Below are 124,274 nucleotides of genomic sequence, written 5' to 3'. Positions count from 1 at the left end.
AAGAATGGCACCTCTAAAAGGCTGAAAAACCATAGCATAGCATTCAGGGACAACCATTCCGGAAGGCACTCAGCATGCTGCCTGATGGGAGTTTTTGTCTATGTTCTCAGCCTCTCTTCCCCTATTCCCAGTTTGCATTCCGGACTCTCACAATCATGTTACGCGGCAGCTGTGTGGTGCTGTGTGGTGCACGGCTTAAACCGACTAATGAAACTGATGCATAGGCATTCCACGGGCCATTTAGAATATAAGAAACATCTCACATCCTTATTGTTTCAATCAGATTGTAAGTGGGTGGAGCCCACTTTCCCAGGCTTTGAAGAAATCCAAGATTGCTCTAGTTCCTGGGCTTTCTCCCTCTCCTGGGATGTACCAGAAACCTTGGGGTCTCGGCACACGTGGCTCTATGCAAATGAGCTAGTGTGGTTATTAGCCTCCTCCTTGTCATTATTCCATAACGTGCCTACAAAAATCTTGACAGCTTGCTAAAATGTAAATTCCACACTCACACCAGAATAGGTGAGGACCTGGGGAACGACATGTTGATAAACATTCCAGATGATTCCGAAGCTGGTGTCCATGGCCACTTGTGATTTTTGATCTTTCTGATCTAGAAGCTTGGCCAGGAAGCATTTAACTGGCTCCAAAGGCAGTGTTGGACTTGTAGATGAATGCGTTTGTGAGGCGCCTGGCTGGCTCGTTGATAAAGCATGTGACTCTGGATCTTGGGGTCATGAGCTTGAACCCCACACTGAGTGAGGAGCCTACTTCAAAAAAATAAATAAAATATTAAAAATGGATAAATAAATACATTTGAGCTTGAGATTCTAAAACTTCTTCCCATAAAATTAATGAAATTGTGCAACGCCTGGGTGGCTGTGTCTGTTAAGTGTCCGCCTTCGGCTCAGATGATGACTTTGGAGTCAGGTCATGACCTTGGAGTCAGGGGATCAGGCTCCCTGCTTGTCTCTCCCCCTACCCCATTCATGCTCATTCTCTCTCTCTTTCAAATGAATAAATAAAATCTTTTTTCAAAAAAGTACTTAAGCTGTGTAACAAATACTATTCCTGACTTTAATGGCCCTACCCTCTCGACAATGATATTCATTTCTCCATAGGCTATTTTTGGTCCAGAACTGCCAGCTCATTTCTATTCTAGACATAAAACCTAAAAAAGACCTTATAGTAAATAACCCATGGAATAGGAACACATTCACGCTCAGGTCTGAATCCCTGCTACCAGGGTTTTGACCTACTTCATTCTTTACCCTGGGTTTTTCTTCCTCGGCCATCAATATTTGCTCGTTTCTTTTAACTACCGTGTGCTCAATGAGGATGCCGTCCCTCTCCCCTCCCAGCAAACTTACTTCTTGGAGAGAGAAGAGAAACTCAGCTTCTGTGCCTGCAGCACAGGTGTAAACACAGTACGTAAACAGAGATCCAGGGTACCTGCGTCACTACATTTCATGGAGAAACGTCACTTAGGGAAGGGTGCCTCCAAAGTGTCCTTAAAAAGAAACAGGAAGGAAAGTTTGAGAAATATGGCTGCACCTGATTTCAATCTTAGTTTTTTTAGTTTTCAAAATGGACATCTTTTATGGGGGCACCTGGGTGGCTCAGCCGGTGAAGCATCTGCCTTGGGCTCAGGTTATGATCTCAGGATCCTGGGATGGAGCCCCACGTCTGTCCAGCTCCCTGCTCAGCGGGGAGTCTGCTTCCCCCTCTGCCCCTCCCCCCTGCTTGGGCGCTCTCCCTCCCTCTCTCCCTCTCTCTCTCTTTCCCTCAAACACACACATAGTTGGTACTTGGTGTTTCAGGGAGTAGTCTGAGCCATTTATACTTATTAACTCCTCTAATGTGGTCAACAATCCTTGACCATGGTAAACCCAACAATGATTTAACCGATGAGGAAGTGGAGGCCCAGAGATGTAAAATAACTTGCCAGGTACATTTATACCACATCTTCTTTGTGGAGATGCAAAGTGGGGGGCTTGGGGGTAGGAAAAGAATAAATGAAACAAGATGGGAGGGAGACAAACCATAAGAGACTCTTAATCTCATAAAACAAACTGAGGGTTGCCGGGGGAGGGAGGTAGGGAGAGGGTGGCTGGGTTATGGACATTGGGGAAGGTATGTGCTATGGTTGAGTGCTGTGAAGTGTATAAACCTGGCGATTCACAGACCTGTACCCCTGGGCCTAATAATACATTATATGTTTATTAAAAAAATAATAGTAACTTGCCAGGGTGACCTGACTCTGAATGGCAACATGAGAGTCCAAACCCAGGACACATGGCCTCAGAATCTGTCACTAGGGCCATCACCTTATCTGGCCTCTCTTTTGGTAAACAGCCTTCCTTGGTAAACAATCTTCCTAAGAATGTGTGTGCGCTTCGTAAATTAACTTGCAAAAAGTGAGATATTTTTTGTGCAATTATTGGCATCCCACATTTGCCCTTTCCTGGCACTTAGTGACTCTCTTTCCTGTTACAAGATAGCCCTCGGTATGATTTTTTTTGTGACTATCTTAACATTTCCTTGGTATCGATGACAACAGCTCTCATTTACTTAGCATTTCTCATGGCCAAGCTATCTGCCAGGTGCTTCTCACATATCGTCGGGCTCAAACTATGAGGATAGTAATTTCTCGAGATAATAAAAAAAAATTATGGCTAGAATTTACGGAGTGTTTCCTATTCACTGGGCACGTCTGAGGGGCCTCGCACGTTAGTGCTCTCTCACAGTCACCCAGTGACGCTGACACCATTGTTATCCGCGTTTGTATGGAGGAGGAGACGAAGACTTTAAGAGGCAAAATTATCTGCCCTAAATCAGCAGGTGACAAGAGGCAGAACGTAGCCAAAAACCTTCCTCTAGGTAGACTACTTGCTGCCATGGTGGTGTCTTGATTTCCAGACCTTGACTCATGTTGGCTCCCCAGACATCCCTAGACCACTGGGGCTCCCATTGGTCACCGTGAGCTTGGATTCCCTGAACTTTTTTCAAGGTCGGCTCGTCCAGCCATTGTCCCATTGCCTTCCAACATGGGTGTTATTAACTCTGACCAAATAAATGGCACAGAAGATAAGTCCATAATTCTTGGAATGTTCCCCTCCCAGAGTCGGTCGCCCTGACATTGGCCCAGAGGCAAACAGCGTCATTTGCAGCGTGATTGGTAGGTGGGCCAACAAAAAAGCTGAATTAACTAAGAGCTAGTGTCGGGTTTCCTGTGTCATTTCAGCAGGAAAAATATTAAACATATAGGAGTCAATATATTTTTCTATTTTATGTTTCAAATACTAAGAAGAAGAAAAGTTACAGAAGTCTCCATATTCACTGTGGCTATGTGATGTATCCAAGTAGAAGATGATAAGAAATGCTATTTTCCAACTGAAATCCATACTTCAATGTGTGGCTTCGAAACTGCAAAAAAAGAGAGAAATATGCAAAAACATTTCCTTAGAGAAAAAATAAACATCCCCTAAGGAAATTTATGGTGTGGCCAAGTGAGTTGTGCTCCTCAAGAGCTTTTGAACCTGATTGGAACCAAATATTGATTCTTAGTTTATAATTCTGACCCTTAGGGGACTATATACTCGGGAATTTGGCAGTAATTCAGGAAGAAACAAAGTGTGGGTAAAGGAGGAACGATCTCACAAAGAAGGAAGTGACTTAGCTGGTGCTAAGAAATATGAAAGGTTCTTGGGGTGCCTGGGTGGCTCAATGGGTTAAAGCCTCTGTCTTCGGCTCAGGTCATGATCCCGGGGTCCTGGGATCGAGCCCCGCATTGGGCTCTCTGTTTGGCAGGGAGCCTTGCTTCCCCCTCTCTCTCTGCCTGCCTCTCTGCCTACTTGTCATCTCTGTCTGTCAAATAAATAATAAAATCTTAAAAAAAAAAAAAAGAAATATGAGAGGTTCTTATACAGACATTCAGCCCACACACTCAGCAGGGGGCCAAGGGCAGGCAGACCCAAGATGGGCCACTTGGGCATGAATATCATTTTGAGTTACAATCAAAACCTAGTAGATTCAGGAAAAGCTTTTACCTCCCAGCTCAAAATAACTCAGATAGAAGACTTGCTCCAGTAAGAGAGATATCACTATTGATAACTATGTTATGATATGAACTAGGTTTGGTAATCAAGGAGGAACCTAGCAAGGGCTGTTAGATCAAAGTCCTCTATGTCACATTGTTTCTGAAGGGCCCAGTATGGCTTTGTTTACAAACATTGTCTCTTTTACCTTCCTGTGAACTGCATTCCTTCGCTTTCAAGTCCCAGACCCCTACCCGCTCACTTCTGACTCATACGTATACTTCATTTTGCCTGACTGTCTTTGGAATTTCCATGTCCGTGTGAATTCTACATACACATAAAATAAAATTTTATTATCTCTTGTTAATCTGCCTCATGTCAATGTCAATTTGATTCTTACTCCAACTAGAAGGACTTTGAATGGGAGAGAGAGGTCTTCCTCCCCAACATCAGTTAACCACCAAAGAAGTTTGAGGATCCAAGATGGAACATTCCATTCATCTTCAAATGTCTGATGTCGCTCGAAGTTTAGACCCAGTGCAGGTGGAGTGCAAAATGTTACAGCCACTCTGGAAATTTTTTTGGAACATCTACTGCAGTTCTATATGTGAGTACCTTGTGGCCAAAAATTCTACTCTTAGCATATGCTTAACCAAAATGTAAATACCAAAGACATAAAAAAATTCAAGTGGCATTATTTGCAATGGACAAAAGTTGGACTCCATGAACTGTGGAATAAATAAAATTTTATATGGGAATATAATGGAATACTAGACAGCAATACAAATGAACAGACTATTGTTACATGCAAAAATACAGATGAATCCCACAACCATAATGTTGAGCAAAGAAGCTAGACACAAAAGAGGATGTACATACAATTTCATTTTTTTTTTTAAAGATTTATTTGAGAGAGAGAGTGAGAGAGAGAGCACAAGCAGAGCAAGGGGAAGAGGGAGAAGCAGGCTCCTTGCTGAGCAGGGACTTGATCCCGGGACTCCAGGATCATGACCTGAGCCGAAGGCCGTCGCTTAACCAACTGAGCCACTCAGGCACGCCACCATTCCATTTTTATAAAGTTCAAAAGAGCAAAGTAATAAGATATTAGAATTATTAGTGACTATCTTTGAGGAAGGGAAGGAAATGGTAATTGGGAGGCACTTGAGTTTCTGGATATTGACAAAGTTCTATTTCTTAATCTGGGTTACGATTTCATGGTTATGTTCACTTTGGGATAATTAATTGAGCTTATCGTGTTTCTACATGTATGTTACTCTTAAACATAACACACACTCACACACACACACACACACACATCAAGACTTCTACAGAATGAATAGATTAAAACCTCCAACAAGTATGATTCTCTAGGACCTCTCCCCCGAGGGCTGCTTCTCCATTCCCACCAGCTCACCATCCTCTTAGCGAACGTTCCCATGTCCAGTCCTGCCTTCTCTTTGTTACCCCAGGTGGTGGCAACTGAGTCACTGCCTGTCGTTATGGTAGGCCTTGGACACCTGTAACACATGTTCCTTCTAGCCCTGAATCACCCACAGCCCGAGAAGCCATCTCATTTGAGAAATATGATAGGAACCACTGGAATCTGGCCACATCGACCTTCTTTTCCTAGAGGGATTCTGTTCTGCTCTAACAATGCACCCAACGCAATTAGGGGAAAGGAGAAGTATAATTACTGCTTAGAGCGCCATCTGGCGTATTTTTTGGTGAGTGACACAAACATCTCTGCCAGGAGCCGTGGAATTGAGTCTTTCCCTGAAGAATATTACAGACCTCTGGCTTTGCATTTAACCTTTGACAAAGTCCTAAGAATTCCTGTTATGTATCAACTTGGAAAATATAGAATAACTACTGATATAGTGGACATTTGTCTGTTTCTTTTTTTTTTTTTTTCTCCTGTCATCCTGAACAAGCTGTGTTTGGGACTATCCTACTATGGAAACTGTAGGAAAACAAATATTGGATTTCCCCAGACCCCTTATACCCCAAGCATCACATGATCTAGGCCCACCAATTAGAAGCAATCTGCAATGTGAGCTTAGAATTAGAAGTTCAGACGAGAAAAATGTGAGATGCCATGTCTCTTCATTGACTGGCTCCCATTTCTAAAGACAGCAATGGGAGGAATTCTAGCAGCAAGTGCAAAAGCTAAAGGGTATGAGAATTTGCCCTACTTTCAGGCTAATAGGTTCTTGTGGGAGCAAAGCCGATGAGCCAGATAGATACCTGAACACAGGAGAACACACTGGATCTTTATAATGGGCAGTAAGCATGTCTACGCCTTTGCTCTATAGGGAAATTTTACTTTCCAAGACTTCTGCTATGCAAGCATCTTTTTTTTTAATTTAAATTTAAATTCAATTAATTAACATGGAGTGTATTATTAGTTTCACAGGTAGAGTTTGGTGATTCATTAGTTGTCTATTACACCCAGTGCTCATTATATCCCGTTGCCAGACACGTCTCCAAACGCAAGGGAGACAAAGCAAAAATGAGCTATTGGGACTTACTGAGATAAAAATCTTTTGCACAGCAAAGGAAACAGTGGACCAAAGACAGCCTTCAGAATGGGAGAAGGTATTTGCAAATATCTTAGATTAAGGGCTAGTATCTAAAATCTGTAAAGAACTTATCAAACTCAACACCCAAAGAACAAATAATCCAGTCAAGAAATGGGCAGAAGGCAAGAATAGACATTTCTCCCAAGAGGACATGCAAATGGCTGAAAGACCCAGGCCTTTACACTTGACAGATGAGTCTGGAACACGGTAGTTGCAGTCTGAGCGCAAAAGCCCGAGAAGCCAGGAGCCCATGTCTGAGGGCAGGAGAAGCAGATGTCCCAGCTCAAATAGGAAGAGCAAATTGGCCCTTCCTCTGCCTTTTTGTCGTATTCAGGCCCTCAGTGGACGGGGTGGGGAGTGCCCCCTACCCCGGGGGGAGAATGACCTTTATCTAGTCTCCCAACGCACATGCTAATCTCTTCCAGAAACACCCTCACAGACTCCTCCAGAAATAATGTTTTACCAACTCTGCACATCCCTTAACCCAGTCAAGTTGACACATAAAATTAACCATCGCAAATGGAATCCGACATCCTAAAGCCTGGGGTAAGAGGGAAAGAATATTCGTATCATCATAGAGAGGGTTCTGGGGGAAGCAGATGTGAAGACCAGCTTTTTTAAAGCCAAATTTCATCCTAGATTTACACGGCAAAACACCCAGCAGGGGTTCGTAGTTTAAAGGAGCGTGTTGGGCATCTTATCCTCGATCTCCTCATCAGAGGAATCACTGAAGGGCCTTAGCTTTTTTTATAAAACTCAGAGCAATCAGGTCTGTCTCCTAAACAAAGGCTTTACCTTCTACCGCCTCTTCTTGGCAGCATCACAAATCTCTATCTTGGGGCGCCTCGGTGGCTCAGTGGGTTAAAACCTCTGCCTTCGGCTCAGGTCATGATCTCAGGATCCTGGGATTGAGCCCCGCATCGGGCTCTCTGCTCAGCGGGGAGCCTGCTTCCTCCTCTCTCTCTCTGCCTGCCTCTGCCTACTTGTGATCTCTGTCTGTCAAATAAATAAATAAAATCTTTTTTTAAAACAAAGAAAAAAATTACAAAGGAAGAGAGGAAACGAAAGATGACACACAAATGCATTCCACACCATCCAGGCACTTCTGGAATCGAAACCGTTCTCTAGGCACTGACATCATGCTAGGGGATGTTGTTTCCCTTGCAACAGCTTCTGTAGGCTAGGTCAATCTAGATTTTAATCAAGCTAAGTCAGAGCTTAATGAAACATCTGCTGAAAAATGCATTTTGTCTCCTGAGTCTAGCCTGCATTACAGACATCACTTTTTGGCTCTGACATCGGGACTGAAAGATGAACCAGGGCTTCTAAGAAGAGCACAGCATTTTCTAGGAAAGGCGGCTTGGGTATCTGCAGGCTAAATGGCCCATAAGTACAGAGACAGGGAGGCTGACTCTGTCTCCCCCTTCCTTCTCCTCCCTCTGCGCACATAGCTTTGTATCACCACGTGGCTAATGAACTTGCAGGAGAGCTCCAGGATGTCTCTCCAGCTGACTCTACCCATCTGTTTGACTTACTAATCAGAAATTCTCTTTTACTACTAGCCGTAATGATTTATTTATTTATTTGAGAATTTGAGAGAAAACGGAGGAAAAATCCTAAGCAGGGGGAGGGGCAGAGGGAGAGTATCTCAAGCAGACTCAGCATTCAGCTCAGAGCCTGACACGGGGCTCCATCTCCTGACCTTGAGATCATGACCTGGGCTGAAATTAAGAGTCAGATGCCCAACTGACTGAGCCACCCAGGCATCCCTGACAATCCCTGTTTTATAGAGGTTTGAGGTCCTCAAACTCAGAGGAGTTCACTTAAAGTCTCAAAGGTCACAGGGCTGCAAAGTGCTGGAACCAAGATTCAAACCAAGTCTGTCTCACTCTAAACCCATTCTCTTAACTGATCTAGTTAGCAGACCCTCTCTAGTAAGTAAACTCACATTCTACAGACATGGTTCATCTTCATGATGCTAATGGTCCAAGTACAGAGGAAAAACCTTGGACCAAGACAGTGTGAGGGGTCATCCATTCAAACCTTATCTCCCTAAATATCCTAAAATCCCATGCTGTAAGGTCAGTAACTGCTGTTTGGCTGAGTACAGATGACTGTTGAATTTTTATATTTGGGTAAGACAGCTCCTGGCTCCCGGAAGCACCTCTACCTTATGGAATATCAAATAAAAGAACTTCATTTGGGGGTAGTTACAATGTATCTTTGACTCCACACTTTTCATTCTTTCCTAATGTCTCAGATGAATGGTATGTGACAAGGATACAAGTTCATATAGGTTCTCAGGCTTCCACCATGTTCTCAGAGTTGGAGAGGTAATGGGAGGTGCTGAAAGGACCCTTGCTTGCTAAGTTAATCCTGGTTTCGTGCTCGCTTCGGCAGCACATATACAAAGTTAATCCTGGTTTCTCTTTCTTTGGAAGGAAGCTGGGTAATGTGAGAACAGATCAATAGGAAGAGTCTAGGAAGCCTTACAGATTTAAAATAAAGAGAAGGGACCTTGGAACAAAAGCCTTGGAATGACCGCCATTTATAAGACACTAAGAAAAAGAAAAAAAAATAACATTGTGAAAGCAACACTTTCAACATTTTTGTGACACACACAGAAAGGCTTTAAAATTGCCATCTAAAGTTTGGATGCTCGGGCACCTGGGTGACTCAATCAGTGAAGCCTCTGACTCTTGATTTCAGTTCAAGCCATGATCTCAGGGTCATGAGACCAAACCCTGCACTTGGCTCTGAACTCACTGTGAGCCTGCTTGAGGCTCTCTCTCTTCTCTCCCTCTGCCCCTCCCCTGCTCTGAATAAATAAATAAAATCTTTAAAATTTTTTTAAAAAAAGTTTGGATGCTGAATGGATTTTTCTTTGAATGCAAAAGCTTGCTTAGGAGGAGTTACAAAGCAGGAGAACATGACTCATTTTGGTCTTCTGCCTCCTGAAAATGAATCCTCACACCTGCATTCTTGATCTCAGCCTGTCCGGATCCCTTCAGGATCTCACTCTTTATGTCTTTCCATACTCCACAGTCTTTCATTTTCTTTTTACCACATCCTTCCTTCTGCTGTCCCACCTTGGAGGCAGAAGCTGCCAGGCTCTGAGGACCCCCGGACCCCATCAATTTCTTGCCTTCTGTTGGGATACCTGGTCCATAGTGGGCATCCCAGTCCTGCCCCAGAACTCAGCCATTCCCTGTAACCTGGCGTATGTGCTCACTCCTCTTCTGGAAACACATCCACCTTCTGCAGCCCAGGACACATGGACATTCATTGAGGCTCAATCTTTGGTGCTCAGGCCTTTCCTGTTCACTGTCCTTCAAGCTTTCATCCATCTTCTGGGTTATACTCATCGCTCCTCAGCAGAGGACCACCAGGTCTACATCTCAAGATTAATTTCATGGGATTACGAGGTCAGCATTTCCACCTGGCTCTTCACCATCTTACTCCAACCTCCATTATTGCTTGACTCAGCATCCCTTCTTGTGCTAGACACAGTGTTACATGCTTTCTAGATGTGATTTCATAAGAACTTTACTGTATTTACTAGTTAAGAAACTAGGGTTTGGGAGAAGTAATCAACTTCCCTTTGAAGTCCAATCTGTCCAACTCTAAGTACCCCCAATCTTTGTGATCAATGACTCTGCCACCCAAATAGTCCACTTCCACAAACTGACTTAGCCCATTATAATACGTAACCAATGCCCATTTGTTTCTAGGTGACATCTGAGTCCCATTTTAACCCTGACCTTTATTGTTCCCTGGTTTACAGATTTGTACTCTTCTCCCCATTCCTTTCTGTGTATCATTTCTGGAAACACAAGCCTTCATCCTTTGCCCTAACACAAGGCCTTCCTTTCACAGGATTGTGAAGAGAACCAACTGGCATAATGCTTGGGAAAGGACGTACGATCAGTAAAGGTAAAATCTAGTCACACTAGCTCATGGCGAGCTAATCAGTTTCCCAACTATAATGGAACAGCCCTGTGCAGGCACCAGTGACCTTGACCACCCAACACCACCTTCTAAGATTTCCGTTTCCTCTTCTGTGAACTAAGGAGGTTGGATCAGCTGATATCTGTGGTACCTTCTGATTCTAGAACTTGAAGCTTCTCCTTGTTCAGAATGCACTCTATCTTCCACCTCAAAGAATGATAGGTTTCTCTGATTTTAAGAAAAATCATTAAGTCAGAGAAAGGCAATATCTTGAAGCTTTTAGAATTTCCCCCTTCTGGGCACGTGCACCCAAATGTTTATAGCAGCAATGTCCACAATAGCCAAACTATGGAAAGAACCTAGATGTCCATCAACAGATGAATGGATGAAGAAGATGTGGTATATATATACAATGGAATACTATGCAGCCATCAAAAGAAATGAAATCTTGCCATTTGCAACAACGTAGATGGAACTAGAGGATATTATGCTGAGCAAAATAAGTCAATCAGAGAAAGACAATTATCATATGCCCTCCCTGATATGAGGAAGTTGAGAGGCAACGTGGGGTGTTTGGGGAGTAGGAAAGGAATAAATGAAACAAGATGGGATCGGGAGGGAGACAAACCATAAGAGACTCTTAATCTCACAAAACAAACTAAGGGTGGCTGGGGGAAGGATTAGGGAGAAGGTGGGGGGTTATGGATTTGGGGAAGGTATGTGCTATGGTGAGTGCTGTGAAGTGTGTAAACCCAGCCATTCACAGACCTATACCCCTGGGGCTAATAATACATTATATGTTAATTTAAAAAAAGTTAAAAAAAAAACTTGAAAGAATTTCCCCCTTCTCTTTCCAGAGGAAGGGGTATTTCCTTGGGTTCATCTGAGTCTCTCAAAATTAAGTCATGTGCTATGACAGAGTGACCTATGATAGCAAAGTTTTGACAATTAATCAGAGAAACTGAATAAATCATTGTGTGCCATGATATACTCATGATTATTTTGTCCCTTGGAGTACAAAGAATCCTGTAGTTTCTAAGAGACACATAGGAAACTATGAGGTTTCATTCAACTTATGTTTTAATGGCAAATAAGATCTATGGACTGAATTAATTCCCCCCAAATCTCACATGTAGATGGTTTAACCCCCAATGTGGCCATATTTAGAGCAGGATTCCAGGAGATAATCGAGTTTAAATAAGGTCATGAGGTTGGGGTCCTAATCCTACAGGGTTGGTGACCTTACAAGAAGAGAAGGAGATGGGGTTCCTGGCTGGCTTAGTCGAAGGAGCGTGTGACTCTTAATCTCAAGGTTGTGGGTTCAAGCTCCACGCTGGGTATAGAGATTACTTAAAAATAAAATCAAATCTGGGATGCTTCAGTGGTTCAATCGGTTAAGGGTTTGACTCTTGGTTTCATCTGTCTGTCATGGTCTCAGCGTTGTGAGATCGAACCCCACAGCAGGCTCTGCACTTAGCAGGGGGTCTCCTTGAGACTCTCTCTCTCTTCCCCTCTCTTCCTGTCCCTTCCCCTGCTGGCATGCGCGCGCGCTCTCTCTCTCTTTCTCTAAAATACATAAATAAATCTTTAAAAAAATGTTAAATAAAATCTTTAAAAAAAACAACAACAAGAGGAAGATAGAGATCTTCCGCCATCCCCACCCATGTGAGGACATAAGTAAGGACATAAGTAAGAAGGGGAACAACCGCAAGCCAGGAGGAGAGCTCCCTGCAGGAAAACAATCAGCCGGTCCCTTGACTGTGACTTCCAGTCTCCAGAGCAGGTAGAAAAAAATTCTGTTGCTTAAAGCCATGCAGTCTGGGTATTTGGTGGGGGCAGCCTGAGTAGGCTCAGACGTCTGTGTTAGCCACCTTATGAGCCTGAGTTTTAAGACCAGTAGCCTATGTCCCAATATATATTTACAGATCTGCTATTTTTACTAGGTGTCCTTGGAAAAGGTCATGTCTTTGTCTACAGAGCCACGAATTTAAGAACTGTATTGTATTTTATTTTTTTTAAAGATTTTATTTATTTGACAGGGAGAGACACACAGAGAGAGGGAACAGAAGCAGGGAGAGTGGGCGAGGGAGAAGCAGGCCAAAGGCAGACACTTAATGAGCCACCCAGGCACCCCAGGAATTGTATTTAAAACAGTATTATTCACTCTGGCAAAAACCTTAGTGGGCACTTTTTTTTTTCTATAATAGAAGATGACCTTCTTTCTCTGCTGACCAAAGAGATTTTTAAATTTAAAGAACCAATATCATGCCATCTTGTGTGTTTCGCACTTTCTCTTTCAAAGGGATGCCCCTTGGACCTACTGAATAGCTTTTAAATAATAGTTAAAGCCTACCATGGAAGGATTTCCATTGCGTGGGAGCAGTCCCAGGGGAGATGTGACAGTTTTAGGACATGTTTTGACGGTGAAGGTCAGATGCTATTCTATCATTACCCCCTTCCTCTCCCCGTTTCTGGACTTCCCCACAACCTGCAAAAAAAGATTTGTAGAAAAAAGTCCAGCAACACCCCAAACACTATTAATATATATATATTTTTTAAAGTAAGCTCTACACCCAACATGGGGCTCAAACTCACAACCTCTAGATCAAGAGTCACATGCTCTCCCCACTGAACCCGCCAGGTGTCCCTATTAACACTTGCCTCTCATTTACCCACATGTCATAGGCCTAAATCCAAGTCATCAAATAATACCAGCTCAAGAGAGAATTTACATCTTCATCACGTCTGCCTGGGTGTTGAAATGTTTGATAGTAGCAAGTCTTCTATCTTCCAAGCACACGCAAGTTTGCGAAATGCTTGCATATTAATTCCCTTCATGACCACCTGGAGAGCTATCCGGAACCATCATTCCTGTGTTTCCTGGGGGGGGGAACTGGGCTCAGGGAGGTGGGTGGTAGGAGAAGACACAGCTGCAGCCATTCTGAAGCCTCCCGCAGTGTACGGGCTACAGGAACACCGTGGACATCAAGTAATCCGAGCCTAGCGTAACGAACAGGAAGGGAGCACTAAAATGAATCTCGCAAATGGAAAAAGTCAAAGGTGGCTGCCGTATCTGTTTTTGGAGCACTTTTGAACGCACTTCCTGCGTTCAGTGACACAGGCTGGTTGCCATAGTTACGATGAAACTCCTCAAAGAACAGGTCATTTAGAACTTACTGGCTCCGTAATAGCATAGACTGGTGGTTTGCAAACTTTTTGGTTACGGGAGTTTTTGACACTCTTCAAATGGTCTTTAAAACTATGGAGGCTCCCAGAGAGTTTCTGTTTATGTGACTTCTAACTACCTGTTTGTACCATATTAGAAAATAAAATTTAAAAATTTTAAATACCTTACTAATTTATTAAAAAATAAGAAACTGATCACATGTGAAAAGGAATATCTCATTTTCATTACAACATAATGCTATTTTCCCAAGAAAAGCAAAAATTGGTGAGAAATTGGGCATTGTTGTATAATTTTAGAAATCTCTTTTACATCTGGCTTCAGAGATCTGGCTGCATTCTCCTGCCTGGGTCTGTGTTCCAGCTGTGGTGACATCATACCTGTAGCTCTGGAAAATTCCATGGCAAGCCCACGAGAGAAGGAGAGTGAAGAAGTCAAATGATGTATTCATGTGTTTATGAAAATCGTTTTGGGGACGCCTGGGTGGCCCAGTCAGTTGGGTGGCTGCCCTCGGCTCAGGTCATGATCCCAGCATCCTGGGATCAAGTCTCGCATCGGGTTCCTTGGTCCTCGGGGAGCCTGCTTCTCCCTCTGCCTCTGCCTGCCACTCTGTCTGCCTGTGCTCTCTCTATCTCTCTGACAAATAAATAAATAAAATCTTTAAAAAGAAAATAGTTTTGATCTTGAAATCTCTCTGAAAGGATGTGTGGGGTCACTGAGCCATAGTTGGAGAACTATTGGAATGAACAACAGCGAACCCCTAATTTTAAGAACATATGTTTTTAAGGTGCAGGTTTTTAAGCACACAGTCTCTGAGATGAATATTCCTTCCAGCAGAATCAGCTGGGTCTTAGAGCTCTTGTCTTTCCCTCGACTTTAAAGATCATCCAGAGCCAGAAATTATTGTAAACAAAGAACAAGGACTCCAGTCCATCTAGGCTCAGCAAGGATCCCGAGTGAAGGAGGTTATTACCCCAGGGACCATCATTTTATGTGCAAACACCAAACAATTACTGAAGTGTACAAATGTAATTTTGGCCTTCTGACTTATGTAAATTCAACCCTGCCCACTTAATCCTTGTACTGTGAGTGCCAGCAAATAAGATTCTCTTAGGATGTCAACAGATGTGCTGATTAGAGTCTGTTCCAAACTCTTGGGCTTTTGGGGCCCCAAAGAGAAGGGCAGACCTCCATATGGCGGCCAATCAGAGGCAAAAGGGGGCCTCCTTGTCGTGCGCACCAACACCCTGTAGTTCTTCCACTTTCTCGGATCTCTCTCTGATGTCCTGGGACAGGAAAAAGGCTGAGCACCGACTCCGTGTTACTCCTCCAATGAGAAAGACATTCAATGAGGTTTTTTTTTCCCCCTAAGATTTTATTTATTTATTTGACAGAGAGAGAGATCACAAGTAGGCAGAGAGGCAGGCAGAGAGGGAGAGAGAAGGAAGCAGGCTCCCCGCTGAGCAGAGAGCCCGACGCGGGGCTCGATCCCAGGACCCTGAGATCAAGACCTGAGCTGAAGGCAGAGGCTTAACCCACCGAGCCACTCAGGCACCCACCATTCAATGTTTTGCCACACACCACAAGTGGGAAACACTTAAATGCAGCCTGACTTAATAAAGCAATTTAGGGGGCACCTGGGTGGCTTAGTTGGTTAAGCGTCTGCCTTCGGCTCGAGTCATGATCTCAGAGTCTTGGGATCGAGCCCCATGTTGGGCTCTGTGTTCAGCAGGGAGTCTGCTTCTCCCTCTCCCTTTGCCCCCTCCCCCTGCCCATGCTCTCTCCCTCTCAAATAAATCAATAAAACCTTAAAAAAAATAAAATCAAGCAATTTAGAATGCACTGCCTTGTTTCTATACATGCCATCAACTACGTGAATGACAGAGTAATTCCAATCCCTTAATTCACCACTCTTTGTGAAACAATGTGACCCCCTTCCTTTCCTCCTTCCCTCCCTTCTTCTACCTTCGTTCTTACTTAAATATTGATTATGTACCCATTACGAACAAGGCACTGTGATAAACACAACCTCGTATTTTTCAGGCTACCAATTCTGTATATTTGTAATTGTTAAATATTCTTTTTTCCTAAGTAAGAATGCCCAGTATAAGACATTAAAATTATAGTAAATTGTAAAGAAGGCAAGTATAATTGCCAATAGCTAATTTCTAGGGGCAATTTTAATAAATTCTAGATTTTTTTCCCTGTGGTTTCACCTAGTTGAGATTATATGCGGACACCATTTTATACCCTGATTTGTTTAACATTGGCTCACATTGGATCACCGGCAGCTTCAATGTTATTTAAAACTCATCATAAACCTAACTTTAATGCCTAAAGTGGATGATCAGCATCTCAGTGGAGAAATCCTATTTCTCATTTCAGATTTCCTGAGAACCAGCTCCCTCCTGGAGGTGGAATTACTTGGGGGAAATGCTACATTTCATAGCTTCTGTTAACACACTGAGAAATTCCTTTCCTTGGCCGTGTATAAAATTATACCACCAGACGAGGGGGTCATTTCATGGCACCCTCACTGGTATTGAGAGTAATGTTTATTTACACAAGATCTTTGCTAATATGATTAGTAAGGGGGAAAAATCCTATCTTTTAAAAAAATTATACATTGGATTCATAGTAAAATAAAATCTTTAAAAGTGCTAGTAAAGGGGCACCTGAGTGGACCAGTGAATAGAGCATCTGACTTCTGCTCTGGCTGGTTGTGATCCTGATCTCGGGGCTGGGAATCTGCCAGATTTGGGGGGGGAGGTGTAGAGGGTGATCTGCTTGTCCCTCTTCCTCTGCCCCTTGCCCTGCCTGGCTCATGCTCATGTAAAATCTTTTTTTTTTTTTTTTAACGTGCAGATAAAATTATAGCACACTTAAAAATTCCAAGATAAAAGCAGAATAAAGACACTAGTACCCACTTTTCATTAATTCAATTAGTGAAAGGAAGACAGACCTGGATCGTCCCAAAAGTCACTAGCTCACAGTTTTGGTGGCAAACACTGAAAGCAATTCTGATGACTTAATCGGAGGAGAGATGTCTCGGAAGGCCAGCAGGTAGCAAACCAAAAAGACAGGAAGGCTGAAGAATCAAGTCCATCAAACAGGTAGGGTAGTTTGGAACCAGAACATGTCACATAGGCCATGTAGGACATCACTTGGTATTGCCACTGGACATGCCCAACTGTCACCTCTAGCATTGCTGCCTATGACCACAAACATCACTTCATAGATAATGACATTATTTTTAGAATGTCTCCTGTTTGTGTCACAGACCTCTGAACTGAGGTCATAGGATGATTCCGGGGATGCCAGAGGGTGGAGACAGTGAGTACTGGGACATTTTGGCTTTTATGAGAGTTTGGATTCTAGGTAGCAAAATCTTGATCAATGACCACTATAAATGTTCACATGAAATTCTTTGTTTCATAACATTTTTTTCAGGAATCTGATTGATCTTTTTAATGGCAACTGAATTTTTAGATTGTCTAGTAGGTCATGAGATTATCTAGTCTGGAACTGCACACTCTAATGTCTATCCTATATTCAAAGGTCAGTGGGGCGGGGCATATGGGAGTGGTGGGGATGGTGGAAAACTGAAGAGCATCATCCAAGCTGACTTGGCTCCAGCTGATGGTTGCTAGAACCCACCATGAACCAAACGTTGTCAGTTCTTTCAACTTTTCAGAACTCACCAAAATTCTGCGTTTTCGTGAAATTCCCTGATTTTAAAATTGGGAACTAAATTCAAAGTGAGAAAAACAATGACACCATCGCTTTTCAAAAATCAAGGCTGCAGGCCGCCTCCAAGAGTCAAACCTTTTCATTCGAAACACCAACACAGGGAGAGACCTAAGAAGGTGGGACAATGCTGAGGCCCAGCAGCTCAGCTGGGGGCAGAGCCAGGGCCGGAAGTTTGGTCTCCCCAAGAAAAGCAGGTTAGGAAAAGCCAATGTCTCACTCCCCATCTCTGCAATCACATCTCTTGGAAATTGCCTCCTCCCTAAATTCGAGAAAAGTGGAACAGTGTCTGGGATTCTTCAGCAGCAGCATTGTTTGTAAGATGTTTACAAATTCATAGAATCTGCCGGGCCCAAAGAAAGAAATACCGCGTAGTGACGTCATCTCAGAATTTAAATCTTAACTTGTACTACTTTCTAAATGGGTACCCGGGGACAAAGTACTTCTCCGGGTTGCAGTCGTGGGAACCGTGAGAGCCCTTTTCATCAGGCTGTGGAGAGGATGAACTAAGATTTCATACCGAGGGTGCCCGGCACAGCGCCAGGACCATACTGAAACACACTGCCCAGGATAATAACACGATACCCAGAAGGTGGCTGACTCTATCGCGTCACCCGAGTACGCGAGGCAGGGAGGGGGGGAAGAGGACTAACGTGTTGCGCGGTGGGGGTGAGTTATGGATGAACCTCCAGGCGGAATATCTAACACGAGGACCAGTGGGGTTTGCACCCACGCGCCAGCCTTCCTCGGACTCCAGTGCGAGTTTCAGGGCCGCGGCCAGCTGCATGGGGCGCGCGAGCACCGCGCCGTTCAGAGCCACCCTCTCGGGGCCATCGGTGAAGCTGATGGTGGAGCGCACGCCGGTCCCAGGGGCTCCGGGCTGGGGAGGGGACGCGCAGCGTTGCAGAGAAGAAAGTGGCAGCGGGCGGTTTCTCCGGCGCTCTAGGCCGCCGCGGGGACTCGCTGCCACCTGCGAGCTTTCTCTGCAGAATGCGGGAGCCCGCGCGGCGGAGGAGGGGCGGAGGCAGGGGCGGAGGCGGCTCCCGGGGGCCGGGGCCGGGGAGGCCGGGACCATCGCCGCGCCAATTTCTGTTGCGGCGGCGGCGCGGACGGCAGCAGGCTCGGGTCGGCCGGCCTGCGCGCGGGTTCTCCGGGGACCTGCTCGGCGCTGCTTCTGGGGAGCGCGGCCGCCGAGGGGCGGAGGAAGAGGAAGAGGAGAACTGGGCGCGAGCTCGGCGCGAGCGGACGGAGCAGGGACACCGCGCCGTGCGGCGGGGCAGCGTGGCAGGCACGGCCCAGGCCGGCGAGCGGGCGCTCCTGGCGCATCACCCGGCCGTAGGGCCTTCCAGCGACAGCCACCGCGGCCCGGGCTGTAGCGGCCAGACGGATGCCAAGGCCACACGGCAGGCAGGCGCGGGGACAGCCGCCGCAGCCGCCGTCCCACGCGGGCTCCGGACACCGGGGTTGCTGGTGAGTGTGAGCGCGCGCGTGAGTGTGAGCGCGCTCCGGCCCGGGCGAGGGTGCACGCCGGGGGCCGGGAGCCGCGGGCCCCCTCTCCCGCTGGCGGCGTCCGGCCGCGGGCTTCGCTCGGCGGGAGAAGAGGCGCGCTGCCGGGGCTCACTTCCTTCCTGCGGGTGCGCGGCCCCCGCCGGCCCCTAGGGGTTACTTTCACCTTGATGGGGAAGGCAGGAAGCGGCGGCTCCTAGGCGCGTGGGATTCTGATTCCCACTGGGGTGCAGCCCTGGCGAGGGTGCCGGCGTTCGGAAGGACCCCCGCTCGGCTTCTGGGGCGCGCGGGGCGGGGCAGGCGGGGCAGGCGGCGCGAGGGCCGGAGAACAGACCGTCACCCCTGCAGGACGGGGGCCGCGCCTTTCTAGGTGGTGTTGACTTTTGTGCCTTCGCTGCGCGACTCTTAAGACGCGTCCTCTCTCCTGGAGCATGGAAGCCTTTACCCAAGCCTTTTAATGAAGTCCACAAAGGAAGTGGAATGTCGCCAAGACATAATTTTCCAAAACTCTCTACAACAACCTCCCGCTGCTGATCCAAGAGCCTAAGGTGCTCTAATTACTGAAGAAAAAAACATTAAAGTTGTATAAGTAGTACATTGTTTAGGAAGCAGAACCTGATTAAGAGAATTGAAGAAAGTCTTGTGTTTGGTCGGCGTGGGGGCGGGGACGGCTTTCTGGAAATCAGTGTTTGATCTAAGTACAACAGACATCTTTCAAAGGAAGCTCCCTCGAGCGCCTTGCTTTGCAAACATCCTGCTAATCGCAGAGAATGAAAATGAAGTGCTAGGTTTTAGGGGTGTCCAAAATGATCGAGGCTATCACTAGGGTGCGGATTTGTGATCTCCTGATTCAAGGCCCTGTCAAGGTCAATATGGCAGGTGTGTTCCAGCAGTTAAATTTACACCTGGATGTTTGATTTCCTTTTCTAAGATTGGGGGTGGGGGAGGGAGAGCTGCTTCTTCTGTGGTTGTTTCACACAGAGTTGAAGCCACTGTGTTGTTTCTTTCCAGAGCTTGTTTCCGTTGGCAGTCTTGTATCTGTGGCGTGGATGCTCATTTAAACTTCACAGGTGTGCTCGGCCAGTGCATCCTAGCCTGCGTCCTGTAGCCACCCTCTAGACATCTCTGCTTCTTTCTAGTACACGTTAGTGCCTTTGAGAGAGAGTCCCCTCTTGTTTACCATTTTCTCCAACCCGTGTCTTCATCCAAAGACATGAAATGTTACTGGAGTCTTCCTAGAAAATGAAGGGCTGCTTGTTTTCTGTCCAAGCGTCTAGGTGGCACGCAGTTTGCTGCTTGGGAACCTGCTTTTGCATACGCTACAGCTGTCCTTTCTGTAGGAGCTGGTTCTTGGGAATTTGAAGAAATGGGTTGTCTTGTGCTCTTTTGTAAGGTAAGCACTATTGAAATGATCAGGCAGAGAATCCTAGCCCTTTATTCATATTGCCAGCCTCTGGGGGCCAGTTTCTTGCCTACTTTGGGGCCTTTGGGTAGGATCAGGAGGAGTGAGAGGCTTGGAGGAAGAAATGGTAGAATCACGGCCCCAGGGTATCTTCCGCAGAGAGGTTTCTTTTGGAGAGGAGAATGTCTCTGGGGTTGGGTCCTGAGAAGACTGATAAAAATAGTTAAGGAATTGTTAATAATACCTACTTCTTTTTACACATAGCACATAGGACCTAACACAGCTTGGTTCGTATTCCTCCTCTAAGGACCATTCCCAAGCCTACTTATATTTACAATCCAGAAAGTGAGAATGCCCTTTACAGGGCAGAAAAGCCTGGTACTTCTTTCTCAAAATATGAGGGGGCAGGAGGAATGTGAGAGGGGCCCAGGAATCCCAGTTGCCTACCTGGAAGGATACATTTACCAATTAGACTGCATTTTAATCCACTGAGTTTATGATTGTGTCCAAGGCGAGCATTTTTTTTTTTTTTCCTCAATGCTGTAGGGGATTTGTAAGTCACTTGGGTTGAAACTATGAGAAATGACTCATGGTCATCCATGAGAATATGTGAGTCAGCTTTTGGTCCCTTCGGCTAATGGATTGCAGCTGCCCAAGGAATATTTGTTACATGAATAGCAATTCTAAAATGTTTATCTTCCCAACTCAGCTCCTCTGTCCACCTCTTCTAGTATGAAGTATTTTTAGCCATAACTTGGTATGAATATCCAATCATTTCATCCAGTCGAAGTCCAGCGGATACATTCAACCAAGACTGATTTCCTCAACCAAAGGAATGGTAAAAGTCCCTCCAAAACAAAACAGAAACAAACAGCATTGTCTTGGTACCTGTTGACTCGCTCAGGCCAGCTATCTGAATTGTCCAGTCGGACATGTGAGTGGACAGTCAGAAACCCTGAGTTAACAGCAGAATGTTCAGCTCAGGAATGCTCTGGATGTAGCTGCCTCTGGACGTGGCTTTTGTCAGAAATGATCGGCATTTCTAAGCAAATCAGGTGAATTTCTGGCACATTCCTCTATCTCCTCATGCTAAGTGGAAGAGCCAATTAAACATTTGGCAGATTGCTAAATCTTCAGAGCACGTGTTGTTTGATTTTCTAAGTTTTAAATTAAATCCGTGTTATGTTTGTACATTAATGTGATTGCCTTACAGTTTATTAATTCAGCCTGCTGGTTACTAAGTAACTTAGATTTATTAAAATCTAGCTGCTGGATATAAATACAAATAATTCATATGTTTTGATTTGCTCTGGTTAACCTCTCAAGGTACTCTTGGAAATGGGTGCATTCGCTGATCTTGAATATTAAGTATATTCTGCCTTTTTTCTTTTTTTTTTTTTTTTTTAATACGGTGACTCTCCATTCCCAATCATTAGAAGTTTACCCTGTGGTTCATGATCCAGTTTCAGGGTGAGAGATTAGAAAGCTGTCTGAAATTTACCTAGATATTAACATGAGAGTGCACATTAATAATGCACATTTTCTCTTTGATATCCTTCCCTTTGCGTCTTTCAATCAAGCTCATTTCATTCTGAACAAAAGTCAGATGAGATCCCTCAACATTTAAAATTTTGTTTATTGGGCTATGTTAAAAATCAATGTATAAAATAAAACATTGCTTATTACTGTTTTGAAGTAACATCAACGCTGCTACTCTCTGCATAACGAAGCATGACCGTTCTTATTGGGGATTTGTTTAGTAAGTAGGCACGTGAGCCCTTGAACCTGACTTAAAGGCGTGTCCAGTCCATGTCTTACTAAGGCCTCTTGTTAAGCCAAGCTGTACAGTTTTGATTAGATGCGGTGGCCAGTTCTAGGTAGGTTCCTTGAAAGGAGTAAGTGATGAAAGTGTCCTTTTAGAAGAGTTTTTGGCACTTGGCTCTTTGGCACTTGGTTGGATTCGCAGAAGGGAATTGGGATGGAATCTAGTGTCAGATAATGATGGCCTGACCAGGGAGCATCACAGTGACACTGAATGGAGAAGGAAGAATGTCAGGCAGGCAGACCGATGTCATTATGTGGAAAAGGGTCAGTGCACCTGACCGTGACCATGACCGCTCCCTTGTTCCCCATCCAACTGATCACAGCATCCTCTCCTGCCGAGCCCCGGTGTAACCTCAGAGTCTTACACACACTGGCTAGATATTAATTAATAAATATTAGTTCTTGTGTACAGTACCAGACACTGTCCAAAACCTTAAGACGTGTTGTCTCAAGGATGATGGAGTGGTTAGAAGCATGGGCTCTTGATGCCATTGACAAGCTGTATGTCCTTGGGCAAGTCCACTGATTTCTCTGGGCCTTGGTTTCTTCATTTTTCAATTGGGATATTCATTTCTGTCTCATAAGGTTTGGAGCAGGATTAAATGGATAAAGTAGGTGTAAATGAAAAGTGTTTGGAAGTTTCTGGCACAACATTAAGGGCTGTATGTTTTGTTATTATTGCTTCATAAAACAACTTTATGCAACAGGTGTCGTTTTTGCAGAGTAAAAATTGAGTGCAAAGAGGCTCATGGTCGTAGCTGGGAGTGAAACACAGACTCTGGTACCTGTTTTCCTAACGTGGATACAGGGCTGTCTGCTATACTGTGTGCGCCGTGCTCGGAACGCTGCTTGGGGCAGGAAACATGAGCGCTGGTCCCCTGGCAAGTCAGGGAGCCAGTCATTTCCAGTGTAGAACTGGCTATCTCCAGTAGAGAATGAGTACCCAGATCGTCCTACAAAATTTTTGCCCATTTTCCTGGATGTTGTTGTCTTTTGCAAATCGCGTTTTTCATGAAGTTCTTTATTAAGAAGGGTTCCGGTTTGTGTTTTCACATGTGCTTGAGAAACACGCTGTTTTTTTGCTTCTGACCGTTGACATACGTAGTGCGTATCCATTTGGTACATCTCCTTATACTCATTGTTCTTTGCTGGAGGCAGAGAGGATATGTCTCCCTAATGAATGCATAATACTCTACTGTATCCATTATATATTATTTATGTACTGTAATACTGTGTATTTTTTAACATCGAGTATATAAAGTTTGTACAATGTACATAATATATATATTGTAAGGCATGTATTATATACATTTCTATACATTATATAATGTATATTATATCATGCATTATGTCAGGGAGATGCGGTATATGTAAGGAGTCACTGGGTATGAGGAGAGATGTCACTGATGTGTATGTGTATATTGCATTATTGGGCAGATATCAGGATTCTGGAAAACGCCATCCACCATCTGTGCCATCCACCTCTCTCTACACCCCCAGAGTCTCACATGTCTTCCATTCCTGAGCCACGGTGGACTTATGATGACATTTCATAGCCAGTGTTATTCAGGGGGCCCCTGGGGAGCTCAGTTGGTTAAGTGTCTGGCTCTCGATTTTGGCTCAGATCGTGATCTCAGGGTCCTGGGCTCGAGCCCAGCATCAGGCTCCATCTGTCCTTAGCACTGAGTCTGTTTGAGATTCTCTCTGCTCCTCTCTCTCTCTAAAATCAATCAATCAATCTTAAAAAAATAACCATTTTTATTCAGAGCATCTTCCAGAATAACGGCAAAAAATTTTAAGCTATTTCCTGACTTGTTGAAGTAATTATGCTTAATTATAAGAGGCCACGTTTTAATTATCGGTGGGAAACTGCCAGAGCAACAAAGAGGAAATAAATCCAAAATTCCGCCAGAGCTTGTTTCAGGGGGAACACGTCATCACTGACTTTATCATTTTACAATTACCTTCGTTCTCATAATTCTTTGTTCTCCTACATAGCTTCCAGAAGTCTGTAACTGGTATTGCTTTTTTCTAAGGAGGCAAAAGCTTTCCCTGGTCTTATGAAAAGTTAATGGGTGCTATTTAGTTGAGGAAAATTTTTAAATTTCGTCTTTTAAAAAAGTTGTCTGCACCCTTCGATTTAATTTTTCGTAGCAATTATACATTATTATTTAACTAAAGTTCAATGCCTTTTAAAGGAGCTGTTTTTAAATTTTGTGAGTTTAAATCTGATTTAAAGAAAATACAGATGGGATTTCCCAAAGGTCCCTAGCTGTGGCCGTGCTCAGCCTGGAAGACTTCCTACTGTGGTTTGATCCCGGGGAGCCCTGTGGGTTGGGAGGAGCTAGACAGGTGCATGCTTTGCTCCTCACTACACCTGCCCTCCTGTTTCTAGCACCTTCAGTGGGCGTGAATCGTGGACCAGGCTGGCTTCTCCGTCCCTCTTTCAGTAGCCTGGGGTTATCACCACAGCTCCTAGGATACCAAGCAAGTCAGGAGGTTGAGCAAGATGCCCTGTGGCCGTATTCCCCAGGGGAGTGTAAGGGCACCAGAGAAAAATGCTTTCTAAATTTAAAGAAAAAAATAATCCTTATTAAAAGAATTTGAGTTCCAGTGGATTTGGTGTTTTGTTTTTTAAACCTTTGCTACACCTTCGTCTCAGTGGGATCATAGTAACCGACCGAGAGGTTCAACTCAGCCTCCTACAAGAGGTATCTGTTTAGGGACACGTCAGGAATTACTCATTTCAATTGTTTGATTTGATGAATCTCTGGGTAATTTGGAAACAGGAGGCCAGTGAGGGCTCATTATTAACCCCTCCTGGCTCGGAGTGAACTTGGCCGGTTCTGTTTTCCTTGTTGGGTGCTCAGAAAGCAACTGTAGTGCGGGTCCCTTATGAGAGAGTAACATTTCAGACGCGAGTGGCTTGGGACAACAATCAGCTGTGCACCTTTTAGTAAAAGCAGCAAGAAAACTAGAACCAGTAATCACCATTATGGCTACATTTAGCTCATCCAAGGACCGTGTGCTTCTGTTCATCCTGTGGCTAGACCCAAAGCTTTTAACGCCGGAAATGTGCATTTCAACCACAAAGGAGAGATGTAGAGAGAGACATAAAGCCTGTGGGTTCGTGGTGCCGTCTTCTGATAGGTTGACTCAGGTTCTTTCTCCAGTCTTTCGTCCTTGAGAGGCTGGCCTATGAACTGTTCCCCAAGATAAGTTTACTTTATTAGAAGAAAATAGACATGTTGGGTGGAACAAAATTAGAAAAGAGAGGCCTGAAATCAGCGCTTTTTTGTAAAAATGGGTCAGAGAAATGGCTCACTGAATCAAACGAGTACAAAACAAAAAAGATGATCACTTAGAATCATGAGTGGGGGTGGAACTTTATTTTTCTGATTAATGAAAAATCCATGAGATTAAAATACAGGTTTATAGACATATAGATGGGTATCACGTTCTTATGGCATAATGGTCATTTTTCTGTTGCCATGTATAAGGTTACTGAAAAATTTAGATAATAACTGGGGGAGGCGTCTCAAACTGGTCTCCCAAAACCAATGGCCTCCAGCCCCAACTTACAATTCAGTAAATTTGGGTGGAGCCGGGGAGCCGAGCCTTCATTGTAACCACCTTTACAGAGGATTCTGATATGCAGTGGTCAGTAAACGACACTTGGAGAGAAGAGAAACCCAAAGAGCTAGATCTGATTTCATATTCAGATTTGTGTTTCTAGTTTTAAGTAGTAACAGATACAGGAAGGCCGTCTTGGAGTTTTTCTAATGGCACTATATCCTGTGTTTTGTTTTCTTACTAATTTTGGACGATGGAATCAGAAGACCACAGGATTGATGGGCGGGTCTCGAAGGAGCATCACACATCCTGAAGGGCAGGTGTTGGGATGGAGCAGAGAGGGTTTGATCAAAGAGGGAAGTAGAGGGGAAACAGACACCAGGGGGGCAGCGGAATACAAAGTCTCTTTGTGCCCAAGAAAAGGGGTCAGCACATCTCTGGCCCTGGAGGGCCTCCAAGGAAAGGTGTTTAGACGTCTCCTGGCAGGCACGAGGTTACCAGTGTGCTTTGTTGACCCGGGGGCTAACCTGATGCAGACAAGTGTGGCACGCGCCATCCCGAAACATGGCGTCCGGTCCAGAAACAGGATTAAGAGAGAGATGGGCCAAGGCAACTGGTTTGTCACCGTAAAGGCAGAAGGGAGTAAGGGGCGGGGCGGGGGGGGGGCGCTTAGGGCCTTGAACTTGGCAGAACTGACACTAAAGGGTTTATGCAGCAGGTTTCTCTGGGTTTCTGAGGTCTGTAGCCAGTTCCCTCTTCTTTCCAGCAGCTCCATGTCTAACACTGAGTTCCCCCGGCTCGGCCATCAGGCCCGACCAGCTCCTCTGGATTTAGAAGGCCCTTGAGTAACTGCTACAGTTATCCACTACCTTACAAATACTGTGCACGAAGAACACAATTAAGCTCTGTTTGGACCGGAGGAACAGATTCAGAGAGTAATTTACCCAAATTTGCGCATGTGGAACCTGGCAGGGCGAGGGTTAAAATCTGGAGCTAGCTACTCGAAATCGATAGGCATCAAGACAGTATAATTCGTCAGGTTATGAAGGGTACCTCCCAGGAAGAAACTGTACAGGAATGAATGAATGGAACGTGAAAGGCCTTCGTGATCCCATCCTCGAGGGAACAGCGGGAGAAATCCGGTGTGTGTGCTGTTCAGACTTTTTTCTTGCAAATTCCATTTCACATCAACTACATGAGTGTGAGTGTTACAAGGACGGAGTCGCGCTTTATATGCTACTGTACTGCAGCTGTCTTTTTCCCGCTTAATAATGCTAGATCTTGGACATCTTCCTGGTGTGGTGCGTGTGGATGTAAGCCCTTTCTAATGGCTTCACCAACTAGAGAGAGTCTTTATTTTAAGTAACACCCTTTTGGTGGCTATTTTTACTTCCTAAATTTTCATATTTTTAAACAATGCTGAGATGAGAGAGAGAGGGTTTTGTGTGTGTGTGTGTGTGTGTGTGTGTGTGTTATATTATTTGGCCTAAGGGGAAATCTTAGATACAGAATTGTTTGGTTAACAAGAATGCATATTATTTAAAAAATGCCAATTTTTCTTCCACTCCTCATTACCATTTAGTATGATCAATCATGTAAACTTTCTTCAATCCAATAAATGAAGATACCTTGTTCAGATTTGTGGCTTCTTAATTAATCGTGAAATGAAGCATTTTTCACATGACTCAGTCCTTTATATTCCTCTTGTGATTTGTTTATCCCATTTGCTTATTTTTCTTGAACTCCGTCTCTGTCTTATTTTTCTGCAAATGCTCCCTACGCTTTAGAAGCAATTGATGTTATAACTGTTGCAAGGGATGGAGACTCATCCTTTGGTTGTTTTTTTCCTTTCTGAGGGATTTTTAAGATACGAATTGAGCATTAAAAACAACGCTTTAAAATAATGTCAGACTTTATTTTTATCTTTTTTTACGATTTTATTTATTTGTCAGAAAGAGAGAGAGAGCACACAAAGCGGGGGAAGTGGGAGAGGGAGAAGCAAGCAGGCTTCCTGCTGAGCAGGGAGTGGGATTTGGGGCTCGATCCCAGGACCCTGGGATCATGACCTGAGCCGAAGGCAGAGGCTTAACTGACTTCACCACCCAGGCGTCCCAATAATGTCAGACTTTGAAAATAAATAAATAACGTTATGTCAGACTTCCAAGAAATTGCAAAAATAGTACATGGATTTTCTGTATATCCTTCTCCCTCTTCCCCCAGATATTCACAGCTTCCATAATCACAGTGGTTATCAAAATCAGGAAAGTAATACTGTCCCATGGCTGCTGTCTAATGCACAGCTCTTACTCACATGTCCCCCTGAGGCCTTATGGTCCAGGATCGTGCCTGGCATCTTGTGGTCTTGTCTCTGTGTTCTCTTTTAATTTGAAACCGTTCCTCAGTGTTTCTGTCTTTCATCATCTTGACACTTCCTAAGAGCAGTAGCCAGTTGTTGTTTTTTTTTCCAAAGACTTATTTATTTGACAGCGAGAGGGAACACAAGGAGAGGGAGAGAGAGAAGCAGGCTTCCTGCTGAGCAGGGAGCCGGATATGGGGCTCAATCCCAGGACCCTGGATCATGACCTGAGCTGAAGGCAGATGCTTAATGACTGAGCCATCCAGGCGCCCCGAGCAATAGCCAGTTGTTTTATGGAAACTCCCTCCCTTTGGGTGGGTCTGACGTTTCTTCATAAGTGTGCATGCCTGCGTACGCGCGTGCGTGTGTGTGTGCGTGTGTGTGTGTGTGCAGTGGCAGACTGTCTGTGGACTTCAGGGAGGCAGCAGACCCAGGGGGTCTCTTTCCAAGTCTCGCCAGGTGTTGTGCAATTGATTGGATGTCGGTGCCATTCATTGAGGTGAGGGAGAAGTTTCCTCTGTGCAAGTCAGAAGCATCCGCCATCTGCCATTCCTGTCAGTGTCAGCATGGACGGTATCTTGGCCTGCTTGTGCTCCCGTACCTCAGCGTGTTCACTTAGCTTCCAAGGTCTATGTCTTCTCCTCAGAATCTCCCTCAATAACTATTTATCCTTCTCCGATCATTTCGCTGCTCATACCAGATTTGGGGTTCCTCATCCGTGCTTGCCTCCCATCCTGTGGGGTGCCAGTTCCTCTCCTCTATGACTTTATCCGTTGCTGCTAGACTTTTGTTTCTTTCAGCTTATTGAGGTGTAACTGGCAGAGACTACTTTATTTTATTTTATTTATTTATTTATTTTTAAGATTTTATTTATTTATTTGACAGAAAGAGATCACAAGTAGGCAGAGAAGCAGGCGGGGGGCAGGAAGCAGACTCCCTGCTGAGCAGAGAGCCCAATGCAGGGCTCGATCCCAGGACCCTGAGATCATGACCTGAGCCGAAGGCAGAGGCTTAACCCACTGAGCCACCCAGGCGCCCCGAGACTACTTTAATTTAATACATAGGTACTAAGTGCCTAGTTTGGACAGATCACCTTATGGGGCAGAGTTGTGAGTTAAATAAGAAGCTACGTGTGATCGAGGAGATTCAGGGCCATTTCACCTAGTGGTAAAAGAAAACTGTAGCCTTGTCTTACTCTTTACAAAAACTAATTCCACACAGATCAAAGGTATTTATGCAGAAATATCCAACCATAAAATTACTGAAGGAAATGATTGGTGGACACATTTTTTGGAGTTTTTTGGGCATTCGTGAATTTGGTGGCTCAGTCAGTTGAGTGTCTGCCTTCAGCTCGGGTCACAATTTCAGGGTCCTAGGATCGAGTCCCTCATTAGAATCCCTGCTCAGTGGGGGAGTCCTCTTCCCCCTCTCCCTCTGCCTCCTCTCCACTGCTCATGCTCTGTCTCTGTCAAAAAAAACAAATAAAATCTTTTTTAAAAATGATGAAAAATCCAGATACAATAAAGAAGAGATGGAAATATTCAACAGGCTGAAATTTAAGCGTTTTGTACAAAAACTAAACAACGTTCAACCAAAAATGCCACCTGAACTAAGAAATGTTGAAGGGAGGATGGAAATAGAAAATTCACTATTTTCAGATGCCATAGTAATCTTTGTTCAGGTAAGAATCATCTTGGATGCTACAATTAGTGCACCAAGGTGTATTTGCAGGTTCTCTAAGTAATTCCCTACAAGATGCTTTGTAATTACAAAGGAAAAAATAGTACCTTTACAGGGAAGAAGGCAGGCAGGCATGATTCAAACAAGAGATCAAAGTTGACATCAATAATAATGGGGCAGAACACTGCCTTCCCCCTGCACTGGGGAAGACACACTGTTGTGTCTGAGGTATCTTTTGGCCAAAAAAAAAAAAAAAAAAGCACAACTGTCTCTTTTTCCTGTATTTTGTCTTTGTAGCAGTTCCCACACGTCTCTGCCTCACCCTGCCCCTAGCAGAATGTTCATGTCGTAAGATCGGATATGAGCAGTCTCTTCGGTCACCGTTGTAACTCTAACTCCTAGCACAGACTATCGGCAAATAAATAATGTTGTACAAATAAATGAAGGGCTGGATTTACTTGGGGCCAGCACTATTTGTAGGAAAGATGTGAGAAAGCACAGCTGGGTGTCCTGGCAGAAGGGGCTGGAAGACATTTGAAGACAGTGCGAACGCCCGAAGGCAGTGTCAGTTCGAGTCATGAAAAAACATGTCTCATGAGATAAAGATACGTTAACAGAAAAGACGGAAAATTAATAGTTGAGAGTAGAGTGAGGACAGGTGTGGGGAGACACCTCCACATCACAGAGGAGGCGCTCGGTCTGTAGTAGGAAATAGGCAGCTGATGAAGGCCAGGCTTTTAGGGGGGGTGTTTGTAGCCGTCTTACAGCAGTTTAATCTGATGTAGTGAACCTCAGGTTTCCTTGTGCATCTGCTGGGCTGCTTGATAAAAATAGAGAATTGTGGGGCACTCTACTCAGAAAATCTGACTCAGTGGCATCTGGAAATCTGTTTTCTTGTGACAGGCGCTCTCCTTCTCTACCAAGGAATTACGGTGCAGGTGGCCCAGGAACCACACTCAGGGGATGTCAGCGACAGGGCAGGAAACTAGGAAATGAGGGAGTGGTGAGCCCACAGGCCCAGCAGCCAGCTGGGTGCTTGCTAACCACATCGGCAGCATGAGGGGCTCCTTAAACATTTTAAAACGGACCACCAGGCATGGCTATGGAAGGACACAGCCAATTTTGCTTTGGTCCACTGCACCAAAGAGATTGTCTAGAACAAAACCGAAAATGTGATTGCTGCTATCCACACTTAAAATTCCTGTGGTCAGGGAACGTCGGAGAAAGGCTTGTCAAGAAGTATTTGAGGACAGCTTTTGCTTTTGAGTAGAAGTGTTGGGCTCGATTCATCTTGGTCACGGACTGTCCTTAGGACACTTAGGAAAATTAAATAAAATGGATTCGTAATGCCCAAGGACTGACCTTGTAGCTCTGAGCTTCAGGCAACTGGCAGGCAAGAAAATGAGGTTATTTTAAAAATAAATTCTGACTCATTGTGCTTCATCGAATTAGATAACTCCTGGATAGTATTTTGTTGCAGGCTTATTGCAGAAAAAAAAAAAAAAAAAAAGGAAGTGTTTTAAAGGATTCATTAAAGCTTAGTGATGGCTTATTTTTATTTTTTTATTTATTTATTTATTTATTTATTTATTTTTGGAGGGCTTATTTTTAGAAGGGATAATTTCCAGGGAATGTTAGTACCTCAACCGTGGAATAACAAAATTAACATGCTCATATGGATTTAAGATGACAAAATAATTGTGTACAAATGTGGATTTCTCCCCAACACCCCAGATTCATTTTCTATGTGTTTTATGATGCATATTAATTGGATCATCTCATTAAGAGAAAAAAAAACAGAATGTGAAATTAGCACATTTATGAGCACGTGAAATGCCTTTTGAATACCACAATTTAGAACTTACATTAAAAACCAGCACATATTCTGAATTGAACTGTGTCTTGGTAGAATGATTATGTGTCTGAATGTCTCAACTCCATATTCCAGGTGGTCAGTCCACAGACTAAAAAATAAGTGAAGGGAATGAATGCCCTTTTCTTTCTTTGGCAGAGAGAAGATTATGAATCAGATATTTGTAATGCCGAAGTAAAATTTCATATCTCTCTTTTCTCTGCTTAAATATGCTTGCAGAAAAATCATAAACAGTAGAAAACAAGAAACAATCCTCAGGAAGCTAGAAATGAAGTGGTATCTTAATTCTAAAGATGGTGAAAGTAGTGAAATAATAAACATAAGAACAGAAATTAATCAAATGAGGTTGCAAAGATAAACCAACCCAGAAGCTGATTCTTTGGAAATCATCGATGAAGTAGTGAAATTTCTGACAATGTTAACCCAGAAACAAAGAGGGAAAACTCACAAATAATTTATATTAGGAAAGAAAAAAATTTATATTAGGAAATAAAAGGGAGCTATAAGTACCAACCAATTAATTAAGTAATTAATTGTTTTGAGACGGTTTTATTTATTTACTTATTTGAGAAAGCAGGGAGGAGGGCGAGGGGCAGAGTGGGGAGGGGCAGAGAGTGGGGAAGGGCAAAGGGAGAGGGAAAGAATCTAAAACAGACTCCGAGCTGAGCATGGAGCACAACATGGGGTTCGAACTCACAACCCTGAGATCAGGACCTGAGCTGAAACCAGAAGTCCGACACCTAACCGACTGAGACACCCAGGCACCCCAGGACCCATAAATAATTTAAAACACCCGAAGAGAACACTATCTGCATTTGACAAACAGATAAAACGGGGGAAAAAAATAGAAAACTTGAGCTACTAAAACGGACTCCAGGAGAAAGCAGAAAACCTGAATATTCCAGGAACCATTAAAACAATCCAGTCAGTCGTTAGACGTTTCTCCCCAGTTCCCCCAACTCTCCATACCACCAGCCATCTCCATCTATACGCGTGGCTGAGATGATTTCAAAGGCACGAGTTTTCATTTCTGCAGTAAATCCTACCACCCTTAGCCAAGCCCCAAGGATTTGACCTTGCCCTGATTTTCACCATTGACCATCGCACGCTGCTTGACCTTGAACTCGGGGATCTGTGCACCTAGTCCTTAGTCCCTGCCCCACCACGTGCTCAGTTGCTTACCTATTCTGGGCTCTTGTTGCCCCATCTGAAATATGTAGGTAACAGTGTGGCCATTCGTCAGCACCAAGAATCGTGCTGTTTGATGGTCATCGAGAGCTTTTTCCTTTCTTACTGTTCTCAACCCCACTTTGCAGCTGCAGAAGCTGCTATCCTACATTTAGTGGTTGGAGTCAGAATATGAACCCAGGTGGTCTGACCCTGGAGTTTGCATGTCTGATCCCTAGGCTCAAATACCCTCTATCTCTTTAGGCTTTGGTGAGGGTTAGTGCTTTCTTCCAGTTACCCAGGGAAGGAAAGCTTCCTGTTCATAGTCCTCATTATGATAATGATAGCTTTTTTGCTGTATTAAAGGTGATGTATAGTGCGACATTAATCCCTCACCTGCCCAGAACTTACCTTACTCTTATATAGAAGACATTGGAAGGGAGAAAAAAAAAAGATCCGTGTCCTTGAGACCCATGTCCAGTCTCCACTTTAATTTTACAAATAAGCGTAAATTATTCCATCAGTGATCTAAAACTAAAGGGACAGAAAGACTGAAGTCAGACAGAAGTTTGGTAAAGCAGTTCTTTTTTAGATGATTTTCTAGATAAGAGCAAATGAGAAACGGAGGAAAGCATTGCTATGGGCAGGTACATTGAAATAAGGTTGACTCATCAAGAAAGAGTGAAGCAGTAATTATATTTTAATCAAAGAAGACTGCAGTATCTTGGATATTCGAAAGTGGTTAAATCTTACAAAATTGTGTAATTATTATTTTAGTGATGCGGAATCACTACTTTTGCCATTGGAATTACAAAGCAGAAGAGTTCATTATGTTGCCAGCGAAACCCCTTATCACTTAGGCAATAGCTTACAGAATCCTGGGAGTGTCCCAAACAATGGCACTTACATCCTCCGAGGTGACAGTTCAGAGGAGGATAGTTGTAGGGTAAAACTCAGCAGCTCAACAGCTGACATTCTGTAATAGAACTTCCGTTTATTACGTTATGTTTTACCTTAACGTATGTATTTCTCATATATTTAAGCTCAGCTGAGTTCTTCTAGAAGGGTGTTCTTTTCCCGCATTTAATAGAGGAAGATAAAGTACACAGAAAAGGTTATGTAAGATGTCATAGGAGCTCCTGGTGGCTCAGTCAGTTAAGCGGCTTCCTTTGGTTCAGGTCATGAGCCAAGAGTCCTGGAATCGAGTCTCGTTTCGGGCTTCCTGCTTAGCGGGGAGTCTGCTTCTCCCTCTCCCTCTGCCTCTCCCCACCTGCTTGTGCTGTCCCTTGAATAAATACAATCTTAAAAAAAAAAAAAAGATGTCATAGCTATCCCAACTCATAAATGGTGGAAACTGGGTTCTCCTACTGGTGTATATGGCCCCCAAAGGTCCCCGCCCCTTCCCTCTGGTGTCAGGATCAAAATCCTATTATGCTATGAGAAATACTTTATGACCAAAGTGAGACTTGATAGCTTTCAATGTAGCCTAGACTTATCTTGAAGTAATGTAAAACATGCATTGGAGCCGTAATTTATTTAATCACTTTTCCTGTAGCAACTGCATTCTTGCTGATTGATCTAATCTAAACCACACTGTTGTGGTGTGTTTAATCTGCACTATCCCTCTAGGGGTAAGAGAGGAGCACCCGACATCTGGTAGGTACTCCCATAGGGAACTTAACAAAAATAGGGGGGAAATGCAATAAAGCTATTTCTAATATTCTTATCAGATTTCGTATTTATCTTCTCCATGTTTTAAAACAAGTAAGGTGTCGTCTTATTTGTAAAGACATGTACCAGCCTTTTGTAAAGGCAATGTATCAGCGTATCTCTGATTTGCAGATATTTACCAATGAGGATAAGAGAAAGTAATCTTTGGTTTTAGTGCCTGAATTTTTAAATCTTTTAGCACGTGTGGATCTAGGTCATTTCCTTTCTAAAGCAGGTCCCAACCTACAGGAGAGTGACTTGGGAGACTCCTCTCTCTCTGCCTTTGTCCTTTGAGGCGTGAGAATGACCCTGTACCCCCTTTTATCGAAATCAGATGCTGACGCGGCAGCTCACAGCCTCGCTTAGGAGCACTTCCTTTATTTCTCTCCTCCACAGTAAATTGCACCGTGTCATTCCTGAAAACCATGAACTCTAACCCGGCGGGACCAGAAAGGCTGCTGGTTGGCCAATTAGAAGTGAGAGCCTGGGAGGCTGCGGGAGGTGCTCCCAGCCTCTCTCCTCCGGCCAGCAGGGCGCTCCTGCTTTTCCGGTTCGCAGCGGCATTCTGGTCCGAGGGAGCGCCCTAGCAAAGGGCACGCCTGGGAGCTCCCCTCGCTGCCTCTTCCGCGGTGTGGCTCCCGGAGGAGGCTGCTCACTGTCCGGCAGACACCCCTGTATCCGGGAAAATATGGTTGTGTGCATGGAAGTGGATCAGACTTCTGAGCTTAGCCACCAAAAAAAAGTATACAAAAAAAAGGAAAGAAAGAAGGAAAAGGAAAGTTAAAGGCATTCAAGTAAAAGGTCATGAGATACACACTGTGCTAGGCAAGATATTTTCTCCTTCATTCTTGGCGTTATCTGCGGCTGGTTTTTATTTTCAGTTAGTTATTTATTTATTTATTTATTTATTTGAGAGAGCGAAAGAGCATAAGTTGGGTAAAGAGCAGAGAGGGAAGCCGGCTCTCCACGGAGCAGGGAGCCCGATGTGGGACTTGATCCTGGGACCCTGAGATCACGTCCGGAGCCAAAGAGAGATGCTTCACCGGCTGAGTCCCCCAGGTGCCCCCGCAGCTGGCTTTTAATGCAAAGGCAGCATCCTAGCGCTGCTTTCACACCGCCTTGCAGGGGCGGGGGAAGGGGGAGTTGAGATTGGGAGACGTCCCATTGGGACCCCAAATTCAAAAGGAATTCTGCTACTGGGCTGTAAATCTGTGGGCACAGAGGGAGAAAAAACTCTCACAAACTCAGAGCCGTGAGGCGTCAGGTAGGAAAGGGTCCTGCCCCCTCCCAGGCCACTCCTGAGTGAGACCCCGCTTTCTGTCCTATCCGCCCTGGGCGTGGTTGGGAATTGTTCCCTTGGTTGCAGGAGGTCCCCCTTAGCTGGGCAGCAGGGACAGGAGTTGGCCTCCGCGTGTTCAGTGAATATATATGGTTTTGACTCGTTCCCCAATCCCTTGCATGCCTGGATTCACAGAAGTCAGATACTCCCCTCCACCTCTTTAAAAAGTCATGGGAAGAGGGAAATAAATGGTGTGTCTTTGAAGGCTACAGTGAGGAAAAGGGCCTGGAGGTCCAGGCAAGAAGACAGGGGGCTCTAAAACAGAAAGAACTCTCAAGGGGCCTGCTTCATGTTAAATGTATCTGTGGCCGGTGGTTCAGATTTGTGAAGTCACAGAAATGTGCCCCCGCCCCGGGGTGGAGGGAGGCTAGGGAGCACGTTGGGATTGAGGTGGGCTTTCCTGGAGAATGTTTGCAACAGGTTGTAGGCCCCTCCGAAGTGATGAGCCCAGATGTGTGTGAGGGAGGTGCGCCTGGGAGGGCCCAGGAAGGACGAGTGGCAAGAGGACGACGCAGCCAGGACGCCCAGCCAGGCCGGCCACAAAGGCTGCCTTTGCTGTGTGCGCCTGGAGCCCCACTTCCAAAGGGAACTTAGGTGTCACTGGTGCATGATGCTGAGTACTTCCCATCTGCCTTTGGCATTCTCTGCTGTTTGTTTCTGATCCTCCAAATTCCAGTGTTTATCTTATCTTTAGCACCTAAAGTCATTATTGGCCTGCTTCCCACAGTCCTTGCTGACAAGCAGGGAGCACAAGAATGTGGTGTGGCCAGCATCAGGCTGGCGGGCCACTCCAGCCAGCTACCTTGCTCTTTCTCAAGCACGTGATGCTTCTACCTCAGGGCCTTTGCACCGTCTCTCTCCTCTCCTTCATCTCCTACAAGCCCTTGCTTCATTTTTGGCTCCAGATAAGACCTACCTTGAAAATTCCATTTCATACTGTCATCTGCTGCCCAGCCTACCCCCTCCACAGTGCTCCTCGTTCCCGTTGCTCTTTTACTTTTTTCAAAAGCACGTATTACCTTCTAACATATTATACAATATATTTAAAAGGTTTATTGTTTATCTGTCTCTTGTGATGAGAATGTAAACTCCACAAGGGGCAGGAATCTTTGCCAGTTTTGTTCATGTCCCGCATGCCTGGAACAATGCCTGGTATATCCTAGATGTTCAGTTGATGTTTGTTGAATGAGTATGTGACTGAATTAACGAACAGGCCTATGTTAAGAGAATTAAATGACCTACCTATAAATTCTTGAAGGCTGGTGCATTTGGGGGACATTTTTTTTTATGAAGATTTTATTTATTTATTTGACAGAGAGAGACACAGTGAGAGAGTAAACACAAGCAGGGGGAGTCAGAGAGAGAGAAACAGGCTTCCCACTGAGCAGGGAGCCCGATGTAGGTCTCCATCCCAGGACCCCAGGATCATGACCTGAACCAAAGGCAGCCGCTGAATGATTGAGCCACCCAGGTGCTTGGGGGACACATTTTAGCACAGACTTAGGTCCAAACATTTACCAAATTTTTGTTATATGCCTGGGAATGTGATGGAGAGTATACTCTAGACTTTAAGGAAACTGCTTCCTCATTCACACAACAAATATGTACGTGTAGCAGGCACTGTTCTAAACTCAGGAGAGAAGGTAAAAACAAACGTCCCAAGTACTGAGCCCAGTGGTGCCAGATCCTCTGCTTTGTTTTGTTTTGTTTTTAAGGAGAAGCTAAAACCTGAATTTTTATATGAGATCTCCCAACTTCTAAATATTGATAACTAACTTAGAATTTTTAAGGTTTTCTGTAACAACCAAATTAAATACTTATAACAATCAAATGTTGCCTTTGGGGCTGTAGCTTAATATCTGCAGAAGTCTGAAACTTCCGGCTGGGTGTGCAGGCTCTCCCCGGCTGGGCAGGATTTGGGTGAGTTGTGAGGTCACAGGAGGGAGGAGGGGGTTTCTGCCACTGCCTGCACCCGGGGCAAAGGCGTGGAGGCAGCCGAGCTGGCTGTTGGGGATGTGATGGAGGACGTGATTCCCCTGACGGAGGAGACCTGTTTCCTTACCGGTGTCGGCCACGGTCTCCCTCGGGCTATGCTGCATCACCCTTTCTAGGTTAAACTATTGCATTTGCCGGGATGCAAGTCCAGCTGCCTAAACAAGACACAGTGTTGCACAAGACAGACGTTTGTCTCTGTCCTGGTCTGAGGATGAGCAACCTGGAGGGCTTCCTCTCTCTTCTTGCTTTGCATGCCATGGGCTCCTGTCCTCGTGCACCTGCATGGCCGTGTTCCAGTGGACAGGAAGGGCCCCAGTGGGCGGGGGAGGCCGGGTTCCTTTCTCTAGGGGCAGGATCCAGACTTGGATCACAGTACTTCCGTTCACACCCCGCTGGCAGGGCCTGGGGACACAGCCACATCTAAGCCCAAGGCAGGCTGGAAAAATGTAGGCTTTTACAGGGGTTGCTATATATCAGCTAACAATTGCATTTTTCTTTGAGCAAAAGAGTGGATATCGCAAATGCAGGCAGTGTGTGGCATTTGCTTTTCTGGGTCTCAGGGTCTGTGAGGTCAGGCACCTCCCATGGTGCCCTCAGTTTTCTTTTTCTTTTTTTAAAAGAAAGAAAGATTTATATATTTATTTTAGAGAGGAGAAGGGCCAAGGGAGAGGGGGAGAGAGTCACAAGCAGACTCAGAGCTGAGCACAGAGCCTGATTCAGGGCTCGATTCCACGACCCTGTGATCACGACCAGAACCTAAGTCAACAGTCGGACACTTAGCCGACTGAGCCTTCCAGGAGCCCCTGCCCTCAGTTTTTAAAATTATTTTAGTGGGACCCCAGGAGCACCAACGGAAGGTGACACTCAACGTGTACTTTTCCCCTTGTAGATGCTTCTGGATCACACTATTTGTGTTTAGATTGAAGTCACGTGGTGAGGTTTTGTTTTGTTTTGTTTGCGTAGTTGGTCTAGAGCAGTGTTTTTCAAAAGTCTTGGACTTGGGACCCCTTTGCACTCTTAAAAATTACAAAGGATACTCACAAGCTTTGCCTGTGTGGGCTCTATGGATTTATATTTATTGTATTCAAAACTGAAACAGACATTGACAGGGATATGCAAATAAGCATTCTGTTAGCCGTCCCCCCTCTGGACGTCTCCGCTGCAGAACTGTGACACATAGATGGTAAAGGAGCAAATAATGTCTGAGGGATATTATGAAAATAATGCTGACCTTGTACACCCCTCACTGGGGTCTCGGGGATCCTGCCGCACAGCTGGACAGCTGCTGGTCTAGAGGACATCACTGGCTATGTTGACTTGGGTAACAGATTGTGTTGGAACGAATAGAAGCTAGGACTAGAGGTTAGAAAACAAATTCAGACAAGACCACTCCCTCTGAGGAGTGCCTGGTCCAAGGAAATGAGTTGACCGACCCATCTATAAACTTCTTTCATCTTAGATTTGAGGGGAGTCGGTTTCTATCGGTGAATTACAGGTAAGTTGACGTGTGGGCATTAATAGTGATGGGTTTGCATCTATGGCAAGTTAATAAAAGCCCATGTTCAAGATATATTGAATTATGCATTTTGTCGATTCAGAAGCTCATTACAGAAAAGTTTGTTTGAGTCTTGTGCCTGCTGGTCATTGTTTTTGGGCACCCGGGCTTGGCCACCCGGAACCTTCTGTCACTGGGCCCATCCCACTGCCTCCCGTGGAAGTGTCAAGTGCTGGGCGTTTGCATTTTCCGGTGCCTGGCTGCGGGCATGTGACCTGGGCTCTGCCAGCCACACACCTCCATCCCATGCTTTGAACTAGAAACTGGTGACATCTAGCAAGACACGGCAGCTGGTGGCTGTGCTGGAAGCTGGGAGACCCCCCCCTCCCCTCACACCAGTGCTGCTGAGTGATTTGGGGGGATTACACAGCCTCCAATCCCCGTTTCCCTGGCCCTCCTGGAAATCTGGGATCTTCCCATTATCTTATGACTTCAAGAGTGGGTGCCTTCGCTTGCAGCAAGGGGCCCTGCTTGATGCATTCCCAAAGACAGCGTCTCTGCAAGTATTGTTCGGAAACCTCATGTGTCAGAGTTCCCCGGGCCGCGTCCTAACCATCAGTGCTGATTGGTGGGCTCACAACGGCTGGATTCAGAAGCCCTGTGGGTGAGTTCTAGGAATCTGCATTTTAAATAAACTCCAGGCTTGCATAACTTTTAGATACAGTAAAGTTTAAGAAGTGCTGTTGTAATGTTTTTAATTTTTTTAAATTCTCTGTGTACTGATCTGAGTAACCCCTAAAAAATAACTCCAGGCTTCTGCAAGACCCTAGTCAATGACTAACTGTTTGATTGTCCCCTTCCCTCCCTTCCCCCCACCCAGCCCCAAATTTCCCATAAGCCTTTTTATCCTGTCTCTTTAACTGTTTTAATGTCTTTCTTTCTTTTTAAAAAGATTTTATTTAGGGGCGCCTGGGTGGCTCAGTGGGTTAAAGCCTCTGCCTTCGGCTCAGGTCATGATCCCAGGGTCCTGGGATCGAGCCCCACATCGGGCTCTCTGCTCAGCAGGGAGCCTGCTTCCTCCTCTCTCTCTCTCTCTCTCTGCCTGCCTCTCTGCCTACTTGTGATCTCTGTCAAATAAATAAATAAAATCTTTAAAAAAAAAGAAACTACTAAAAAAATAAAAATAAAAATGAAGAGATTTTATTTATTTATTTGACAAAGAGAGATCACAAGTAGGCAGAGAGGCAGGCAGAGAGAGAGGGGGAAGCAGGCTCCCCTGAGCAGAGAGCCAAAAGTGGGGCTCCATCCCAGGACCCTGAGATCATGACCTGAGCCAAAGGCAGAGGCTTAACCCACTGAGCCACACAGGTGCCCCTCTTTCTCTTCCTTCCTTCCCTCCTTCCTTCCTTTCCTCTCTGTTTTCCTTCCTTCTTTTCTCTTCTCTTCTCTCTTCTCCTCTCCTCTTCTTTTCTTTCCCTGGTTTATTTCTTCTTACCAAGGACTGGTAATGCCCCCAAATAATGTTGCCTACATTCTGTGACACCAGAATACCAAAATTTATTAGGGTTTTAAGCTACACTGTGACTGTGGCTCCCCCCAGGTTGTTTCTTTCCTGGCCATTCCTGCAGGCTGCAAGCTTAAATCTTCCTGTCTAGGGTCACCTGGGTGGCTCAGTGGGTTGAGCCTCTGCTTTCGGCTCGGGTTGTGGTCTTGGGGTCCTGGAATCAAGCCCTGACTCGGGCTCTCTGCTTGGCGGGAGGCCTGCTTCCCCCTCTGCCTCTGTCTGCCTCTCAGCCTGCTTGTGGTTTCTGTCAGATAAATAAATAAAATCTTAAAAAAAAAAAAACCTCCCTGTCTACTCCAGGCATCACTAGAGAGGATGAAGGGGAAAGATTAGAACATGCCTCGTGACTTTCCGTGGAGGGTTTCTTGGGCATGGATTCAGGCCAGGAAAAAAGCCGGAAGGGTTGAATGATCTACGGGTGAGATTTCTAGAATCACAGAATGCTATGATCGGAATGAATGAACGTAGGTTAAGCGCCTCCTGTCATGAGTAAGGAACTGAAGAGAACTTGTGTCCAGCAACAGCAACACATAAATGATTTGTGGAGTAAAAAGCCAAAATAAATTTAGAAGTGGGAAGTGGTGACATGGAGCGTGAGCCCAAGTAGTGTCAGAGGGGAGAGAATGTTCGTGGAGGGACGATTTGAACCCGAGCACATTCCCGTACCTCCAAGCCTCAGTTTCTACAACTGCAAACTAAAGGCTCTTACCAAAGACTCTGGTAAGAGCGGACACTTCTGTAGTCTTGACAGTGCTAGGAACTATGCCAAGCACTTCCTCTGCTAAGTCATCTCATCCTTATCGCATCGGTATGACGTAGGTCGCATTATTTCCCCCAACAAGGCTTGTCCACAAAAGGCCATATAACATACGTAAAGTCTCAAAGCTGGCACACCTGTTTTCTTGTGCTGCTTTACAAGTCACCATAAGCGTCATGGCTTAAGACGCCATACACTTATTATTTCTGAGTTTTGTGGGTCTGGCGTCTGGGCACAGCATACCCCAGCTCCTCCGCTCAGGAGCTCACAAGGCAGCAAGGGAGGTGCTGCCCTGGCTTAGGGACTCATCTGAGGCTCTTCCAAACTGACGTGATTTCCGGCAGAATTCTTGTCCCTGCGGCTGTGGTTATTTATGGCGGCTGAGTCTTCTAGGCCTGCGGGAGACTGTCTCAGTCTTTGAAAGTTCTCGCCTGATTAGACCAGGCCCACCCAGGATTATCTTTCTTTGGATTGATTCAGTGCCCGCTGGTCAGATGTCTTAATCTATCTACAGATCTCTTCATCCTTGCTATGTGACATAATGTAAACGTGGGAGAAGTATTCCCTCACCTCTGCTATGTTCTATTGATTAGAAGTCGGTTACAGGTCTCCTCCACACTCAAAGGGAGCCTGGAGACCGAGGGGGCAGGAGTCCGAGAGCTGTCTTACAATTCGGCCCTCCACAGCTAGAAGAGCTTAGCCTAGGCCCAGACGGGCTCCACCCAGTGTAGGAGACCACCGCCCCAGCATCGAAGCTCTTCACCGCGAGACCAAAGTAAACCTACTTCACAGCCCTACGTGGAGTTCTGAGTAAGAAAACCCCCAGAAGACACACCGTGCAATAAGCCATCACGAAGTCTCATCCCACCCCCGTTTTCAAAGGTCTGCTTTCAAGGAAACCGAACCACCTGCCGTTTTGTATTTTTAGGAGGAGATTTCCAAGTCTCTCTAAAAACTCAGGTTATGTAAGTCATTCCGAAGTATTTATATTCTGAGCCAGAAATAACCCGGGGTTTGAGATTTGAGACTCGGATTTTCAATAAATAAATAAATAAATAAATAAAAAGAATAATAATAAATAATAACCATAGCTCTGCTTTTTGTCTTTGAAACAGATGAAGTGATTGAGAAGAGACAGTGAACCCCTTCATTCTGCGGACAGGACAAGATGGATCAGCCGTTTACTGTGAATTCTTTGGTAGGTAGTGCCAACCCATACCTTCCATGCGGCCCAAAAACCCGAAAAGAAGAACAGAAACATATCACATGGGAAATGAGTCACCCTCCCTTCACGAAGTTGAGCACTGTCGCTTCTTATCCATCTGTGCGGTCCCCTCCTTTGAGGAAGTGACTAATAAAGCCCTCTTCGCTAGAACTAAAAATAATTCTTTTTGTCCACAAAAGTGCGAAATTTTAATCTCTCTGGTTAGATTCCAAGAGGGCGGGGGAGGGGCACTTGAGAATCAACTTTGTAAGCAGGGACTTCAACCTCTTTGTGCCTCCGCTTCTTCAAGGAGAAGACCTGGAAGCTTCCCCAGTGTGGGAAAGACCGAGGGAGACATTCTACGTACGACAGGTCCATGTTGCTCTGGGATCCAGCACAAAGGTCCGCACGCTCGAAACTCTCATTCTCCCTTCTCTGGCCACATCTTAGGAGGGACGACAGGAGCCCTGGGATCGCAGGGACATATTGTGTGTCCCAGATCATTCTCTGGGTGAGAATGTAGGCACATTATGTAACCTCCATGGCCCCGTTTTTCTACTTTGCACATTACAACCATTGGGAACAATATTTTTAATGCTCACAGCCAATCATGGGGGCTTGATCGGGGAAGCTGTTATGATCGGTAGTCTTCTCCTGACGGCCGGCACCTGCCCGTGCAATGCTTTAGCCCCAGATCACAGAGAAATGGAGGGGGCACCCGGGTGGCTCAGTGGTTAAGCATCTGCCTTCTGCTCAGGTCATGATCCCAGGGTCCTGGGATCGAGCTCCACATCGGGCTCACTGCTCAGCGGGGAGTCTGCTTCTCTCTCTCCCACTCCCCCTGTTTGTGCTTGCTCTCTCTCTCTCTGTCAAATAAATAAATCTTAAAAAAACAAAGAAAGAAAGAAATGAAGGGCCTGGTTCTTGCTCTGAAATAGGTTATGACCCACGTCCTCTTTGCCAGGAACGTCCTTCACTAAGGTTCAGTTGCTTTGAGAGGACGAGGAGTGGAGAACTGTAGGAACTTCTTCGTTTTCCGACCCCATGCTGTCGGGGCACTGTGGGGGGATGACGGTGGCCCCCTTTCCCAGCCACAGAGGAAGGGATCATCCTTTTGGCGTGTCTTACGTGTTTTCCAGAACACCAGGTAGCCATGATCAATGTTAATAGACATGTCACTGTCAAACGAACACTAAGGCTTTTTCATTGGAGATTTTTGTATTTTGTAAGATATCACAAACCCGACTTTATAGGAGGCTCTTCCCCCATTTACTTCTGAGATCACTTTTGAATTTTGAATTTGGACCATTCAACAGAGGAAAAAAAATCTTATTTTTACTTCCAAGTAAAATCTAGTTACAATCACATTGCACCTGTTTCCTTCTCCCTCCTTTATTTGGTGCACGTATTGATTATTGTCTGTGCCGCAAGGAATATGCTACATCCTGGGGGAACATGGACACTGCACACAAATAATTATAATTCAGTGCAGACTGTGTAGTTAATAAAGAGTGGACCCATTACTTTTGCACGTGTAGGAACCTGGAAACCCTCTTTGGAAAATGTGCTAATCTCCATAGATTTTTTTTTTTTCCTGATCATTTTCTGATGCCATTGAAGCCTTTATCTGTGGTCGAATAGCAGCATTTCCCCTGAGTGCTGCCGGGAGGGACAGGCGTGCGTGGTGTGGCTGCCGTGTCCCAGGCTTCTCCCTTGGACGAGACGCCCACACTCAGTCCTGAGGCTGAGACGCCGCAAGCTTCCATTCCTGCTTCTGAGGAGGGGAAGCCTCCAGCAGCTTCTCAGAAATTAAAAAGTCTTTTCGAAAACCTTAGGAGCATGGGGCGCCTGGGTGGCTCAGTGGGTTAAAGCCTCTGCCTTCGGCTCAGGTCATAATCTCAGGGTCCTGGGATCGAGCCCCACATCGGGCTCTCTGCTCGGCAGGGAGCCTGCTTCCTCCTCTCTCTCTTCCTGCCTCTCTGACTACTTGTGATCCCTTTCTCTGTCAATTAAATTAATAAAATCTTAAAAAAAAAAAAAAAGACAGAAAACCATAGGAGCAGCCCAGCAGGGTCTGGCTAGAAGGAAGTGTGCCTTCTTGTAAGGTGAGGTCCCGGAGGCGGGGCTGGGTGTTGTGTGCAGTCACACCTCCCTGTTCTCACGATCTGGACCGAGTGAGAATTGATTGAAGACGCCGAGGTTGAAAATCCAGTGTCTGCTTTATTCTTTATCACTTGGCCCTGGAGACAGACTCCGGGAGACTTGCAAGTCTCCTTATCCCTTCCGCTCTAAATTGAACTTGCCACCTTGTCACGGGAGGGATCGCTGGAGACTTCCAGGCTAGGAAGCCCAGGCCCTGAGGACCCCAGCCTCCTGGGGGAGAAGGAAACAGGGAGGAGAACAGGTTTATGCCTCTGTGGTTGGTTGTAGATTTCACCTTTAGAAACAAGAATCAGGGCGCCTGGGTGGCTCAGTGGGTTCAGTGTCTGCCTTCAGCTCAGGTCATGATCTCAGGGTCCTTGGATGGAGCTGGTCATGATTGCAGGGTCCTGGGATCAAGCCCCGCCATTGGCTCTCTCAAATAAATAAATAAAATCTTTAAAGAAACAAACAAAGAAAAAAAAAAAACAAAAAAATAAGTCCAGGTCTCTAGGGTTGTCTGCTACAGAATTACCACCACAGTGGCCCCCTCCCCGGGTATGGAAAGAACTATACACACGGAACTCACTGTAGCCTCCTGATGGCTTGGATACATCCTTCCTGGCCAGACTAAAATCCATTCCACCTGGATTTCTTTTTTAACTTTCTGCAGACCTTTTAATCAAAGGTGCTGCCCTTGACTGACAGAGGCAGTTCCGGGAGTTAAATTTGCCCTGGGCTAATATTCCTGTTGATCAGAGGATGCTAGAGGGGTCTAAGACAGTGTTTCCCAAACAGGCAGCATGCGTCAGTGCCTCGGAGAACATAAATTCAACCCTGGGTTCTTCGAGTCGCCTCCAATCTGTAGATGCCAGGGGAGGCCTGTAGGGAATTTTTTTTTTAAACATTTTGTTAAAGGTTTTGTTTATTTACTTAGAGAGAGAGAGAGAAAGCAGGAGCAGGGGGAGGGGCAGAGGGAGAAGCAGGCTCCCCACTGAGCAGGAATCTGGACTTGGGGCTCTGTCCCAGGATCTGGGACCATGACCTGACCTAGAGGCAGATGCTTAACCCACTGTGCCACCCAGGCACCTGGGGACTCTACTTTTAAGAAACTGCCAGTTGATGCTGATATTGCTGGTGCATAGAGTGCACTTGGAGATGCAGTGGTCTAGAGCTGGGGTCAGTAGACGGTGGTCTGAGCGCCAAAGTCACGTACTTATTTTGAAAACATTTTTGAAACCAGAACCAGGATCCTTTGCTTACTTGTTGTTTGTGGCTGCTTCTCCCTCAGCAGAGCTAAGTAATTGTGGTGGGGACTCTAGGGCCTACAAAGCCCCAAATATTTGCTCTACGGCCTTTAACAGGAAAAAAAAAATGTGTTGACTTTTCGCCTTTCCAAAGCACTGACCTTTTTGTTGTATCACTGAACGATTATCCTGAATGCATACGTTCTGTGTTTTCCCAAATGTGTACAAATGCTATTTTCCTGAATAAAATACAAATGTATGCCTTAACATCGCTGACTTTTTCTTAGTAATGATTTTCGTTCTTTTCTCAGTCAGGGACTAATTAACGTGCCTGTTAACGTACTTTGTTATGTGCAGGTCCAAGAGTCTTTTTATGTTAAAAAGAAATGGGACATATCCGTGGGCTTGAAGAGGACTTACTCGTGGGGTTTCATTCACTGGGTGAAGAAGCACAGAGGTCCTAAAAGCTTCTTATTAAACAGGATATGTTCTGGAAGAGAATTGAATCAAAGAGTAACTTTGAATGCAGGCCATCTCTTGGAGACCCTTCAGAAGGGAAGGGCGTGAGCCCTACCCAGGCAAGAGTCTGCCTGTTGGCCTGCTTCACATGGGCCAGAATGGAAATAGCCATGAAGACACAAGGCTTAGTGATACTTTACCTAAAATGACCTAAAACATTTGCATTCCCAGGAACTGACACAGCATGGTACTCTGAACCCTACAGGAGATTTTGCCCCCAACACGAAGGTGTGTTTATGCTAGACATGCGTGTCTTTTTGGTGTGAAGCTCATGTGTTTCTGACCAAAGATTTCACTTTCATCATTACCACGAACTCTTACTAAACACCTGGTATCGGGGATTCAGTACAGAAAATACACCTGTCATTTCAGTCCTGTTCACTTCCTAGGTCTACTCAGAGATTCCATTTTTACTTTGCAGAAAAAGTTAGCTGCTATGCCTGACCACACGGATGTTTCCCTGAGCCCAGAAGAGCGAGTCCGAGCCCTCAGCAAGCTCGGCTGTAACATTACCATCACGGAAGACATCACTCCACGCCGTTATTTTAGATCTGGAGTGGAGATGGAAAGGATGGCGTCAGTGTATTTGGAAGAAGGAAATTTGGAAAATGCCTTCGTCCTTTATAATAAATTTATAACGTAAGTCTTTATGGGGGGAGGTCTTTGAAATGAGAAAAATGGGGGAAAATACTTATGTGGTATTTCAGCGAGATGGTTTGGACTCCAGGAACGTTTTCATATTCGGGCCAGTTTTGCAATCTCTAAAAGCATTAACTGTCCCGGGTTTTTAAGTTACCAAGTGATGGGTTCAAAGGCCTCCCCGCGGCATCACTGAGGCTCAGGCATAGAGGGACTCTCGGGGACATGGAAAAGTCTCCCAGTAGTGCAGTGTAGTGACCTGTGTGTGCCTGTTTTTGGCACTCTTCCCAAGAATATGTCGTTTTGTGCCGTCCTCCCCCCACAGAAATGTAGGCTTCGTGAGAGCAGGAGCCACATTACAGCTCTGTCCACAGCACCTGGAACAGACCAGTAAGGGTTTTTTGTTTTTTTTTTTTAAGATGTTATTTATTTATTTGACAGACAGAGATCACAAGTAGGCAGAGAAGCAGGCAGAGAGAGAGAGGGAAGTAGGCTCCCCACTGAGCAGAGAGCCCGATGCGGGGCTCGATCCCAGGACCCTGAGATCATGACCTGAGCTGAAGGCAGAGGCTTTAACCACTGAGCCATACAGGTGCCCCACCATTAAGGCTTTTAAAATTTGACTTGTTGGCTTGGGATGGGTGGAGTTATAAGAAGATCTGACTCATGGATAGAAAGCAGCAGTCAGTTTCACTTTGTAGTTCGTATTTTTCTTTAAGATTTGTTTATTTATTTGGGAGAGAGAGTGGGAGGAAGCAGAGAGAGAGGGAGAGAGAATCTCAAGCTGAGCTTGGAGCACCCCCCCTCCCGGGGCTCGATCCCAGGACCCTGAGATCATGACCTGAACCGAAATCAAGCTGTGGCCACTTAACCAACTGAGCCACCCAGACACCCCTACTTAGTATTTTTTTTTTAAAGATTTTATTTATTTGACAGATAGAGATCACAAGTAGGCAGAGAGGCAGGCAGAGAGAGAGAGGAGGAAGCAGGCTCCCTGCTGAGCAGAGAGCCCGATGTGGGGCTCAATCCCAGGACCCTGAGATCATGACCTGAACTGAAGGCAGAGGCTTAACCCACTGAGCCACTCAGGCGCCCCCTTACTTAGTATTTTTTTAAGGCAATTTATTGGGGCACCTGGGTGGCTCAGTTAGTTGAGCGTCTGCCTTTGGCTCAGGTCATGATCCCAGGGTCCCGGTATCAAGTCCTGCTTCGGGCTCCTTGCTCAGCAGGGAGCCTGCTTCTCTCTCTGCCCCTCCTCTCTGCTCATGCTCGCTCGCTCTCTCTGTCTCTCAAATAAATAAATAGAATCTATTTTTTTAAAAAAGAGGCAATTTATTTTTCTGTGCAATAGTACTATGTATAAAAGAGAGTCCAACTGTTGAAAAAATACCCTACTTTCCATCAGACACATGCTTGTTACTGACATATCCTGAAACCTGTACTCTGATTTTAATTAAAAGTCACATGATGATTGACGTCCCTCGTTCAGTCGGGGACCTAACCTGAGAACTTCTGAGAAAGCCGATGGCTGGCACCACTCAGCCTACCTGGGGAGACCACTGGTTTCTAGAGAGCTAACGATACATATGAAATTGGAAGCTGTTGGACATCCGTGATATCACACATATCCAAAAACTTTGATTTTTGAACTCTAAGTCAGCATTTGCTAAAATTTTTGTTTTCCCTTCTGCTGGTATTTTTCATCCACGTTCATGGAGGGGGGCCATCGATGGTAAGTAAATGTGGTAAAGCGAACGGCCCCTCTACTGTGTGCGTTAGCGAGTCCCCGGAATGTTGGAATTCCCTTCCGTCATTTACCACGTGACAATTTGTAATTCCCCGCCCCGTGGGCCTCAGTTCCTTGTTACAAATAGAAGATGTAAGGGCAGAAATCTCTCTTACCTCCAAATGGAGGACTTCTCTAAGCTCTCTTCAACTCCCAACATTTGTGCCTTTATCCCATTTAGAAAGAAGAGTTAGTTTAGGCAAATAACAATTTATGTAGCCTCTTTAAACTTTAAAATTTCTCATCCAAGAAATGAGTTATTTTACCATCCCCGTGTCCCTGTAGGGCAACGTGACGAGAGCATGTGTGACCTGTGAGCGAGAGGACAGCAGTAATTATAAGAAACTGCATATCAGCTGATCATAAATAACACTGATGCCCATCATGGTCTATCAAGGAAGGACTTTTTGTTTATTTAACAAATATTTACTGAGCACACATCATGAGCTGGACATTGTTCTACCAGCTAGAGAGACATCAGTAAGAAAAGAAAAAAAACACACCAACCACAAAAACCAAGAATTCCCTGCCCTTTGGAAAGCAAAATCTTCATTTTACATGGAAGTGGTGAATCTGGCTTGGTCTAAGGATTTCCCTTTACCGCTGCTGCCCCTTGTTCCTCAAAAAGGTGAGGAAAAATAATGAATTCCTAATTAACACCTCCTCAGATCCACTAGGGATTCTGACTGTCATTTCTCCCAGCTGTGAGTGTTTAGTTAAGAATTTTGGTATCAGGGCGCCTGGGTGGCTCGGTGGGTCTTCACCCACCTCTGCCTTCGGTCAGGTCGTGATCCCGGGGTCCTGGGATCGAGCCCCACGTCGTGCTCTTTGCTTCTCCACGCCGCTCTCATTCTCCCTCTTTCTCTCACACACGCATAAATAAATAAAATCTTTTAAAAAACGGTTGTTTGATACAGACACACAGACATGATGGCTCTCCTGAGTCATCAGTGGTCTTTTGAGTCTTTTTCAACCATGAGAAGGGATTATGTTGATCTTTCTAATTCTCAACATTTTTACATGATTCTCTGTGTCGCCAGCGGGGCACGCGAGAGAGCTAGGGCTCTGGCGGATCGGGCACCCAGGACCCAAGAAGGACCGAAGTGACAGGGTCTGTTAGGGAGTGTCCTGAGCCTCTTAATCTCAGCGCTGCATCCGCCAAGCTTACTACCCCGGAATGCCAAAACCATATTCTTGCCAGCCCTCAGGGGAAAGGCTGATGGAAAGAATGTAGGTTAAATAATAATGGATTAAGCACGTCCTTTTTGAAAAGGAGTTTCCTTCTCGTGTTAGAAACCGTCACTGATGGGGGTGCCTGGTTAGCTCAGTCAGTTGAGTGCCCGACTCTTGATTTCAGCTCAGGTCATGATATCAGTGTCGTGAGCCCCGCACTGGGCTCCGCACTCAGCAGAATCTACTTCTCTCCCTCTCCTTCTCCTTCTGCCCTTCCCCCGCTCATACATGCGCTCTCTCTCTCTCTCTCTCTAAAAATGAATACATAAAATTTTTAAGGAAAAAGAAACCATCGCTGAGCTTTTTCTGCCCTGTAACGCTAAGATGTACTTTCTCTTCTAGCTTGTTTGTAGAAAAGCTTCCCAGCCATCGAGATTACCAGCAGTGTGCAGTCCCAGAAAAGCAGGATATTATGAAGGTATTGTGGGGTCGATTCTCCCCCGGGGGCTCAAATGCTCCATACGTCTCCATTATCGATCTCCTCCTCCCCCTCCCTCCTTTCCTCTCATCCTCTGGAGAGTTTGAGCACAGAAAATTCATTCCATTAGCCAAGCAAGATGTTTCGATTTCTTCTTGGAACCTTTAAACATTGTTACAGAGCCAGTGTGGGATGTCTAATTGGAACTGGAAGGGGGAGAAAAGGAAAATGATCAAGAATGTGCTCAATCTCTTTGTGGTGTGAAGAGGCATTATTCCCCGTTCCTCCCAGTGATTGAAGGAAAGGCGGTCCAATTCCCTAGATTTGTATGAGAGTCATTTGGGCTGGTCTTGATTCTTCCATACAGTCCTGAACCCCAACACTGAAAATTAGTGTTGATTATTAAAGTGGCCCCAAAGCTCTAGTTCTTTTCTTATACCACCCGGAAAAGCAGGCTATTGTGAAGGTATTTTGGGGTACTAGCTTAAGGCATAATCAAGTGTTTAAGGGTAAGCGGTGGCTTGAAATAGTCTCAAGGAAAAGGAAGACGGTTGCTGAAAAGTTACGTATTCGCCGTCAACCTTGGCAACCTGATGGAGCGAACGGTATTTTTAGCTGAGAATATATATCCTTCTAAATAACATTTTTAAAATGTTTCCTGTGTATCTGTGTTAAGTAGTTTGGGTTGATCTTCCATGGAGGAAGATAAAATGGTATATACAAAGCCAATCACAGCATGAAATTTTAAGTAACTCTCCAAAGCTGCTTGACCATCTAATAGAGAAAAGGCTGTCTTACCAGTAAGTCTGGCCTGAGGCTGCCTGTGAGAACTCAGGTTTTGTCAAATGGTCATCTACATTTAAAAAAATTTTCTATACACCTTCATCTGAAGGGCCACTCACTACCATTCCTTGTGTAGCAGTTTCCACTGAATTCTCTTGTTCATTCAGATTCAGGCTGTTCTGTATGGGGCTTGAGGGGGCTCAGCTGCCAAGCTAACTCTTTTGCTCTGATTTAGTTTCATTCTTTTTTTTTTTTCTCATGGGAAACCATTCTCCAAAAGCATATACATTTTCTTTGTTTATGCTTGCTGAATAAATGGATGGATGGGAGAATGGATGGATGGATGGACGGACGGATGGATGGGAGGATGGATGGGTGGATGGATGGGTGGATGGATGGATGGGAGGATGGATGGGTGGATGGATGGATGGGAGGATGGATGGGTGGATGGATGGATGGGAGGATGGATGGGTGGATGGATGGATGGGAGGATGGATGGATGGATGGATGGATGGATGGATGGGAGGATGGATGGATGGATGGATGGATGGATGGATGGATGGATGGGAGGATGGATGGGTGGATGGATGGATGGGAGGATGGATGGATGGGTGGATGGGTGGATGGGAGGATGGATGGATGGATGGGAGGATGGATGGATGGATGGGAGGATGGATGGGAGGATGGATGGATGGGAGGATGGATGGGAGGATGGATGGGTGGGTGGGAGGATGGATGGATGGATGGATTGGAGGATGGATGGATGGATGGGTGGATGGATGGATGGATGACAGAAGATTAAAAAAATAGAAATTTCAGTGAAAGAGCCTGGCCAGAGTCAGAACATTTGGATTCTAATCATAATGGGGCCACGAGCTAGTTGTCCTTCTAATCTCTTATAGGTGTTGTTCCCTCATCTCTGAAATGGAGGGTGGTACTTCGGCTAAATCAGGTTCCCCAGATTTTCTGGCCATTAAGAAAAATCACTAAGAATTTGTTTGAGATCCAGTTCCCTAACCCCTTCTCTAAGCCTGTGGGTTCAGGGGAGCCTGAATCTGTATTTGTATGCACAGTGCCTCAGCCTCTTTTTTACAGTCAAGCCCAGCAGTCCCTACCTATCGTGTTCTCCAGTGTACCTTCCAACTATGATGCCCGTAACATTTGCCCACAGTGGAATGTGTAGTTACAAGCCCACTGCTTAAAAACGGGGGTACCTCCCTAGACAGAATGCTTATCTAACTAGTGGAGTCCATGGAGCTCTTACAAAAAGGATAATGCTTTCCCTTCCCTACTGAAAAGTTGTGTTTTGGAGCCATAATGAAGAGAAGTTTCTGTCTACCATCATCTTTGGTTACCCGTGTCTTGATTTCTAATACACATGGCAGCTGTTTTTCTTTCTCAGCTGATGATCTGAAAGACTATACTGAAAATCCCACTAATCAATGTGTATATATATATTTTTAAAAGAAACTGAAGGAGATTGCATTCCCAAGGACAGATGAATTGAAAAAGGACCTTTTAAAGAAATATAACGTAGAATACCAAGAATATTTGCAAAGCAAAGTAAGTTCCATTGGTACATTTATCTCGTGACTGTTTTGTGTGCAGATTTTTTTTTGAATTTCATGTTCATGTGAGGTTTTTGAATGTCATGTCCATTTAAATTAAAAATTAAAGACGCAGTGATGTAAAAGCAATAAAAAATTCATGTTGAGATACAGGTTAAGCACTTGCACCAAAGATGTGGTATTTTTATTTCCCTGCAACGTCTAATCATGTGATGCATTGGAAAACAAATTTCCTACCATGATTTAAAGGCAGCTTTTTGACCAACTCTTGCCACTTTAACCTTAAGACAGATGACCTCTCTTTGGTGATGAACGACCTCTCTTTGGTGATGAACAGAGTCGGTAGGAGATAGGGAGAACAGTGTATAATTTCTGATTTATCATCTTATGTACGCTTTGGAAATTTGAATTCAATTCTTCAATCTTACAGTCAATATTACATTGAGAGGAAATAATAGCTAACCATGTGAGCAAAATGTAAACGTATCACCAATGGATGGTGGCTTCTGGATCATTATTACAGAAAGAGTAGCAATGGTAATGATGTCTAAGAGATGGAATGGCATTAAAAGAAAAAAATTGATCTGTCTCTAGGACCTCAAGTTTAAAATTCTAATTCTTAGTCTTTAGCATTGTTATAAAAATTGCTTTGCCTTTCTTGTTCGATTGCGTGTTTATGTGCTTTGGAATTATCACCTGTGCTGACTCTCACTGGAGTTCAGTCTTGTGAGCTCTGAATGTGGCCCAGGGACCTCCCGGCGTCCTGTGGGCGTAGCTGGAAGTCAGCGTTGAGTGCAGCCTTTGGACCAAGGGACTGAGGGAATGTGGCAGTCTGAACGTTCCCTCAAGTGCGACTCTTGATCATTTGGATTTGACTTGAACTATGATACATGAGAATGATCTTGGACTCTCAGATAAACCAACAGCAAAGGAGAGAAAAGCCCAGGCCAGCCGTCTTCCCATCAGCAACGCGCCTGGGGTTGTCCCCTTAGGGCCTCCCAGGGAGGGACCGCCTGGTCTACCTTTGATGACACCAGTTTGGTCCCAGGTGGCAACAGTGTCCTGAAGTATAGGTCACGGAGAAATCTCTGGAGATAGAGTGGCAGCTTTCACACCTGGGAGAGCTGGGCATGCCCATCAGTGAGCCCTTGCTGTAGGCAGGACAGGCATCCTTGGGAGCTTGTTAGAAATGCAGACTCACGCCACGCCGCACTCCTGCTGGGTCGGCATCCGCACTTCTGCCCAGACTCTGGGGGATTCGTGGGCACCCCCAACGTGCTGCTGTAAGCTGTGCCCCCACCCCAACCCTACCAAAGCTACTTTTTCTCAAAACAATTTGAGGGGCTTATTAAAGATTTGTAGTCTCTAACCTAATAATGCCTAGATTTTTTTTTTAAGACTGGGAGCCTGGGAATCTTCATTTTAACAAGTTCCTGGCTCATCATGATGGAGATGATTGAGCCACATTTTGAGGACCATTTCCTGTGGTTCCCCCTTCTCCGTAAAGTTCTGACTGTCTGAGTTCTAGAGTCTAGGGCAAGAGGTTCTAGGGCAACACTGACCAACAGAACTTCCTCCCACGGTAGAAATGTTCCGTGTGGGAGCCGCTAGCCAGGTGGCTGGCAGGAAGGACTGTGGAACTCAGTGTCTAATGTCATTTCATTTAAATTAATTTAAACGTAAGTAGCCCACGGGGCTGGATGTTACCATATTGGACAGTGACGTCTAGAGCGACAGAACCATTTCTGAGATGGTCCACTCTGGTTCTTGGTCAGGCAGGCCAAGTAGCCAACCCCGACCTTGGTTTTCTGGTATTTGTTTAAAGCGCAGGGGAATGGAGGGAACTTGACTGTCGTGGCCCGCCCCTGGTAACATGAGTGGACTCAGAGCCCCTGCCTTGAGCAGACCAAGGGGCTGTGGCGCCCGTGTCCCTGTGGACACATGGGCTTGTCTGCCTCTCTCCGCCCCTGTCTAGCCAGGAAGGGTCTCATCCCAGCTGGCTGGGGTTGCCATGGAAACTAACCACCTATTCCTGGCCGCGGCCTTTTCCAGAACAAATACAAGGCGGAAATTCTGAAACAACGGGAGCATCAGAGCCTGATCGAGGCCGAGAGGAAGCGGGTGGCTCGGATGCGCCAGCAGCAGCTGGAGTCGGAGCAGTTCCTGTTTTTCGAAGACCAGCTCAAGAAGCAAGAGTTAGCGCGGGGTCAGATGCGAAGCCAGGAAAGCCGGGCGCTGTCGGAGCAGATCGACGGGAGCGCTCTGTCCTGCTTGCCGGCGCCGAGGAACAGCGCGCCGCTGAACGTGCTCGCAGACCAGCCTCCGAGGAGCGAGGCGGCCCGGGATGCCAGCCACTCTCCTCCCGTGAACAGGGCTCTGAAGCCCGCGGCCGCTCTGGGCGCCGTGCAGAGTAAGTGACCGGCTGCCTCCCTGCCAGGCCCGGCCTCGCGTCGGACCCAGCCCCCCAGCTCCGTCCCGAACCGCTGGGAGTGGCTCCTCTGCGCATCATCCGCGGTGGTAGTTCCACGGCAGGATGGGGGGTGAACTTCAGTGCCATCCGGCTCACCCTTCCTCCCCCGTAACCTTCACATTCAGGCAGCGGTGATTTGCCCCGCACAGAGCAGCAGCCTTCTCATAAACGGGGCCCTATGGGGTCATGGAGCTGAAATTTGAAAAGAGAATTCCGAGCATTTTTTTTTCATTCCTGTATTTTCACCAAAGGAACCACCTGAATCTTGAAGGGAAACACTTACACTGCAAAGGAGGTGCCGAGAAAATGGTTGGCGCAGAACTTGGCTTAAAGATTGAATGTTTCGCGTCTTGCTGCCCCAGGAGGGTCTGGCGCACAGGGGATAGCCAACCTCCAGGCAGATTCTGTGCTGCTGCTAACAGTTAGTGCAGCTTGGGGGCAGCTCTGTGACCCCCGGCAAGGGCCCAAATCCAAAGGCAGACACCGTCGGATGGCGTCTTATATCCATTTATTTTAAAGGAGTTACACTAGACAACCATTTTATAAATTACCCCATGGCGAAGCTGGCACCTTCCCCCTCGCTCATGAATCAGTTTATAGACAAAGCGGAATTTTACCTTCTTCACCTTGATGCTCACTGTTAAGACTTTTAAACATAGAACATAGAAAGTGGAGCGCCTGATAGTAATTTCGTCTTTTATGCATCGATGGCCCTGCAGTTGCTTGCCAAAAACAGTTCTGGTGGCGGGGTGTGAGATTTGTTTCTTTAGCTGGTTCTTCCTTTCCTATTTCTTAGATCTAGTGGTCGAAGGACTGCGGTGTGTAGTTTTACCAAGAGACCTTTGCCACAGATTTCTGCTGCTCGCAGAATCTAATACAGTGAGAGGAATAGAAACCTGCGGGATACTCTGTGGAAAACTGGTATGGCCTTTGTTTCATGTCTCTCTGCCCACGATACGTTCCGATGTCGTGACTTTCTTACCATAAGCAAAACAGAATAAAGGCATCCTAAGATGCCTAAGATGGCAGCCTGAGATGCCATCCTAAGGCAATCCGTAATTGCAAAAATTATGAAGATGTCTTTATCTAGATTAATGAACACAAAACTACTGTCGTTTTTAATGGAATGACCCTACTAGGAAATGGGTTGTAAAATTTTAGGGATACTATATAAGCCGGTTGTAGAGGATGAATCAAACCACATACTAAACCTTTGTTTAGAAAAATAACTGTTTGGGGCTCCCGATTGGCTCATTTGGCTAAACACCCGACTCTCGGTTTCAGCTCAGGTGATAATCTCAGGGTTGTGAGCTCGAGCCCCGAGTCCCGCTTCATGCTCTGCGTGGAGTCTGCTTGAGACTCTCTCTCTCCCTCTGTCCCTCCTCCCTGCTCTCTCTCTCTCAAATAAATAAACAAAATCTTAAAAAGAGAAAGAAAGAAAAATGATGGATTACAGGTCTCCATATTTCCAAAGCCATCTAGTTTTCTGAATCAGATTTCCATGGCAGTTGTTAGTTTCCCATATATTTATCTAATTAACTATACCCCTTCTGATCTGAGGTCAGATCAGAGGTCTGTCATCTCGCCAATCTTTTGCAGACCCGTGTGGAATAAAACTAGGATTCTCTTGTTTTCTTTGGTTTCATACAGTAGTTTCAACAAGCTCAAATCTTACGGCACAGGTCCCATTTGCTTATGGAAGAGTCTATCAGAAATATGTGATGAGGGGCGCCAGGTTGGCTCAGCGGGTTAAAGCCTCTGCCTTCGGCTCAGGTCATGATCCCAGGGTCCTGGGATCGAGCCCCGCTTCGGGCTCTCTGCTTGGCTGGGAGCCTGCTTCCTCCTCTCTCTGCCTGCCTCTCTGCCTACTTGTGATCTCTATCTGTCAAAAAAAATAAATCTTTAAAAAAAAAAGAAATATGTGATGAAAGACAGTGTCAAAATAGAAGGAGGACCAAAGAGAGGAGATGAGTTTAGTTTGCTACTTGCAAGAAGGATGAAAAATGTCTTGTGGAAAGTGCCCTTGGGTCCAGGCACATTTTCCATCTAAACATTTAGCTTGGGAACTATTGCTTAATGGCCTGTGTTCTACTCAGCTCACATTCTCCCTACCATAGTTCTGTTCTGAATATTCACATGTCCTCCAGGAGAGAGGAAGCACAGACGACCAACATAGGAGCATGACCCACCATGTTCTCTCAGTCACCTTGTTTGTCCGTCAGGGGCAATGTGTTCTGGATGCTTCCTCAAGACCATATATTGTACCTAGTTTGATTGATTAATTGATTGATTGATTCATTCATTCATTCATTCATTCATCAGACAGACGTGTGCTGAGTACCTAGATGTATTAGGCACTGCACTTGGTGTTGGCATTCTGTAACCTCCAACTACCATAGTCTTTGCCATACAGCTCTCACGTAATGCCCCTGAAGGACCAGCCAGACCATTCCTAGTGGGGCGGGAAAGCCCTGAGGCCAGAGAGAAGGCGGTGCTTGCAGAGGGCGGACCACTCCTCCCAGCACAAGCATCTCCCTGAGCGTCCCATCACCTCTTCCCAGACCCCTTCTCCAACTCTTCCCTTGACCTGAAGGGAGTATTGTGTTTTTCCTTTTTCATTTTCTAAATGCGAACCCAAAGCATCACCTTAATTATGGAAGATCTCAGTGAGTTCCCCCAATGGCAGGAGAGAAATTAGATCTGGATGTGAAATGAAGTACAATTAATAAGATAAAATACACAAGGCCATCAACCTCCACAAACCTTAGAAATGTCTTCCAGTAAATCCACAAAACCGTTTAACTGGTATCTCCCCCTCCAGATAAACCTGACGCTGTGTTGTTTGGATCTTTCCCCTGCACATGTACTATATCGAGGCATTGTTTGTTAACTGAATGATCATGGAGCAGCCTGGGAGGCGGACTCCTATTTGTGAAACATTTTCTTTATTTATTTATTTGGCAGACAGGGATCACAAGTAGGCAGAGAGGCAGGCAGAGAGAGAGGGGAAGCAGGCTCCCAGAGCCCAATGCACGGCTCCATCCCAGGACCATGGGATCATGACCTGAGCCGAAGGCAGAGGCTTTAACCCACTGAGCCACCCAGGCGTCCCTGTTAAACATTTTCTATCGTGAAAAGAGGTTTTGAGGTCTAGAGAGCTGCCTCACCTTTTTGGCAGATAACCCATTTTTATTTTTTTTTTATTTTTTTTTTTTTAAATATTTATTTGACAGAGACAGATCACAAGTAGATAGAGAGGCAGGCAGAGAGAGAGAGAGAGGGAAGCAGGCTCCCTTCTGAGCAGAGAGCCCTATGTGGGACTTGATCCCAGGACCCCGAGATCATGACCTGAGCCGAAGGCAGCGGCTTAACCCACTGAGCCACCCAGGCGCCCAGATAACCCATTTTTAAGTGCGAGGCTTTAACTTTGTGGACGCGGGTGGTGGGGCCCTCTCTAGTCTTTCTGCAAAACCCTGTGCTTCCAGCTCTGGCTGTGTTTTCTTGTCCCCCCCCCCCCCCCCACAGATGCTTGTTACTGTTTTTTGCTGATTATCTTTTAGACGCATAATGAATTTACTATCACCCATGTGATCGTGCCAAAGCAGTCAGCGGGGCCAGACTACTGTGACGTGGAGAACGTGGAGGAATTATTCGGTGTGCAGGACCAACATGGCCTCCTCACGCTGGGATGGATCCACGTACGTGTGAGCGTTGGGTTTCGGTGTATGTTCCATGGGGTGCTGCTTTCCTCCCTGAGGAAATTTAGCTTCCTTTAAATCGTTTCTTCTTCTTGATTTTTTTTCAAGTGGAATAAATGTCATCATAGTAAAGCATTCTCTCCAATGTTGGGCCATGTCTAAGTCTGTCAAGTCCGGATTTGGACACTTTTTTTCTTACCATCCAACATTAAAGGAGAGAGAAACATTTGGAAATTGGGTGACTTGCTTTGATGATTTTCTGTAGTCTACTGAAGACCTAGTCAGATTTTTAACTAATTTAACGAGACCGTTACTATTGCTCTCTTTCTCTTTGCCATGGGTCGGAAGTGGAATATTTTAAGAAAATTTCTAAAAATGTTTCTTTGAAACAAGCAGGGACCATAGATTTTTCCACGTCTCCCCAACAGGCCAAGGAGGAATTTAGCATTGCATAAACAGCCATAGTGGGGCCAAAAATACTGGGTTCCAACATCCCCCGGGCCATCACAGGAGCGAGAAAGGGCTTACTAATTAAAAGCCATGAGTTTAAATCTCAGCTCTGCTAAAAATTCCTTACAGGAATGTTGGTAAATTATGTAAGCAATCTGTGCATCAGCTTTATCATCCACAGAATAGATGTCATAAGAATTGACTTCCTGCAGTGGTTTGCGTTAAATGAGATAATGTCAGTGAATTTCATAGCACATTTTTCTAGGAACTCAGAAAATCGGCCACTGGTTTTGGCGATGACTCTCAACTTTTCCTATCCATGGTTCAATCAGTTTTTCCATTCAGTCTTATACATGTGGACCTGGGGTAGAACTAAGTCATCCCACTATCATGGGGTGATGGCCAAGATTTTCAGAGAGAATGTGGAATAATTCAAAGACCCTTGAAGAGAGATGGGTGACCATTTTTCATTTTACGTGCTTTATAGGGATGTACTGAAGAGGGGCGGGACACATGCTTAGATCCTTCTACCCTCCCCACACACAAAATCAGCAAGCACTTGGTGTTAACGTAATTTCAGAGGTAGAGGAGACCTTAGTCCCAGCTCCACCTAGGTTCTTTTTTTTTCCCCCCAAGATTTTATTTATGTATTTGAGAGAGAGAGAGAGAGAGCATGAGCAGGGAGAGGGACAGAGGGAGAGGGAGAAGCAGACTCCCCACTGAGCAGGGAGCCGGATGCAGGGCTCGATCCCAGGACCCTGAGATCATGACCTGAGCTGAAGGCAGACGCTTAACTGACTGAGCCACCCAGACACCCTTCCACCTCAGTTCCTATGTGTCCTTCGTCATCCCTTTGCTTCCGAGTGCCCCCACTGACCAGGTGGGGCTAATGAGTGCCCCCTCTCCCTCACTGGTTGTGTGTGAGCCATAAACAAGACATCTAGTATGAAAGCTCTCTGAAAAATATAAACCACCTGTCAAACACAAGAAATGATTGACGATGAAGAGTTTGCAAAACTTCCCATATGTCTGTTTTCCTTAACAGTAAGTAATGTGCCTTACTGGGTGCTTAGAAATTACTGAATTTTCAAGGTATTCTTTAGTTGAATGTGATTTTCTGTAACAGGAAGATATTTTAAAGCAAAATAAGTTGTAGCCAAAGAAATTATAACACAAACTGAGAAAGAATGATACCCCATTAAATTTTACTTACACCAAGGAGTCAGTTAGTTTATAGTTTATTTACTTCTTATAGAACGTTTTCCACATTAAAAACAGGTTTTCCCTTATGACCTATGTATGTAATACATGCAATAATGAGGTTAAGCCATTTAAATAATGAATTTGGCAAAATTTTAAAATTCCAGGATCTTGCTTTTTTGTTTCTTTCACCATTGCAAATCATTGTGGTTCGATGAAAACCCTAAATCATTGTATTTCTAAATTTTCATGGTTGTAAATGACATTTTACGATTTTTTTTTAATTGACATAATAGTAGCAAAAAATTCCAGAGCTAGCTTTTTTCAGACGTAAGCTAGTCCTCGGAAAGAAGGGCGGAATCAGAGTCTAGTAGGACTGGATTCTCATGTGGACTTCCCAGCTTAAACGGCCCCCTGCATGGCGCTTGTGCTCACCTCAGTCTTCTCATCTGTAAAGTGGGGATGGTAATAGCACTTTTCTTCTGTCGAATGAGTCAGCGCCTGAGCGAGGGGCACCTGCAGCCGTGGTCATCATCACGGTCGTGGCCACGGTCATGGTCATTTTTATTTCCCAAGAGGGAGTGGGGTCGGAGTGCCATTCTCCCACGAAGAGCTATTTGTCCAAGTAGAAGTGATGCCTCTTGCCAAAAATGAAGGGCTCGGGATGCTCGCAGGGTGCCTTCTGTCTGCAAAGAAGTGGGGCAGGCAGCGGGGATTGGTCTGTTTGACGGTCTGCTGGCTGCCTCCCCGGTGCTGGAGTCCCTCTGAGCAAATTCTTACTTTCTCGCTGAGGCATAGATGGTTCTATGTAGTAACAGAAGGTTTGCACTGAATCAGATGGACAGGCAGTCAGGCCCTCCCAGTCATGCCCTCACTAAAGGTTTGGGTTTTAGACAGTGGGATAATTTCCATTCCTCAGCTGACCTACATCTTTGTAGACCAAGACCGGGAGTTATTTTTTCTTTGCAGCATATATATCTTCTATGAATAGAGATCAACGGCTTTTCCCCTCATTTTGTTATATCTGTTAAATAAAGTGGAAATGAGCTGTGAAATCTTGCATTTCTTTTTTTTTTTTTTTTAAGATTTTATTTATTTATTTGACAGAGAGAGAGAGATCCCAAGTAGGCAGAGAGGCAGGCGGGGAGAAGGGGGAAGCAAGCTCCCCACTAAGCAGAGAGCCCGATGCAGGGCTTGATCCCAGGACCCCGAGATCATGACCTGAGCTGAAGGCAGAGAGGCTTGATCACTGAGCCACCCAGGTGCCCCCAAATCTTGCATTTCTTTAGTAGACCATAGTTAAGTGCAAAGGCATGAAGCTGCTTTTATGGGTCTGTGCCCTTTAGATAATAATGACAATATTGGGGCACCCGGAGGGACTCAGTCAGTTAAGCCTCCAACTCTTGGTTGTGGTTCAAGTCACGATCTCAGAGTCGTGAGATCGAGCCCCACATGGGCCTCTGTGCTCAGTAGGGAGTCTGCTTGAGATTCTCTCCTCCTTCTCTCCATGGCCCCCATCTCAAAAAAAAAAAAAAAAGACAGTCTTAAAATAACTATAGCAGCAGCGCCTGGGTGGCTCAGTGGGTTAAGCCTCTGCCTTTGGCTCAGGTCATGATTTCAGGGTCCTGGGATGGAGCCCCGCATCGGGCTCTCTGCTCAGCGGGGAGCCTGCTTCCCCCTCCTCTCTCTGCCTGCCTCTCTGCCTACTTGTGATCTCTGTCTGTCAAATAAATAAATAAAAATCTTTTAAAAAAAATAACAACAGCAATAATACAGGGAATGCCAAAGGGCTTGATTCCTCTCTGTGCTAGGCACTGTTGTAAGAATTTTACGTGGATTGTCTCATTAGTTTTAATGTAGCAACTCTATGAAGAAAATGATTACCATCCTTATTTTAAGGCTGATGAAGTGGCACGAGGGGGTTAAGTAATCTTCTCAGTGTCATACAGCCAGTGAGCGATGGGCCCAGGACCCAGGCGGTACACCCAAGGACCTTGATTTCACGATTAAAGTGGTCACATTCCTTTCTCAAGGATAACTGAGGTTGACTGTGAATTTTAAAATCACGCTGGGGGCATGTGTTTTTTCTTATTCGAGTATGAACTTCTGATGTGTTTCTCGTGAACACAAGCTTGTTTGTAGCCCCAAACCTGGAAGATATAGCTCTCGGTTTATAATCTCCCCTTCCTTCTCATCATAATGGGTATTTACTTGCTGTGGAGGACGAGTCCCAAGCGCCTCCGACACCCTGAAGAGTTCTGCTCTCCCATTTGTAGGCAATGACGATCCACGGGAGAACACACAGGAAAATGGGGTAAATTCATTGAAAACTTTCCTTTCGTGTCCGTGGTTTTATATAAATTATCTCTGGGCTCCCTCAGGATCCCGTGTGTGGAATTAAGATGCCAACAGGAGCCTCTCCTAGCTGCGTTGTGACACGAGTCTCTTTAATTAATTCCCAGTCCTGTCTGTCCTAATAAGCAGAAAGCTCATGGACACTTCCAGGAGCCTCTTCTCAGGCTCATGGTTATTCCCAGGGTACACGAGGGGAGGGATTATGCCAGGGACACAGTTTTTAAAATCCTGGTTTTATTAATCAGTGATGGTTAAAAAAAAGAAAAAGCTAGCTATGAGGGATTTCTAGAATGGGCTGTGGCCTCAGCGAAGACAAGTCCTCCAGTAAGACTGTCCTCTTTTCCGTTTACAGACGCATCCGACCCAAACTGCATTCTTGTCCAGTGTGGATCTCCACACGCACTGTTCCTATCAGCTCATGCTGCCGGAGGCGATCGCCATTGTTTGTTCACCAAAGCATAAAGAGTAAGTGGCCCTGGGGACCGGGTCCAAGTGAGGCGTTGTCTGGGGCTGTTGGGTTCAAGTGCGTCCACGTGGCAGGGGGTGGCACTTGGACAGGCAGGCACCCCGTGCCCTCAGGAGGGAGAGCTTGGTGCCGGCCTGCTCCCTTTTACCTTCAGCTCTGCAGTCATAGGGCTTTTAAGGTCCTTTCATAGTAGAATTACCGGTTCTCTTTACTTAGGGAGCATGATCTCCAAGTGGATAAGCTGGACGTTATTTCCGTTTGCCTTTTGAGTTCCTCATTCTCCTGTCCTGCCTCGTGTTGTACAAAAATTTCCAGCTTCCACTTAATGACCTCCAAAGCCTTTCTAGATTTGGAAGACAATGATTATGAGAGAGTGATGATGAGCAGAGGAGTCAGACACACTTAAGAGTGGAATCCTGGCTCCAGCTTCAGATGGCATGTGACTGGCAGGATTCCTGACCACTATGACCCTCAGTCTCTTTATCCTTGACACCTGCCCATCCGGACTGATGTGAAGAAGAAGCTGGATGGCAGTCTGTAGAAAGGGCTTAGCAATGGTGTCTGGCCTCACAGTTAGCACTCGATAAATATTTGCTGTTTCTTTAAGCAGTGTCTATGTTATTAGAAAAAGTAGAAATATCTGCCACCTGTCATTTCCTCCCTCGGCCCCTCCGTTTTGCATTCCGGTCTCATGGGACAAGTTCAGCTGCTCTTCCCCATTGCAGCCCAGCAGGTGCATGGAGTTGGCTTTGGCCCCTTGGGAGTTTCTCTCCTCTGGGCCACTTATTGCAAAACTGGTTTAAAAGATCACTGTGGAGGGGCGCCTGGGTGGCTCAGTCGGGTTAGCATCCAACTCTTGATTTCAGCTCAGGTCGTGACGTCAGGGTGGTGAGATTGAGCCCCGCATCGGGCTCTGCTCTGAGCGTGGCGTCTGCTTAGGATTCTCTCTCTCTCTCCCCTTCTGTCTGCCCCACCCACCCACCCCTTCCCCCCACTTGCTCTGAAAATCCAGATGATCTTTAATTTTTCCACTTTTGCTTCCACCCTGGAACAGCACCGGCATTTTCCGGCTCACCAATGCCGGCATGCTCGAGGTTTCTGCTTGTAAAAAGAAGGGCTTTCATCCACACACCAAGGAACCCAGGCTGTTCAGTGTGAGTAGACTGTGCTGGTTATTTTCTTTTTTCTTCAGATACTTATTTTCCACCTGTTCCTCCCCCTCCCCCTTTGAAGGAGAGAAACAGCAGAAGTGTAATATGGGATAAAACACTGCTTAGTTTGGGGTTTTCTTATCCTGAAAATTCAGCAAGCTTTTTAGTTACTTCTGATTTCTTTGCACGATTATTTTATTTACAAGAGATTGCCAATGTTTCTGAAACACAGTTCATTGTGCATAAAGTTGCCTTTCCATTTATGGATCTGTGGGATGCTTAAAGAAATGCAGTTTTCCTCAGACTCCAACTAAGCAGACAATGAAAGAAAATGATATTTAGTGTCTCATGAATTCTTTCCACTCAATGTGGCCAGATTAATTTTGTCATAACAGTTCACTGGAAACTGTAATTATACTTCTGGAGTAGCCACAGATAGCCCCAAAGAAACACCATTTGACTACATCTTTTCTTTCTAACTGCTTGCCTGGTGGTTCTCCAGCGGTAACATCAGAGAAACGTTGCTTTGAAGTTAGAATCTACTTAAAGCGGCAATTAACGTGGCAACCTCTGTCCATGTGTTTTTGCTAGAAATGATTCAGTCCGATTCTCTCTGTTCTGATCAGAAACATCCTCAAAATTAGGAACGTTTTTTAAGTTCGGAAGTCCGTATTCCCTTTCTGTGGAGAAACAGGTTAAACATCATGATGTTAAACCAGTTTTTTCTCACCTAGATATGCAAACATGTGTTGGTAAAAGACATAAAAATAACCACACTGGACCTGAGGTGATGTGTTCTGAAGACAAGCGCCGTCGACATGACACCCACCCGTGGATGTGTGGTAGCCGGATTTTCTTAACACGTTTCCTGAAGTGACTGATACTTTATATTTATACATTTTAGATCAGAAAGTTTGATATTTATTGTTCTTGCCCACTTTGAAGTTTTCTTTTTGGGTTGCTCTGTCTCCGGAGAGGTCACCGTTGTGTTACGTCAATAGTGTGAATCCCCCAGATACAACAACCACACAATAAATAATGCTGCAAACAACGGTATGTCTGGTGTTTGGAGAGGTCTCCGCATGCGTTTTCAAAGTTTTCGATGCTTTGCTGTATTTTCTTCCTCGTTCCTATCAAAGGCAATTCCAAACAAGAGATCCTGAGTGCTCAGGGGTCTCCCAGACGGGCCATCGGGTCCTGCCACCCTTCCTGTGGTCGAAGATGTGCAGTTTCCACATGGGAGAAGACACCTGGCTGCACACAGGAGAGCCATCTGGCGTTCAGCGTCAAGCTCAGAGCTTTGTGAGCAGCCGATACCAGGACAGTGAGCTTCTACTCAGGGAGCAGGTAGGTGCCAAAGGGCTTGGGGGAGCAGACAATTCATTAACTTGATGGACAGGACTCAGAGCAGGGATGCTTGCGGAGAGAAGAATGAAAAAAGACTCAGATAAAAGCGTGCCGCTTGTTACTGTGAAAGTTAATAGCGGTGATGGGGAGAAGAAATGAGGTATAGGAAATAACTGGTAATTCTCAGCCCAAGATAATAAATAAGAAAATCACTTGCAAAGTGCACTTGCAATGAAAAGCATCTAGCTATAAATCAAGCAACAGAGAACATGAAGAGAAATACCTTTAAGCTGAGTAAGGCGACATAAAGACAACATCACTGAGGCTTGGACTGGGGTTTGCGGCTGGTGTCTGGGTAATCCAAGCTTTTACCTGGATCAAATGCAGGGAGGAATGGGAGGTTTGTGAACTATTTTGGTTGAATTAGGAGGAAAAACATTGTGGAGACAGAATGTGACGGTATTCAGAGGTAGAACGTTTAAAGAGGTAATTAAGGTAAAATGAGGCCACTAGAGGGCCCTTATCCCATCTGACTGGGGTCCTTATGTGGAGGAGAGATGAGGAGGCCGACACAGGGAGGTCTTCTCTGTCTGGCCGTCTACAAGGAAAGAGGCTTCCCAAAAAAACCAGACCTGGCCACACCTGATCTCAGACTTCCAGGCTCCAGAACTGTGAGAAAATAAATTTCTGTCATTTAAACCACTCTACCTGTGGTATTTTATTATGGCAGTCCACCAAACTCATACAGTATTTAACATTTACTGAGGTTCTTTTCTTTTGTTCTCATGGACAGAACTGGAAACGACTTTCTCTGTTGTCCTGCAGAAATTACTGTTTTCTCCACAGACCTTGTCCGTTATCGAAGAGCAAGGTGGGTTGTGTGTGGGTTGTTCTCAGCTCCTGAAGTGGCTCCTGGATTCTTGTGAGAAGTGTTTTGTTTGCGGAACAATTGGCATATATTTGAGATGCGGTGGCGGCGAAGGCCATAACCCAGGGTTGGCTCCTTATCTCCCCCCGCTTCATCCCATGCCGCAGACACGCAGGTTGTGCCGGGAAGATTGTGGTATTCCAGTGCTTGGACTGAGACGAAGGTTTTCTTTGGGGAACCAGCCACAGTGACCCCAACACGTGGAAAGCAGATGTTTCTCGCCTGGCCCGTCTGACAGAATTATGTAGCCAGAGAGTGTTTTAGGTGACGAGGATGCTTGAGGAATGTCGTGTGTTCGGCCCCGATCAAGGAAGAGAGGAAAACGTTCAGCTCCTTGTTCTTCTTAGAATTTAGCGTGTTATTTGTCACGAAGACAACAAATATGCAAAAAACTCTCCTTTGTTTCCTCGAGAGACATGTTTCCTTTTCTAGCATCTTGGCTCTTCATGAGGTAAGAATATCTTTTCCTTGGGGACAGCCACATTAGTGGCTCTGAGAGACTCATCATACTGATGTCCAAGAAGAGTCTTTTTTTAGTTATCAAAAGACATGTCTTTGTTTATGTTGTTCTGAATAAAATGCCACAAACTGGGTGGCTTAAACAACGGACATTTATTTCTCTCAGTTCTGGAGGTCCAAAATCTGAGGGAAAGCCCACACATTTGGGCTCTGTGTGGGGACTCTCTCCAGGTTTGCGGACAGCCACCTTTTTCGGTGTCCTCAGTGGTGGACAGAGCTCATCTCCCCCGAGTCTCTTCTTATAAGGACACTGATCCCATCATCAGGGCTCCACCCTCCTGACTCAACCACCCCTACAGACCACCCCCCTCCACACACCATCACACCAGGGATTAGATTTCAACATACGGATTTTGAGGGGAGAGGTAGGAGGTACAGACATTTAGTCCATAGCAAGGCCAGTGCCAAAAAGCTAATGTTTTATCCATTTGCCATGCTTTACAGAAGCACTACTGTATATCTCCTGAACTCCCATAATTACATTAAGAAGCACCATTCATGAGCATGTGAATAGCTGTTACTCTAGTCCCTGTGATCTGGTGTTCAAATGACTTCCAGCAGATTTACAGAATTAAGAAGATAGTTTTCAGAAAGAATTGCCCGTTGATTAAGTCATACTTAATCAAGTCAGACTCGGAAGACCTGGAGATCATGACCTGAGTTGAAGGCAGAGGCTTAACCATCTGAGCCATCCAGGTGCCCCTAAAGCCAAAATTAAAAACAAAACAAAACAACAACAACAAAACCACCAACATTTAAGTAATCTCTATACCCATTGTGGGGATCAAATCCACTACCCCGAGACCAAGAACCACACACTCTGTGAGCCAGCCAGACACTCCAAAGTCCAATTCGAATAATAAAGTCCGAGCTGATGATGAAGATGCCTGAGGCTTCTAGAACTCTGTCGTCACACGCTTATTGCTGTGGGACACCTAGTCCCAGGCATTTATCGAGGTTACTAGAATATTTTTAGGGTATTTGATTTATTTATTATATTTTATTAATATTTATTACATTTAAATATAAATATGTTTATGTTTATATTATTTATTTATTAGAATATTTTTAGAACATCTTTCTAAACGAAAAAGAATTTCATTTTACCAAGGACAGTTGACTTCTTGACTGGGTAAGATTAGAAGTACAGGAGAAGGGGCTTCTGGGTGACTCAGTTTGTTGAGCGTCGGCCTTCTGTTCGGGTTATGATCCCAGGGTCCTGGGATCGAGCCGCGCATTGGGTTCCCTGTTTGGCGGGGAGTCAGCTTCTCCCTCTGCTCCTCCTCCTGCTTGTTCTCTCTCTCTTTCTCTTAAATAAGTGAATTTTTAAAATATTAGAAATATAGGAGACAGAACTGACAAGAGCCATACCGATGGCATTTAAATTCTACTTTTCTTCGTGTGAAACTCATCGGTTTATGCATTCACACGGGGGAAGGCTATCGAGGTCATCCATCTGAAATCACAAGCTTTTCATTTTTTTAAGAACAAGGGCTAGTTCTTAATTTGAGGAATGGAAATTGCCTGCTTCATATATTTTTTTGTATGGACAAGGGATGTCATTTTGTGGAGGAAGATATGGTGGATGATTTTAGGCCATTTCTTAAGGAGCTTCAGGTTGTAGCGTATGCAGAGTGACCTAAAGAGGGGAGGAAATAATGGACCCAATGATAGGACAGAGGAATGAGCTTCAAAACCAAATGTGGAGGGAGGGCGCCTGGGTGGCTCAGTGGATTAAGCCACTGCCTTCGGCTCAGGTCATGATCCCAGGGTCCTGGGATCGAGCCTCACATCAGGCTCTCTGCTCCGCAGGGAGCCTGCTTCCTCCCCTCTCTCTGCCTGCCTCTCTGCCTACTTGTGATCTCTCTCTCTGTCAAATAAATAAATAAAATCTTTAAAGAAAAAAAAATGTGGAGGGAAAGAAAGAGACATGACCTAAGAAGAATACGGAAATACCATCTTTGGGACATCTGAGCTTCAGCCTCTGAAAACCTGTCCTGAACCACACTACGTAAAAGCCTTTTGTCCTCATCAGTTTTCCTTCAAGATAGTGTATGTCACGGAAGCAACAAGGCAAACCGTAATCACTTATATTCCCTCCAGACTTCAGAGCGGGCGTGGAGTGATTACAAGAACATTCTGGGAGAGCTGTGGCCACCGGGAATAAATTAGAGAGGTGGCAGTCCCTGGATGTCCGTTTTCCCGATACATTTCTGAAGATGAGATGAGGAATTTAACCCACCAGATGAAGCGCTCACAAATGGCAAATAATTCCAATAGCAAATTTCTCACTCAAAATGGCCTTTCTGACAGAGCTGCTGTCTGGTTTCACAGAGAAAACGGTATGAACTCTGCTTTGGAAAATCACAGCCTAGTCATAGTCAAACTATGTGTCAGACTGTGTGTGGTTCCATGCTTCGGGGTTCTCTTTTCAGTTCTGCACGGGGGTGCACTGTCCCATCTCGGCCTCTGCAGGAAACCGGGGCTGCCGACATCCCACTTCCCCTTCCCCAGCCTTAACCCCCCTCCGCTCCCCCCACACTGTTCTCCCGGTTAACTCCTACTAAGTTTCTCAAAATCACTACGTCCTCAGGGGGGCCTCTCCGAGCCCCTGGCTCTAAGAGCCCATCTGCCATATTCATATTTCCGCTTTGGGGACCCTCACTGCACACCCCGGCTCCCTGTGTGATGTCCACCTTCCTCTCCAGACCCGAAGTTCCGTCTGCCAGAGCCTGTTCTCGCTGCATGACTCATACCTGTCCCGGTCCTAGCCGACAGCAGGTGCTCCTCGAGCGGCACCTGATGGAACGTGGGTCTCCCGGGAAGGAACATGACTTGTACATCCGGTTTTCATACTCTGATGTGAAACTCTAGGACTGGGTCTTTCCCTCCTCCTCCCCCTCCCCCTCCTCCCCCTCTTCCCCCTCCTCCCCCTCCTGCTCTTTCTCGTCCTCCTCCTCTTCTCCATATCTTTTCGAGTAAGCTCAGCCGCAGCAGTGGCTTCTGGTGGAACCGAGTGTGTTGGTGCAGACAACGGGCCTTCCTCTCCAGGCTGCTCCATGTTAGAAATCCTCCGGACGATATCCAGGCTGGCCTGGTTCCACAGTGATGCCAAACAGACAACAAAGACTTACTTGGTTTCCAAAAAATAAAGGAGTAACACTCACACCCATCTGTTCACAACACAGATGTGAATCAGTGTTCCTGGGAACTCGTGTCATATTTTGCGGGAGGGTAGTTTGCAGAAGCCTGTCATGGGGAAATTCACAAGTTCAAGAGTCCAGTTCCCTATCGTTAAGGGAGCAAAGGGGATTCAAGCGGCAGCCAAATTGTTTGCTGGTTTTATGTCCTCGAGATTCATATGAGACTCATCCACAAGACCCTGTCCCCTGCCCCCTGCCCAGCCTTTCAGGTCACGGGGCATCTTGTGGACTCAAGGGGAGGAGAACTGAGATGGGGCAAAGGCGCATCGGCACTGAAGCTGGGCGCTCACAAGGAAGGAGCGTTTCACCGAGGCTCCTTTAGTGAGTGGTTCTGGTTCTCCTGAGTTCTGCCTCTGGCCATGACTCTCTCAGATCCTCATACTCTTCTAAGCCCTCATTCCCTTAGTGCACGTCCCCTGGTGATAGACAGGAGGTACAGCAGGGCAGCAGACTGGCTCTGTAAACCCTGTAGCGAGGATGGGCGTGGCTGGCGGGTTTTGCCTGAATTACAAGAGCGATCTGGGTACAACGACCTGCGCTAATGCCCAAGTTTTACGACCTAGTAGGTATGGAGCGCCCTTGCCTGGGAAGCGTGAACCTGCAACTGGGAAGTTTCCCTCGGTCATAGCATGTTACAGCGGTTCTCGAATTTTGGTGTGCGAAGGCATCGCCCGAGAAATCTGATTAAAACTCAAGCTTCCGGCCTCAGCTCCAAAGATGCTAGCTCAGCAGGCTTTGGATTATGACCCAGGAATCTGCCCACTTAACATGAGCCCCCAGTGATGTTGACCTGTGTGGCCTGTGCCTTGAGGTACACTGGCCTAAGGGCTGAGGGCTGGGCTTGGAACCAAGGTCAAGTTGCCCCTCTCCTAGTGGTAGGACCACTTAGTTCTTCCATCTGTCTGTCAAAAGGCAGTAAGAATACCAACTCCGTAGGGTTGTCGTAGGATAAAACGAGGTCCTAATGTAAGAAAGAACATGCCAACTCATGTTATTTGTCGTATTACTATTATTGCTCCGGCCACAGGGCCAGAGAAGAAGAGGGAAACTTGGATTTTCTGGGCCAAGCAGGCATTAAGTCTTGGGTAAGTGTGCAGTAAGATGCTGCGGAGACAGAGACAGACAGACAAGAGATGGACAGACACCCCTCACTTCAAGGACAGCCAGTGTTACTGACCCCCACTCAGACTTTAAGGGACAAGCGGCACCCAGCTGGGGGTGCTGCAGAGGACACTGAGGAGCCCGGGCAGAAAAGCGCTTTGAGACTAAGGCCCCTATGAGTAGGGAAGGTGTTTCTGTGCCTCTTTGTACCTCCCAAGCCAAAATGGGTAAAAGGGAAGTTGACGTGGACAGCACCTCTGTATAATGCTATTCAGGGAACAAGTTCTGTTCCTTCATCTGTGAAAGGGACGTGATAATAATATTGTGCCCACCTCGTTCAGAAGAACACACGAGGGAGGAGACGTATAAAGCCCTTTGTGTGGTGGGCCTTGGAGAGTCCTGCTGACTTTCCCATCCCTTCTCGGGTGACTCTCTCTGTAGCTACGGATCAGGAGAAGGGAACCTGAAATCCAGATGCATTATGAGATTTTAGAGCAATGTTTCTTGTTCCTTTAAGAATCTGTTTCCCCTGAAAGACTTAAAGTCAGACTTTCTTTTAATACCCATACGGATGGGCACAGCTTACAATGGTTTGACTTCAGATTTTTCAATTTTATGATGGTGTGAAAGCAAAAGGCATTCAGTAGAAACTGTACTTTGAATCTGAATTTCGATCTTTCCCCCAGGCTAGCACTGTGTGGTAGATACCCTCTCCTGAGGCTGGGCGGGAGCTGCGAACACAGTCAACGACAAACACACTTCCCACTATTTCGAACCCGTCTTTCACTGCACAGTAGTTCATAGATGACACGAGATATCCAGCACTTGTCTTTTTATAAAATAGGCTTTGCGCCAGGGGGTTTTGCCCAACGGGAGGCTAGTGTCAGTGTTCGGAGCGCATCTGAGGGCAGCTGGGCTCATCTGACCATGTTCCATAGCTAGATGCATTAAAATGCATTTTGACTCGCGATATTTCCAACTCAGGCTGGGTTTGTGGGGATGTAACCCACTGAAATTCGAGGAAAATCTGTATGTTTATTGTTTCATATGTTTCATATATATTATAATCATACACCTGCATCTCTCATATCCAGAGTTACTGTTCTGTCTTCACTCATTAGGCTCCCAGTACTGAGGTTTTAAGACAGCAAAGTAATGTAATGACGGGAAAGTTGTGAGCTCAGGGTGGCTTATCCTACTGATACACTTTCATCCATGTTTCCATTTACTTCGTGTGTATTTTCAAATTGTTTCCACTGATAGCATTTGCTCCGAACTTGCCAGATTAGTGTAAGCGAGCCCGGCCTAGCTGTGTCGTGTCCCAGGATCCACCACCAGGGGGAGCCACTGGTCCACCTACGAAAACAGGTGAGCCGCAGGGGGCCCAGCAGAGGCCAAGACTGCAGGTGACCAGTAACATATTTCAGATTTATTAAAAAACACGTAGATAACAAGTCAGAGCTTTGGCTAGGAATGATTTGGAAAAGAATTGAAGGCATTACTCCACATAACATTCACAGTTGTGTGCCAGAGACAGAGAGCAAGGACGTGTTTTAGAAGCATTTGCGGTGGACGATGGAGGGCCCGGCCTCGTCGTACTCCTGTTTGCTGATCCACATCTGCTGGAAGGTAGACAGGGAGGCCAGGATAGAGCCGCCGATCCAGACAGAGTACTTGCGCTCCGGAGGGGCGATGATCTGTTGGCCGGGATGAGAAAGAGGGGGCGTTAGAGTGCTAGGACAGGGCCGGGCATTCCCCCAGGGTCCAGACTGGGTGGACCTCGCTCGAGTTCGTGGACAGTGGGGACACTCTTGGCTGTCGGATGCCTGGCCCTAACCCCACCCTGACCCTAAGCCAAGGGAGGCAACCAGTGAATTTAGACTGTGTCTCTTTCCATCTCTTTAAGTCTACTGAGATGCACTGTTTCACACTTGGGGGGCTCAGGGTCCCCTGTTGGATGACATTTCCCTGGGGTAGGTCCCAGTAAGTTGCCCTGCCTGGCTCTCCCTGCTACCCAAGCCTGACACGCAGGCCATGCTAATGTTCCTTAAATAACTGAATGGTTTAGAAGCAGAGAGAAATGACTCAGGATAGGGGCCCCTTCTACCTGCAGGAACCCCAAAACGGCTGAGCAAATTCCCAACCCCACTCCTGACTGGGATACTTGGGTACAGACAAATATGGACACTTTGGCAAAAAGACAAGGTATTTCCAAAACCACGGTGAAAAGGTCTAATTCCTATCTATTCCTCAAGCTCTGTTTGAATGTGTATTTTCCTTTTTTAAAAAAGATTCTATTTATTTATTTGACAGAGAGAGAGCAAAAGAGGGGATGCAAGCAGGGGAGAGGGAGAAGGAGAAGCAGGCTCCCCGCTGGGACCCTGGGATCATGATCTGAGCTGAAGGCAGAGGCTTACCAAAGGAGCCACCCAGGTGCCCCTGAACATGTATTTTTCATACAAGTAGCTGATATTTACTGAGCATGTACTATGTGCTTAACATGACGCTAAGTGTTTTGCACTTACTACCTCAAACCAGTTTAGAGAGTATTGAATTAGCCCCATGTTACACATGGGGAAACAGTCTGAGAGAGGTTTAAGTAACTGACATTAGGTCACACTGGTTGTGCAGCCATCGGACCCAACATTCAAACCTGGACCTCTCCCAGGTGTGGTTTCGTTTGGTTTTAGAAACAACCTTATCCTGTGGGGGTAATTCTAGATGGACAGAAATGCGGCAAAGACAGTGCAGAGTTCCTATAACCACCGCCACCCAGTATGAGTTTTCCCTGAAGCATCACCTTACGGCCCTAGATTTTTTAATGGGTTTTCTCTCCCCCCACGGGAGTCGCAAGTTCCGTATTCGTGTTATTCAAGAAGCTAGGTTTGGGGAAGCAGGAACCGGCCAGCTCTGGCCGCGTAACACATCCCCACCTGGGCAGGCTTTGTCAGTGCGTTCACTGACCAGAGCTGGTTGCATGTCTCTCCTGCCCCCCCCCCCCCGCCACCGTGGGAGTAAGAGGGGGAGACAGCCAATCAGAGGAGCATCCAAGAAACACCAACCTTGGGAAAGAGTCTCTCCTCTCACCATGCAGTCTTTCAGAGCCTGCAGCGCAGGCAAAGAACTCCGGTCTATCTCTCTCTCTCTGTCGCCTACAAACCCTTTTCAAAAAACGACAAGGGAGTGCAAGTAACAGAGAATGTGTCTGAATACTTCTCGTGCGTGTGGTCTGCACGCGAGTGTCCTCTCTTCCGCTCTCTGGGACATGGGTCAGAGAGTCCCAGCATGGCTTCTGCCTTCAGAGCGGGGAAAACAGCTTTGGAGAAGTCTCTAGGCACCTGTCAGTTTGCCTCCAAAGAACCGTCTGTTTCATCTCTGAGTTCCCACGACTGGGAGTGCACACACATAATAGAAGGGTCTTTGGTGGCTCAGGGACTGAGCTTGGCCATCCTAGAGGGATTCTGCGCTTCTGAGCACCTAGATCAAAAGGAGTGCCAGACAGAGAGCCAGAGATACGCCTCTAATTCCTGGCCACAGAGCTGCAATCAGGTTTGGCAGTGGAAAAAGAGCACATGGGATAGAATCTACAGCATTTAAACCTCTTCGGAAACAGGTCTGGCTCGTCTGATTTTTGGTAACATTCTGTGTGTCAGACGCACGATTTCTGCGATGGGGAAAATGACGCAATGTATATTTTTAAGAGGTACGATGGAAATCATCTACTGTAGGGATCGTTTCACAATACAGGCAAATATTGAATTAAGGTTGTACCCCTGAAACTAATATAATGTTCCGTGTGAGTTATAGCTTAATAGAAAAATAAAGGCATATGCCCATATGGGGAGCTCTGTTGAACTTCACTCCTGAAAGTAGCTGATGGCCAAAGATGATTATAGATGAAATTTTGTGCCAAATAATTTAGCTTCTCTGATGAACTGGACTGACTTACACCCTATCAAGGGTGGAACTTGTGGATGTGGACCCACTGCTTAGCCTTGGAAACCATGAGTACGACGTGGCCTCCGAGAGCCCATCACGTCTGGTGATGGGGTTGGCAACACAGCCAGCAGCACAGCCGTGGCCCCGACCCTGAACCGTACCTTGATCTTCATGGTGCTGGGGGCCAGCGCCGTGATCTCCTTCTGCATGCGGTCAGCAATGCCAGGGTACATGGTGGTGCCCCCTGAGAGGACGTTGTTAGCATAGAGGTCCTTCCTGATGTCAATGTCACACTTCATGATACTGTTGTAGGTGGTTTCATGGATGCCAGCGGACTCCATCCCTACAAAGGAGACACAGGTCATGATCCTTGCGGGGGTGGAGGACAAAACCCAGGACAGACCTGGAAAAGCAGCGTGAGCTGCTGGAGGGTCTTAGGCTGGACGAAGCTAGGCAGGCATCCTGGTGTGGGAACCGCCTGTCCTGGTGGTCTCCATGCTCTCCCACCTCTCATCTAGTGGGGAAGCCTTGCCACGGCGCCTCCGGTGGGGGGCAAGGGCTACAATATCACTTTGCTGGGGGGCAGAGCCTCAGGCTCCCTGCAGGAGGTCCCTACAGAGCCAGCGAGAGCAGCTGTAGCTCAGGACAACCCCAAGTATCTCATTGTCTGCTCCCTTGCCAGCTCCCCTCAAAGCTAAAGGGTGCCGAAGCCCAGGGAGGTGCTTCATCCAACGCAAGCCCGGGCTCACCCCTCCAGGAGCTCACCCTCTGTAAACAACCAGGCTAACCTTTGTCCAAGGTCAGTGCTAATGAAGGAACAAGCTCGGATTTCCTCTCCCCACTCCCGCACTCCTTCCACAGTCTCAGCATTCAGCCTGTCCTTCCCACCCATCCATGGCTCCTGTGTCCCCAGCACAGGGAGCACCTGACTTTTTTCACCATACCCTGCCACACCAAGGAGGCTTGGGCTCGACTACAGCATATACCATGTTGGCTTAGAAAGAAAACTCCTTTCCTGGCCTTCTGCTCTCCCTAGAAACCTGACACTCTCTTCCTTGCCCTGGTTTAGCAATGCACTTGGTCTTGCGGCCCCTGGCCCTCGTGCCCACATGCAGAAGGGAGCTGAGAGCCAGGAGCTGGCTGGATTGGGGGGGGGGGGGCGCTAGCGCGCTCCCCCCTGCCCAGGAAGGGGGCGCTGAAGCCTACCGATGAAGGAGGGCTGGAAGAGTGTCTCCGGGCAGCGGAAGCGCTCGTTCCCGATGGTGATCACCTGCCCATCGGGCAGCTCGTAGCTCTTCTCCAGGGAGGAGGACGACGCAGCCGTCGCCATCTCGTTCTCGAAGTCCAGAGCCACGTAGCACAGCTTCTCCTTGATGTCGCGCACGATCTCGCGCTCGGCTGGCAAAACGCAAACAGGCAGGTTTGCGACAGGCGGTAAAAATCCCCCCGCCTCCCTTCGGCGTCGCCCCCAATAGGGGTGCCTTCAAAAACGTGCGTAAATGCGACCTGCAACCCCAAATCCGTGATGGCAATTAAACTACAGGCCCACGAGGGAGCCCCTTCTGCCCCTAACAGAGGGGGAAATACTGTCTGGAAAACATGACGGAAGAGAAGGAGCTAGCTACAGGCGTCCTTCTGCATGATACGTGTGGGACTTTTTTTCAGGATTAACTATTCACTCTCTGTTACGCTTGTCTTACAATAGTTCGTTATATGGGGTTTTCAATAAGTCTCATGCTTTGAGGCCCCCACTGTTTTCAAAAAGCTCCAGAGACCCATGTTGACAAGCCCAGGTAGGTCCCAGGCCATACCACTGGCATATTCATTTCCTTCCAGAAGGAGACAGGCCCTGGCTCAGGCCCGGTCCTGGCCCAGGGGGCTCAGGGTGCACAGCGAGGGAGGGGTGGAGGCAGCAAGCACTCCGCGGATTCCTGCAGGCTGAACTTCTAACCTGTTGGTTCCGCCTAGGCCCCCCGAGCCATTTGGAGATCACCTGGGGTTCTTTGTAGGGAGCAGAAGAGGAATGTAGGAAGGAATTCAACTCCTTACCTCAGAAACTTTAACATCCACAGGGCTCAAGCTCGGGGTCTATAATAAACCTCAGGTGTGTCCAGACATGGAAATGTGTTGGACACCACCAGATCGCTGGGGGGAGGGGAGGCAGCCAGGGCCGTGGGCATCGAGGATGCGGCTGGCGGATGCAGACGGGCGGCTCGAGCTTGGAGGCCCAAGACACCTGAACAGCTTGCTACTGGGCTGGTCTTCAGACTAGCTAAGGATTGCTGGCTTACTTACAGATGCGGAATTACTCAGTGCCGGGAATTCCGCATGCTTGGTGTCATTCAATATGACAATCGTGTGAGGGGTGACCCCCCTCCCCATTCTACAGATGAGGAGACCGTGGTTTGGTGAGGTTGGGTCACCTTGCTGGTGAGGGGCAGGACTGGGCCCCAGTGTCTCCAAGAGCAACACCCTGGGCCCCTGGCAAACACTGCCCGATGCTGTCCCCTGTCTCTGCCCTCTCATTGTCCTACTTGTGAACAGAGGAGGTTAAAAAAATGTCCAAGTGATAGACCCCGCTTAGCTGTCCTAGAGGTTCTCACTGCTCTTTTCGAGGAAATCGTCTCATCACTTGGAGCGAAAAAGGGGCTGTGCTTGGCTCGGGGCATAGAAATCAGGCCTTGCCACCCGTACAGTCTCTTCCCATCGCCTCCCTGGATGGTCCCCAGGGTCCTGGATGTCACCGTGAAGAGACGTGGCCCCTTCGCCCCCCGGCCCTCACTCCTGCCCGCCTCACCGGTCGTCACGAAGGAGTAGCCGCGCTCAGTCAGGATCTTCATGAGGTAGTCGGTGAGGTCGCGGCCGGCCAGGTCCAGACGCATGATGGCATGTGGCAGGGCATAGCCCTCATAGATGGGCACGTTGTGGGTGACCCCGTCTCCGGAGTCCAGCACGATGCCTGGGGGACAAATGGGCACAAAGAAAGTCACCACGGCAACAGGTGCATGGGGGGGGGTTTCTGAGCCTCTGATTTGAAAGAGAAGAGAGAAAGCATGTAACAGCAGGGTACCAACAGGACAGGGCTGGGGGAAGATAGAGAAAGAGCAGGAAGTGAGAGAGAGAGAGAGGTCTGCTGGAAATAGAGCTCGAGGGCTTCTTTTTTAAGGTGAGAAGAAGGCCTTTCTCAGGGCCGGAATTAGCCCTGTCCGGTCTAGCTACCCACCCTGCCCCAAATCCATCCAAACGCCATGTTTACGACCGTCAAAACCTGTCATGGACCATGCACCCAATCCGGGTTCCCACCTACCAGTCGTGCGGCCAGATGCGTAGAGGGACAGTACTGCCTGGATAGCCACATACATAGCCGGGACGTTGAAAGTCTCAAACATAATCTGCAAAGCAAGCCAAAGAGCTACATTAGGGATGCGACCAGTCTCGGCAAGAATGGTCAAGAGAGCGCCCCCTGCAGGTGGGCTCGGAACGCAGCCCTGCCGCCTGGCTCAGGGCAGAGGGCCTGGCTCCGGAGTGTGCAGGGAGGGGGAGGGGCGGTGCGCACGCGGGAGGGGTGGGGGTACGCAGGGGCTGGCCCTGGCTCCCACTAGACCTTGGGGAGCAGCTGCTCCCTGCGGGCTTCCTTCCTGGTCTCTCAACTGTACACGGAGGAGTTTGGACTAGGCGAGCTCCACTGTGAGCAACCTAGGACGGACTAATGGTACTAAAGCCAAAGACAAAGAAAAGATGACTTTCAGGCTTGGACTTCTCTGTTCTACAGAAGGACACCTGGACCAGAAGCTCAGACCCGTTGGGAACGAGCCCAGTTCCGTGAATTGTCTGAGGTTCCTGTTCCGTCTGTTCTACTTTTTCACGGAGTTGCTGAGTCAATGTCAGCCCCATAATCCAAAGCCACTTTGGCTTCAACGGAAGGGACCTTGATCCTGGAAGACGAGACACGCCCCCTGGAAGCAGAGGGCCCTATATGAAGGCCAGTGCCTCAGCTCACGCAGTCTGGGGACAAGACCAGAGCTGCTGCAGGTCACTGCTGAGAAGGTGATGCACACAGAGATGCCCACGGGCCTCCCCTTCTCCACCTGCCAAACCCTGCCTGGTCTATCCACCAAAATATCTCACATCGTTTGCTAGACAGCCGTGATTCCCAACTGTTTTTCCACCCCCACACCATTCCCAGGCACAAGAACACCCGTCAGAAACGACATAGCTCACCATGTGGAGGGACTCCCAGGGGCACAGGTGTCCCCCTGCGGAGAATGACTGCCTGTGTGTTGGTGTAAACACCAAGAGCTCTTCTGAGGAAAAGGCCCTGAGTATTTACGTTTATTGATCCCAAAAGATCCCAGGTCAGTTCCAGGCTCTGCTACTTTGAGCTGTATGACCTTGCGGTAGTCACCCCTTGTACGCGATCCTCGAATTGCTCACTTATGTAATCAAATATCTCATTATATAACTACTTCTCTAACTCTTCTTTTATAGACTACAAACTTCTTCACCTTGTTCAGGTTTAAAGAGACAATGCAGGTAAAATGCTTAACCCACAGCTTCAGTACAGCAACATTAAGCTGACATCGGATGCTTCTGTTTGCTAGTTCATCCACACTGGGGGCTTGTCTGCTCGGTGGAATGGATGATCTCCTACCCTAAGGTCTCCGAGCGTCACACAAGTCACAATAATGACAATAAAAACTATTATTGTCGAACATATCTTGTACCAGGCACTGCCAGGCACATCTGACATTTTGCCTCATTATTCTTCACATCAGCACTTTGAAAAATAATAGTACTAGTCTTATTCCCGAGACTCACGGACAAGACCAGGAATCCAAGAAATTAAGGGGATTCATTAAGCTCGTGAAGCTGAGAAGCGACAGATTCCCCGCTGGATGTTAACCCACATTTTGAAAGGATTTCTCCTTCCAAGTTTGTAACTTAACATGCCCAGCCTTTTTCATTACATATTCTAATTTCCTATTACTTCTGCAGTCAAGGGGCCGTTCCTGCCCTAAGGGAGTGAGTAACATCATGATGTTTCTATCCTTGGGAATCCCCAGGTTCCTGGGAAGTTGTTGGTCTGTGAGGAGACTGCTGGGCTGGGCCCCCTCTCTGCTCTCCTGCCCCACGCCTTTCAAACAGGACTTGCCCCACCCCCCAGAGTGCTGGATCCTGGAGTGGCTCTTTACCTGGGTCATCTTCTCCCGGTTGGCCTTGGGGTTCAGGGGTGCCTCGGTGAGTAGGGTTGGATGCTCCTCAGGGGCAACACGAAGCTCATTGTAGAAGGAATGGTGCCAGATCTAGCAGGGGCCGAGGAGAAACACGATGAGGTGATGTTGTGGGGGGCTGCGGACCCCCAGAAAAGGACCAGAATGAGCTACACGAAACTAGGACCAAACCGTATGTTACGAGCATTCACCAAATGTCCATGTTTTTACTGACACAGACACTGAAGCTCAAAGACTGTGAGTAACTTACCCAAGGATTCACCTAGAGGAAGTGACTCAGCAAAAACCCAGACCCAGGTTGGGGGGGTGGGGGGCAGGACAGCGTAGTGGCTAAGGGCACAGGCCCGAGCATCAAATCCAGGTTCAAATCCCAGCTCAACCACTTCTTGGTGGTGTGAGCTAAGGGAAATTTTAACTCTTCCCAGCTCATCTCACCATCAGTAATATGAAAATAACTTGTCTGTCTTGGTGAGAACCCTAGAGTTACTATTCACTCCAGTGCCTGGCCCAGAATGAATATTATTATCACTCAACTATACCTTTGTTTAAAGTCATCTCTATGGCCAGTGTGGAGCTCAAACTCATCATCCCGACATCAGGAGTCTCACACTCTTTGGGCTGAGCCAGCGGGGCGCCAACTCTATCTTTTCCCCTATTACCACTTCAGTTAATATTCCAGGGAAAATGATTTAGTTTCGCAAGTAAATGAATGAATGAGTGAATGAGTAAATGAGCGAATGCGTGAATGGATGAATGAAACTGACCTGAAAAAGCTAGGTACCATTTTTAATACTTCTTGGGAAATTTCCCTCCATAACATATCCTAAGAAGACAGGTGTCCCTGTCTGTGTCTCCACACCCGCTGTCCCCCTCTCTGGTTTCCAGGGCTAGGAGAAGCCTGCCCTTGTGGACTCGCTCTGGACCTTCCGTTTGTGGGCAGATATCTGACCTTCAGGCGCTTTGAAAAAAAACCTTGTATCTACTGATAGCTCTTTCGTGTGAGGTACTTTGGACATGACTGTGTTTGCCCTGTGGTTGAACGTCTTCGATGCCAAGAAGAACAGACCATTGTAAAAAGGGCTGAATTAATTCTTTTTAAGGGCCGCAAAAGTCTTTGCTAGCACTGGGAATATTAGATTCATCCAGAACTGACACAAAACTAAACAAAACAGGAACTGCTTGCCAAAGTTTTTATAAATCGACGAAAGCCAGACTGACTTTAAAGAATCTTTATCTTGTCCCAGTGTCTTTGGTTCTGAAGTTGTGGTTTCTAGAAAGGAAAAAAGGCTCTTGAAAGTTGTACTCCTTTGATGGGATAAAAGCAGCAGAGTGTTCAAGAAATCCCACAAGTCATGTTAAATACTGTGGTTACGCTAAAATGTCATTGAGAAAACAACCAGCCAACCCCTCCTCTCGGCAAGCCTCTCTCCCCACCCCACTTTAAATTTCAGTTTTATAAATGATTAAATGCTTTATTCCTCCCAGTTCTCTTGATGCGTGCGTTCTGAGATGCTGCTGTCTCCATGGAGAAACAGTGTTTCCTACTGCCATTAATACCTTCTCCTCCGTGCAAACTGCAGCCCTAACCAAATCCGACATCTCAGACAAAGCAAACCTAATGAAATGCTGTTGTGGGGAAGTAGAGTCCTTGGCATTTTTACTGATAAATTCTCGCAATACTATTTTCTTTTAAACTGGTGAGACTGTGTGTGTGTGCGTGTGTGAGTTTGTGAGTGTGTGTGAGCATGCACGTGTGTGTGTAGGGAACTGACAAATAAAAGTCCAGATATAATGATTCTAATATTTTGCTACCCTAAAAAAAATCAGTGTCATTTTCTCATTAGCCTGTCTGCTTTTTCTCCATCATTTTTCTATGATGCCTAATAACAAACATTAAAATCCTAGAATTTGGGGCACTGGCCCGGGCGGCTTGGTCATTTAAGTATCTGACTCTTGATTTCAGCTCAGGTCATGATCTTAGGGTCGGGAGATGGAGCCTTGTACTGGGCTTCACAATGGTTGTGGAGCCTGCTAAAGATTCTCTCTCCTGCCCCCTCTTTCCCTCCCCACCCTCATTCACCACCCCCTCAATCTTAAAAAAAAAAATAAATAAATAAATCCTAGGATTTAACTCTTCCCACAAGCTTTTTTATATTAAATTGGGAGATTAAAGCATTGACTGAATGCAACACAGAGAGGTACTTTCTAAAATATTTAAAACTTTGTGTCCGTTGCTTGAGCCTCATTATAATGGGGAACATTCAGCCATGTACCAAATGAGTATGTCATGACTCCCGCTTCTAGAGCGAAAACTAAAACACTTCAACAGTTCGGGGTGATTGGTGAAAAGCTTTCCAGCATGGGCCAGGCAGAGCTGCAGAGCCTTCCCGCTGCCGGTGAGAGCAGGGAGGGCGGGGCTGGGGGCGGTGGCGGGGGTGGGGCGTGGGGAGGTGATTCTCCTGGCTGCCCTCCCTGGAGGGTAATCCAGTTGACTGAGCCAAAAGACTATTAATTCCTACCACTGGCAAAGGACTACTGCTCTCCTCTGCAGAACACTCTCCCTCTAATTAGTTTGTAGACCTTGTGAGGTAGGGGATTTTTTTTTTTTTTTCAAAGAAGCATTTCAAGATTTTTCTTTTTTTTCCAACCGTAGCAAAATATTTTCAACCAGGGCCATGGAAATTATGCATCCTGAAGGCTCAACCTACAGAAAAGTTCCCGGTACCTTTTCCATGTCGTCCCAGTTGGTGATGATGCCGTGCTCTATGGGGTACTTCAAGGTCAGGATTCCCCTTTTGCTCTGTGCTTCGTCGCCCACGTAGCTGTCCTTCTGTCCCATTCCCACCATCACTCCCTATAAAGATTCAACACAGCCTGAGTCAGCTCCCCCAGAACTTGCGAACTGATTCCGATCCCATCACGAAGGGTTAAATCATTGCAAGAGGAAGTTCTCTTTTAGTTCCAGCAACCTGATATTCTGTGTCTGATCGCTCTGCTCTTAAACAACATCCCTCAGTTGATTGGCAACAGACCTGATCCGTCTCCAAATAGCAGAAGGCCTTGTGGGTCAAGCAACTTAACACTATATATTTTTATCTTCTCTGTTTCTTAATGAGCTCTGTTAGGGCGGACACTGTCCTTGTCTCGTTCGCCAGTAGAACAAATTGCCCAGCAAGTACTTACTGCTCAGGAATTACTTGTGAAATGAATGCATGAAATTTTACATGTTAGTTAGAGGGCACTTTGCCTCTTGTTAACCCTTGAACCTGTACTGTTAAAGCGGTCGCCCACGGAAGAGATGGTAATATTTTCTAACCATTATAAGCAAAAGCATTATATTGACAATCAAGAGCTTGGTGCTTGATTTCTAATGGATACATCCGCACCAATCAACATTAAGATGTTTGCCTAAATTAGTCGGAAGTATTTTTTTAATCATTCAAGTGCAGCTTAAAAAAAAAGAGAGAAAGGACATTGTCATGTGGCTGTCCACGTATATGTCACCAACCCCTAAGATATGTAAAATTGCACTTGGCAGCAAAGCCTCCTTTCGTCTAATATCAAGATCTTTGAGAGGGAGTGACCTCTCCTTCCAAAGAGGGGCTATAGTTTGCATTCCTAGGTAATTCACAGTATTTCTCATGATGCTAATGATCATACTGAGACAAAAAGGAATGTGAGAAAAGGTTAACTTTATGTCTGATAGATACCCACCAGATAATCTGTCTACATGGTCTATGAAATTTGTACTTATACCTAGACCTCAATCGTCAGGTCTGTTTTTAACAAGGTTACATCATTTCTGGGGAGACCATGAGAGACAGTCTGGGGATACTCACGGACGCACAGAAATAGAGCGACCTAACCTATAGCCCCGTTTCTCTCTATTCCAATCAGAATTTGTTTTATTGAATGCATTTGATGGGCAACGTTGTGCAAGTTTAAGGTGCACACCTGTTCTCTTGATACATTTATATGTTGTAATGGGGCTGTCGGTGTAGCGATATTTATCACATTCCATAACTGTAGTACGATATTGCTTACCTGGTGTCTGGGGCGTCCCACGATGGATGGGAAAACAGCCCTGGGAGCATCGTCCCCAGCAAAGCCGGCCTTACAGAGCCCAGAGCCATTATCACACACCAGAGCGGTGCTGTCCTCCTCTTCACACATTTTGATCGAGCTGCTTCACAGGGTCCTACGGGAACAGGGATGAAGCCCGCCCAGCTGTCATCCAGTGATCGTGGCACTTAACTGACCACCCCCAGAGCACACACCACAGGCCCTTACCACAGCATTTATTTCAAAGTACTTTAATTAGACTGAACGCTTTTTATCATCCACAACTCAGAAGTCCATGTTCATACAACTGACCTCCAACACAGTGCCTGGCTTATCACGTGTGGTCAGAAGCACTTTAAAGAACAACCAAGCAGGGGGCACTTGGATGACTTAGTGGATTAAGCGCTGCCTTTGGCTCGGGTCATGATCTTTGGGTCCTGGAGTTGAACCCCACTTTAGGCTCCCTGTTCAGCGGGGTGTCTCCTTCTCCCTCTGCCCTTCCCCTTGCTTGTGCTCTCTCTCTGTCACGCTCTCTTTCTCTCTCTCTAATATGAATAAATAAAATCTTTTAAAAAACAAAATAAGAATGACCAAGCAAGTGAATGAATGAATGGGTGTAGAGCACAGACGAGAGTATCAGACTAGGAGACCAGATCTTCACTCAGATAAGTGACTTGTCATATGTTAAAGAAGTTTCTGGAATTTGCTGTCTGTACCAACCCAAACACATTTCTCTGTTAAAATATTTCATGTTAAAATATTTTCTTGAGGGCCGCCTGGGTGGCTCAGTGTGTTAAAGCCTCTGCCTTTGGCTCAGGTCATGATCCCAGGGTTGTGGGATCGAGCCCCGCATTGGGCTCTCTGCTCAGCAAGGAGCCTGCTTCCTCCTCTCTCTCTGCCTGCCTCTCTGCCTACTTGAGATCTCTGTCTGTCAAATAAATAAATAAAATATTAAAAAAATATTTTCTTGACAAGGTAGATTTTGAGGGGTGGGCAGCATGGGAAAATTTGGAAATGCTGAGAAGTTGAAATGTTAAATGTAAAGTGTTGAAAAGGGAAATCTTTTCTGGGTCCCAAGAGCTGTTGTTCTACCTTTGGAAAAACATTAGAGCCAATTGAAACTTTCAAAGAAAGTGCTTTAAATTTTAGGGGCCACAGTTATTCTCCATGAATAAAAATCACAGCTAACTTAAACATCCATGTGAGGGTGAGTCTAAGAAACTGCACATCGGTAGTAGGTTACCTTGCTGCCATTAGGAAAGATAAAGGACAGGAAAAAGTTTATTTCATGTAAGAATAATTGATTAGAGAAAATAACATCGTATGATCCTATTTAAAAAATGTATTTTTATGCATCGAAAAAAAAGATTAATTATATTTACCAAGACATTGATGGGTATTACTTTAAAAAATGATTCTTTTTAAAGATTTCATTTATTTATTTGAGAGAGAGACAGTAAGAGAGAGCACGAGAGAGGAGAAGATCAGAGGGGGAAGCAGACTCCCTGTGGAGCTGGGAGCCCGATGGCGGGACTCGATCCCGGTACTCCGGGATCATGACCCGAGCCGAAGGCAGTCACTCAACCAAATGAGCCACCCAGGCACCCCTTTGTAGGTGTTTTTAATGATCATCCCTGGGTCCTGTCATATTTTCTAAGCTGAGCATGCCGCCTTTGGTAATAAAACAATATACTTAATATCCTACTCTTATCCTTGGATCCTATCACAATATTTGAAAAGTTGAAACAAAAGTAGCAACTTTATAGATTTGGAAAATTGAAGGTTTGTTAGAGAGACCATTTTCATTCACTGCCCTCATTTCCATTAATGAGAAAATACAGAGGACCTGTTTTGCCCAAGGGCACTAGAGGCATCTCTGAATCCAAGATCAGGTCCCTTTGGCTAGCCCCTTAACTTTCAGTTTAGATGCCTTCCATTTTTCCAAGCAGACTTAGGTGGACATATCTTGTAAAGAGAGGGACTCCCACAGTTCTCTGCTCCAGTCTGAGATTTTAAGATTTCAAGCTGAGGAGGATTTTTGTAAGTTGGTGAGCTCACTACAAACCCAGAACCAGATATGAAAGGCAATTCTTTTAAGGAAATTTCTGGGGGTGTGAGAAAAGAAAAATAACAACAACAAAAAAACGTTTTGCAAACAAAAAAACAAGATAAAAAATGACAACAACAACAAAAATGCTTTGTAGTTGGAGTTCTTCTAGATCATTCCCAGGAAATCAATGCTGTATCTTTCCAGATGCGCCGTAACCCTTTGTAAAGAGTGTGTACCTCAGCGGAGGCCACGCATTTTACAATCTGGATCAAATACTGTTCTCTCCAACTGACAAACAAGGAAATCAAGACTCGAGGAATTGAAGTGACCTGTCCAAGTTCCCAACACTGGTGAAGTTAGGACCACGGAGATAACAGAGCATGACGATTATGGGCTTGGGCTCTGCAGTCAGACCACCCGGGTTTGAGTCCAGACTCCACCCCTCAGAAGCCCTGTGACTTAGTAAATTATTTAACATCTGTCAATCACAGTTTTCTTCTCTGTAAGACAGCAAGAATATCAGTCCATGCTATACAGCGTTCTTATGATGGGGGGTGAGATTTTTTTATAAAAAGCACTGAAAATAATTTGTAGTGGCATACACATTATGAGTTCTCAATAAATGTTCAAGTTATGATGATTAGTATAATTATATAATTATCCACATTATCCGGATCTCTGTATTTCTAGTCTTGGCTTGCTTTCCATACTGCCCCCAGGCATAGCTTGGAGAGCCTTGACCAGTGGAGCCCGCTTGTCGCAATGAAACAGATCAACCGCTCGCTCTTTCCATCCCAGCTATCCCTTCCCTTCCCAGACGCTGGATTCCGTTCGGCATTCACGTGATCGGGCTTCTGACCTTGCAGAGTAAGAAGCTGGAGAAGCGAGAAAGGCAGAGTTGACAAGACTGAACGGACAATAAGAGTGAGAGGCATGCGGGAGAGCCAACCAGCTCCAAGAGGCAAATTCCCCAGGGATGCGCTAAGCAGACTTTCCAAACCAAAAGACTTGAAGACGCGATGAATTATATGGCAGTGGGACACTCTGAAAATGTGACGAGAGGATGTCCTTATTAACTCTCTTCTCGGCCAGGCAGGCTTGTAGGGAGTGTTTGGATAATACTGCCGAGAATGAAAGCTGACCCCCAGCGTCGGCACGCATGCAGGAAAAAAAAAAAATCTCAAAATTCAGTAAATGTGTTTTTATTTGGAAAAAAAAAAAAAAGTCCACAAGGGATTTTCTAATCTCTCGGATGAGCACTGTCATTGGAGAAGATTTCTCTGAGTCCCGGGAAAGATGCGGGCTCAGTGATTTACAGCCCTTATCTATAACCTGAATGAGCAGCTCAGTTTAGAGCAAAGCATTTCCTAATTAGGTAAAACACACTCCAGTGTCTGCTTTTGGAACTGCCCCCTGGCCAGGGGGGTTGCTCCAACTGTTTCTCGTGCATCCTGTGCCAAAAATGAGTAGTTAATGGCGCGGCAGGGCGGGGTGGTGGGGGAGTGGAGAACACTGCAGTTCCCAGCTCATCCCTCTTGAAATGCAAACCATATTTAGTCAAGGATCACAAAATGGAAGGAAAAGCTCAGTGTGAAAACCCCAGTCCGGGCTGAAGCAGCCAACCCCTGATTTACAGCGAAGTTGAAGTTCAGCCTGGGGGAGGCAGGGCTGGCTCCGCAGTCCTGCCCGCCTCACCCAGGGAAACAGAAATGCAAAGCAGACTTCCCATAGGCTGAGACCAGAGCAGCTCTCAGCTGCACACCCTGCTCCCTCCCTCTTTACTCACAGAGAAAGATGCAGCGGGTTTCCTGCTGCACTTGGCTGCAAATGACCAATGGACCATGCGATACACATTCTGAAGCATAAATTCACAGACATTCTCAATTGACGTGGCTTTCCTACAGCAGACCCTACCAATCAGAGCCTAAGAACCCAGAAGCAAACATGCAAAGAGTCAACATCAAAGACCAGGCAAGCAGGCTCTCTGTTCGCTTCTAAAACCCACTTCCAGGCACCCTCGCCGCACACAAAAACACACAGTCCGGTGAGAAGTCCCCACTAAACCTAACCGCAAACAAATGCTGGAGTTTCCAGCGTCCAAAAATAAAGCAACGTGTGATTTACTGGAAATCGCTAGTCTGCGTCTCTGAAACACGCTGCGAGATCTGGGCTGCTGATTTAGCATGAAGACATCCTCCTGGTGACACACGGATTCTGTCCCATCTCCCTTTTGCCCTCCTCCCCCACACCCAACAGCACCTTTGCTTTATTTTTTAAGTTGAATAACCAGCGGCTAAGAGCTCCAATCATTTCTCTACTGCCGTGCTCATTCAGGAATTTCAGAGCACGCCAGCCCAGCCCGATCTCGGGCGATGACGTCTGGTCGCACTGAGTAATATCATAGCTGCCGGGATCTGGAAGTCACATCCCTGGGTCGGTGCCACTTACCCTGACAAGGCTCGGCTGGGCTCCTCTGCTCCAGATGGTGTTCGGGGAGGCTGAACGCTGAAGGGTTATATAGCCCCTTGGCCTGCTTCCCTCCCACTGGCTTCCCAAACAAGGAACAAAGACAGACTTGGGCCCAGCGTTTGGGCTAACACAACCATATAGGGACCTCAGCACAAAACTCTCTAATCTGGGTGGCCGGAGGTCTGGGTCTCTTCCACTGCATTCCAGGGCTCTGCTCAAGGAGCGGGAGGCAACTCAGCTGCCTGAGGGAGATAAACACCCCAAGCCTTCAGAGCCACTCCTGGGATGCCCAGAGACGCCGAGCTCCTTGTGCGTTGGGGCAGATGCAGGCCCAGCCGCACGTTCCTGTTCTCCGACTGGCGATCAGGGCATTTCCGAATGGCCTGAGCACGGAGAGGAGTGGCCTCGAGAAGTAGGCACTTAAAAAAAAGCTCCTCTACGAAGGTGGCCTGCAATGAAGATATTGCTTCAAATGATCATAAGTAGAGAGAAAGAGAGAGATGTGATTTGACGGCCGTCATGCTGTTTCTGAGTCGAGTCCGTGTGTGGTGTTAATGGAACTAGGAACTGAGTGCAGACAGGGTTGACGGGGCCCCTGTTTCCCAGAGGAGACTGGGACTCGGCGTGACCTTGACCACCTAGTCCTTTGGCACAAAGCAAATATCCACCAACTGGGACCGAGGGATTTGGCAGAATGATGACGGGCCACTTTTGACCAGAGTCCATGCCGTCCCTTGTCCTAGAAACCATTTGGGAGAGAAAGGGGCGTGTTCAAGGGTGGCAGGGGGATCCCTCTGACCCCCCTCTCTACCTGCTGACCCATTTGACAGGTGACAGAGAGGCAGGTGAGTATCTCAAAGACAGGCAGGCAGCAGGCATGGATCTGGCTGTAAGCTCTCATGCCCAGGGGTCAGTGGGGAGCTTCAGTGTTTGACATTGGTCTGCTCCTCTCCTCCAAGCCAGGGTCCTAACTAAATTCGTAATGGAAATCTTGTTGATGGATAGCGTGAGTTCTTCCAGCCTGCTGATATGGAAGAGCAGTCCCAGAATGAATGGCTTTATTTGACAGCTGTGAGCAGCTGTTCACTCCCGTTACTGGGTCTGGTACGTTGGATTGGTGGTACGCACGCACATACACGTGTGTTCATCTTGGAGAGGCGGCACTGTGGATTAGGAGAAAATTTCAAATGGCTTAAGACTACATCGAAAATAACAGGTTTCTCCTTGTTTTTCAGAATCTGTCAAGTGGGTCTAGTTTTTATCAACCAGGAAACACAACAGTCTGAATGCTCAAATATGAAGATTTCATAATGTAACATAAAATTCGGTCTGCAGGACTAAACCAGTGGTTTTTAACCTTGGGGGCCAGGTGAAGCAAAAATCCCTTGTTTTCCTGGTTAGAAGGCCGTTGGGCTAGAGGTCGTATTCCCGTCTCAGGGAGAGTCTGTGTCATGCCTGGTAACTTTGTAAGGTGACTCTCTAAGCACCACAGACAAGAGTTGTGGCACTCACCTTACTAATTTTTGCATTAATTTCTTCCTCGATAATGGTAGTGTATATGACAGCCCTGACCATAACCAGACTGATGTAAACAGACATACTTACAAGGAGACTCAAGATTAGTTTTTCTTAGGAGCTTTTTGCCCTTTTCCTCTTTCTCCCTCCCCTCCTATCCTCCCTTCCCTCCTTCTTTGTCTCTCTTCCTCCCCACCCCCGCTTTCTTTCTTCATCTGTGATACTAACCAGAGAGGACCTATAACTGAACGTAAATTTCTGGGCAAGTGATTAAATGGTCTCATTGTCTGGTTTGAGATTTATACTTCCGTGCCCATCCAAGTCCCTTCACTGAGAGAAAGCAGCACCCCATGCGTGTGTGCGTGCACAGAGAAATCTCCAGCCAAGTGGCCAGATACCTTCTGTATCCAAGGAGCTATGAGCCAATTAGCAAAACAGAAGTGTCTGCTGGCTCGGCTGCCATTCAGGAAAAGCATAAAATAAATTCCAAACCCTAAGCACATAGTCAAGAATCCTCTCCAGACACGCTGTTCCACAAACATCATGAATGCCGTCTTGGTAACATTACCCAGTGATGATTTATGATCAATCCCTGAAGATCTGGGACAAGTTTCATCTTCTCGGGATGGGGAGGAGCTCTGGATGGGTCCAGAGCTGAGTACACAGTGAGTGCTCAATAATTGCCTAAAAAGTTCTTGATTATTCCCTAGCACCATCTCCTTGCGGGCTTGAGTCAGACCATTGTCAATCCCGGCAAACACCCATACCTTCTGGATTCTGGTGAGATGATTCTGTGCTGCTGTTGCAAATTTGGGCTGTAGGAGTTGCTTTCTCTGACTGATCATGCTCATGGGTTATTCCGTATTGTAGTCAGCTCCTAAAAGTCATCTTACCTGAGAAGACACGGTGAAAGCCAGGTGCCTTTTCTGTCTCCCATTCTTGACATTCTCCAGGTCCCGGAAATCTCACATCCCAAGGCTGAGTGGCGCTAAGACAGCACAGGCAGACAAACGCATGAAACCCAGACTACACACGGCCCCTCTCACGTCACCTGCCCACCTTCGCCAGGCTCTGCTCTGCTCTTCCCTTGAACATCACAAGATCTTCAGGACAAGTTTAATTTGACGCCTCCCATGGAGGTGGGAGGGCTGGTATTTGGGGGTTACGCTAATGCTCTAGTAGATGGCTTTAATGTTACTAGTCTTCTCATTAACTCAAAATCTGAGGAGCCCAAGGACTCTCCCAGGAGAGAAGGCACTTGGCACACTCCATGTGAGAGGAATAGCATGCAGCCTAAGGAAGGAATGTGGTGACAATCAGCCCTCACACCTTGGCTTTGTACAAAGCAAACATTTTTGGAGGGATTTCGGTGCAGAGATCAAGTTCTGGATCTACCGTTTGCCAGCCCTGGGTCCTCTGTCTGCTTTAACTTTCTTTCTTTCTTTTCTTGTTTAAGGTTTTATTTATTTGATAGAAAGAGAATGGGCACATGAGTCCAGGAGAGAGCCAGAGGAAGTGGGAGAAGCAGGCCCCGTGGAGGTCAGTCCCAGGACTCTGAGATCATGACCTGAGCTGAAGGCAGACATTTAACTGACTGAGCCGCCCAGGTGCTCCTGCCTGAGCATTCTTATATGAAAAATTCCATTAATAATTCCATGTTATCACAAGGCAGTCTTGAGATGCAGAGAATAAAATGAATAGAGCCCTGGGAACTCCATCTTGACCTCGGATGTTCTGTAAGAGGGACCTGGATCTACAGGTGAGAAAGACACTTGCTCAGACAACAAAGGTGAAGAGGAGAACTTGACCCCAAGACCGTGACATGCTGTGTCTGTTTCCTGTTGCTGCTTTAACGAATCCCAATGAACAGACTGGCTTCAAACAACAGAATTTATTATATTCCGGTTCTTGAGGTCGGAAATCCGCACGAGGTTTCACGGGGCAAACATCAAGGCGGGGGTGAGGGAGAATCTGTTTCCTGGTCACCTGTTTTCCAGAGGTGGCCTGCGTTCCCCAGCGTGCAGCCCCTCCATCCCCGAGGTAGACAATAAACCATCTTCAAATCTCAATTTCTGACTCTACCCATCCTGCCTCCCTCTTCAAAGGGCTCTTGGGATTAACACAGGATAATCTTCCCATTTTAAGTTTAGTAAATTAATCACATCTGCAAAGTTACTTTTTTTTTTTTTTCCTGTCTCAGGTACCAAGCCCGCAGGCTTTGGGATTAGGATGGGAGCATGCTCGTGTGGCAAGCCTATCCCAGCACACACACAGATGTTTCCTATTCATGCCCAGGCCTTTGTAAAAGTTTCTCAGTTAAAAAAAAAAAAAAAATTCCATGCATGGTGTTGACATTAAGCATACTTACCAACATTTAATAGACACTTCGGAGATAGTACCCGGGTCCTGTCTCAAGAGAGGCATCTGAGTACCATAAAGCTGTCTGTCCGTGATCCCGTGAAGCCAGTAAGGAAAACAGAGGAAGCCTGTGGACTCCTGGAAGCTTTTCCCAGTGTCAAGAATACGTAATGTGTTTCAAGGTTAAGAGACTCCCTTGGAGTGCTCTGTGTTTATTTCACTGCGCTGCGTTCCTGGAAGCAGACAATGCCTGCTGGGCTTCTGAATTGCACCCGCTGGATTTTGGACACAACGACTTCAACATTCTCGTGGTCAAGATGACTCAGGAAATGAGGCTTGCCCGTGCAGAACAGAGAGCTTTACACGCTGAGTTAAATCCCAGGAGGAGAAGGACACTCTCTATTGTGTCTTTCTGAACTGCACTTAATTTCTCAAGCTTCTTCTCCCTTATCTGCCCCCCTTGCAAGCACTAGGCTCCAACACAGCCCCAGGGCTACTGAACGGTAGACTTTCCCACTAAGAGATCTGCTCGCAGCTCAGGACTTTTGGTCCCTCTTCTCTGCCTGGAGTGACCTTCGCCCATTCCACTCTCTACCTGTACCCCCTACCCCTGCTAGGCTCGAACTTCCCAGAATCCTCCTGACTGAAACCCTCCTCCCCAGAAGTCTTGGATCGCCAAGGTGACTGTCTGCCTCTAACTGAAGGGGTTCCGGGGTGCGGGACTATCAGTGCCTGAGAAAGTCCTGGGCCAACCACGACGAGTTGGTTAGTCTGATCTTCTTTAGTGGTTCAGTGTGGCCTCTCCCACGTCTTACTCTGAGGGAATCCTTCGGGACTCTTCCCCTTGGAGGGTCTGAGAGAAGATCACACGCATCCCCTTCACACCCATGCTGCAGAGCAGCACTGTCCCACAGAATTTTCCGCCGGGATCAGTGTGTGGCTACCGTACTAGACAACACATGTCCAGGAAGTGATTTTTAACCTCATGGCCTTGAACTAAAACCACCTCAGGGTTTTCAAAAACCTCAAATGCCCAGGCCACACTCCAGATCAAGTAAATCAGAGCATCTGGAGAAGGACACGGGCAATCAAAGTGCCGAAACTTCAGAAGACTCCAGGGTTCTCCAAGCATCCAAATTATGGTTGATTGGCTTGCATCCAAATCATCAAGAGAGAGTGTTAATAACGCAGGAAACTGAAACCCCTCCCACTCAAACACATCTTCTAAATCAAAATCCCTGGGGAAGATCTCAGATTGGCCTTTTAAAATAAACTTTTCACCTTAAGACGTTATTTACTTATTTTGGAGAGATAGCATGTGTAAGGGGAGGGCGATGAGAGAGGGAGAGAGAATCTCAAGCAGACTCTTGGCTGAGTGGGGACCCTGATGTGGGACTCGATCTCACGACCCTGAAATCACGACCTGAGCTGAAACCAAGAGTCAGATGCTTAACCCAACTGTGCCACCAGGCGCCTCCCCTATAAACTTTTCACTTTAGAAGCATTTAGGTTTATGGAAACGCCATGAAGACAGTACAGAGAGTTCCCATATCCCCGACACCCACTGACCCTATGAGTAACATCTTACATTAGTGTGGTAATTGGTCACAGTCAATGAACCAATAGTGACACCTTATTATTAATTACAGTCAATGCTTTATCCAGATTTCTTTAGTTTTACCTAACGTCCCCTTTCTGTGCCAGGATCCCATCCCGGACACCACATTACAATTTGTCGTCATGTCTCCTGAGGTTCTTCTTGGCTGTTTCGCCCACCCAAGTAGGCCTGACCCTGCTTAACTTCCGAGATCAGATGAGATCGGGCGTGTTCAGGGTGGTATCTCTTGGTGACTCTTGGCTGTTTCTTAGACTTTCTTTATTGTTAATGACCTTGACAGTTTTGAGGAGTACTGGTCATGTGTTTTGCAAAGCGTCCCTCAACTGGGAGTTGCCTGATTTTTTTTTGCATGGTTAGGCTGGGGTTATACGTTTTGGAGGAAGATTCCAACGTGAAATGCCATTCTCATCACTTTGTATTAAGTGTACGCCCTATCAAGAGAATTCATCACTATCAATATCAGTCCTAATTACCCCGGCGAACTTTGTCAGGTTTCTCTTCTGCAGGCACTCTCCTCCCAGACCCTTGGGTACTGAACCTTTCAGAAGGAAGTCACCAAGCACAGCCCCCTCTTAAAGAATGGGGAGTCATGCTCTGCCTCCTTGAGGGCTGAGTGCCTACACAAATCATCCAGAATGGAATTGACTTTTCATAGGATCCTCCAGGATTCGTATCCATACTGAAACTTGGAAATCGCTGAGCCAACAGGACAGAATCACGTGATGTCCTGGGGTTCCTTCCAACTTGGTAACTCTCTGATTCTGAGTGTGGTTGACATGGCGACCGGGGGGATTTGCTAGATTCCAGTGGTGACGGACTGATAGTCACTTATTTAGTCTAGAAACGAAGTTGTGGATCCTCTAGACACAAAACAGGGAATAAATATAGAATTGTTGATATTACCACCATGGCGTGTTTTGGAATTGGAACCCAGTATGTTGGAGGAGAAAAAAAGGCCACCCTGTGGAGGATACGGCAGGGTACATAAATACACGTACACATATATGCATGCTTTGGGCTGGACTCAGACACTGTTGTAGACTCAGCTAAGGGACAGAAAGTGTCGGCACCAACTAGAGACAGGGAGTTATAGACCCTGGGATATAGGAGGCCCCGTGAGGAGGGTCACGTGGCACATGAGCGGTCTGGGACACTTCAGAGCATGAGAAACAACAATAACAAAGATTTTTTTAAGCCATTAGTATGCAGCAGGCATCAATGGACTAGTAACATACCCATGCTTTAAATTACAAAGTGGAAGCTGAGTTTCCATAACTTACCCAAGGTCACACCGTTACTGAGTGACGGGTGTAGGATTCAGACCCTATGACCTTAGACCTGAGGTTAAAGCATGGATCAGGCCAGCTGCATTCTTAGAGGAACAGGGTATTCCCAAAGACACGTGGGGAAGGTAGGGCACCTCCATGTTCCCACTCGGGAAGGTGGACGAAGGAAGTAGCCTCATTCATGTCACTGATTTGAGAGAGAAACAATGTAGGAAAGGTGGGCCAAAGGTGGGACCATCAGCCAGAGCGTGGGCACGTGAACCGTTGACAGGGTTTGTGGCGGAAGACGTAATTCTGAAACTCAGTGGTCACTAAAAGAAGCTATGGCCTGGTCACAGAGCAGTCTCACTGCAGGAAAAGTGTTCAGTTATTGCTGTTTATAAGCCACAGAAAGTCTCTATAGCCTGGATCCCCATTTGGCTTTAGCAAAGCTGAGGTTAGAGATTTGACCTATCATTTCTCAAGTCATGGATCACTGAAGTGTTCCATTTTATTTTCTTTTATTTGTTATTATTTTGTTATTTTATGTTATTTTATTTTATTTTTGAAATGTTCCATTTTATTTTATTTATTTTATTATATTATTTTATTTTATGTTATTTTATTTTAGCTTGGAAGTGTTCCATTTTAATAGTGAAGGAAATGACCAGTGATGCATGAAAGGGTTGAGAGAAGCCCCGAAGCCTGGCCACACAGAAGAATGGCTGTAAGCAACAGAAGGCATAGTGGGAGTCAGGACCTCAGGGAGACTGAGGGCAGCCCAGATGACACACTATGAAGGAGGACACGTACCTTCGTGTTCCTTGTGAAGGCAGAACCGGCACCCATGGGTCACAAGGAAACGGACTTCATTTGCCGTCACGAAGAAACTGAAACGTTTCTAACAACCCAACAACACAGAGGACAAATGTCTTGGAGAGGTACAGAGTGTCTTGTCCATTGAATTAATGGATTGGAAGCAAGATGGTATCAGGGCTGTTAGAGAATGAGTTCCCGTATTACACAGAAACCTTGAAGAGACCTTTGAGTACCTTTAACTACTTGACTCTCCAATACTGTGGTATGAGTGATCCTGTACTGGATGTCTCGCTGAGTGTTACTGCCCACCTCTGTTCTGTGAAACACCAGACTGAGCACGACCTGCCATTACCAATACACAATACACAGCTCTCACAGCTCACACAGACCAGTGTGCAGTCTGGTGATTTGCACACACCAGGCAAAAACTTAGTACAGGTGAGCAGAGAACCACCACCCACAGTGTGAAACAAAGACCCCGGGAGTGGGAATTCCACAGTCCCCACTCTGCCACCAGGAAGCCACTGTGGCAAGACCTGCTCGTGTCTGGATCTCAGGAACCTGTTTCTAGAGTGAGAATTTGAGTGATCTTCCCCGTGTTCTTGCAGCCCTGACGTTCTATGCGATCTCGCCTTGTCCTTACCTCAAACAGGGTTTGCCTCATCTCAAGGACAAAGTCCCAGGCATTACCATTGGGTGGAAATCACAAAAGCCTGGAGACTAGGGTTTGTGGACGGTGCTCCAGAGAATATAATCGAAGGGGTTATTACCCTTACATTAATGAACCTTACTACTTGCACGACCCCTATAGGACGTTTCTTCCCCTCTGTCAGTCATCTATCTGGGTCTCAAAAGCCAGGGCGAGTTTTGCAAACCCGAACGCTGTGAGAGGCAAAAAATAACTGAAAATGGCCAAATGATTGACGCCTCTAATGAGCAGGGGCCCAGGAAGCCCATGAAGGCGTCGGCTACCACTCAGCTCCTATGCGCTGCTGGTGCGCTAACTCAGAGTTGACAGATTTTCCACTTTCTAAGAGAAGGCCGAAAGTGCAAGTGTAACGTGTGATTCCCTTGTTCTTCAATGCAGGCAATGTAATGAATTACATTAGATAAATCCCTTCTGCGGGCCTTCAGTTGGTAAACTGGGCTATAAATGACCCTACCGGTCCAATCCTGACAGTATTTCAACGGGTTGTTAATTCCAGAGTGAGTGGGGGGGGGGTATAGATATAAAATGCCACCAAGAATTAACTTTAAAAATGTTTTACATGAGAGGTGTTTGGGTGGCTCAGTCGGTTAAATGACCAACTCTTGGTTTCGCCTCAGGTCATGATCTCGGGGTTCTGGGATTGAGCCCCACATTGGACTCTGGGCTCAGTGGGGAGTCTGTTTGAGATTCTCGCTCCCTCTCTCCCTCTGCCTCTGCCCACACACACGCTCTCCCTCTAAAATAAATGCTTCTTTTTTTTTTTAAGATTTTATTTATTTGACAGAGAGAGAGAGAGAGATTACAAGTACGCAGAGAGGCAGACAGGGATGGGGGGAAGCAGGCTCCCCGCTGAGCAGAGAGCCCGATGTGGGGCTTGATCCCAGGACCCTAAGATCATGACCTGAGCTGAAGGCAGAGGCTTAACCCACTGAGCCACCCAGGTGCCCCTAAATAAGTGCTTTTTTAAAAAAAATGCTTTACAATGATATGCCAGAATAGGGGGGAAAGGGCATCAAATCTGGTGCGCAGCTGTCTCAGTGGAGAAGGCTTCAGATCTGCTTCTTCTAGCCTGCTCTGTCATCAGCTTTTTAGATGTGGTCCTGCAACCTTCACTCAGGAGAAGGCATAACGTAAACTCTTGGGTCCATGTCTCTGATGATAGGACCACAGATACCCTGTGGATATCCTGCGTGTCCAAACCTAAAAACATCACACACTATCTCGGTGTCTACAGTCAGCCAAAGTGACCCTCCAACTAGCAATGCTTACCATGACCGGGGAATAAATGCCATCAGGAAATCTCGGGAAATTTCCAGGATGTCAGTTCTCTGGGCAGTTTCTGAGGAGCGTGGGATTTGGAGCAAATGACTGATAATGTCATAGTGGATTCCTAGGAGAACAGAACTTCCATCGAGGGCCAAGGTATATCCCCGAGCAAGAGCACACAGATCCTGAGATGCACAAAATTTCACGCCCTTCCAAACAAAGAGGATGAGTAGCAAGTCCTAATTACGAGCAGGGCTATGATAGAGCCCGGTGATTTCCGCCCCTGTCCCAGAAGGGGCCTTGGGAAGCTCACCCACTTCATCAGTACCCACTACGTCTCAGATCTGGACCTGGGACCCAAACTAATTGCCCATTCTTCTGGGTCACCATAGTGTTGGCACATCTCTGCCCTTGGAGGGCGGATTGGTTTTTGTCGGCAACCAGGTGTCATTCCCATCGGAAGCTGGCAGAGAAGGTGAGTGGGCAAGTGTGGGCAACACATCGCTTTGGGGCAACACCGAGGTGTGTTCTGGAGTAATCAGACAGATTTCCTTGCATGGCCGATAAAGCACCAGGCAGAATACGCAATGTGAAAAGAGCCGTGCATTCCTTCAGGTTTGCCTAAAGGTTTCATCTCTGCGTGTTCATTCCTCATTTCCACACTCTAGGCTCTGATTCCAGATAGACTATAAGACTCTCGCTCTGCCACCTCGTTTCTGATTTCTGTTTTTCCTAAGAGGCCCTATCTCAGTCTAGACCGTGCCCCCAGGTATCCTGCGCACCGTCTCTGCATATTGTACTAACTGTCCCCTTTCCCTCTGCGTAGCCACAACTGTTCAATGATTCGGGGAGCAAGAACACGCAGGAGGCTCCCTCCCACTTGCTGCCCCCGGCAATCTTCCTGCCAAGCTCCGCAAGCTTCCTTCCTGTCCTAGGCTCCCCGCCCTTGCCCACGACACACAATCCAGAGTCCTGCCTCAAAGCCTTCCTGCCTCAAAGCCTTCCTGCCTTCTGCTTCCAGAGCCTGAGATGCCTTCTCACTCGTATCCTGCTAAATCCTGTTCCTGCCTTTTCTCAAAAGCCTGTTGGAACAAACCGTCTTAGACTCCTGTTTCTACATGGAGGATGCATTCCGGCGAGTCCCTCATCGCCTCTCCTTGTTGTAAGCTCTTCTGTTTTCTCAGGTGCGCCCGTGGGTCCCCGGGAGCCCTCCAGCCTTGGGAGGCAGCCAGACGGATGGTTATTCCTTCCGCCCGGAGTGGGAGCTCAGGAATGCAGTTACGTAACTTCTGCCCCCCCCCAACCTTAAAAGGGCTTCAATGACGATCCCAGACGTCGTTATTTTCAGAAAGTTTTCCTAATTTATTTTAAGAAAAGAACCAGTAAGATGCATGAGATAAGGCCATCCTCTGGCTCCAGGTTTTCTCTAGCACATTTTAGGATTATTGCAACGGACAGCTTTGCCCTCTTTTTCTGAAGCAGAGTGAGGTTGATCCCACCCCAGGAGATCAAACCCATGAGGGGTAACAGTACACATCCACTACCCAACAACGCATAGCACAGAGCCCTCGGCCAAGCAAACTGGACCAGTTCAGGAGATCAGGTCGTCAGTCAAGGCAGGTGAGGGTAGTCACCTTGCTTCTCTGTGCATTTGCACAAAGGACAATGGCTAACCAAAGGAACCTGTTACTAACGGAACAGCAGACTCCTTGGACGAGCCTCTGTTTTAGGATCGACCACGGGTTTTGGCTGACGAGCAGCTAAGTGATTGTTGATCACCATCACTGCTGGTCTACGAGGCCGAGAAGAGGAAATAGTTCCTTCAGTGTAGCTGCACGTTTTCCCCCACCCCAATCTTTAAAGGCAGGAAGTCGGAATTTCTCAATGTGTGGCCTGAACTTATGGAATCGCGCGGGCAATTTGTCAGAATGTTCATTCTTGGGGCTCTCCTGAGCCAGATCTTCTGGGACGGGGGCTCCTGAAAGGCACATCGAGATAGGAGCCATCCAGAAGCCCCTGGAATGGAGGCTAGAGGGATGATGGCATTTGAAATCTCAGACGTCTGGAAACAGCGAGGATCAGTGTGTCATTACAATCATCCTTGTCTGTCATCGGTTTTGGGTCCCAGGGATACAACATCAGAGTCGAGCAGGCAGCAGACACACAGACACGGGGAGGTAGGCTCTGGACAAGACTAGAGTCCTGTCTTCCATTTTAGTTTTGCCACTAACTGTCTGTGTGGCTTCCAACAGTTGGCTCACCCTTCCAGCCTTGGTTTTATCACCCTCAACTGTAAGTGTGTGAACCCCTATATTTTAATGACCTTTTTCCCTCGGCCCAACTCTGCATTATTAAATTCTAAAATATAAACTCTTCCAATGGCCTCTATGAGGTAACAGGCTAGAGGGGTTGATAGTTTTCACAAAAGGAAAGGCTGTCTCAGATACAGTGCATGAAATTCTGCCCCGGGAGCCAGAACTTTATCTTTAATCGGTGGGACAGGTGACGTGTGCCTCGGTTTCCCCATTTGCAAAATGACAATGACTCCTGCTCCACCACTTTGCAGCGTTCCTGAGCTTATAGTACTTACAGAAAGACAAAAACTGCTCAACTCTTTTGAAAACGAGAAAGTAGCAATCAAGGGGCACAGCACAAATTATCTGTTGTCTTGGGATTAATCCCGGTGGGTATCAGGTGTCAGGAGATGCTCACATGGTCACCATCCAGAGGGAGGCAGGCGGCACTAGGAACTTAGGGTTCCAGTAGAAGATCCCAGGGCTTGAGTGAGAAGACCCTACAAGGAGCAAAGTGGCCTCGGTAATGCTAAGGGAGGTCAGGCTGTGTACCAAGATGACCCCAGCGTGAATGCGACACTCTTTTTAGCATCAGACATACTCCAGCTCCTAGAAAAGAAAGCGAACAGGAAGGACCCTGGGAGATTTCTTTGGATGCCTCAAGAATTCCAAAGACTGCAACTTGGAATTCGAGGCATTCACTTCCTTTTCTGACAAAATTGAGACCCTATAGGGTAATTTCATGCCGAGGAGCTCCCCCTCCCCCCTTAAACGTTAGCTGGAAATCTGAGCTAGTTGGAATGGCCAAGACTCTCCTTCTCCATGGTGACTGGCATCATCAAGTAGGAGCTCTGAAACTCGGCTGGGATCAAACCCTGGTTTTCCCACTTACTGCGGGTCTCTGGGCCAATCACTGGCAGGCCAGCTCCTCAGTTTCTTCATCTGAGAAATGGGGACGATATGACATCCACTTCATTGGGTCACTGTGGGGAATGCCAGATTCTGGTGACTTTCCGTCTTCTGTCCCCCCTATCACTCCATTCCTGTGTGTATCTGCACCTCAGCCCGTGGCTTAAATCCAAATTGCTAAATGCAGTGCACGCTAGCAAACGCAAACAAAAAGGAACACAAGAGCCTTTGTGTCTTCAGCTTGCAGAGCTAGAAGAGGAACAGATGAAGTCGAACATTTTGTTTCACGATTTTCTCCCTTGAAGTCCCGTCTCGTCAAGACCCATAGAAAAAGCAGGCCGAATCTCTGCAAATTACTTTAGCCGGGGAAGCAACCACGAAGGTCCACACGCCTGCACACGTTTTAACTGTCAAGACACAGAAAGATGGTTGATGAGGTTTTCTTCTCCTTGTCCCCTGCTTTGGGAAACTCCTTGGAACAGACATACATTGGAGTTTTTTGAATGAGATATCTCAAGACTTTTTCGGAATGATCATCAGACTGCAAGTTTATATTTTGCCCAGAATTCTAACGACCGGAGTGCCCAGACAGTATCTGCTTTTTTGCTGTCACGCACACAATAATTGGGATTTTTCTGGTTGTGACCCGAAGGTGTGGCGTGATCCTGCCAAGTCATTTGTATTTAACGCATACGTTGTATGCCGAGCTTGCATGAACGTCTTTGATAAACCCTTCATTTGGATGTGTCAGATTGAGCAACTCTCATTTATCCCAAATACTGGCCTAACCACAATATCTCATTCTGTATTTGGGGCATCAGATCTGTGCATTTAATGGACTTTTTGACTTTGCTGCAAGAATGGACCATAGAGGGGATTTCTTTCAGGGAAAGAACCCACCAAGTCTACATTTGGCAGTCTTTGGTGCCCTTAGGCTTCAAAGTCATTTGAAAACATATTTGTGTCCCTGAGTCCATGACAACGAGAACTTTATCCAAAAACCTGCCATGGAGGCTGGTAACACGGGTTCTCCGTGGACCTGAAAGAATGCCGGCGAGGTCTGCATTTTGCAAACAGATCTGTCCACAGAGAGCCTTTTTGGTAGAGAGGAACAGAAAACCCTGGCTTCTTCCGACAACTGGAGGCAGGCAGCCCCTCCTCCAAGAGTAGTCGAAATACCACTCTGGAGAACCTTGACTTTATAAGGGAAGGCAGCTTCTGAGTCATGGAGAGGCTTTTCCTGCTCCATTCTCCCCGGCTGGCCTGGAATGAGCCTCTGCTAAAAATGCTTCATTTCAGGCAACTGTTGATGTAGGAATTCCTGCCCTCTATTCTAGTAACAGAATGTGTACATGGTGCAAAGTTCTGCAGGTCTCTATACTCCACTCATGCCTTTTAAAGCCTTCTTCTTGGAAAGTGGCGTAGGGAAGAAAGACTTCTCAGGCTCTGAGAAGGAAAGGCTCCGTCCACCAGAACTTTGTATGGGTTTGGAATTTGGGGTAAAGCATTACATTATTTTACTTGTTCCCGGGCTACATACAGATGGAAAATGCATCTGGGTAGAAGATCCTTCTGGATGAGGAGAAACATCCCAGTAAAATGAAGCGTTAAGTGTTTGGAAAGCTCTGCTCTGTGTTTGGTTTGGTTTGGTTTGGTTTTTGCCCCGCACTGAATAGTACTCCATCTTACTCAGTAAGTAGGATTTTGATTCTTAACCAAAACGCGTAATCCTAAGTAATAGGGATGGGGAAAATGGGAACGCAGGGTTATTTCCATAAGACTAAAATAGATTTTTCCCATGCCCCGTTGGCTTTCATTTCTCTCATCGCCCAGAAAACTCCACTGAATTTAGTGTTAATATTTTGTCTCAAAAAAAAAAAAAAAACCCAAAACCCACAAACCACAAAAACCCCAAAACTGCTATGGAAGAAATGAATTATCTCCACATTCTGGCATGTGTGGGGTATCAGCTGTGCCTAAACTCCCGTCGTCATCTAAACAGCCGCTCTGCCTCAGTGTGTCTTGGAAAGGAAGAAAACAATCAGAGGGCCCTGTTGTCTAATTGAGCAAAGGAGACTTTCAGACATTTGGGCTTCCTCCGTCAGGATCCTTCAGGGGGACGGGTCACTCCTACTCGCATTTCTCAGATCTCTGGGATGGTGGATTTCTCCAGGAAGCCTTTCCGGACCCCTGGGTCCCTTCCCAGTTACACTCTTAAGAGCATCTGACCTTCTGCGGGTGACACTTAGCAGTGTTCGTAGTAGTCCGTGTGCGCATGGTCGTTTCACTCATTGGCCCCTCTCTCACTCGGCTAAGGGCGGGGACCCCGACTGCTCACCACCTCGTCTCTGGTGGCTATCCCAATGCCCAGGAGCTCGCAGGTGCTCAGTAAATGCTTCTCACGTGGATGTTGGTAAACGACAAACTTGCCTGGGCTTTTAGGATGAATGAAGGCTCCCAATTCTTCAGAAAATACACGTGTTTTGGTAACTATGCTGATGACACACCCAATTTGTCCCTGCACGGACAACTGGAAAGAACGATGAATTTAGATGACTTTTTAGAAATAGAACATTGTCCCCAGGATTCGGGCCATCCATCAATCTCTCATGTTCAATGTTAGGATGTAAGAGATGATGCTTGAGAAAAATCTTTACTCTGACAATTTTCTTACGCCTCCTTCCCCTATGGTTCAAAACTTCAGTTGTTTGGATAGGTGGGTGTCTCGCTTCCAGATGCGTGGGGTAAGAGATGGCGTATTTGTTTTTTCTTCTTGTTCACTTGATGAAACAAGAGCAACTAAGGACAAATACAAACACGAAATGAGCAAACCTCACGTGGGATGTTTTGCAGAGAGAGTTGGTGAGACGGCGCCATATGATTTAGTTTAAATTTTGTCAATGCAGCCCATTACAATTTAAGTTAGGATCCGAGTGTTTGGGTAAACAGAATAAGCTAAGAATGAGTGGGATATGTGTTTCCTTAAGTTCCATCTGCTAAAGGTTTAGCTCCAGATCTCATTATCTGACTAACTCCTTCCTCTCCAGACCATGTGGGTTTGATGTTTTTCTGATGGGTTTGCAGAAAGCAGAAGCATCAACGGTAACCACCTAAAGAGTTGTTCGCCGTTCATTTTAATTTTATTTCTTACATTTGTAAACCAAGCCCTAGGATGCAGGTGGGACCTGCATCAGGGAGTGGCTGCAGCAATTTGTGCAATATTCTTCTTGCCCTTGCTGCATTTTGCCCTAGAAGACACTCAGGAACGGGTGTTCGGTGGGTGCCGCTCGGACCGGGAGCCGACATACAGATCTCTAGCTTTTCTAACCGTTTATTGAAGCCAGATTTCTAGTTTCCGGAGAGCTAGAAGACTGCTACCTGATGGAACCACTTAATAATTATCCATTTCTAGTGAAATGCAACAACTAACAGGAGAGGAGTGTAAATTCAGCTGCTCTTCAGGCAGCAGGAAAGTAAGAGATCGGCTACTATTATTTTTAATAGTGATCGATGTCAAAAAGGAGTTTGGGGGACAGGGCATTTAGGAAAACAATCAATCCCCATCTCTTTAGTCTACTAACCTCTAATGTCATATTTGATGTGGTTGGATTTCCACCTACTATTTTATGACTTACTTCTGTTTGTTGCCTTTGTTTGTTTCCTTTCTTCTCTCCTGCCTTCTTTTGTATTATTTGAATATTTCCTGAATGTCATTTTAATTGTTCTACTTTGTTTTACTGTATCTTCTTGCATTGTGTGTAAACAGTTGCCCCAGGGTTTAAAATATACATCCTTGCACAGTCTCTGTCCACTTAGAGTTAGTGTTGCACCACTTCACGGGAAATGTTGAAATCTACATTTACCTCCTTGTCCTGTTACAATGCACGTGACAGATGCCATTTGGTGGTGTCATTTTTGCTTTAATGTTCTCGGTGTCACTTCTGTTTTAGTATATGTGCTATCAAAGTGAGCCTCTTATTTGGATTTCGATCTGTTTCTGATCTATCTTCCCAATATCCATTTTAACTGAGAACCCTAAAGGCAACCTTGTAGCGTTTGAGGTGTTGTAGATGGCTGATACAAAGATTCTGCGTATGTGTGTGTGTGTGTGTGTGGATGGGGGGGCGAGCATTGAAAACTGCCACACGGAATACTTAAACAGATTGAACCCATATGGAGTTTGTGGTTGTTTTATTTTATTTTATTTTAAGATTTTATTTATGTATTTGACAGACAGAGATCACAAGTAGGCAGAGAGGAGGCAGAGAGACAGGGGGAAGCAGGCTCCCTGCTGAGCAGAGAGCCCGATGCGATGCGGGGCTCGATCCCAGGACCCTGGGATCCTGATATGAGCTAAAGGCAGAGGCTTAACCCACTGAGCCACCCAGTCTCCCCAGTTGTTTTATTTTAAAAGCTAAATTCGTAAGTTCTTAGTTTTTCAAAAAATAAATTTTAACTTCTAAGTTTCGTTTTCCTATTTGCATTTTGCCAGGACCTTCCCTTCCTTTCTCCCCACCACCACCCCTTTTGCCCCATGTGACCCATTGAGTAAGAAACTCCTTATGGGGATAATTTCTGGCACTGCTCTGGAGACAGAGTCCACCAAGATTGACCCTAGAGATCCCTGATTCGATCTGCTGGATCCCCACTCTCGGCGACCTCCAGGTCATTGCCATCTGAACAGGTTTAAGAGAAACAGGAAGTGGGATGTCCTCACAGGGAGTGACAAGGCAGCCCCAGAGATTGTTGGGGGAAAATTGTGACATCCTTTCACAGAGTTCACAGCAAAAAGAACACTTTCTTATTAGAAATTGTGTGTTCCTCCCCCTTTCCATTTTTGTATTTTTTTTAGAGATTTTTATGTATTTATTTGAGAGAGAGAGACAGAGATAGTGGCAGAGATAGCGAAAGAGAGCAAAAGTGAGGAGGAGAGGGAGAAAGAGACACCCCACTGAGCAGAGAGCCCATCCGGGGCTTGATATCAGGGCAGACACTTAACCAACTGAGCCACCCAGGCACTCTCCCTCTCCCCTTTTCTAAAGAGAAATAGACTGTGTCATCCCCACTCATCGATTTAGCAAGTGTTCATGCATTTTGAGGCATTTGAGGCAGTGTGGCCCCCGTGGGCTCTGTCTGGGATGCCCTGCCCTACTTACCCTCCTTTCCCTATGCCCCTCCAAACCTCTCTAACACGGGCTATTCCCTCTTACGGTACAAAGCGCATGACCCGCGTGACCGCGTGAACCTCAAATGGCCCCACATTCCAGACATTTGAATACAATCTGTATTCATTTTTACAACTGAACCAAAGTCACTGGGCAGCCTCGTTCTCGTCAGGCCAAAGGCAACCAAGTATATATGCACACGCACATAGCCACCTGTCTATTTTGCATATTTACATAAACACAGACTTTTTGAGCTATTGATTTTTTTTTTTTTAAGATTTTATTTATCTATTTGACAGACAGATCTCAAGTAGGCAGAGAGGCAGGCAGAGAGAGAGGGGAAGCAGGCTCCCAGAGCCTGATGCAGGGCTCCATCCCAGGACCCTGGGATCAGGACCTGAGCCGAAGTCGGAGGCTTTAACCCACTGAGCCACCCAGGCGCCCCTGAGCTATCGATTTTTGTTAAACTTTCAAAGTGGAACTAAACCGGGCATTGAGATGAACTGTAAATAGAGCCTGACTAAAGTCATATTTCATTTGGCTTGAATCTCTGGTAAAGAAACAGACTCTCAAGACCCCTATTTAGGAAACCCTTAGCAGAGACAAAAATGTCCTTGGCCTTCTCCCCAAAAATAGATGTCCAAGGAATTTGCACTCTGAACTTTATGCTTTATGTATTAAAAGTCAGATGAAAACTAACGACCTAACCAACTACTGTGAACATACGGAAAGAGCAATCGCCATAGAGCATACTTATTAAATTGTTGGTGGTCTTTTTCAAAATGAATTCCTCTGGTAGCTGGATGGATCAGTTAATGGTTATTAAGTAATAAAAATGTTTTCAGAAATTCCACCTGACTACTGACCTCGGCATTCATGTCTCTCTTAAGACTGGTAAAATGAAATCTGTCTCCTTCCAATTAAGAAGCATTTTTGGGAAGCTAACCAATGCTCTCATGTCGTGGGGTCAAAGAGTATGTGGAATCTTGCTCCCCACCCCTGGAAATAATATTCCCGTGATTGCCAGGAGCAGGGTAACTTTCTGGAACAGAAAGCAGAGGGTTGGAGCGCCTGGGTGGCTCAGTGGGTTAAAGCCTCTGCCTTCGGCTCAGGTCCTGATCCCAGAGTCCTGGGATCGAGCCCCCCCCCCCGCCCCCCCCCCCCCCCCCCCCCCGCATCGGGCTCTCTGCTCAGCGGGGAGCCTTCCTCTCTCTCTACCTGCCTCTCTGCCTACTTGTGAGCTCTGTCTGTCAAATGAATAAATAAAATCTTAAAAAAAAAAAAAAAGCAGAGGGTTATATGCGGTCTAGGGATCAGTCTCTGGAGTTCGCTGAGCTCATTTCGAAACCCAGATCAATGATCTGCTGGCTTTGTGCCCCTGAGCAATTTATTTCACCTCTCAAAACTGCGTCTTTAAAGTGGGGGAGAATCCTAAGGTTATTTTGCAATGAATATTTTGCAATGAAAGGAGATATAAGGCAAATTGTTTAGTGCAATGTCTAGCATGTAATTAGTGCTCAGTGCATTTAACTATTACTACAGATTACGTTAGTATCACATTAAATCACCAACTGAAATAAAAATTAAGCCGTGTTCTAAAAAAAAAAAGGCAACTATCAAGCAAGAGTGGTGCTGTCTTTACATTTTTGAAGTCTTTGAACATTTGAACACAAATCTTTTAAGGTTGGTGAAGAAGATGGCTAAATCTATAAAAAGGGAGTTTAATAAATCCGAGGCAGCAGAGGAGTCCTGTCCGGAGAAGATGAGAAAAACACCAGGTCTCTGATTTATTTATTTATTTGTTTGTTTATTTATTTATTTATTTATTTTAAGGAAACTAAAAATACTGACGGCATTTCTGGTTTGGGCTCATTACAGATGAGACAGGACAAACTTTCCTATCATCTCTGGTCTCCCGGAACTTTGGTGAGTCAAGGATCTCAGGGGATACGGCAGGGCGTATATAGGAAGGGGCACGGAGCGAGAGAGGGCAGCCTTTGGAAAACCAGCCTGCGGGCTCCAGGCTCTGGAAACTGGGGCCAGGCCTGCTTCTCCTTTGGACTGTAAGCTGCATGAGAGCAGACACTGTTTTCGGTTTTGTTCGTTACTGCATCGCCAAGGTGTAAAACAGCGCCTGGCACATGGCGGGCTCTCAATAAATATTCTAGAATAAAAACAAAGCCATAACCTGGGAGTTACTCGAATGTTAAGGTAGTGAGAGCCTTAGTGAGACTCTGGTGACTTAACAGCTTTTGAACCTTGCCGTCCTTGAATCTGTTCTCCCCTTCGATGTGGGGCGTGTGTACTGTAGTATTAGCCTGTAGTACTGACATTGTAGTACTAATACTACAGCTCCACACCATCGTGTTCTACAGGTACAACTCAGCGAGTTTCATCTAGAATCAATCTTTATATCAGAGTCCCCACCTGGCTTCTCTTCATTAGAGTCCCAAATTAATTGTGGCCAAAATCTGAAATCCCTCTCGAGCTTGGGGCCACAGCCAAATGGCTACGCCAAATAATCTTATGTCCTTTCTAGATTAAGACTCTATCACAGATTATTATTACTGTGAATTATCATAAATTAAATATAGCAATTATATAAGGTATTATAGATAATTTAACTCATATATTCATAAGTGATCTTATTACTAGGCCAGAGTAAAGATGGGGGGGCCATATTTAGTCTCAAACAAAGAGGTTGATAGGGTTGAGATCAACATGCTCGTTCATTTCGAGAAGAAATGACGAAGCTTTTCTGGGAAGAAAATTATGAACAGAATCCTTGAACATCTATGGTGAGTGCTGTGAAGTGTGTAAACCTGGTGATTCACAGACCTGTACCCCTGGGGCTAAAAATACATTATATGTTTATTAAAAAATTAAAAAATTAAAAAAAAAGAATCCTTGAACATGTTTCACGAAATAAAGCAAAATGGAGCTCTCTAGATACTAGGTAGAGTTGAGGGTTAAATATTGAAGGCTTATTTCTTTTATTAAACATTGTTAGACCCTCTTGGAAGCTTAAACCAGCATCATGCTTGTGAAAGATGTTTATATTATTCGAGATGCTTACCTCTGGTTGAAGGAATTTTGCCTACATCCCGCAGATTCCCTTGGATGAGCAGCAAAATGTATTCCCATGGACCCCAAAGGAGAAAATAGATTCCTTGCATCACGTTGGCCCCTAGTCAATTGGGACTTTTGTGGGCTGAATTATTAAAAAGCTTAAAAGAAGCCCCTACTCTCCCTTTCACATAAATAGGAGAAGTTGAAAAACATAACCCTCTTTGTATTTGTTGAACTCCGCAAATCTGCACGATCTTCTTTTCTGTGGGTTCTCGGAGAGTCTCTGTCATACCTGCTCTGACCTATCAGCCTGTCAGCAAACAGAAGGAGAGAGAAAAGATTCTGTTGTACGGGGAGCCGACCACAAAGGAAAGAAGAAATGATAGCCAGTGAGGCTCACTCTGAGAGCGTGGTCTAATCATGCTCGGTCCAGTGCACTAGAACACAAGCTCACTCTGCTTCCAGGCAACCCACAGGATGGCCCAGGATGGCCCTGGGAGCGTCAGGTGGACAACGTGAGGGTTCTCTCCCCCTAACCGGGGCTAACCTGTCCCACTTGAGAGGCAGCTTCTCCATAAAGCCTTCCGTGACACGTGAAGCTAGAAGCAGCCCTCAGGTTCTTGGGTCTCTTAGCAACTTTGGCTCGCTTGTAGTAATAATAACACGAATAGGAGCTGATACTCATCCAGAAATTCTGTGTCAGATACCGTGGGACATCCTTTCCATGGACCACCTGTCCCCTCCTAGAGGCATGTAAAGTACGTTCTGTCGTTACCACCTTTTTACAGACAGAAAGCCAAAAGCTCATAAAAAGGAAGTGACTGCTCCGTGCCCATGTCGTTACTGTGTGTGGAGCCAAAAGTCGATTCCGAGGCCACACTGTTAGTGCATAGATTTTCCTGGCCTGCCTGTGTACTTCCAGGTGATGGGATTCAGATCCCCCTTCGTCCCTGTATCCTAAATTTTGTTCTCTCTTACCACTGCAAAGACGGTGACTTGCCCGAAAGTCAATAAACATTTTTGAAATGAGAGCCCAGGAGAGAATGGGGCTTCAGGGGTGCGCCTGGACTGGGACAGACTGGCGTATCCCGGCTTCCTCGCTGAGGACTGTCACGGCAGGTGACAGTGCGAGCTAACTGGGCAGAGAATGAAAGATGAAAAGGTCGTCTCCGTAGACCTACGCCTTCAGAGTTGTTAACCAAGTGGAAAGCAAACTGCGGTTGGTTTTCAGGGTGACCTGGAGAGCTCCTCTTGGCCCTCACCTGGTTTCCTAAGCCAAATCTGTGTCTGGCCACCCAACTGTCCACACCCGGAATCCTACCCTCTTCCATAAGAGAACAGTGGGGAAAGGCTTTAACACCAGGGCGCAGGCAGGGCAGGGAAGCATGGTTCCTCCAGACAGAAATTTCAGTCCTAGGAGGTCCGGGCGCCCTGCAACTTCCGTGAACACACGCGTGCACCCAGGGGTCCCCTTGCCTGGATCTACAGCCTCACGGAGCAAGTCGTCACCCTGTCTGCTCTGTTCACTGCAGAAACAAGGAGGATGAGCAGAGGCAGGGAGAAAAAGGAAGTAAAGAACGGATGTGCACCCAACCGTGGGCATCGGGGAGAAAGGCGTGATGATCCCATGTTGTTCTGTTTCGGAACAGGGTCCTCTGTCTGCAAGGCTGACACACTGAGCCGCATTCAAACCCTAGATTCTTCAGCCCCTGGGAAGCTGGGGCTAGGGCGCCACACTGGTGTGGGGGAGGGGGACGGGCGCTGAAATAAAGGGCAGGAAAAAATGGGGTCAGTGAGTTTCCAGGCTCTGCAGCAGGGAGAGCTTTGGCAGCCCTCTGTCCTAAGGAAGCCAGGCCCTGTGATTCATCACCGACCAGATGCCTGCTGACTTCAAAGAGAGATGTTCACGGGAACATGCCAGCATTCGGAAGGGATGACAGTCTGGCTAAGTAATTGTCAGGAGCGCTTGAAATGTCGGCTACGCATCTTGGGGTGATATTAAGCTCTGGTTAGTGTAGGTAGGAGTAACCCTAATTAAAAAAAATGGGAAAGTGAACATGATGGTCTCAAGCTGAGCCTAATGTCTCACTCTCTCTGTCTCTGCCTCTGTCTTTGTCTCTCTCTCTCTCTGCCTTTCTACTGTGGATGATGACACTGTTGTTTTTCTGAACACGTTTGCCATCCCTGAGAGATGGGGAAGGACAGCATGGATGTAACTGTTTTGATTTGTTTATAAAAAATCAGGATGGGGTGGCGCCTGGGTGGCTCAGTGGTTTAAGTCTCTACCTTCGGCTCGGGTCTCACATCAGGCACCTTGCTCACCGGGAGTCTGCTTCTCCTTCTCACTCTCCCTCTGTGCTTTCCCTCTCTCTCTCTCAAATAATAATTTAAAAAATCAGGACACAATTCAAACTCCATTCAATCAGAAAAGGTGAACGAAGTTTGACCGTGTAGTGTGAGAGCTGTCTAGTTCTGACTCCACAATCCAATGCCAGGTGAGTCCATACAGAAGCAGCAAAGGCCATTTCCGGCTCTGTCTCCTTATCACACACCTCCCCATGTGTGTGCAAAGCTCCTGTGAGACTTTGGAGCAGGCCCTGGAAATACAGAATGGTGGAAGGGGCGTTCCCTGCCTTGAAGGGAATGCCAAGCTCATTATGGAGATGGACAGACACAGAAGAAGCCCGGCACAGCCGCTAAGTCTGTGGGTTCAGAAAATGGCCAGATGGGCCTAAAGACCCACTTGGACCTCTTGCCACTTGAAATTCCATTTATCTTTTATTTTATTCACTGCTTGCAATTTCCTCTCCCTTCTAATGTCGGGCGGAAAGTGAAGAGCTCAGTCTTGGACACAAAAAGAGTTTGAGGTGATAAGTAGGAAATAGGACAAAATTACAAATGGTGCCCTGTACGTGTAAACCTAAGTCTGAGGGCATGAGGTAAGCAGCGGGGCATCAGGCATAACCAGGGTGAAGACGCAGAGAAGGAGTGAACCCCAACATGAGCGTCTGGGGAACCAAAGAAGAGGAACGTTTCTCCAGGCCACAAGAGGCCTGGGTTGACTATTGAAACCACTCTACTGTGTTGTCTCACTGGCCTGTAGAGCCCAGGGACGGGGGCCATGCCGTCCTGCTCACCGCTAGTCCTAATGCCTGGTTCAGGCCACACCACGACATAGATGCCCATAAATGTTTGCTTAATTAAGGAAGATTGTTGAGATCCAGACTTAAGCTCAAAGCCTCCATTCAAAGACCGCGGAAGATAATGGCCTCTTTTCAAGCAACTCGCTTCCTGATCAGTATCTAAAGTCAAGGGCAGTTGGGGGACAACGAGGAGTAAGAGTGGAGAAGTTCAATAGTGGATTTACCTGAAGCAGAAATTTTTTTTTTAAAGATTTTATTTATGTATTTGACAGAGAGAGAGATCACAAGTAGGCAGAGAGGCAGGCAGAGAGAGAGGCAGAGAGAGAGGAGGAAGCAGGCTCCCTGCAGAGCAGAGAGCCCAATGCGGGGCTCGATCCCAGGACCCTGAGATCATGACCCGAGCCGAAGGCAGCAGCTTAATCCACTGAGCCACCCAGGTGCCCCTGAAGCAGAAATTTTTCAAGAGAGAGATACTTTTCGGAGACAACACATGAGAAACTCGGTCTCACTCTCTCCCCACGAGTGCTGAGAAAGTTCTAAGTTTAGAAAGGTTGCGATGGGCAGAAGCCAGCCAGGGAAGGCTCCGAGTTTTTAATTTTGCTTTATAGGGAAAGTGGGAGCTGGATTGTGAAAGTGGAGGAAGTAGGTCCTTCCAGAGGGGCGGTTTGGGTGATGGGGGGCGAAGGGGGGGGACAGGACTGTGAGGAAGGCAGCGCAAGCCAAGGACAAGATGATACCATCAAAGTGAGAGTGGGCTCAGCTGGCAGAGGAAGAATCAGGACCCAGATTAGATGGTTTCAGAAAGTGTCCCAGGGACACTGCTGTGTGCAGGATTCAAGGTTGTGCTTTGTAAAGCTTTCAGGCTGGCTCTCTGTTAATTTAAAAAAAAAAAAAAAGCATGAGGCCAACTGTCTCAGTCACTAAGAAGGTGGAGATACCAAGATATTGTGCAAAGAATACTGCCTTGATACACAGACAGACCTCGGTCCCTTCCTTGCCTCGGGAACTTGATCCAGTTACCTGCGCGTGTGAGTAAGGAAAGTAATTCTCTGATAGGTGTGGATATCAGAATTAAATGAGATCCTACATGTTACAGGGTTTGTAAAAGCGAATGCTCAATTAGTTTGCACGTGCTCAGGAAGAAAGTGGCCTCTTGTCAAATGCAAGAAGTAATTCACTATCTCAGTTCAGACGCCAGCTCTGGAGTTCACTTCCCTGATGAGGTCCCTCAGCGGCTTTTTACTTCCTTCCTTCCTTCCTTCCTTTCTTTCTTTCTTTCTTTCTTTAGAGGAGGAGAATAAAGACATAAAAGGCAGAGTTTGTGGCACAGAACAAGACACACATCCCCAGGACAGAAATAAAGAGGCAGAGATTCACTGAGGGGGGAATTTATGGACATTTATGGTCACATTATTCTGATTGGCTGAGGCATCAGTAGGCTTCTGGCCAGTTTTCTTACTGTTCACAGAAATAAAAGTTCAGCCTGTTTGAAAATGAACTAGGTTTGCTTTTGCTTTTTCTTCATAGGAAGAACGTATTTCTATAGTCAAGGCGGATGCATTTCTGCTAAGTAAAAATTTGGCCTGAGGAGTATAATATTAAGGTAATGGAAACTGGATAGAAATACATTCATTTAGTGTGACATTTTTTGTTTGTTGGTTTTCCTAGATGCTCCACCTAATACCATAAAAGAGGTACTCGGATGATAATACGACTGGCCAAAATGGTAAAAGTAGACTCAGCTTGTTTCTATCTGTGGCTCAAACAACTGAATTGATAGGTGGCTTCTTCGGGCTGGCTAGTCCCTTGTCAGCTCAAGACCCCCTTCCAGATGGGTTACCAACGGCAACACAGGAGAGCTTGTGAGAAATACAGGGTTTCACAGTCTTCTCCAGACCTACTGAATCAGAATCTGAACTTTTTAAAAAGATCTTTTTATTTATTTGAGAGAGTGAGTGAGTGAGCATGAGTGGCAGGGGAGGGGCAGAGGGAGAGGGAGAAGCAGACTCCCCACTGAGCAGGGAGCCCCGTGTGGGGCTCGATCCCGAAACTCTGGGATCATAACCTAAGCTGAAGGCAGACGCCTAACCAACTGAGCCACCCAGGTGCCCCCACAATGTGAATTTTCACAGCATTGCCAGATGAGTTATATTCATATTAAGGTTTGGAAATCTTTGAGTTAGAGGGGGGGGCTTGTGGGCAAACAATCTTAGCTGAGTCTTTATTTTAATACAATTTTCACAAGCAAGGGCTGCGATTTTTAGAAGGGAAAATGGGGTACAAACACAGCAAAATTTCTTACTTGATCGAATTATTCAACACAATCAAGAGTTCCCTCCGCTCACGGAATTATGGTCTTAGTAAATAAAGCCTGAAATTTAAGCAAATAAAATGATAAAATGTGTGACCTTACTCAACAGGAAACCGTGTGTTCAACAGAACAGCACAACAGTCAGGGCTGACACTTCCTCGGGGAGTTTATGTCTCAATCATAAGGCCATGGATGTAACTTTTTTGAAGAGGAAGTGGATTCAGCAGGGACCTCAAGAGATTTTTCTCAGATACCTAGTAACCACGTGACCCTGGGCAAGTTGCTACAAGTTGCTTTCCTGAACAGGGATGGTCGCAGGACCTGGTTCATGGGGTAGCTGGGAGGTTTGGAAGAGTTAACAGGTTTGCAAAGATTCACCACCCCCCCCCCCACCACACCCCCTCCCCGCCACTGCCCAAGGCCCCTAGCACTCTATGAGCATTAAATGTTACTACTGGTGAAATCTCATTTTTCTTTCTTTTCACAATTCCCAGCTCCCTAAACTGTTCCTCCCAACCTCCCCTTTTCAAGGTTTAAGTAAAATAAATTAGAAGAAAAAATTTAAAGAATTTTGATAAACCTTTGGGATGGCTTGGAGATTCCAAGGGGGATTTCAAAGTCAGGGGTGGGGGGCGTGTGGAAGTACCTTCCTGCCTCATATCCTTCCTCCATGGGAAGGCTGCTGTAAACATCTGTCTCCCCTAGTGTACCATGATCAGGGAGTCCGTCTGACTCCTTGTCCTTGTAGCCTGGATACAAAAAAAAAGTCTCCCGAACGTGGGTTTGCGAAGAAGGAAGTTTGGGATGGTAAAAACGCGTCTCCAACCTCGCGCTGAAGGAGGCATACTAGCAGCCGTGTTTCCTGGAGCTGGTCCAGCTCCGTCTCTAGGTAGTCCTCTTCGGATAATGATGTTGAGCAAACACTTGTCAAACTACAGGAAGCTGTAACGTCGGGGAGAAATTTCTAAGCACTGGAAAGCGTTCTCAAACGGCAGGAGCCAGCTCGGGAGACAGAGAGAGCCAGAGCTGGAAGGATTCAAGCCAAGCCTGGGGCCCCAGAGTGGAGGCTGGATTCAAATGGGAAGGACCGCGCTGGAGTCCCCTGGGTCTCTCCCACCCTGAGGTTCTGTGACTGTGGGTCTGAGGCTGGGAATGGGTTAGAACGCCCATGAAGGGTCTCCAATAAAGATTCCTGATGCTAGTCCCAGATGAGATTCTGCATTTATAAGTTTTAAGACCTAAGGTGCCCCACAGTTTTCACCAACCCACTTTGATCTTTGTGTTGATTTTGCCTGGCTTTAATGCACTAGGAGAACTTCCAAAGGCATATAGGGCCAAGTTCTGTGAACCAGGCCTCTCTCAGGACCTGTACATAAATCCCTGGGGTTCACTGCCCCCTTGATCCACGCTTCTGTTTGGTCCCTTCACTCTTTGATAAGAAATTCAATCCAACCAAGCATATTGTGACTGTCCGCAGAGAGAAGACCCATCAAACAGGGCTCAATTTGGCTCTGAGAAACAAACTGAGGGTTTTGAGGGGTGGGGGTTGGGTGAACCTGGCGGTGGGTATTATGTCGGGCACGTAGTGCATGGAGCACTGGGTGTGGTGCATAAACAATGAATTTTGGAACACTGAAATAAAATAAAATAAAATAAAATAAAATAAAATAAAATAAAATAAAATCCCAAACAAACAAACAAACAAAAACAAAAACCAAAACCAAAAAACATCTCATCGGGCAAGTCTTTCCCTAAGTCATTCTCCTGACCCCATATTAATATCACCTCCCTGACTGCCACCTTGATCCGTCCCCCCGCCAAATATCCTCACCCTCACTGTCCATCTCCCAGCACCTTCTCGTGCAAGGCCAGCCCCTCTGAATCAGCAGATTCCTACCACGTGACAATCATGAGAGTTTCCAGAGAACCATCCTTCCTAGAAGGCGCTGTGCGTATGGAAGGAGGGGATGCTCAGAAATTTAAAACAATTTTAAGTCCTATGTCCGTGCCTCTCTCCCTTTGGGGGTGTTTCTCCTGATCATGTTGAACCATTTAATAACACTCATTTAGGCACCTCACAAGGCAGATTATTAAAGTATTTGTTCTTTTCTTCATTGATACCCATTTGGTGGAATTGAAGGCAGACATGACCCAGAGAGCACAGACTGGGCACGTGGCTTGCATTTAGTTTCTCGTGAAAACTTTGGGCATGTCTGAACAGTCACATTATATATGGGAGGAGAGAGACAGAGGGAGAGAGGGGGGCATCTCTTCTTCAGACCGGATCTGATCAGGAAACAAAAAGCAATGATACCGGTAACCGTGGGCAGGGCCCACACACCTTGTCACCTACAAACATGTTGGCGACCCACAGGGTCTGGAGTGGACCATTTGCAAATTGCAAAAATAAAATAAAATGAAATTACAAAAGGCAAGACCAATTCCCAGGCTAATCACTGCTGCTCAAAGGGTAAACTGTTCAAACCCTCAAAGGGTAAACTGTTCAACTGAGGCAGAGAGACGTTAAATATTGGGCAAAGCGTCTCCCAGTTAGCGAAGTTACAAGGATTGGAATCCACGGGCCTTTCGCTGTCTCTGTTCTGCATTCGTTGACTAAGACCGGCTTCTGCAGAAAACCAGCTACTTCTCCCTTCTGTGCAAGTGATGGGCTCTAGATTGGCTTCCAACCCTCCCCCCGTCCCCCCCCAAAACTCTCTCCTCCAACACCCCACTTGCTCTCTCCTGGCCCCGCCAGACTCACTTTCCCCTTTCCCCACCCAAGGTGTCCTTCAAGCCGACTCAGCCGCTCTAACAGGGCAAGGCTGGTGCCTGGTAGAGGGTACACCCCCCCCCACCCCCCCCCCACCCCCCCCCCCCCCGTCCCCACCCCTGCAGTGCGATGACAACCCCTCCCCCCATGCTACGGGACACCTGGTGTGGCTCCTGCTCCTTGCCTTCCTTCCAGCCTCCTGGGGAAGGACCTGAGGCCCAGACTGCTGCTCTTCTCCAGCGGTCACCCAAAGCAGACAGAAGGCCCTTCCGCTCCCTCAGTCAACTTCTCCGGAAGTACGGTGGCCTCACCACGAGCTGGTGTGGAAAACAATTTCTAGAGGCACGCAGGCAAATACTTTATTTCAATAGTTGTAGATTTATCTTTATGGCTCCCGTCTGTCTTGGATAAGGAACGCTGATTTTCTGTTTATGGTGATATTACAACATAATGTTTTCTTTTCAAAATAAAATCACTTCAGAAACCAAGGCAGTTGATTTAAAAATGTATATAGTTAAATAACAGGATAGGCGAACCCCAGAAACGGCAGATTGAGAACCATTGCCTTCATCTCAGCTTCAGATCACATCACCTGGTCCCCTCGGTCCCCCAGATCAGCCCCTCTTGGAAAGCAGTCCCTATTTTGCTAGGGGCCAGCCAGAGGTGATCACGCTTCTCATGGGTGTCTTCAGGGCTCCCCATATGCAGACACAGCAAGAGGGGACTGTCCCCACCCACTGCCTCAGGAACCCAGACCTGCAGAAGAGCTGCTTCCCCAACCCTTGTTGCCCATGTTCCCGACATTGTGGCTAGGACTGTCTAAATGTTCATTAATCCAGTCTTCGGGTTCTGTTCAAGAGGTGGGCCAGGACCCCACTGCTCTCAGTGGGACAGCCTGGGAGCTTGAACCCCATGCCCCACATCCCTGCGGTCAAGCTTTCCTGCTCCCTTCCCCCGGGGCTCCAAGCACTTCTACTTGAGCCTGCGCTTTCAGGCCCGGGAACACATTCCTACGGGAAGTAGTGTGGGAAAGGCGCTGCGAGGCGTTTAACTTGTCTTTCTTTCCATCTGAACTTTGACCCCAAATGAGCACCCTGTACACCTCTTCTAGGAAGGGCCAGGCCGGAAGTATTAGCCTGCCAGGAGGAGCTCATCTGTTATTTCTTTAACCCTGTAAGACCTCAGACGTTCTCAGGGAGATGAAAATGTGTCTGTGATCAGATTCACGAATTACCCCTCTCTTCCCTCACCCAAGAACCAAAATACATTTCTGTTAAATTGGTAGAAACTGTTCAGCATTGTCGCTTGACTGATGTGGTATTTGGCGCCCCCTACTGGTAGGAAGTGCTTCGGCGGCGTGGAATGTCTACATCTTGCGCCATCTCCATAGGCGCCTTTAGGTCATTATCCAGACTTGCAGCTGGAAATGGAACAGTTGATGTCTAACCACCAATCTGGGTACCAGAGGACGTCTTACGCTGATCATAAGCTCTGATGATATGTCATTTAGGATTCTTTAAGTTGCAAGAATCTGGCTTAAGCAAACATCGAGAATGTACAGAGTTGGATAACTGGGTGTTCCAAGGTTCCTTCTGAGGATCAAAGCAGTCTAGGATTCAGATGACACCACCAGGCTCTACCACTCGGCATGCTTTCTGCTCGGCAGGAGTTGGCTCTGCCCTCAGCCCTGGCAGGCCCACAAGCTCTCTACAACCGTATCAGTCCTGAAGGTCACATATTCCCACTTCAAATCCAGTGGAGAAGAAAAAGTGTTTGTGTCCTACTGCTTTCAGCAAAGGTCACAGAGCTCATGCCAACAGAATGTGATGGGCTGGTTGCTGAACCAAACGGAGTTCCCTAACCTCTCCCTCCTCCCACCTACATACACACATACAGGCCCGAGGACACATTCTATGTGTCAACCTGGCGAGCCCACAGGACTCAACTATTTGGTGCCATTCTAGATGTTTCTGGGAAGGTGTTTTACAATTAACAATTAACACTTAAACCCGCAGACTCTTAGTAAAGCCCAGCTCTCCGTAATGTGGGTGGGCCTCATCCAATCAGTTGAAAGTCTTCCCCTGAGAGAGAGCGAGAATTCTGCCAGCACACAGCCTTTTGATTCAAACTCCCCTTCTTCCCTGGGTCCCCAGGCTGCCAACCTACCTTGCAGATTTCAGATTTGCTGGGCTTTATAGTCACATAAACCAGTTCCTTAAAATACATCTCTCTCTCACTAGATAGATAGCTATCTCCTATTGTTTCTCTTTTTCCTGAGAACTCTGACTAATACAGTCACCCACATCAAATAGTTGAAAAGAAGAAAGAGCTGCAATTTTTCGAAAGATAACTTGGCAGTGCTGTTACTAGGAAGAAGGAGAAAACATGTAGAAAGAGAATCACGGATGCTCACTACAGCTGGGAATTATTACAACCAACTGATTGTTATTTAGTAAGAACAATTTGGTTGACAACAATTTTTAAAACATCAGGTCCATGGGGAGAAAGAATAAAAGTAGTTTTGGTGGGGAAAAGGTACTGAAGGTTTTCTTCCTCCTGGCTTTCTATACAGTCAGATACGTGTTTAAATATTACTCAACTTGGGGTGCCTGGGTGGCTCAGTGGGTTAAAGCCTCTGCCTTCTGCTCAGGTCACGATCCCAGGGTTCTGGGATTGAGCCCTGCTTCGAGCCTGCTCCCCCTCCCCCTGCCCCGCCCTGCCTGCCTCTCTGTCTGCTTGTATCTCTGTCTGTCAAATAAATACATAAAATCTTTAAAAAAAAATGTTACTCAGCCTGGGATGTTGAGTGGCAAGCCTATCTTTAGAGGAGAAGAACCAAGCTTTAACCTATATGGTGTGGTTTGAGTAAAACCAGGATGATTGTCCAAAATATCTCCCACATCTGGTAGAGGGCCTGAAATTCCATTATTAAAATTGTATTTCTTTGTCCTGAAGGCTTGGAGGCCCTTAGGATTGTGTTGTTAAAATAAAAATAGCCTTTAGAAACATCCAAACAGTTTTCCCTAGAACACCAGCATTCCTGAGGTGTTCATTCAGCGGGTGTTCCTAAAAGGACCCCCTGAAGAGACAATACAGATTAGCATAGTAAAGGCTCTGAGAAGTCTTGAATAAGAGACCTGTTTAAATTTTAAAGATCTAGAATATTCTAAATTCATTTGACCATGAAACTCATGTCTCCCCACAAAGCACCTACTACTATCTCATTGAAGTTGAGGGTAATTGCTGGGCCAGGGGGTGAGGGGAGTGGTGGATGGAAAGAGCAGGGCCCAGGAGAAAAAATACCCAAGTTTAAAAAAAAAATACCTAAGTTTAATTTCTGGCTCTGCTATTGATTAACTAACCAACTTTGTCAATGTTGCTTAAACTTTTTTAAGCTACTGTTTTTCATTTGTAAAGTTAGTTTAATAAGCACCCACATCCCTGGTCTAAAATGATTAATATTAAGTAAGGGAGAGCCATTTGTGAAAGTTGCTGGCTCATAATTCACACTCAGGGGATGTTGATTTTGTCCATTGTCCCCTCTCTCTCTTTCTCTCTCCTTTTTTCCTCCCTCCTTCCTTCTTCTTACCATTTTTTAATTTCAATGAATTTTTTATTTAAGAATGGTTTGGGATATACAGAAAAGAGTCCCCTATATGCCAACTCCCACCAAATTCACTTCTTTTGTGTTTCTTCTGTGTCAGAACAGTGGCAGGAAAGAGCCTGGCCCACCAGGGTCTGGCCAGGACTCATCAACAATAAAGTGGAAGGTGAGGCAGAAACGAGCAAATGCACACCTACAAGCCTGGGCCTTAAGCCTGGGAAGTGCAAACCCTAAGGTGAGTGAAGGCCCCCAAGAGAGTGACCTAACCCAGGCTTTGGGTGCCTGAATAATCTTCCAAAAAAAAATATCAACACATATCAGATAAAGGGTTAGTATCTAAAATCTATAAAGAACTTATCAAACTCAACACCCAAAGAACAAACAATCCAATCAAGAAATGGGCAGAGGACATGAACAGACATTTCTGCAAAGAAGACATCCAGATGGCCAACAGACACATGAAAAAGTGCTCCACGTCACTCGGCATCAGGGAAATACAAATCAAAATCACAGTGAGATACCACCTCACACCAGTCAGAATGGCCAAAATTAACCAGTCAGGAAATGACAGATGTTGGCAAGGATGCAGAGAAAGGGGCACCCTCCTACACATTTGGCGGGAATGCAAGCTGGTGCAGTCATTCTGGAAAACAATATGGAGGTTCCTCAAAAAGTTGAAAATAGAGCTACCCTACGACCCAGCAATCGCACTACTGGGTATTTACCCTAAAGATACAATCGTAGTGATCCAAAGGGGCACATGCACCCGAAAGTTTATAGCAGCAATGTCCAGAATAGCCAAACTATGGAAAGAACCTAGATGTCCATCAACAGATGAATGGATAAAGAAGATGTGGTATATATACACAATGGGATACTATGCAGCCATCAAAAGAAATGAAATCTTGCCATTTGTGACGACATGGATGGAACTAGAGGGTATTATGCTGAGCAAAATAAGTCAATCAGAGAAAGACAATTATATGATCTCTCTGATATGAGGAATTTTAGAGGCAGGGTGGGAGTTCGTTGGGGGAAGGGAGGGAAAATGAAACAAGATGGGATCAGGGAGGGAGACAAACTGTAAGAGACTCAATCTCAGGAAACAAACTGAGGGTTGCTGGGGGGTGGGGGTGGGGGGTTGGGATAGCGTGGCTGGGGGATGGACACTGGAGAGGGTACGTGCTATGGTGAGTGCTGTGAATTGTGTAAGACTGATGATTCACAGACCTATACCCTTGAAGCAAATAATACATTATATGTTAATTTTAAAAAAATTAAAAAGAAAGAAAATGTCAACAAAGAAGAAGCCTGGCTAGAGGAGTGAGCCGGCCAAAGGGAGGAGGCATGGAGTGTTCCTGATGGGATGACCCCAATGGGAAGGAAGAGGGAAGAGAGGCAGCAGACCAAGGCTCAGAACTTGAGGAAAGTTGTAAAGAAATACTGAGTACTTCACTCTTGCCGGGCCTGGGAACTGCTTTCAGAATCACTCTATGTGACACTCTAGCCCTGTCATTATACAAACTTCCCTTCTGCAAAATTCTTGCAAAA

General features: G+C 46.3%; 2 protein-coding genes across 3 annotated transcripts; one reads left to right on the top strand and one right to left on the bottom strand.

Annotated features, from left to right (window-relative positions):
* Window positions 1-18,834: 18,834 nt before the first annotated feature.
* Window positions 18,835-66,664, top strand: STAMBPL1 (STAM binding protein like 1). 2 transcript variants are annotated; one of them, XM_046027758.1, is made up of 11 exons: window positions 18,835-18,962; window positions 42,849-42,931; window positions 47,264-47,481; window positions 50,843-50,918; window positions 53,169-53,264; window positions 55,322-55,679; window positions 56,536-56,660; window positions 59,300-59,437; window positions 63,795-63,907; window positions 64,963-65,062; window positions 65,794-66,664. In XM_046027758.1, the coding sequence occupies exons 2-11, from the start codon at window positions 42,902-42,904 to the stop codon at window positions 65,848-65,850; spliced, it is 1,311 nt and encodes a 436-aa protein (XP_045883714.1). In that variant the 5' UTR covers window positions 18,835-18,962; window positions 42,849-42,901; the 3' UTR covers window positions 65,851-66,664. The 2 variants fall into 2 exon arrangements, with proteins under 2 accessions (XP_045883714.1, XP_045883715.1); XM_046027759.1 differs by lacking the exon at window positions 18,835-18,962 and adding an exon at window positions 39,508-40,076 and having other exon boundaries at window positions 65,794-66,115.
* Window positions 66,665-73,564: 6,900 nt separating this feature from the next.
* Window positions 73,565-90,022, bottom strand: ACTA2 (actin alpha 2, smooth muscle). Its single transcript, XM_046027760.1, has 9 exons — window positions 89,888-90,022; window positions 85,372-85,525; window positions 84,053-84,181; window positions 81,289-81,399; window positions 79,404-79,488; window positions 78,894-79,055; window positions 77,303-77,494; window positions 76,258-76,439; window positions 73,565-73,854 (listed from the first exon to the last, which is right to left on the bottom strand). The coding sequence occupies exons 2-9, from the start codon at window positions 85,498-85,500 to the stop codon at window positions 73,711-73,713; spliced, it is 1,134 nt and encodes a 377-aa protein (XP_045883716.1). The 5' UTR covers window positions 85,501-85,525; window positions 89,888-90,022; the 3' UTR covers window positions 73,565-73,710.
* Window positions 90,023-124,274: the final 34,252 nt, after the last annotated feature.

This window comes from Meles meles, chromosome 13 (genome assembly GCF_922984935.1).
Source record: "Meles meles chromosome 13, mMelMel3.1 paternal haplotype, whole genome shotgun sequence".
Lineage (NCBI taxonomy): Eukaryota > Metazoa > Chordata > Mammalia > Carnivora > Mustelidae > Meles > Meles meles.
Note: the sequence above shows the minus strand (reverse complement) of the source record. Positions and strands in the feature narration are given on the sequence as shown.

What these genes read in the sequence shown, in the direction of transcription:
- ACTA2 (XM_046027760.1), bottom strand. Translation starts at nt 85,500, where the DNA reads ATGTGTGAAGAGGAGGACAGCACCGCTCTGGTGTGTGATAATGGCTCT. An exon ending in TGGGACGCCCCAGACACCAG is followed by an intron (nt 84,182 to 85,371) that starts GTAAGCAATATC and finishes GAATCTTTATAG; the next exon opens with GGAGTGATGGTGGGAATGGG. An exon ending in ACTGGGACGACATGGAAAAG is followed by an intron (nt 81,400 to 84,052) that starts GTACCGGGAACT and finishes GGCCCCTGCTAG; the next exon opens with ATCTGGCACCATTCCTTCTA.
- STAMBPL1 (XM_046027758.1), top strand. Translation starts at nt 42,902, where the DNA reads ATGGATCAGCCGTTTACTGTGAATTCTTTG. An exon ending in CGTTTACTGTGAATTCTTTG is followed by an intron (nt 42,932 to 47,263) that starts GTAGGTAGTGCC and finishes TTTACTTTGCAG; the next exon opens with AAAAAGTTAGCTGCTATGCC. An exon ending in GGATACTCTGTGGAAAACTG is followed by an intron (nt 56,661 to 59,299) that starts GTATGGCCTTTG and finishes ATTATCTTTTAG; the next exon opens with ACGCATAATGAATTTACTAT.